At 45.8% G+C, this 143702-nt stretch overlaps 1 protein-coding gene and 1 non-coding gene across 2 annotated transcripts; one reads left to right on the forward strand and one right to left on the reverse strand.

The window, feature by feature from the left end:
• Positions 1–1833: 1833 nt before the first annotated feature.
• On the forward strand, positions 1834–68025 carry TMEM241 (transmembrane protein 241). The gene is made up of 12 exons (XM_044921178.1): positions 1834–1944; positions 3170–3216; positions 10107–10184; positions 24615–24696; positions 37933–38010; positions 45986–46011; positions 48091–48142; positions 50000–50048; positions 50797–50842; positions 51946–51981; positions 55912–55946; positions 67753–68025. Exons 1-12 carry the CDS (start codon positions 1873–1875, stop codon positions 67902–67904), a joined length of 753 nt encoding a protein of 250 aa, XP_044777113.1. The 5' UTR covers positions 1834–1872; the 3' UTR covers positions 67905–68025.
• Positions 68026–88488: 20463 nt separating this feature from the next.
• Positions 88489–88591, reverse strand: LOC123326669. Its single transcript, XR_006541242.1, has one exon. It is a non-coding gene; the product is annotated as a U6 spliceosomal RNA (small nuclear RNA).
• Between the last annotated feature and the right edge of the window lie 55111 nt (positions 88592–143702).

Below are 143702 nucleotides of genomic sequence, written 5' to 3' on the forward strand. Positions count from 1 at the left end.
CCTTTCACATGTTGCTGGATTCCTTTCCCTAGTGTTTTGTTGAGGATTTTTGTATCTATATTCATAAGAAATCTTGATGTTTGTTTTTAATTTAGTTATTATTTTTTTTAGAGAGGGAGAGAGAGAGAGGGTAGGGGGAGGGGCAGAGAGAACCTTAAACAGGCTCCACGCCCAGCACTGAGCCCAATGCGGGGGCTCAATCCCACAACCCTGAGATCATGACCTGAGTTGAAATTAAGAGTCAGTCGCTCAACCAATTGAGCCACCTAGGTGGCTGCTTTTAAAGTGGGATTTATGGTGTTTCCAAAAGTATGCTGCTGCTTCTGCCATCTTTTGAGAATTTTCCATGTGTGCTGTCAAAAAAATTCATTATTAAAAAGATTTGTTGGGGGAAAACCCCCAAAGGCATTGTTTTATCTGAGCTCCCCTCTTTTTTTTATTCAACAAACATTTATTGAGCACTTATGGATCCATTATCAAAAAAACAAATTAACTATGATCTTCGGTCTCAAAGATCTCAATTAACCATACGAGTAGTTAAATCTTTTTGTGTGTTTAGGTCTAACTCAATCTTGTATACGCCAGATTGTTTGACAATGTAAGACCTGATGATTTTATTTTCATTCAGTCTTAGTTTAGTTTGTTTTGTGAAACAATAATACAGCTTTGGAAAAATCGATGGCTCTGGCACGATCTATCAGCACTTTTGCTACAAATGTCAGCCTCTATTTGCATGGTTCTTTACTGCTCTTGTTGTTCCTGCTTGTTAAGCAAATTCTGTCAAAAAAATAAGTTAAGTAATAACTAGGAAATAACAGGGCCCAAACTTGTCCATGTACTAAAAGTGCTCAGAGAATATCAAGTAAGTACCAGCTATTGATTTCAAAGGAATTCTACTGGGCAAAACTTTTCTTTGTAAGGACTATTTAGCTCTGAAGTAGGTTTCCTAAAATAATGTCAAGGGAAAATTACTTTTTAGTTTATTTATCTTTTATGTAGAGACAATACATCTAGTGTTTGCTTGGATAATATAGTTTGATAAACAATTTTACACAGGGAATACAAATTTTAAAAAGTGAAGTTTTCCTGGTATGGAGGGCATTTCCAAAATCTGTGTTTCTGCACTTGGGCAACACTTGTACCTCTAGTTCCTGACAAAGTCCATCAACATGCTTTGGGTATGTTAACTCCTATTTGCCAGAAGCTTAACTAGGTCAAATTTCCACCCTATATACTAGGAATAGGGGCAGTGCTTGAAACTCTACTTTTGGGAGGATTTCTCATTTTATGTAAATTTCAACACAGTGGAATGACTTAAGGGAAAAAAAAAACTACACTCATTCTAGCTCCTCAGTGTTCCTTCTTTTAAAATAATAGTTTTCATTAACTTTTTGTTTGGTGTCTTTTGCAAAAGTAATACAGACTCAATGTAGAATATGGGGAAAATTCAGTAAAACAACATTTTGGTCCATCCTTTAGAGACAGCGATGGACAGTTTTCTTTAAACGGTAATGGAGTGTCGTGAACTGTTTTGTAAACTGCAATTTTTCCTCGTCTACCATTTTCGACTTTTTTTACAGCGACTACTGTCCGCCCTTTCTCCACAGGTGGCCGCAGCCCCTGCAGGGCGATCTAATTTCTCCCCCGACTTTCCCCCGCAGCCGGAAGCCGCTTGCCCACAGGGCAGCTGCGGAACCAGCGCAGGCCGGGTTCCTTTAAGAGGCAGGCGCGGGGGCGGGGAGGGGGGGGCGCCTCGCCGATTGGCCGAGCTTGGAGCCACGTGGCTGTCCTGGCAGCAGAGGCGGTGGCCCGGCTCCCGGAGGCTGTCGCGGAGCTCCCCCGGGGTCCCCGGGAAGGGGCGAGGGCTCACCGATGTGCGTGAGGAGGTGCCTGGTGGGCCTCACCTTTTGTACCTGCTACCTAGCTTCTTACCTCACGAACAAGGTGAGGGGGGCGGGCGCGGGGCGGCGATGATTGCACGTGGGAGATCTGGGTCCCCAAATCGTCCGTGGAACAGATGCAGCCTGCAGCTGTTTATCTGATTTTTCCTGATGGTGGTGGGGACGATGCTGACTGTGTAGGGAACCCTTATTTAGGAATAGGATTCGTGGAATTATTTTTGAAAATAAAATATAAAGTTAATTTTATTTAAAGTAATGTCATGAAACCCTGTTTGTGAAACGGCAGAAAAGCAATTGTACCATGTTTTTTATTTTGTTGGGAGGGGGAAACTGGCCTTGGATTTGGTACCATGCAGGGAAATGTTGGACCGCTGTGAGCTAGAGTGGGGCATCCCCTCCTGTCCTGGACATTGGGCTGGAAACCAAGACAAAGTGGTGATGCCAGGCCCCGGACCACTTTCTCCTACTCTGGGGTCTCCATTGCCCCCCCCAAAACACCAAACCCCTCTTGCTCTCTGGAAAAAAAACTATTAACAAATAGCATTTCCCTATACCTTCTCTCTTAATGTGAGTGGCTGTCTTCAGTATACTCAGAGGATGCGCCAGAACCCTCCTTCCCCCTGTCCAGTTGATTTTTAGTTCTGGTGATGGGCCTTTAAAGATCCATACATAGTACCTTCCTGGTAGGGGTGGGAGAGGTAGTCCTTCACAGTGGGACTCTGGTAGGGACTTTGTAACTCTTAAATTATGCCACTGTTTCAACCAGGACAGTTATGCTTCCTTTTGGTCTCCAGACCAGGTTGGCTTGCTTAAAGAGAGACAAAGAAGGGGGATTGGATTTTTAGGTAAATTGGACAGTAGATAAGGTGGATACCCTGAGAAAAGAGACTTAAGTCCAGTTTTCAACAGGTGCTGCAGTTCCAACATGGCACTTCTGGGGTCTGGAAAGAGGCTGAGTGGTTGGACCTCCACAGCATCAGACCCAGCTGCTGTGCATCCCAATTTGCTGATGATCCCAGTTCCATTCCCCGACTGACAGGTGGTCATGCTTCTGACAATACTGGGGAAAAATAGACCCGCTCTTTTTAGTATGACTTGGAAGGTCTTTCTTTTTTAAAATTTTTGCCCAATGTGTGATTTTTGGGGGAAGGATAAAAGCCTTTTTGAAACTTGAGTGTATTTATGTTTCTTCAGTAGGGATTTCTTTGATTATACAATCAATTCTCGATAATTTGAAAATGTCCACTAATCTGGTATTTGTTTTTCAGTATGTCCTGTCTGTCTTGAAATTTACCTACCCTACATTATTCCAAGGGTGAGTATCTTTTATGCTCTTTATACATATTTGTGGGACATGTCCAACCAGCATCATTAGCTGTTCTTTAAAATATTTTTGGGGTGCCTGGGTGGCTCAGTAGGTTAAGCTTCTGACTCCTGATTTCTGGTCAGGTCATGATCTCAGGATCGTGAGATTGAGCCCCACTTTGGGCTCTGCATTCAGCAGGGAGTCTGCTTGAGATTCTTTCTCTCCCTCTCCCCCTCCCTCTTCCCCTCCCCCTGCTCAAGTGCTTTCTCTCTCTCTCAAATAAATAAATCTTAAAAAAAAATAAAGTATTTTTAATGAGTACATAGATTTTTTTATGAAATAGACATACGGTAATTTATTTAGCCATTCTATTAATGGGCATTTAAATTGTGTCCCATTTTGGGGGCATAAAAACAACGATGTTATCAGACATTTGTTATATTCAAATCTGTCAAATTTCTAGCTATTTCTTTGGGATAGATTCCTATGTAAGAAATTTTGGTTAAAGAATATGAACTTCTTTAGTATTCCTCCTGAATATTAAATTCTTTTTCAGAAATGTGTTACCAATTTACATTGTGACCAAGTTTCTATAATATTGTACTCAAACCATGACTGTTTTTCTCCTCTCTCTGATGCATGAGCCCCAAATGGTATCACATTATTTTGTCTTACATTTTTCATGAAGCTGGACCGTTTTCTTATGTGTTACCCATTTGTATTGCTTTTATCAGTGAATTGTCTACTTGTGCCTTTTCCCTTTTATTTTTACTGGGGTTTTAGTATCTTTCTTATTAATTTAATGACTTCTTCATATTTTAAGAATGCCAACCACTTGTCCATCATGTTTATTAGAAATTTCTTTTTTTGCAGTTTGTCCTTTGCCTTTTCATTTTGTTCATACTTATTTTGATTATTTAAATATATTTTTAAGTGACATCATAGAGAATTTATTGCTAAGATGTAAGACGGAAGCAACAGAAAGAACTACAGATAAATCTAGCATGTGGTCTTATGATTGAAGAATGCCATTCTTAGACAAAAGAGATGAGGAAAAAGGGGTGTGGAGCTAGGTCATAGTGGAGATGTTGTAGAAGCAGCACAGGCTGCTACGGCACTCACATTTCCCTTCCTCACCTCATCCCCACTCAGGCTTTTTATTTAATTAATTAATTTAGTTAGTTAAGATTTATTTATTTTAGAGAGAGAAAGAAAGCGTGAGCGTGGGAGAGAGGAACAGAGGAAGAAGGAGAGAGAAACTCAAGCCGACTCTGTGCTGAGTATGGAGCCTCACGCAGGGCTCGATTTCATGATCCCAAGATCATGACCTGAGCTGAAACCAAGAGTTGGATGCTTAACTGACTGCACCACCTAGGTGCCCCTCCGCTCAAGCTTTTAAAAAAAAGTCGTTTTAGGGTGCCTGGGTGGCTCGGTCGGTTGGGTGTCTACCTTTGGCTCAGGTCATGAGCTCAGGGTCCTGGGATCCAGCCCTGCATCAGGCCCCCTGCTCAGTGGGGAGCCTGCTTCTCCCTCTCCCTCTGCCCCTCCCCCTGCTTATGCTTGCTCTCTCCCTCTGTCTCTCTCCCATATAAATACATAAAATCTTTAAAAAATTGTTTTATTTTTATAGTGGACAAATATTGATGATTGTGATTGGTACCATTGCTTTAATGTTTATTCTTCTCCATCACAAGCTCATGTAGATATTTACCTACACTTCATTAAAGCTTTATTCAATTTTTAATCATTGTCCATTTATTTAAATGTGTAATGTGAGGAAATCATCCCTCCCCTAGTTTCATTTATACTAGCCCTATGTTTTTTTAAAAAAGGTTTATTTATTTATTTGAGAGAGAGAGAAAGAGAGCATGAGGGGCAGGAGCAGAGGGTGAGGGAGAGAGAATCTCAAGCAGACTCCATGCTGAGCATGGAGCCCAATGCAGGGCTCGAACTCACAACGCCAAGATCAAGAGTTGCATGCTCCACTCACTGAGCCTCATATACTAGCCCTGTATTTTCTATTTTATTGTATAATCTTTCCTTTTGCCTTTGGGTTGTAAATATCATATATAAAGTTATTTTTCTAGGGTCTATTTTTGAGTATTTGTCAATTTTTATGAAAAAGGGCTACTGCTAAATTGTTTTAATTATTATAGCATTTAAATATGTCATAGAGCAGGACATCCCTCATTCTTTTTTTTTTTTTTTAATATTATACAAATGCAAACAAAAGAGCAGGGGTCATGATCTTTGCCAGACAAGGTCCAGGACAAAAAGAACTAAACATATGAAGAAAGATGTGTTATGATGCTAAATAAAGCACGCAGTTCAAAATGAAAAGATACGTTATAAATGTTATGAAAAGACATGTTGGAGTGTGCCATTCAAAATGAAAATAAAATAGTGATGAATATCTACCAGCCAGACAATGGGGCAGAAATATCAGGAATACATAGAAACATACAATTAATAGGAGACAAATTTGCCACTATTTTTCCATGACATTCAGTTGGACAAACAAAAAGCTAGTGTCCGTGTGTGTGTGTGTGTATGTATATATATAAGCTAAATAATACAATTAATAGGTAAATATCAAACCCTGCATCTTTAAAATAGAAACTATACCCTCTTCTCAAATGCCCAGGGAATATTCACTATGAATAAAACAAGCAATAATTTGCCCAAAGTAACAATTATACAATCTTACTGCCCTAAAGCTAGATTTTATTTTATTTTTTTAAATTTTATTTAATTATTTGAGAGAGAGAGTGAGCGAGAGAGAGAGAGTGGTGCGGAGGGGCAGAGGGAGAGGAGGAGGCAGACTCCTCGCTAAGCAGGGAACCCAAGGTAGGACTCAATCCCAGGACCCCTAGGTCGTGACCTGAGTCGAAAGTAGATGCTCAACTGACTGAGCCACCCAGGTGCCCCTAAAGCTAGAATTTAATATCAAAACCAAAAATCTCTATTTACAAATAATTCTTCATTCATAAGAAAAATATAATTAAAATCAATATTGAAAAACCCTATTTTGCCTATAAGATGTGCAAAATAAAATTTCAAAATTTGATAACACAACGTTGGTGAAGATGTAGAAAACAGGTGCTCTCCTACATGGATCTGGGGTGGCAAATTGGAACAGTATCTGTGAGTGACACTTTGGCAATATGTAACACTATCGCAACAGTTTCAATCTTTCACTTCTGCAATTCCACTTCCAGGGATTTATTTGAGAGGTTTACTTGCACTTTTGTAAATAAAATATGTACGAAGACATACGTGGGAAACATTGCAGCTCTGTGACAGCAAGCATTTTTAAACAACCTGATTTTCATCTCTACAGAACCCATTAAATAAATTATATTATAGCCTTAATGGAATATTATTCAAATGGCAAAAAATAATAAGGACACTCTCAGGTATTGAAATGAAAAGGTTTTCAAAATGCATTTAATGGGGGACAAAAGCAAGTCTGTAACAGGGTGGTACAACACCATCGTGTAGAAATGTGTGTGTATGTTTTCCTTATTTAAAAAAAGGTGAAGGGGTGCCTGGGTGGCTCAGTCGGTTAAGCGTCCACCTTTGGCTCAGGTCATGATCCCAGGGTCCTGGGATCGAGCCCCACATCGGGCTCCCTGCTCAGCGGGGAGCCCACTTCTCCATCTGCCTGCCTCTCCCCCTGCTTGTGCTCTCTCTCTCTGACAAATAAATAAATAAAATCTTTAAAAAATTAATAAATAAAAATTAAAAAAGGTGAAGAAACTACCAAGAGTGGTTACCCTTAGAAAGGTGGAAGCTGCGCAGAGAGTGGACAGGCAAGGGAAGAAGACTTTAAAGCTCTTCCTTTTTTATACTTTTGGATTTTTGTTCTTTATAGTATCACCAATATATTACTTCAGGTAAAATTCAGAATGACCTTGTCAAGTTTCTCCCTAATATTTCATAGCAAAACTTAAAAAAATATTGTTTATGATTACATATACAGTAGTTCCCCCTTATCCACGGTTTCGCTTTCTGCGGTTTCGGTCACCCGCAGTCAGTTCTCTCTGGAAATAGATGATTCTCCCCTGACTTGTCAGAGGTGAATGGTAGCCTACGGGTATGTCAGAATGCCTACCTCATTCACCTCACTTCACCTCACCATGTGGGCATTTATCATCTTGCAGCATTGTGAGAAGAAGGGTGAGTACAGAGATTTTGAGAGAGAAACCACATTCATATAACTTTTATTACAGCATATTGTTATAATTGTTCTGTTTTATTATTGGTTATTGTTGTTAATCTCCTACGGGGCCTAATTTATAAATTGAACTTTATCATAGGAACGTACGTGTAGGAAAAAACATAACATATATTTGGTTCGGCACTATCTGCAGTTTCAGGCATCCCCAAGGATCTTAAAATGATCCCCCACAAGTAAGGGGGGAACCACTGTATTTCCGTCAATAAAGCTGGGATGTTGTTTTCTGTTTTAGTGAATAGGAATCATTTTCTGGTCCTGACTGTCTTGCAGTTCTCTCCAGGTAGAGAGCCTTAGGGAACTTAGGTGGGAAAGGAGGATCTCTACGTCTGGATTGCCTTTTCCCCTGTGTATCTGTGGATGGGTCAGACTGAATGTCCCTCCAACAGATTGTAAGGTCTACAAATGGAAGAATTTTTTTTTTAATCTCTTTTGTCACTGGAGTATCTATCCCCAGTGCTTAGAACAATGCCTGGAATGTAGGAGGTACACAGTTGGTGGAGTAACTCATTCTACAAATCCTTACTGGGTGCATACTGTGTGCCAGGCACTGTTTTAGACATGAGAGGTACATCAGTGGAGAAAGCAAAGATCCCTGACCTCGGACAGCTTTCTTTTCTCTCCTGCCTGTCCCTTAAATTTCCTTGCAGTGAATGGTACCTTCCATCCAGTTGCCCGACTGAAGAACTCCCAGAAACGTGGGAGTTGATTCCTTTGTCTCCATCCCTGACATCTTTTTTTTTAATGTTTTTTATTTATTTATTTATTCATGAGAGTCAGACAGAGAGAGAGAGAGAGAGAGAGGCAGAGGCAGAGGGAGAAGCAGGCTCCCCGCCGAGCAGGGAGCCCGACGCGGGACTCGATCCCAGGACCCCGGGATCACGACCCGAGCTGAAGGCAGACGCTCAACCATCTGAGCCACCCAGGTGCCCCTTCATCCCTGACATCTAGTTAACCACCAGGACCTCCTAAACATCCTCAGAATCTGTCCACCTTCTTCATCCAAATTGCCCCTTCACGGGCCACTGTCATCTCTCAAATTACTATTGACATTTTGAGCTGGGTAACCCTTTGTATGGGGCTGTCCTGCACGTGGTAGGATATTTGGCAGCATCCCTGGCTACGACTCACCAGATGCCAGTTGCCACCCTCCCTTCCCCTACCTCCAGTTATGACAACCAAAAATGTCTCTAGGTACTGCCAAATGTCCCCTGGGTGGGGGGGGGGAACATACGGTTGAGTGCCACTGCTCTAGATTACGCTGTTGGAGGGCATGACCATATCTGTCTGCTCTGCTTGGCTGGGTTAGAGAAGGTTTCACAAAGGAGGCGTAAAAACTGGATCTTAAAGGATGAGCAGGTGTTCGTCAACACACAAGGAGATGGGAGAATATGATGGGTCAAGAGGACAGCACATGGAAACTCTTAAAAGTATGGAATGACCTGGCACATTCCCGAGGCTGTGGGAGGTTCAGTATGGCTGGAATGTCGCTGCCTGTGGCAGATGGACAGGAGCTGGTCTTGGAAAGGGGAGACTGCAAGTCTGGGAAGGCTTGTGTGTCACACGCAAGTGACTTTATCCTGGAGGCCAGCAGTTCTCCACTGTTACGTCACAACCCACGGGTGTGTTGTAATCACTTCCGAGGTGAGGTGTCTCAAGTCATAAAATAAGGTTTTGAAGTCTATGAATGGCTCACCTAAAATAAAGCAATTAGAGTGAAACAAGGGGAAGTCATGCCTGTAGTAGCCTCTCACTCATTTTGAACTTTGCTGTGCTTTGTGCCATGGGAGGGGCCGGGGTGCGTAATTCACAGCCTGGTTCCCCCTGTGCTCTGCATGCTGAGGAAGTGCGTCTCACATGAGCTACGTGGCCCCCGGTGTGTCGTGGCAGAAAAGAGATTGGGAGTTGCTGCCGTCCACCTGGGAAGAATCAACCATTTTTAAAATGAGCGAGTGGCAAAATTAAGTTTGCATTCTAGAACAAGCCCTGTGGCTGCAAGGTAGAGAATGGATGTTGTGGGACCATCCTGGGGATAGGGACACCAGTTAGGGGACTGATGCTCGGTTCAGGTGTGCCACGAGGGGAGTCTCATTAGGCAGAGGCAGAAGGTATGGGAAAGAGAAGGCGTGGCACTTGAGAACTGTTAGGGGATTACATGCAATAGGATTTTGTGAACAGATGAGGGAGGTGACTGAGGAGGAAGAGCTAGGATGACATCTGGGCTCTGGTTTGGTTGGTTAGGGATGGGGCAGTAGATCAGAATGGGGAAGGGAAGTTCAAGGTCATGTTTTAGGCAAGTTATCATTGGGAGCTTGTAGGGTATCAAGGTGGCAGTATCCAGGTGAGCACAGGGATTTGGGAATCATCAGTGCAGGGCACTGGGAGAAGTGGGGACTGTGGGTGAGATTGTTCGGGGAAAAGTCTAGAATAAGAAGAGAAGAATATCAGTGTGAGCACTGAACAGTACAGCTAGACTCAAGAATAGTACAGGTTGAGAAGGAGGGTCTGGGAACTGGGATACCAGTTAGGAGAGAATGGGAGAAAAGAGATGTAGGAAGGCTTAGGTGTGTATATTTACGTCAGCCAGTGGGTCTGCTGGGGCTGGATGGTGTTGGAGATCATAGCACTCTCTCACATTCACATTGGCTTGTATTCTTTTCAGGTGGCAGACATTAATTGGTGGACTTTTGCTTCATGTGTCATGGAAACTGGGCTGGGCCGAGATCAACAGCAGTTTAAGGTAGAACAGCCTCTTCTTGCTTGATTCATGATTCATACCCTGCATTCTTTTCACATTATTGAACTTCTGGTGTTACTTTGGGAAACATGGATGTTTATTTGAGTTGCTTCATCTCTTAGTTCCCTTCTAACCTTGAGATTTTAGTGCTTTTATAATCATATAGAACTCAAGAAGGAGTGTTTTCCTGGTTAGTTACTAAAATGATATTAAGATTAATCAAGATACATAATTTATAACACTATTAATTGGGCTTTGTTATAGATCATGGGAGCACGGTGAATGAGTTTCTAAATCAACTTAAATTTTTTTTGTAAATTTTTAATTTTGAAATTATTTACTACTTTATAGAACAGTTAGAAATAGTACAAAGAACTTCCATACCTTTTACTCATGTTCCTCAATTATTATTTTACCACGCCTCTCCCACCATTTGCTCTTGAGATATATATATATATTTTTTCCTGAACTATGTGAGAGTAAGTTGCAGATTTGAGAGTAAAATGCCTCTTTTCTTTACTTCTAAATTCTTTAGTTTGTATTTTCTTTTTTTTTTTAAGATTTACTTATTTACTTGAGAGAGCATTCGAGTGCAAAAGAGGGAGTGGCAGAGGGAGAGGGAGAATCTCAAGCAGACTCTGTGCTGAGCACAAAGCCCAATGTGGGGCTCGATCTCACGACCCTGAGATCACCACCTGAGCCAAAACCAGGAGTTGATCACCCAATCAACTGTGCCCCCAGGTGCCCCTTTCATGTGTATTTTCTAAGAGCAAGGACATTTTCTTTTTTTCTTTTTTTTTTTTAATATTTTATTTACTTATTTGACACAGATTAAGCACAGGCAGGTGGAATAGCAGGCAGTGGGAGAGGGAGAAGCAGACTCTTGCTGAGCAAGGAGCCCAAAGTGGGGCTCGATCCCAGGACCCCGGGATCATGACCTGAGCTGAAGGCAGTTGCTTAACCAACTGAGCCACCCAGGTGCCCCGCAAGGACATTTTCTTACATGACTACAGCTCAGTAATCAAAATCAGGAAATTAATATCGATGCAATACTATTATCTCATCTCCAGACTAAATTCGTATTTTTCCAGTTTTCTCTATAATATCCTTTATTACGTTCCTCCCTGTCCGATTCTGATCCAGGGTCCATTTCACATCACACATTAAATTAGTTGTTATGAATCTATTAAGACAACTTGTTGAATAGATTTAAAAGAAATCTCAAAGACCGTGACATTTTTCAGCCAAAATTATAACCTGAATTGGCTATCCACTCCTGCCTTACCTAGATAAACTCTCACGATTCTTCCAGAACATCATGCCTCACCTGGCATGATGCACAAAATGACAAGCAAATGAAGTCAGCTTTATATGGACAAGACAAACAGCCCTAGTGAATGATCAAGTCATTGACCTTCACCTGTATAACATCCTCACCTTCATAAAATAAAGATACTTTTGGGATTTTATATGTGATATTAAGCAGAGGGTTTACTTTATACTCATTGTTTCGGTGGATGGTTCAGTGAGAGCTGGGTCTTCATTTAAACAAATAGTGCCCTGAATCCACAAGGCCTGTGATAGTTCTAATATTTAGTTAAATAATGAAGCATCCTGATTCCACATGGTTCAGTTTATTCCTTCACAGAGGCAAGAGACTGGACTAGAATGAAGGAACTATCAGATTGGGGACTGGGGTCCACTCATGCTCATCAACATGGGTCCTCCGCTCTGTTTACAGTGTTCCTGATAATTATCTTATAATTTCTGATGTGAATTATTTACTTCATAATAGTCTTTTAAATAATACAAATGTACTGATCCAAAGGGGCACCTGCACCCCAATGTTTATAGCAGCAATGTCCACAATAGCAAAACTATGGAAAGAACCCAGATGTCCATCAACAGATGAATGGATAAAGAAGATGTAGGATATAGGGCGCCTGGGTGGCTCAGTTGGTTAAGCGACTGCCTTCGGCTCAGGTCATGATCCTGGAGTCCCGGGATCGAGTCCCGCATCGGGCTCCCTGCTCGGCAGGGAGCCTGCTTCTCCCTCTGACCCTCCCCCCTCTCATGCTCTCTCTCGCTATCTCATTCTCTCTCAAATAAATAAATAAAATCTTTAAAAAAAAAAAAAAAAAAAAAAAAAAAAAAAAAAAAAAAAAAAAAAAAGAAGATGTAGGATATATATTCAATGGAATACTACTCAGCCATCAAAAAAATGAAATCTTGCCATTTGCAACAACGTGGATGGAACTAGAGGGTATTATGTTAAGTGAAATAAGTCAATCAGAGAAAGACAATTATCATATGATTTCACTCATATGTGGAATTTAAGAAACAAAACAGAGGATCATAGGGGAAGGGAGGGAAAAAATAAAACAAAATCACAGAGGGAGACAAACCATAAGAGACTCTTAATCATAGGAAACAAGCTGAGGGTTGCTGGAGAGGATGGACGTGGGGGGATAGGGTAACTGGGTGATGGACATTAAGGAGGGCACGTGATGTAATGAGCGCTGGGTATTATATAAGACTGATGAATCACTGAACTCTACCTCTGAAACTAATACTCTCTCTAAAAAAAACAAAAAACCTAAATCCCCAAAACATTACTTTAGCCATGTTTCCTTAAAAGCTATGCTATTGGTCATACTTAGAAAAATTTCTGTGGAAAAATATACGTAATATAAAATTTACCATTTTTAAACAATTTTTAAGTGTACAATTCAGTGGCATTAAGTGCATTCCCAATGTTGTGCAGCCATCACCACCATCCATTTGCAGAACTTTTCCATCATCCCAAACAGAAATTCCATAACAAACAGTCACTTTCCATCCTGCCTTCCCTCCCTCCAGCCCCCGGTAACCACTGTTCTACTTTTCGTCTCTATGAATTTGCCTACTCTAGGTAACTCACTTAAGTGGAAGCATACAGTATTTGTCCTTTTGTGACTTGTTATTTCACTTAACATAACGTCCTCAGAATTGTCGCAAGTGTTAGGATCTCCTTCCTCTTTAAGGCTGAATAATATTCCATTTTATGTTTGTTTATGCATCCATCCATTGACAGAATTATTTTTCTGCCTTTTGGGGGAGGGGAAGGAGGAATGACTCATAGAACTGGGTAAAGTAAAAAATTCTCAGGTTCTTTCCCTGGAAGAAGTGATCCTCCAACGGTAGAAATTTGAGGCCCACTAGACACTGCTGTCCCTTGAACTTGCGTGATGCTAGGTTCTCCCCATTGCAGACCTGTGGTCATGTCCCCTTTCAGTCCCCCTGCCAATTCTCAGAGACCTTCTCACTTCTACCTCCTGGACCTTCTTAGGTGGATTCACAGCCTTACACACAATGTCAGCTCAGTTAAGCTCCTGTCAAAGATCGTAGCATCTTATTTTGTAGTGGATCTTGTGGTTAATAACTGCGGGTACAGCTCAGGATTTCCAGTTGCCACGGGCCCTTGGCAAAGGGGAGTTCCCAGATGGCTAGCAGCAAGGACCCGGCACTGATGTTCCTTCGTGTGTGCCTGGGCTAGGTTTGTGTTTGCCATGGTTGCTGTTTCCTACTGGGTTTGGCTTTCTGATCGTGTCAGTAGAGAACCAAAGCCCAGCTTTGCTGTGTGACTGTGCACTTGGGTGGAGATAGGAGAGGCTGGACTCTACTAAAAATGGAAACAGCAGCAGGCAGACAGCTTGGAGTCCCCGAGGTCATTGTGGAGTGGGGATTGTACCAGTGGGGCTGGTGGGTGGTCTCCAAATTGGTACTTAATAACATATGCCAGGAGAGCTCATTTAGCCTCCTGATAGCCTGGAGCACAGCAGAATCCCAGATTCCCTCTTAAAACAGGTCACAGATGGGGCGCCTGGGTGGCTCAGTCATTAAGCGTCTGCCTTCGGCTCAGGTCATGATCCCAGGGTCCTGGGATCGAGCCCCGCATTGGGCTCCCTGCTCCGCGGGAAGCCTGCTTCTCCCTGTCCCACTCCCCCTGCTTGTGTTCCTGCTCTCGCTCTCTTTCTGTGAAATAAATAAATAAAATCTTTAAAAAACAAAACAAAACAAAAAACCAGGTCACAGATCCTGGCACCACATTTCCTACTCTGCAGAGAGGCCATATTTGCTCTGTTGGTCAGTCCCGGCCATGCCATGTATTGACTCCATTGAGTGACCCGATGGGATCAATCTCCAGGAGTTTTACTCAGCAACCAGTTATCACCAAGGGTTGGGCGATGCCCTGAGGCCTTCTGTTTCGGGGAAGAGAGCCCTGGTTTTTAGGCACCGGTTTGTCCTTATATGGCAGCTACTGCCATGCCCAAACCATTGCCGAACGTCGATGTGATTTTTTAGCAGATGTTGAAGTCCTGTGCTGTAGGCTATTTGTTTCCAGAATGTCATCCAGAACACTGTGACCGGACATCTGGCAGAGAGACCATGGCATTCTTTACTAGATTCTTTTTTTTTTTTTTTTAAGATTTAATTTATTTATTTATTTGAGAGAGAGAGCGAGAAACAGCAGGAGAGGGGATAGGGTCAGAGGGAGAAGCAGGCTCCCTGCCGAGCAGGGAGCCCGATGTGGGACTTGATCCGGGACTCCAGGATCATGACCTGAGCCGAAGGCAGTCGCTTAACCAACTGAGCCACCCAGGCGCCCTCTTTACTAGATTCTTGAACCATTGCTTATAGAATCAGGTGTGATTTCATTGGAGACTTTACACACCATCCTTTGGTTCCTTTATTACCAGACTACATGTTTAAATAAAGACATCTGGAGAGTACTTTTTAATGTACTTACTACTTTTTGTTCACTATACCTAAGACAGCAAATTTTTAACTCCCAAGTTTTCAAGTATGAGAAGTTCTAAGTTAATAATTCTGTGTCACGATACCTTTGTGACTAGGGTTTCTTTTTTTTTTTAAAGATTTTATTTATTTATTTGAGAGAGAGAGAGAGCAAGCATGAATGGGGGGCAGAGGGAGAGGGAGAAGCAGGCTCCCTGCTGAGCAAGGAGCCCAACATGGGGCTCGATCCCAGGACCCTAGGATCATGACCTGAGCCGATGGCAGATGCTTAACCATCTGAACCATCCAGGTGCCCCATGACTAGAGGTTTCTAACAGATGAAGAAGAAAGCCCCACTCCGAAATTTTCCGTTGAGAATCTTTGCTGGAGAACCATAAACAATTTCTTTGATAAGACCTCCAAATTAACTCAGCCCTGTCCCTAAAGAACAGTGAGCAAATCAATTAGGATAGTTCTTTTTATGATTGATTATTTGTTTTTAAGTGAGATAGCTCACCTTCATCAAAGCTACTGGTGTTTGGAATTTCTCAAATATGTTTTAATGTGTTGGCATTTCATTTTGAGTGACTCTTATAGTTTGACGAACAGTTACCTTTGCCCACTGAGGAAAGTTAACACTCAAATTCTTGTGTTTTTGATATTTTTCCTGTTGGTTTTTTTTTTTTTTTTCCTCCAGAGGAATGCTTTATGTAGATACGTAGGAATGACTTTTTGGGAGTAATAAAACTAGCTTTCAAAGCATTTTCAGGAAACATGGAGAACCACTGAAGGGACATAATGTTGAATAAAATCCAGTTGGTGTTGGTGTAGTGATTATGGTAGTTCTCAGGAGAAGAGTCCATGAGGCCAGGGATGGTAGAAGGACAGGATTTTTTTTTCAGCTTTATTGAGGTATAATTATCAAATTAAATTGTAAGAGGTTTAAAGCATACATTATGGTAATACAGGACAGGTGGTATTTGGCCCGTGGGCTATAGTTTGCTGACCCTTGTTCTAGGTTATGCTTTGTGAAAAACAGTATCATCATGGGGTTCTTGAGTTCAAGTAATACTAGGGCTGAATTTTGTCAAGGGAGTTGACCCTCTGTGAGTCAGAGGAAGAATAAAGAATGAAGGAGGAGAGGTCTAAGAATAGTAGGAAAGAAGGAGAATAGTGAGTAAGATTCTTGGAGGACCATATCTCCCAATAATGGACCCCAACAAATGAAATCTAGGCCTCTGCTGTAAGTAGGGAGTTAATATATGTAGAAGTCAAAAGAAGAAGAAGAGGAAGAAGAAGGAGGAGGCGGGGGGAAGAAGAAGAAGGGGAGGAAGAAGAAAGAGAAGGAGGAGGAGGAGGAGGAGAAATGCAGAAGTCCTTGCAAACTATAAAGCAAATTTGACTGTACAGTTGCGAGGTGTTACTGTTTTAGGCAATTCCAATAGTCTTCATGAACGCCGGAATCTTCGTGGCTTGGTATTTTTATGTTTGGAAACTATTTTTAGTTCCACTAGGTGTCAGCATAATGCAGAGAATTTTCAAGAACTTGGCTCAAGGAGCCCTTCAGGCACCCATGAACAGATAAACTTCTGAATGTTTTGAGGGAGCAGATGTTCCTTCCATAATGCATGCTCTATTTGAAAAACAAGTGATTTAATTTAATTAGCCTTCATCTTGATAACAACAGTTTTATAATTCATGGCAACAGACTATTGTCAGCTGCTTGTAAAATGCTTTATTCATCAGGGTTCTTAGAGACAGGAGAGTGTGCACAAGCAAAAAAACAAACAAGCCCACGACTCAAACAAGATGCAATACTTGTGCTTACAAATCATGTAAGAAAAACTATGTTATCACCACAGTTTTCAAACCAGACCCCGTGGCAAATAGTCCTTTCCCCCGAGGAGTTGCTGTGAGATCCCTCCCTATGCACACAGATACACACACTCACTGGCTCAGCAGCTCCTCAGAGGTCCTCATACCACAGAGACCCGAGATTCTTCCAGGACCACCTCAGGATTTAATTCCAGCTTGCCTCCTTTGTTGGCACATAGGACAAGGAAAGAATAAACGAGCATGGGGGGCCCAGATGGTGCCACCTTATAAATTATAGGTGGAGAAAATGTGCCTGGTTTGTTCCTAATGTGCAGGTATTTGACTATTGTAGAATCTTAGAGTTGCAGTGGAAGGGTATATATATTATATAAAAATAAGTATGTATTTATAAATATATAAATATGTATTATATAAATATTATATATTTAATATGTATTATATGTAATATATTTATATATAAATAATATTTATTTATATATGAATATATAATATTTATTTATATAATATCTATTTAAGAAATATATATAATATATATCTATTTATATATCTATATATTGTATAATTATATGTAATAAATATATAAATAAAATATATAACCTATATGTATAGATTATTTATATATAAATATATAAATTTTATATATATTTTAAAAATATAAAAATATAAATAACCTAAGCTCGGGCTGCTATAACAAAAATACCAGAGATTGGGTGGCTTAAACAGCAAACACTGATTTCTCATAGTTCTGGAGGTTGGGAGGTCCGAGATCAGGGTGCCAGCGTGGTTAGGTTCTGGTGAGGACCTCTTCTTGTCTGTCTTGTATCCTTCACTGTGGAGAGGGAGAGGGAGGGAGGGAGGGAGGGAGAGAGAGAGAGAGAGAGAGAGAGAGAGAGAGAGAGAGAAAGCAAGGTCTGTCTCTTTTAAAGGGCACTAATCCCATCATGAGGGCTGCCACCCTCATGACCTTATTACCTCCCAGAGGCCCCACCTCCAAATACATCACGCTGGGGTTCGGATGTCAACGTCTGAATTTTGGGGGAATACAAGCATGTAGCCCATAGCAGAGGGTAGAGTCAGGGTAAGTTCTCTGGAAGGCGATTTCATAACCAGTTCTGCACTTTGATGCATGGATCTTTGAGCAGCAATTCCACTGCAAAAACATGAATATGAAAAGGGAGTGTATTCAAGGATAACTCTTACAGCATTAGAATAGTAAAAAGAGGATTCATTTCTATGTCCAGCAATAGGCTATTACTCAATTAGTGATAAATTGGTGATGATTTTTCAACACAGAAAGATATTAAGCAGATTGTAGAACAACGCGTTCAGTAGGATCCCATTTTCACTGTGTGTTCATATACGTGCATATGGGCACTATTTGGAGGGTAGACTTAGTAAGGTAGTAACAGTGGTTATCTTTGGGTAGTGGGATGGTCATTGTAATGTTTTTCTTGATTACCTGTATTTTGAAAATTTTCTAGCATGGATAGGTATGACTTTTTAATAAGAAAACGAGATAAATTATTATAGAAAACAAAATGACTGCCTCCATGCCAAGTTTCTGAGTTCATGTCTTTTGAAGAAAACATGTTTGTTTGTTTTTCACTGCAGTTAGTTTTCCATTGTCCCAGTTAGAGGTTACAACTTGATTATTAGAAATGTTTATTGTTTACTGTTAGAATTCCCATTAGGGCCATTTCAAAGAGGCAAATGGCAGGATGCAGGTATTTTTTACTTTCATCCCTGCCCTTAAAAATCTAGTAGCTCTAAGCATCAGCAATTCTGTTCAGAGCAAAGTCTCTGAAGGGCTTCAGAAAAGCATAGGAAGAAATGTGAATTAGGGTCATGCCTTGAGTTTTCTGGTGTGGTTTGTGGCTGTTGTTTTTCCCCTTGTATCCATCTAGAGAAAGAAGGGAAAATCTTTTTTTTAAGTTACAAAGTAATACATGATGATTGTTTCAGCAAATATTTGAGTGTCTAGCAGATATACCAGACCTTGTTCTTGGTGGGGCGGGGGGGGGCAGTGCACAGTGAACAAAACAGACAAAAATCCTTGCCCTCATAGAGCATACCTTCTCGTTGAGATAGATGGACAAGAAACAAAGGAAAGTGGAAGTATATGATGTGTCAGATGGCAGTAAGGGTAGAGAAAAATGAAGCCAGGTAGGGGAGTAGGCATGTCTGTGTGTGTGCCTGAGTGGGTTCTAGTGGGTGGGGGTCGGGGGGTTGTTCCTTGACTCATGGATAAGATGACTTTTGAGCAGAGGTCTGAATATGTGAGAGAGTGAGCCATGCAGGGGTCTGGAGGGAGAAGGTTTCGGGCGGGGAGGCAATAGTAAACCGTGAGGTGCTTGGCATACCTGATGACCAACGGCAAGGCCAGAATGCAGTTTTATTTTCCTTGCAAATGAAAACATCATTGTGGATAACTTTAACTACCTTTAACTATTGTATAGAGTATGCATATTTTGAAAGCTTTTGATAAGTATAGCCAAGTAGTGTGTATGTGTATATATATGTATAACTTTTCATATGTTTATTGGCTATTGTATTTCTTATGTGTGCTGTGTGAGAGAAAGAAATACACACACGCGCTGACACACACAAATACTTGGTTTTGCCCACTGACTATTTTTCTTTTGTGGAGCTGATTTTTTTTTCTTATTGAATTGTAAACATTCATTATACATTAAGAATATGAAATTCCAGCCTGTTTTATACGTTGCCTGTAGTTTTTCCTAGGTCATTAATCATCTCTTGATTTTTTTTTTTTTTTTAAGATTTTATTTATTTGACAGAGAGAGAGACAGCGAGAGAGGGAACACAAGCAGGGGGAGCGGGAGAGGAAGAAGCAGGCTACCCACTGAGCAGGGAGCCCAATGCTCGGGGCTTGATCCCAGGACCCTGAGATCACGACCTAAGCCGAAGGCAGACGCTTAACAACTGAGCCACCCAGGCACCCTAGCTCTTGATTTTCTTTATGGTGTTTTTTGGTCAGCGCATTTTATGTAGGTGGATCTATCAATCTTCCATAGTGGCTTCTGTCTTTGGATTTATGTGTAGAAAAACCCAGAACATTTATTGAGTGTTGTTGTGCCATGCACTGCTCTGGACTTGTGCATCCTTCCTCTGCCCCCATGCCTAGTGACCTAGGTGACCCCTAGATACCTCCAGCCCTAGATGAAAAGGGCACAGTCCAGGGAAATGTGTGAAGTTTGTCCATCTCTTAGAGCTCTTGGCTAAAGTTAGTCAGCTAACTGCTTGAACATTCCTTGGCAGTGAAGAGAGCTGATTATAATTCCCAAGGATTTGGGTAACCATGTGCATGTTACAAGGTTATACTCTTCAGTGCCCAGAACCAGGTATGATTTCCATCACTTATTGCTGTATCTCCCTGGAAAATAATCCTCCATTTTAGCAGAATTAACTTGGATTTTAAAATTACAGTTTCATTTTGTCCTGAAGAAATATTTTTTTAAAAAGTATTTTAAGGGGCCCCTGGGTGGCTCAGTCGGTTGAGCGACCGACTCCTTGTTCCAGCTCAGGTCATGATCTCAGGGTCCTGGGATTGAGCCCCACATCAGGCTCCACTGGGAGTCTGGGATTCTCTCTCCCTCTCCCTCTGCCCTTCCCCCCGGCTTGTGCTTGTGTGCACGCTCTCTCTCAAATAAATAAATCTTTAAAAAAACAAATATTTCAAGAGATGGCAAAAGCACAAAAAAGCACTACTCTTGTAGTCCCTGTTCCCACCTTGTCTCCACACAACCTGGAAAAGCATGGAAAACTCAGTTGTCATGCATTTTATCTGCCCCAGGTAACCATTGAAAGGTCTGACCTGTCCATGTTAAGATAGCACAGGAACTGATAGTCGAGGAAAACCCTGTAAGCCAGAGAGCCCAAGTCTGATTCCTGAAGCAGCAAGTATAAACAGTTCTTCAAATGCTGTTCATCTGTCATCGGACTAGACTCCTTGTGGCAGGTTCTCTCTGGGAGGGAGACACAGTGTGCTCTCCTGTGACTGCCAGTCTGTTTGCCGGGTTCTCCTGCTGATGTATAAATTAAGTGAGATCAGTGTTGCAAAGAATTTGGGAATGAAGAGATAGGGAAGAACAAACTTGTGACAGAGTCTTACTGAACCTTAAGAGACTTTTATTGCTTTGAGTAATGGACCAAGGAGCGGGGGAATGTTGGGTCCCTTCTGCTTCCCTATCCCACCCCCTGTACCCACTTTAACTTTGAGTTTTATCCCAAATGTCACTTATTAGAGGAAGGTTTCCCTATCTTCACTGACTAGATCAGATGCCCTTAGGGTGCATCTTAGTCCTTTAGTTTACTTAAAACCTTCATCCGTGTAATATTGACATTTATTTATATGAGCAAAACACGCATGGCTCCCACCTTTGTGAAACTTACAGTTTATTTGAGAGGTGGAGACACATTAATAATATATATATTATATATTATCTGACTCAGATCATTAATGGGTTAATTGAAAGATAAATCATTTTTGGATGAAACAGTCTTTTGACTTAAGATGTATAAATGTGTATTCATTTGCAAATCTCATGGGAAGGCTTTTTCTTGGCATACGGATTGTCTACTGGGTTCCCTTGAGTGTTTTCTTGCATAAACTACATCTAACGAATACCCTGTGATTTTCAGTGGAATGAGAACTTTGATACTTTGGAACAATATGAATGCAAAATTCTCTTGATTTTTAATTATTCCCACCCCCCCTATCCTTTCACACTGATTTTGCCTGTATCTGTTTTGGCAGCACTGTCCCCAGTGATTCATATTTATTCTTCTCAATAGCAGCTACACTTTTTTGTTGGTGTGTGGAGGAGGGAGGCAGCTGTCTCTGAGAAGAGCTCCTGAGGGCCAAGACAGGGTCGGGCAACCAGCTGCTCCTGCAGGTGTCGAAATTTCCGCCATCAGTGCATGGTGCTTTGGCTCTATCCACCTAGGAGGTGGGCCCTGAGTCACATGATTGTGGAGAACACAAGCCCCCACGCCTGGGTCACAGTGCCTTGCTTGGATCCAAATGCTCACACAGCTGCTCTATAACATTTCCCAGCAGTCTCTTTGGTCCAACTAAATCTGTATTTATTTTTTATAGTGAAAATCATTTCTTGGGCGCCTGGGTGGCTCAGTTGGTTAAGCGACTGCCTTCGGCTCAGGTCATGATCCTGGAGTCCCGGGATCGAGTCCCGCGTCGGGCTCCCTGCTCGGCAGGGAGTCTGCTTCTCCCTCTGACCCTCCCCCCTCTCATGTGCTCTCTCTCTCTCTCATTCTCTGTGTCTCAAATAAATAAATAAAATCTTTAAAAAAAAAATCATTTCTTTTTTCTTTTTTTAAAAAAGATTTATTTATTTGTGAGAGAGTGAGCGAGAGAGAGAGTACAAGTCGGTGGAGGGGAGCAGCAGAGGGAAAGGGAGAAGCAAGCTGAGCAGGGAGCCCAATGCTCGGAGCTCGATCCCAGGGCCCTGGGATCATGACCTGAGCCGAAGCCAGACGCTTAACCAACTGAGCCACCCAGGCGCCCCAGTTAGTCATTTCTTTGTGTTTAGGGTAGAGGGTAAGGATACAAGGTGTTCCCTAGCCATGTTTTCTTTTTCACATCCATGGTCACTCAGATGCCCCGATGTCTCTTGGAGCATACGACTGGGCAGGCGTTTTCTTTGTTTAAGAGGGAACAGAGCACGAATGCCTGGGGCCTCACTGAGCTCATGTCCCAGAGTACTGGGCCTGCGGTAGCTGGGCACCCTGCTATGTCACGCACTGCCCTCCTTCCCTCCTCCCCTGTGCTCCCTGCGGTGTGGGCTCTGGGCTGCCTTCTGGTGCTCAGCGGACTAGGGGCCTGGATCCTGTCTCCCTTGACCCTCGTGAGCTTAATGTCTAATGGGAAAGCCCTTTCCTAGAAGAATAGCAATTGCTTTAATGTTCTGCTTGACCCATTAGGATGGAGAATGGCATCTTCCTTTCTCTGTTCACTTTTTGGGTGCAAGGGCAGACATCTATGATTGCAGCAGGACCAGGAAGAACAGAGAATATTCCTCAGGTAATTAGCTTCTTGGTCTGCTACCAGAGCAAAATCATGCTGTGTTTGCAGCTTATTTATTTATAGGTCAATGTCTCCCATTACATTCTGAGGTCCTTGAGGGCAAAGTATGAAAGGGTGGCTTAATGCTAGCGCTTTAAAAGTCAGATGACCAGGGGCGCCTGGGTGGCTCAGTTGGTTAAGCGACTGCCTTCGGCTCAGGTCATGATCCTGGAGTCCCTGGATCGAGTCCCGCATCGGGCTCCCTGCTCGGCAGGGAGTCTGCTTCTCCCTCTGACCCTCCCCCCTCTCATGTGCTCTCTCTCATTCTCTCTCTCTCAAATAAATAAATAAAATCTTTAAAAAAAAATAAATAAAATAAAAGTCAGATGACCAGAATTCAAATTCTGCCTTTGCCATTACCAGCTCTTCTAACCACAGGCACGTTATTTAAACTCTTTATGCCTCAGTTTTCTCATTTGCACAATGGGGATAATAATAATAATATTTTCTTCATAAGGTCGTTGTACAGATTTTATTTATTTATTTATTTATTTTAAGCAAGCTCCATGCCCAGTGTGGAGCCCAGCATGGGGCTTGAACTCACGACCCTGAGATCAAGACCTGAGCTGAGATCTAGAGTCAGACACTTACCAGCTGAGCCACCCAGGCGCCCCATGTTGTGCAGATTTTTTAAAGACACAGCATAGAAAACATTTAGCATAGTGCCTCGTTTGTAGCAAGTGCTCAATAAATGTTAACTATGATGCTGCTGTTAATAATCATTTTGGTGCTGTCAGCACCTTGCAAATTGCTGTACATATTTGCTGAATGAATATTCAGGAAGTAGGGTTTGGAAGCCTCACTAGAGACTAGAGACATTTTAACACCAGGTTCACTAGGGAGCTTACAAAAGCAGGTCTGATCACAGATGGAGCGCCTGCCCGTGCTAATAAAGTTAACAAAGAACATTTCTTGAGCAGGCACCATCCCAGGAGAGCAGTTCATTGAGTTAGCTGGGATTATTATGTTAAATTCTGCTGGAATGCTCTCATTTATTTCTATCTATTATTAGAATAACTCTAGGGAACTGACGTTAGTGGACCAAATGTGTTGGTGACGGATGGGGGCAGCAAGTAATTGGTGCTCTATGTAAAAACTGGGATTTTGCTTTTCTTGAAGAGAGCAAGATTCTAAATCGTATTGAGAAAAAGCAGTTTTGGGTGTGGCCACAAATGAATCAAAGAAATGCACCCTTCAGAAGTCCTTAGAGATTCCAGGTTAACGGTGGGAAACATCAGCACATGGCCACCCAGCTTGAGTTCTGGCATTCTTTTTAAAATTCTGTCCTTTGACACTTTCTTCCTTTTGTTGTGGTTCCATGGAGCCATTTGATATATTGCCTAGGTAAATAGTCTTTACGTTTTTTATAATTCAGCATGAGTTCAAAGCCTCTGGCTTCTTAAAATCCAAAGAATAATGTTCACTGCCCCTTAAAAAAAAAAATCAGATCTGTTCTCTCTCCCAAACTGCAGGAAGCCGTCTTCCATCTCCAGCTTGTCTTGCCCTGTTGTGGGCTGGGGAACAGGCGGGGTGGCTGGATGGTTCTGTCAGCCTCCCTCACTCTTAGTGGACACAGACACATCACACTTCATGGGTCGCTCAGAGATGTTCGACAAGCACTGTCATCGTATTTGGTGCATCCAAAGGGTCATGCCTCCCAGCTAGGTCTTTCGGACAGGAAGTGACAGAAATATGATGGCCTCTTTCCCTCTTCCCAGATCTGATGTTTCAACGTGGCTTCCTGCTTCGGTGCTGTTTGTGGGTATAATCTATGCTGGTTCCAGAGCATTATCCAAACTGGTAAGTGTTAGAGACTTTTTAGAGAGACAGTTTCTCTTTCCTCCTCCCGTTTGCTTTTTAACTTATTGCACCTTGGCTCAGTAGGGGACACGACATCAGCTTTCATAATGGTACAGCTAGATTGGAGAACAACGTGGGGCCTTTTACCCCTCTCCCTGAATTGAGGATAACCAGATAACAGGGTCGGGCCAACTTGTTTTACAAGATGCAGAGGCATAGGTGGAGACGCAGGGAGAGAGAGAGGTGATCTTTATGGAGGCTGACCCAGACAGGGCCAGTCCACTCTGCCTGAATGCAGGCTGTCCTCGGGAGCAGCCTACTCCTTGCTTCTGAGGAACTGTAACCCTGCCCATTGGTGATGTGGACTGGGGGGTGCTGGGCTCAGTAGCAATGTACCTGCCTGGCACAGCGTTGGTACCCAGTCTGTGGGGACACTAATAAAACGAGTGTCCCCCTGTTCTCCCACTCCAGCTGCCTGTTTGAGCTCCTCAAAGGAGGGAACTGTAAAGAATAAACTTCTTCCAGTTACATTGTATGAAAATATAAAAATTTAGTTATTTTTTCCATCAAAAGAGAATCCATTGATACGGCCATTGACCAGACTCAGAACAAGGTTTAAAAGTCAGTAATGCCTCTTTCTGTCTTGTCCCCTGACTGCTTGTACTGTCTTTATCTATCATAAAATGATTGTGTTGTGACCTTTGGAAAAATGCAAAATTTGTGGAACTGTTCAGTCTTTTTATGCAAAGTCTGTTGTTATGTTGGTCCCTTAGGTCTCAGATATGAAAACATTAAAACAAACACAAAATCTGCCTACCCGCACAACAGTATTATTGTTAGGACAACCCTGAAGTTTGCAAAATAGCAGTTGAGAGTTACTAGCGGTGATTAAATCATCATTTTTCTTTCATGATTCATAAGCTTGAGTCATTGGGATGTTGTGTCCAATGGGGGAGAAACGTCCTGGGTGGGCCCAAGAAATGACCCACAGCACATATTGGTGCTCAGCCCAGAACCTGAGACCTGCACTGGCTTCCGGCTGCCCCTTCATTCTGTCGGCTTCCGTGTCTGCTGCCTCGCTTTACACCTGCTGGCCTGCAGAGGGCGCTCCCCCTCGTATAGCAGAATACAGGTGTTGATAAAAACAATGCATTCTTTTTTTTTTAAGTTATAATTTAAATTCCAGTTAGTTAACATACAGTGTAATATTAGTTTCAGGTGTAGAATGTAGTGATTCAACACTTCATACAACACCCGGTGCTCATCACAACAGGTGCCCTACTTAATGCCCATCACCAATAGAACCCATCCCCCCATCCCCCTTCCCTCTGGTAACCAGCAGTGTGTTCTCTACAGTTAAGAGTCTGTTTCTTGGTTTGCCTCTCTTCTTTTCATCCCCTGTGTTCGTTCATTTGAAAAACAATGTATTCTTGTTCAAAGGCTTTGAAAATTTCCTATAGGATCTGGATAGTTATAGACGCCAGAATTTTGAAGTTTGAATAACTATTGTTGTGCTAATAATAACATTTTTTGTTTGTACAGTGCTTTTTTGTATGTTTCCATAGTGATTTCCTCTGTATCTTTTTATGTGATTCTCAGTCACCTGACAGGCGGCGGTTGAAGCAGATGTTAATCACCTGACAGAGGAAGGCACTCAGGTGTGGAAAGTCTTGGTAACCTGCCTCTAGCCTCAGCTCGTGGCAGCTCCTCTGACTCCAGACCTTTTGCCTTTTCAGATTTGTCTCTTTAGGGCCAGCGTACGTGGATTTTAGAATAGCTCAGGGTAGAGTAGTCAGGCGTAACTTTAGACTCTTTTAGTTACAAGTTACAGAAAGCTCATAAACTATTCTAAGCAAAAAGGAAATGAACTGGTTCACAGAATTGAAAAGCTGTAGATCAGGCAAGGCTTGATCCAGAGGTTCCAATGACATTCTCAGAACCCAGTTTCTGTCTCTCTGTCTTTAGTTCTGCTCTTGTCTTTGCTCCATTTCACAGCCAGGCTCTCCCCTCCTGGGTGTTGTTGACTCTAGGCTCACATCCTTACAACATGAAGTGTAATGGAAAGAGACTCTTCCTCGTAGCTCCTGCAGGAACCTCAGGATTCACTCTGAATACACCAGTAGGGCCACTGCCCTTCCCAGGTCTGAAAGCTCACCAGGAAGATGGAATTATGCTGATTGGTTGGCCCTGGGTACGGGTGTTCCTGGACCATTCACTGTGGCTGCAGAGACTCAGAGCACTGTTTGGCCAGCCCTGCTCAGACAAGATCCCTGTCTGGATCCCATAGACTGAGAGAGAGGGTGGCAGATCCTTGATATTGGGATGCTTCACCAAAAGAAGGGCTAAGGATACTAGATAGCCTAAAATCCCTCAGAAGTCAATTGTAAAGGTCAGTCCAGTACATTCTCAGGCAGACGGGGAGTTCTGTAACCAAGAACACTGCTTCTCCGAGGGTGATCCACACGTGGTGGTGTCAGTCTGTGAGCTCTGTTAGTTGTCCATAAGGAGATTGTGCCAGAATGTACATCAACTTTGGCACTAAACACACTGTTTCGTTGAGCTGACATTTTTTTTTTCATAGCAAGACTTTTTGAAGAAGGAAGCAGTGCCCTGATTTACCTTCTGGCTCGAGTTCCTTATTTTGGGGGGGAACTGGTCCTATCAGTGGCCCTGGCCTAGGGCACAGCCTTCTTTAAAGGGTAAGAAGAAGCTGCTGCAATTCAAACTCGTTGAGCAAAGGAAAACAACCCAAACCCAAATATACCCAATTAGAGTGGGAGGAGTACAGAAAAGAGACACTCATTATTGTTTCTGAGTGAAATAACAACCCAGCATCTTTTCTTTGTTTTCTGAGTTTTTTGTTTTTACATAGTTGCTTACAAATTTATAGGGTGGGTTAAACACAAGGCACTCATACAGCTTGTGTTAGATAGAAAACAGGCATCAATATGCTGGTGCCAAGCTGTCAGTTTAATGAATCCACAAGGAATTGGGGGAAAGTGCTCTGTTAAAAGCCGTGGGTGTATTGTTATGCAGAACACTTTCCAGGGAGTTCTGCTCCATAAAGCCCTCCTTTATCTGACAAGATTTGAAGCTCTCTTCTGATGTGCAACTCCTAAGAGGAAGCAGGTTTAACTCTGTAAAGGCGCAGCAGGGAAAATTCTTTACTGATTTTTCTACCTCACAACCAAATGATGTACAGAGTTAAGGGAAGGGAGTTATTCTTGGGGCTATCCATTCAGCAGATATTTATCAGGGATCTACTATGTGCTAGGTGCTTAAAGACAAATAAGAGATGGTTCCTGACCTTGAGGTGTTAGTATGTGTGGGGCACTTTCCATCGCCCCTCTTCATGACATATAAAGTCAGACTTAATTACTCCCACTTACAGATGAGAAAACTGAGATCCAAATATTTGGCCAAGGTCAACAATGCATAAATGTTAAAGCGGAGGTGCAAACCCAAGCCTGTCCAACCACAACAGTTCACCTTCAAAAGTTACCCTCTTTCTCCCTAAATCACATCAACCAGGGGAAATCAGCCCATGAGGACTGGGCTGGGGGGAGTGGAGAGGAACCGTGTATTTGCTGTCCCTTCTACTTGGGCTAATTTGGGTCAGCTTCTCCAGCTATCCTATGCTGAATAAGGTCAGTGATGACGGTTCTGATGGCGTGAGTGTCAGTCTTTGGAGGGTCAGTACAACCTCGACCGGTCATTAATACTCTTGTTGTAATTTCCCAGCCGAAGCCTGGTCAGCTAGACAGGATTGCCTCAAAGCCTGTGCTGGTGAGTGTTTAGAACAGATGTGCAAAGTCAGACATTAGTGAGCTTGCCAGTGAGAGGCCATCCTGGTTTTGGTGATCTGGCCACTCAAACCATGTCATTTTCTTGCTTCGGGGAAGCCAGGGTCCGTCGTTGCAGGACTCTGCAAATCCAAGTTAAGGCATCTTGACAGGACTGCTCTTGGTTTCTCACCCAGCTCTTTGATCTTGGTCCTTCCCTATCTGCTTGTCAGGGTTTGTCTTCCACGGGCACGACATTCACTCCGCACGTTGCAATGGAGATTGGATGGGGTGTTGGTGAGGAAACGCACATGGATAATTAGACCCAGATGGAGCAAATTAGTTAGGCAAACTGGAGCCCATGAGTTCCCCCCCTCATTTGTTTGGCTCGAATATTACATAAAGGAACTTGGATCTGCAAAGGAAAAGAATGTCATTGTTGATGTAAAATGGAGACTCTTAAGTTCGCTGTTACTGCTCATTTGAGGCAGCTCTCCTCTTTCATGTTGTTTTCTTACCAGAGCTCACCAGAGTCCGTTTGCAAGGATTACTTTTTAAGGTGTAGGCTCAGTGGCAAAGAGTAAACCCTCCCTCAGGATTTTAGTTATCTTCTTGCTCCATCTAAAGATGACATTCTCAGGGTGCCTGGGTGGTTTAGTCAGTTAAGCATCTGACTCTTGATTTCGGCTCAGGTCATGATCTCAGGGTCATGAGACTGAGGCTCTGCACTCAGTGGAGAGTCTGCTTGCAATTCTGTCCCTCAGCACCACCACCCCCGCTCTCTCTCTTTCTCTAAAATAATAAGTAAATAAATAAATTTTTAAAGATGACGTTCTCCATAACCCTTATAAAATGACTTATTAAAACAGGGCTCTGAGGGGAAAACTTTATGACATTAGATTTGGCAATGATTTCTTGGATACAACACCAAAGACACAGGGAACCGAAGAGAAAAATAGATAAATTGGACTTCATCAAAATGAAAAACTTTGGTGCATCAAAGGCCACTATCAACAGAGTAAAAAGGCAACCCACTGAATGGGAGAAAGTATTTGCAAATCATTTATCTGATAAGGGATGTGGAAATAAAATTTTAGGCCCAAGATGGAGCTCCTCCTTTCTGGGGTGCTACATCAGGAAAGCAAACTTTAGTATTCCTGGAAATGCCCCGCTCGACCAGAAACACAGTACATCCAGACAACCAATCCCAAAACGCCAAGGCAACTCTGGGTTCTATACTTACTTCCTTGTTCCTTGATTTTCCTAAAGAAGAAGGCCAGGGGCGCCTGGGTGGCTCAGTCGTTGAGCGTCTGCCTTCGGCTCAGGTCATGATCCCGGGGTCCTGGGATCGGGCCCCACATCGGGCTCCCTGCTCGGCGGGAAGCCTGCTTCTCCCTCTCCCACTCCCTCTGCTTGTGTTCCCTCTCTCACTGTGTCTCTCTGTCAAATAAATAAAATCTTAAAAAAAAAAAAAAAAAAGAAGAAGGCCAGCTATGCCATCCCAGCCAGTCAAAGCTTTTCCCCATTGCCACTTCTCATGCTTCATAAAACTCAGCCTTGTCCAGCACCCGTTGGGAGGAGGGCTCCACTGCTTCTGGGGTGCCATACTCCCCCAATGCAAGAGTTGTTTTCCCTTGAATAAAGGGCATCAAACTTGTTACTAAATTGTTTTAGTTTTGTCATTCAGCGGGGATTAATATCCAGAATATAGAGATAAGTCCTCAACTCAACAACGAAAACCAACCCAATTCAAAAATGGCCAACAGACTCGAATAGACACTTCTCCAAGGATGTACAGATGGCTGATAAGCCCAGGAAAAGATGCTCAGCATCATTAATCATTAGGGAAATGCAAATCAAAACCATAAGGAGATACTACTTCACACCCATTAGGATGGCTGTCCTCAAAAAACCAGAAAATAACCAGTGTTGGGAAGGATGTGGAGAAATTGGAACCCTTGGGCACCATAGTTGGGAATCAAAACTGGTGCAGCTGCTCTGGAAAACAGTAGGATTGTTCCTCAAAAAATTAAAAATAGACTTACTGTATGATCCAGCAATTTCACTTCTGGGTTTATACCCCCCCCAAAAATTGAAAGTACGGATATTTGTACCCCTGTGTACATGGCAGCATTATTTACAATAGCCAAAAGTTGGAAGCAACCCAAGTGTCCACGGATCAGGGAATGGATAAACAAAATGTGGCAAATGCATGCCATGGAATATTATTTAACCTTAAGAAGGAAGGAAATTCTGACACATGTGACACCGTGGATGAACTTTGAGGACATCATGTTAAGTGAAATGAGCCAGTCACGAAAGGACAAATACTGTCTGATTCCACATCTATGAGGTGCTTAGAGTAGTCAAAATCATAGAGGCAGAAAGCAGAATGGTGCTTGCCAGGGACTGGAGGGAGAAGAGAATGAGGAGTTAGTATTTAATGGGGACAGTGTTTGAACTTTGCAAGATGAAAGAGTTCTGGAGCTAGAAGGTGGTGATGGTTGCACAACACTGTGGAATGTACTTAATACCACTGAACTGTACACCTAAAAGTGGTTAAAATGGTAAATTTTATGTGTATATTTTACCTCAATTTAGAAGTATTTATTAAAAAAACAAACAAACAAACCCTGGACTCTGATAGAGGTTTTCTTGAGGATTATATGAAGAGGAGGGGATGATAACAGGTTCTCATTTGCTTTGCTCAGAATTCTTTTGGGCACCGTAGGATATGCACATTTGGTTTAACTCCTCATTCATTTCTATGCACTTGGATAAAAAGTATGAGAAAAAGAACAATTCACTGAGAGTAGGCCAGTTTGCCCTCTGTTCTGGCCTGTACATTTATGCCCCAAAGTGAATGAGCTAGAACAAGCTGCCATCCCCTGAACCTTTTCTTATGCCCAGGCATCTCAACAAGGTGGAAGAACTCCTGGTATTTTAAAATGTCACAATACGGTCCATAAGACAGGCCAGCTACTTTGGTGATGAACAAATGAACAGCAGAGATGGCCTCCAAACTCATCCTGGAGATTACACTGTTAAGAGGGGAGTCTGGTCCTCTGCACTCAAGGGCTTTGCCATATAAAGACAGAATCGTAAGATTAATGTAAATGAACACTTAAATTTAACTCACACAAGTCAACTTATGAATGTATTCATGGATATGTACATATACTTATTCAAATACCTCACCATCTTCCACAAAGGATGGGTGGTGGCTTAAAAGAATAATTAAAATAAGATAGACATTTTTTTTAAGTAGGCTCCACACCCAGCATGGAGCCCAGCACGGGGCCTGAACTCACAACCCTGAGATCAAGACCTGACCTGAGATCAAGGCGCAGATGCTTGACTGACTGAGCCACCCAGGCGCCCCAAAACAGACATTTTTTATGAACAGAATTTTAAAAGAAATCTAGGTACAGAATAATAGAAGAACTAGATGAGGCCACGGAGAGACTTAGCACATAGAAATTTATGCTGTAATATCCTACGAAATAATGCAGTTGGGGCCTGAATTCAATTTTCAGCATTCTGTAGCCAAATAAAAAAGTTACAAGACTCAGGGAGACTCTGCTTCTCCCTCTGTCCCTCCCCCTGCTCATGCGCATTCTCTCTCTCAAATAAATAAATAAAATCTTTTTAAAAATAAGAAATAAAGAAGTTACGGGACTCTCATGCTTGTAAGATGAGAGCAGAGGTCATTGCTACACCTGTTAGGCAGAGTGTAACATATAGCAGTGTTGACTCAATATGTTGTACACCCCAAACTAATGTAACATTGTGTGTCAGTGATCTTCAGATTTAAAAAGTTGCAAGAGAAAGAAGAGTGAGGTCAGAGCTGAAGAAGAGCAAAGCTTCCTTGCGTTCAGGTTCTGAGTCCTCAAAAAAGGTAGGCTGGGCCACTTAGTAAGGCAGGGTCTTTAATAACACCCTTATAACGAACACCATGACAACCTGGTTTCTAGGGTTCTTAGAGCATTTTTGGATGCGTGATGAAATAGAAGAGTTCAGTAGGAGCAGTTGTCTGGGCCTAAAACCTCTACTCTGTGTATCTGGCTCCCTTCACAGGCTGCCCTCAGGGAACCCTCCAGAAATATTGTTTCCCACGTGCATGCTTTTGATAAAAATTGGGTAGCCAACAGGTCAGGCTTGGAGTGCAGTTATTCTCTCTTGTAGATTAAGCCCACACCTACATATTTAAAAATCACCCAAAGAGAAGATAGGATTGACATTCTTTTACAAAAATTAAGAAGCTGACCCAGGACTGCTTGGAAAAGGGAAGTGTCAATGTCTGCAGAAGGACCCAAGGCCGTACCTATGTGCAGGGCCAGGATTTTCCATAGAAAACTGTTCTAACTCAGGCCCAACACATGAACAAATAACAATCAAAGCCTCAAAATTTCCATTCTGGAAAGCATGGGAATAATGAAAAATTTTAAGTACTAGATACCAATTTCTCTTCACAACCAGAGAAAAATGTCCAGTAGTACATGGTAAGATGTTGAATTTTAAGCTAATGTAGTCTAAGAAAAATTAGTTGCAAACTGTGCCCCTAAGTAACTAAATGGATTGGCCTGCAGTGTAGTTGAATTTGATTAATTACATTTTGTGTTAAAAATGAGGATATGGGCTTTATAGTAGTTGATCTTGACCATTTTTCCTGATGAAAGATGATAGGACCTCAACCAAGTGGTTGAGGCCATTCCTAGAGTCCTGACAACGTGGAAGAACATACTTATGTTTCTGTTCTCTTTAGCAGCAAGCAAGTATATAGATTTTCTTTTTTTTTTAAAGATTTTATTTATTTATTTGAGAGAGAGAATGAGAGAGAAAGAGAGAGAGAGCCTGAGAAGGGGGACGGTCAGAGGGAGAAGCAGACTCCCTGCTGAGCAGGGAGCCCGATGCGGGACTCGATCCCGGGACTCCAGGATCATGACCTGAGCCGAAGGCAGTGGCTTAACCAACTGAGCCACCCAGGCACCCCAGTATATAGATTTTCTAAAAGTGGTTTTCAAATTATCAAGAGGAAGGTTAAAAGAGAGAACCAAAATATATTCCTTCATTTTCTCATCTGCATAATGGGGATGTTAATAGTATCTACTTCATAGAGTTATTATGACAATGAGGTATGCAAAAGCAGTTAGAATAGCAGCTAGCACATAATAAGCATTCAATATATCTTAGTTATTATTATGGCTATTAGAATTTCTCAGAACTTTTGTCTGATTTGACATAAGTTAAGTCCTGCTGAGCCTCACTCCGTAAGATAACAAAGGGCCGGTTTTCTTTCTTTGTTTTCTTTAAAAGGCAGGTTTTCTAAAACAATCAGTCACTCGAGGGTCTCCTGAATGGATAGCACAGTTCACAGACTGGGACTTGTACAGAGTTAGAGGCCAAGGAAAATCAGTAATTAAAGTTTGTGAAGTGCGTTAATAGTTGTTTTTCATAGACCTCTACGGAGGCTGAGATCGTCAATTGTAGAATTACTGTTTCTGAAGCCTACTAGCTTCTCAGTGGAAAAATGGCTTGAGAAATCCAGATTTAAATTTGTTAAAGTAGAAATGGAAACTATCCTTTAAAACATGTCACAGAGTTTACTCTGAGTTCATGTAGTTTAGATCATACCAGTGTTCTTATTGGAGGAAGCAGACTGGTGGGATTTGGAACACACCAGTCCTACTGGACTTTGTGGACAGTTATAGGGCCAGGAAGGTTACCCTGGGGGACTTGCTGTAATTTGGGGTATCATGGTATTGAGGTTAGGAGCATGGACTCTGCAGTTGGAGAAGCCTGGATGGGAGCCACAGCTCTTGGCCCTGAGCCAGCCATGAGCACTCAGCAAGTTGCCTCATCTTCTAAGCATTAGGCTCCTTTCTATAAATCAAGGTAATAACGCCCACTAATTGAGTTGTTGGAAGGAGATTTAAATAAGAGAACGCAATTAAAATAATTAGCACTGTGTCCAACACATTGTTGGTAGCTCTCATTAGTGTACTTGAAAACCAATTCTATGTGTATCGATAGATCCTTTTCCAGAATGTGATCAGAGCAGGGCCTAGGGAAATTGAAAAACCTAGTCACAGTTTATTAAAATTGAGAAAATTAGCCTCTTTGAGGTCTGGAGTTAGGGTCTAGAGTTCCTAAATCTGGTCTCCTTACTGACTTTATAGTCAAGGAAGCAAAAGCATTTTTAAAAAGGTCTTAATTTTAAATAAATAACATCCAAGTCACCCTTTTGTATTCATTTTCATGTACACATAATTAACCTGTCCAAGATTTTCTTTGCTATCTTAAGCCAAGAACTGGAAGGTCAGGCCCTAAGTTTGCCAAACATAGGCCTAATGGATAAAGCCAGTGAAAAAAAATCTCTTTAACGATCTTAAAACACATAAAAATTAATTCAAAATATAAAAATTTAAGAGGAATAAAAAGCACAAAAGATAAATGAAAAATTGGGAAATAATAAAAATAAAGTATGATTTTTTTAACTTCGCTTTTTAAAAAAAATTTTAATTCCAGTGTGGTCAACATACCATGTTGTATTAGTTTCAGGTAGACACTATAGTGATTCAGCAATCCCATACATCAGCTGGTGCTCATCACAGGTGCACGCCTTAATCTCCATCATCTATTTCCCTCATCCCCCACCCCCACCTCTGCTTTGGTAACCATTAGTTTGTTCTTCGTAGTTAAGAGTCTGTTTCTAGGTTTGTCTCTCTTTTCCCCCTTTGTTTGTTTTGTTTCTTAAATTCCACATGTGAGTGAAATCATATGGTATTTGTCTCTCTGACTGACTTATCTCCCTTAGCATTATACTCTCTAGCTCCATCCTTGTTGTTGCAAATGACAAGATTTCATTCTTTTTGATGGCTGAATAATATTCCATTGTGTATATATACACACCATCTCTTCTTTATCTAGTCATCTATCGATGGGCACTTAGGCTGCTTCCATAATTTAGCTATTGTAAATAATGCTGCTATAAACATTGGGGTGCATGTGTCTCTTTGAATTAGTGTTTTTGTTATTTTTGGGTAAATACCCAGTAGTGTGATGGCTGGATCATAGAGTAATTCTATTTTTAACTTTTTGAGGCACCTCCATACTGTTTTCCAGAGTGGCTGCACCAGTTTGCATTCCCAACAACAGTGCACGAGGTTTCCTTTTTCTCCACATCCTCGCCAACACCTGTTGTTTTTTGTCTTCTTGAGTTTAGCCATTCTGACAGGTGTGAGGTGGTATCTCATTGTAGTTTTGATTTGCATTTCCCTGATGATGAATGATGTCGAGCGTCTTTCATGTGTCTGTTGGCCATCTGTAGGTCTTCTTTAGAGAAATGTCTGTTCATGTCTTCTGCCCATTTTTAATTGGATCGTTTAATTGTTAAAGTATGGTTTATTATTTATTTATTTTTATAAAGTATAATTTTAAAAGGAAAAAAACAGTTTGAGTTGCACTTTTAATGAAAGATAAATTAAGAGTAGAAAACGGTTACAAAGGCAGGAAAATAGAATGCAAGAACTCTAGAAGAAATAAAACAGCGCAAGTTAGAACAAAATACTAAAATAGGGCAGAGCTACAAAGTTATAAGAGTTTTAAAAACAAGGTAAAAATATATGCTCCAAAAAGATAAAGAATAGATCCATCTGGAAGTAGGCGAGCGGCATCATCTTAAGTGGGTCCTCCAAACTGGAGCAATTTCCCTGCTCAGGGTCGTCTGTCAAGGCTGCTGAGGGCGGGCTACATGTTAAAACTGACCATCTTTCACGTAGAGCTCCCGAACCACTCATCTAGGTCCTTTACCTATGTCTGTCATTCCTCCCAGGTGCTCTGGGTCGTAGGTATTGTTATCTCCATACAGAGGAGCAAACTAAGGTTTGCCTCTGCTCGGTTTCACCTATGCTCGGTCTTTTTCTGTCTTTCAGGAAATATTGCCATCATCATCAACAACAGAGACCATAACAAAATCCCATACCCTTTAATCCTTCCTGCTCATTGGGTCAAGATTAGCCACCAAATTAGGAGAGACAGCCATTCTGAGCGAATAGCCTAGTGTTCGTAAATGTACCTTAATAACCCTCTGGAGTATTAGGGGTTTTTAAATATCTTTTTCCCCTCCCCTTTTTTTTTTGTTTTGTTTTGTTCCAAAGTTGATGCTGGTTATTCAAATATTTACCTCGGTTCAGTCTCCTAAATATTTCCTTACTGTGGACACTCTCCATTTTCATTGCCACTACCAAGTTCAGGCTGCAGTCTTGCCATTCCTTGTATTAGCTTCCCATGGCCCTTGGTACCAAATGACCACACATCAGGTGGCTTAAAGCAGCAGAAACTTATTCTCTTCAGTTGTGGAGACCAGAAGTCCGAAATCGTGTTATTGTGCCCAAATCAAGGTGTGGGAGCAGGGCTACAGTGCACTCCGGAGGCTCTGGGGGAGAATCCAAGTCCTTGGCTCCTGCAGCTTCTGGCGGCTGCTAGCATTTCTTGGCTTGCGGCCGCATCACTGCAGTCCCTGGCTCTGTGGTCACGTCACCTCCCCCTCTGCATGTGTCAAATCTCTGTCTTTCTCTTACAAATACATGTGTTTGCATTTAGGGCCTACCCAGATAACCCAGGGCAAACTCCCCACCTCAAGTTCTGCACTTAATCACAATTGCAAAGACCCCTTTTTGCCATGTCGGGTGACATTCACAGGTCCTGGGGATTAGAGTGTCACTGTCTTGCGGGGGCCCATTTTTCAGTCTGCCACACCCCAGACTTTCCCAACCGTCTCTGCCTTCTGTCCTCTACTGGGAGCCCAAGTTCCTTTAAACATGCAGATCAAATCATGTCACTGCCTTGAAACTCTTCAACAGCTCCTTGGCTCTTGGCACTGTCCTGACTCTGATATGGCCTGATGACCTCCCAGCGTTCCTCTCCCCAGCTTCTCCCTTCACGGTCGCTACTCAGCCCCACCCCCATCCCCACCCCCGTTCCCGGAGGAGCGGGTTCACTCTCACCTGGACTGCAGCACCCTCTGCTCCTCTGGTTTGGCTCACTCCAGTTTGTCATTCTGTTCTCATTTAGCCTCTGGACTTCGCTTCCTCTGCCCACGTGGGGTAGGTGCGCCTTTTTGCGTATCCCACGAGAGCTCTTACCTCGATAGGGACAGTCTCACTATCACATATCCACCCTGGGCACGGGATGTGTTTCCTGCATCTGGTGCGGTGCCTGACATGCAGTAGGTGCTTAATAAATATGTGTTGAGCCCCTACGTCCACCTTGCCAAGTATAATACTACAACAGAGAGCGCTAATCCATGCGGAAGAGTTTTTGCTGGAGAGGCTTGTAAATGTGGGTGCCAAAAATTCCCACGGATCGTTATTTTTAAGCAGAAATCAAGTATTATGTAATTATGGGATCAAAGAAAACATTTTCATGCTTATTACATTCTGTTTTCTTTCAGGCCATTCCTGTGTTTCTCACTTTGCATAATGTAGCTGAAGTTATCCTCTGTGGGCACCAGAAGTGTTTTCGGAAAGAGGTAAATGGTAATGCAAAATGCTAGTTTCGCTTCCCTTTAAATTTCAAAGATGCACCTTTTCTTATGGCCCAAATTAGTGTCTACCTTGTCTTGCCATCTGTTTCCTGACAGTGGTCACGACTGCCTGGCAGTCGTCCCTCATTTCAAGGATCATGTTTTCGACATCCCTTCGGTTCATCAGACGTACGTGGGAATGCTCGTGGATCTGAACGGCGCTCAGCTGCAGCTCAGGGCAGAGCGAGCACCTTGGGATACAAGGAGGAGTTTACTGTGGGCCGAGGAGGGGTGGTGGGGGGCAGCCTTCCCGCCCGCAGCTCATCCCAGGGCCGCTGGGAAACCTATGGCAGAGCCTCGCATAGGGTGCTGGGAGCATGAGCCCACCCTGGGCGAGTCCCCCTTGCTTCCCAAGCCCAGCTCCGCGTCACACCAGTTGGAGCAAGTGTCTTCACCTTCTGTGCCTCCCCCTGGGAGAGGGGGATAGTGATGACACCCAGCTCCTACGGTTGTTGGGAGGACAGAGCGAGGCACCCATGTGAAGTGCGTCCAGCAGTTTCTGGCGCAGAGTAGGTGCTCTGTACATGTTTGCTGTATTTATTAACGCTATTAGTGGTGGTTTTAATTTGGTTCCCCTCTTGGGAGTTCTTCCTTTCTAACGAAACCTGCCCTTTCGAAATGGTTTCGAAATCTGGAACTTTTCAACTAGAGAGGCTAGTTGGTCATTCAGGCAGCTCACTCCTTACAGGCATGCAGGAGAGAGAGGTGTCCTTCCCATGGCCGAGGCCCCTCCGCACACCCATGCACCCTGTCATCCCATGGACCAACTGCCTCTTCTGTCCCGGAGAGCTAACCTCTCTCCCTCTCTGCTGCCTTTCTTCCCTCAGCCCACAGACACTCTCCATGTTCTCAGGCCCCCAAGGATGGAGCAGGCCCTGGGAGACCCGCTCACCCTATCCCAGCTCTGGAAGGTTGTTTCTGAAACCATGCCAGCAGGCTCCCTCGCCTGTGCACCCCTCCACCGCCGCCCCACCGCATCCTTGCCCTCCCCCAGCACAGCACCTGAGGGAGGGTTGGCTTCAGAGCTGTTCTCGGTCTTGTGGCCCTCTCGCCTGCAGCCTGCTCCTGCCCCCACCATTACCCTGAACTTGCCCTGGCTGAAGCCACTGGGGCCTGCATTGATGCGACTCTGTTGGCCTTTTACACCATTCTTCACCAGGTTCGCCGCCGCCTTCCCTTGAGTCTCTCGGCCCCCGTGACCTGCTGATTCTCTTCCCCCGTCTCTGGCTCCTCCTCCTTCCTCCATCTGCCCTACAGGGTCTCCCAGGGCTCTGTGTCAGGTGCCCTTTGTTCCCACGCACACACTTTCTGGACAGTCTCATCCATGCCCATGGCAGCATCCTCCTCAGTGCCCCGGGAACTCCTGGGCCCCATGTCCAGCCCAGACCTCTCCCTTGAGCTCAGACCCCTGTGGTTGCTGCCTCTGGCTCTCCCTGAAGCTGTCTCCCGGGCATATGAAATGCAAAGGGATCAAACTGGGACTGCTCTGTTTTCACAACCTGCTTCTTACATGGTGATCCTGATCCTGGTCATCACCACCCAAGTCAGAAACATAGGGGTCCCCTTAGAGTCCTGCTCTGGTCTTCCTTCCCCCCCACACCCTATTTCTGAATCTGTCCCCTCCTCTCTGTTCTCACTCTGCGGCCACCTTGGTTCAGGTCCTCATTCTTTTTTCAGGGCTACCTGGTTAGGGGCCAAATGAGATCTTACTCCCCTGAACCCTTGGGCAGCCAAGTAGGGCCTGGGGTGAGCAGTCCTGGCTTAGATGGTTATCGTGTTCTGTGTGCGCCATCACCTGCCTTCGCCTGCCCGATGTGCCGTGTGCCTGGCTGGTTTCCCTGCCTCTCCCGACGCTCCCCTTCCTCCACACTGCACCCAAGTGACCTTCTGAAACAGATCTGATCATGTCCGCCCACGGACATGGGGGCTGCCCATGACCTGCATGGAGGCATGCAAAGGTGCCATACCCCTCTCGGGTTTTAGAAAATCCAGCCACAACCAAACTTCTCTTTTTTCCTAGACCATGTCATGATGTGTTCTTTTCTCTGATCTGTCAGAGAACCTCTTCAAGCATCCACTCATTCATTCTGAATACTTTTACGTACATGTGTACCCGCCCACCATGCCAGGCTCTGGGTCTACAGTAGGGAGGAAGGGGCATGGTCCCACTGCTCTGGGCTACTCCTACGGAGCATCAGCTGAGCAAATCATGACACCCACCTGCTGGACTGTACGGACAGAGAAGCCACTATGGGGAGGTGACATTTAACCACAGACAAAGGCTGAGCAGGAGTTCACCAGGTGGGGCCAGGAAGGGGAAGCAGCAGATGCAAAGAACCAGATGTAGAAAGGGACTTGGCAGGAGTCACTTTGGGCCAGTGTGGCTGGGTGCTTGATAAGAAAGAGAGGATGGCTTAGGATGAGGCTGGAGACTTAGGACGAGCCTTTGAGGCTGACCTGGGCGTTTGGCGTGTATGCTGAGTGCAGTGGGAGGCCAGGGTTGGGTGTGAAAGCCCAGACGGACTGATCAGATTTACAGTGTTGACAGTTCATGCAGCTGTCTGTGGAGGAGACAGGACTGCAGGAGGTGAGAGAGGGCATGGTGGCGACTCTCGAGGTCTCACGAGGGAGGCCCTTGGTATTTTAGGCTGGTCTGCGTGCAGTTGGAACCTGACACCTCTGACACCGCAAGGAGCATGAGACCGCTCCCTGACATCACTTAGCACACCACCTTGCGATTTCCGTATTTCATCAATTCTAACACGTGCTGCTTTTTCTCACGTTAAAAAAAAATACTCACTGTCTGCAGTCAGGATGCTTCTATAATCAATGGTGTGCCCTGGTCAAACACTTCCTTTCTTAGGAATATATAAAGAATGGGGGATTTTATACTCGGTGGCATCAGAGGTTCAGTGAAATGCGGTAGGAGTTTCCCTGGGTCTCTGTCTGCTTCCTCTGAGCCCCCTCTTGGCAGGGACCACGTGGTTGTCTTCATAGCCCCAAAATCCAGTCCCAGAACCACTGCCAAGGTGAATATTCACTAACTAGTTACTGAAGTTCAGCCACTCCCCAAGAGCTGCTCAGCTTCTGGGAGATTGACTCATGCTTCTTATCTACACAGTGGATGCTTTTGTTGTGAATTGAAAATGAAGATTTACATGGTCTGGGGAAGAGATCCAGGCATCTCTACAGGGTATTGCTTCCTGATGGACCAGTCGGATCACATAGGTGAGGATGAGTATAGGAAACAGGTTAGAGTGTCTTCGGGGCTATTTCCATTAGGCAGAGACCAGGGGCCAGACTTCCAGGCTGAGAGGACCTGTACTTGGTAGAAATTGGATAAACACCAAAATATTTTGAATCTTCATCTCCATTTCGTCCCTAACACTAAACAACATCATTTCTTTTTTTAAATTTTAATTCCAGTACAGTTAACATACAGTGTTATATTAGTTTCAGGTGTACTATATAGTGATTCAGCAATTCTATACATTACTCACTGCTCGTCATAAGTGTACTCTTAATTCCCATCACCTATTTTCCCCATCCCCTCACCACCTCCCCTCAGTTTGTTCTCTATAGTTAAGAGTCTGTTTTTTGCTTTATCTTTTTTCTATGTTTGTTTTTTTGTTTCTTAAATTATACATATGGTATTTGTCTTTCTCTGACTGACTTATTTCATTTAGCATTACACTCTCTAGCTCCATCCATGTTGTCACAAACGGCAAGATTTCATTCTTTTCTTTGGCTGAGTAGTAGTCCATTGTATGTATATATACCACTTCTTTATCTGTTCATCTATCGATGGGTATTTGGGCTGCTTTCATAATTTGGCTATTGTAAATAATGCTGCAATAAGCGTGGGGGTGCATGAATCTTTTTGAGTTGGTGTTTTCATATTCTTTGGGTAAATACTCAGTAGTAGAATTACTGGATCATAGAGTAATTCTATTTTTAATTTTTTTGAGGAACCTCCATACCATTTTCCACAGCGGCTGCACCAGTCTGCATTCCTACCAGAGAAGCACGAGCGCTCCTTTTTCTCCACATCCTCGCCAGCACTTGTTGTTTCTTGTGTTGTTGATTTTAGCCTTTCTGACAAGTGTGAGGTGATATCTCATTGTGGTTTTGATTTGCATTTCCCTGATGATGAGTGATGTTGAGCATCTTTTCATGTGTCTGTATGGCCATCTATATGTCTTCTTTGAAAAATGTCTGTCCATGACTTCTGCCCATTCTTAATCAGATTATTTGTTTTTTTTGGTGTTGAGTTGTATAATATTGTTGAGTTTATATATTTTGGATACTAACCTTTTATCAGATACATCATTTGTAAATATCTTCTCCCAGTCAGTAGGTTGTCTTTTAGTTTCATTGATTATTTCCTTTGTAAACAATATCCTTTCTTGTCAGGACAAATTAGGAAACAGTGGCATGAATTACATACTTAGTCATTTTAAAAAACCTTCTTTCCCTTATGAGTGTAATAAACAATAGTAAGTTGTAGAATATGCAGAGGAAGAAAGTCCCAGAAATCAACTGTGATCCTACTTCGCACAGGATATTACTCTATTCTGTCAGACTTTTTTTCAATGCACATATATAGACATTCTTACACAGATAATATAATATATCCTATTTTCCATTGATCAGTTTGTCAGGAATCTCTATTCATGTCCTCATTCCACTCCACATGGAATATGATGTGTTGGCCAATCCCTGTTTCTAGACTTATAGGTGGTATCTAGTAGGTTGGCATTAAAATCTTCTCTGTGATAAAGATTAAAGATTGGCTGTGATCTGTTCCTGCATGATTCACTTTCCTGATCATTTCGCCTGGAGCCTCGACAGAGTGACCAGATATTACCAGGAGCACAGCTATATGACACCTCTTAGACTTTACCTGTGACTCACAGTGAGACCTCTTTTGTCCAGCATGTGTCGGTTTCACCAGACTCCACTCTGGAGAGGAAGGTTGACCTCCTCGTGACCTTGTTTCCAGGTTATAAGGATAAACTCTATATGGAGCTGTGGTTCATCGTCACCTCCCACGGTACTTTGTGTGTGCATGCGCAAACACACGCACACGTAATTTGACCCTAAGGTAACGTGTGGCTTGTGGAATTAGTCTCGCTACCTTGCAGATAGACTTGTCACAGTTGAACATTAGAATGCTGCTCTTCACTCTTTTGTTCGTTTGTTCAGCATTTCTTAAGTCTACACTGTGTATCAAACATCTGGCTAGGCCTGCAGCTATGGAGCTAAACTGGACACGCTGATCACCCTCACAGAGCTCAGCTGAATGGAGGAGCCAACACATAAACTCCGGGATGCCCACAGAATGTTATATGGGCTGGAACAGGGGTGTGGGTGGACCGGGGGTGACCACTGGTAAGTCTGCTTGGAAGGGCCAAGGGCAAGATTTGAACCCAGTCCTGCGGATAATAGGAATTTTCAAAGTGCAGGGAGAAAGGGCGCTCCGGGCAGGCAGAGGAAGCAGCAGATGAAGGTAGTCGTCTGAAAGGGCTGGCGGGGTGTCCTGCAGGGCTGGTGGGTGTCCTGCAGGGCTGGTGGGGTGTCCTGCAGGGCTGGCGGGCTGGTTGCAGCAGAATAGCACCATAAAAGGTCCGGCTCCGGAGCTAGATCGCCTGAGCCCAGACCCTGGGAGCCGGGGCAACTGAGCTAATTTCTCCGTGCCTTGGTTTCCACATCTGTAGCGTATAACCTGAGACTTAATTAACCCATAATGAAATAAGTCAATACATGTAGAGGGGTTAGAACAACACCAGCACAGAGTAAGTGGTCCTCCGAGTAAGTTAGCTGACCCCCTGTAATGTTAACTATTTATTGTTATTTTTGGAGATATGACTTTTGAGAAGTTATACTGACCCACTCAGAACACTGAGATATCACTAGGACTTATGCCTGGGTGACTTTCGGACTGAGGAGCCTCAAAAGGTGAACGTCTGACATTAACTCCTGAGTTGTTTTTGGAGCCCTGGGAAGCAGAGCTCACTAATGCATTTATTGCTTGTTCTAATCCCCATATCTCAGGTTCTGACTCCTCTAGCCAGAGGCATTTAAAATAAAAAGCAGCCTCTCCTCTGTGGAGTGGGCGAACTGTTTCGAGTACTGTGTGGATTTGCTGCCCTGTGACGGGAGCCCCCAGACAGTTGCTGGATGTACCTGTTACTACTCATGGAACAGCTGGGACATACTCTTTATCTCTGTCCTGTCTGTTCCTATTTTTCCGCCAAACTGTTGAGATGTTGATTACCCTGAGCCCAGAATCTTTCAGTGACACATTTTCCCATGATGGGGGCACTTCTCCAGGTGCCCTGAGCCAGGTCACCTTTTTGGGTCATCCTTTCTGTACTGAAGGGATGTGTCCCCACCAGGTGGCCGTGGAGTCAAGGTTGGTGTGGCCTGCTGAGGCAGGTTCCACGGAGATGAGAGGAAAGGCTCTAGAAAACCACTACTTTGCCCGCAAACAGGATCTATGTATTAAAACAATGCAAACTGGATTATTTAGTAATGCATGAAAATTGAAGATAGCCTTCATAACAAACCATGTTACCTTGTCAGTCTTCACATTTTTAAAAAAATTGAGATATGATTGACATATAACATATTCATTTCAGGTGTCCAACATAATGGCTTGATATTTATATATCTTGCAAATGATCACCATAAGTCTAGCTAGCATCCATCACCATATGTAGTTATACAGATTTTTTTCTTGTGATGAGTACTTTCAAGATCTACTCTCTTAGCAACTTTTAAATCTACAGTATGGTATTAGTAACTCTAGTCACCATGCTATGCTGAACATGACATCCCCAAGACTTACTTTTATAACTGGAAGTGTGTACCTTTTGAGTGCTTCATTTTTAAACAATATATTCATACTTCACTTTCAAGAACTAGAGTCAAAAAGCTGTAGTTTGTCCCCAACTTTGAAATGTCCAGAATTAATCTGTTATTTCCTCTATCAAATATAGAAACCTTTGTGCTTCTTCCTCCTAGAACTTTATACCTGAGTGCAAAGGACTAACTCCCTTAAAATGACCAATAAAAACAATGGGCCGCCTGGGCGGCTCAGTTGATTGAGCATCCAACTCTTGGTTTTGGCAGGTCAGGGTCTCAGAGTTGTGAGGTGGAGTCCCCTCTGGGCTAGGCACAGAGTCGGCTTGAGATTCTCTCTCTCCCTCTCCCTCTGCCACCCGCCCCCCCCAGCTCCTGCTCTCACTCTCTAAATAAATTAATAAATAAAATCTTTAAAATAAAAAAAATGACTAATAAAAAAGGAGAGGATAAAGGTAGGACCTGCATTAGAATTTCTTCATTTCAGGGAGTTTAGATTTCAGCCAAGTTTAGATTTCCCCAGTCTGCCCTTTCTCTCTCTCTAGGGGTGGAGTCAACTGTCCCTTCTCCTTTTTCCTGTTTCTTCATTTATACATCATCCCAGAGAATTTACAGCCCTGCTCAGAGTCAGAGCTGGATCAGTGAAAGGCAAACATAAGGAAGCAGACTGGAATAGAAGTTGAATGAGAGCTTGATTTCTCTTCTTCCACAGGTCTCATCAATTCTTCTCTCTCTCCCTTTCTTGGCGTGTAAGATATTTGAAGGCTTGGCCCTGGCATCATTTTGGGGTTTTGTGGGTAAACCAAATTCCAGGGGTGAGGGTAGTAAAACCGCACACCCAGAGTGCTTTGCCCAAGTGACTCAGCTCTGGACCTCTGAGTCATCCTTCGTGTGGTCCAAGCAGAAAAGGCCTCCAGAAGTACGGAGGTGCAGCCAGCTCTTAAGCCCCCAATAAGCTTATTCAACCTTTATTTGCCTCTTGATCTAAATATTTTCTTTTAAGGGGAAAAAGAGGACTTATAAAGACTAACCATAAGTCTTTTTTATTTTCATACAGAAAACTCCTCCTGCAAAGACCTGTAGGTAAGTTTAGGGGCGCCTGGGTGGCTCGGTCATTAAACGTCTGCCTTCGACTCAGGTCATGATCCCGGGGTCCTGGGATCGAGCCCCGCATCAGGCTCCCTGCTCAGGGAGCCTGCTTCTCCCTCTCCTACTCACCCTGCTTGTGTTCCCTCTCTTGTGTTCTCTCTGTCAAATAAATAAAATAAAATCTTAAAAAAAAAAGATCTGTAGGTAAGTTTAAAAAAAAAAAAACCAGCAACCCACAGCCCTCTAAAATAGAAGATTTAACCTGATTTTAAATGATGATAAGCTGTTGGAGATTCCTATTTGAGAGTTGACAGAATTTATTATAAACAGTTATATACCCCTATTTTGTGTCTTTTTCTAAATTTTACTATCTCTTTCGCTTTCGTTTTTTTTTTCCCCTGAAATATTCTGTTCCTAAGGGGAAAATAACCCGTGCTAGATTTCAGTCACTGAAGCCCAAAACTTCACTAAGAGTTGTGCAATACTGATGGGAGAAAGAAAATGGAAAACACGGAAAAGGACTTAAAATGTTTAAAATCGTGTTTGCAGTTGATTGGGTTTTTTTGATTCCCATGGTGGAACAAACACTGGCTGCAAGATGAGGGATCTGAGTCATGGTCTTGGGCCACAGCAAGGTGATGAAGGGCAGGCTTCCTAGCCCTTCCTGCCTCGTTCCCTCGGCTGAAACACAAGCCGGGCTGGACTCTTGGGCCGATCCCTGGGCCCCCCTGTGTGCTAACCTGTAACCCCGTTCTCTGGCTGCTTCTGGTCTCCTCAGCCATAGCTCTGAAGCTCAGTCCTGATGATAGAAAACCAACAGAAATGCTTTGACACATGGGTTTAGGACTTTTTGTTTCAAATATTTCTGGGCTTTCATCCAATCTCTTTTTTTGCCTTGATTACAGGCTGCTACTTGGAAAAAAAAAACAAAACACAACACTGTTAGGACTCATCCTCTTGTTTAAAAGATTAGCAGGTATTAAAGAGAGGCATTAAAACTCACTAATACCTGATATAATCAGGTATTGCTCAAGGCCGAGTTTGGTGGGAAACCAAGCGCTGTCTCCCACCTGGCTGTCCCCCAACTCTTCTCAGCCCCGAGGGGGGCTCTCTGTTTGAGAGGACCAGTAACATTCATTGCCTGTGGATGGGGAAGCGTCCTATATCCTAGAAAGCCTTCTACTGTAGGTAGACCAAACCTATTAGGGTTCTCCTCTCCTCCCACCTAAAACCTGCCTGAGCCTGTGCAGTCCCAGAAACCCTTCCACCCGCCTACCTCCACTCACCCCACCCTTTGCCTCTGAGTCCCTTGACAATCTGGTGCCTTGGAGTCTTCTTGAGGCTGTTTGTGTATGTGCCTTCAAAGTTGGCGAGGCTGTAGAAGGAGGGCGGGCTGGAGCGGAGGACCTTCCTGTGCCCCAGGATGACCCGTGTCGTGCTGACCATCCCAGGGCTGTGGGGTCCCAGCTCTGAGGATTCCCCCATACTGGTTCCACTGGCCACGCTAGGTGGGTTATGCATATTTGGCAGGAATGCCACGTGAGTGATGTGCCCTTCTTAGTACATCATATCAGGAGGCATAGGACATACACCTGTCCCCTCATTGGAGATGTTAAGCTTGATCATTTGGTGAAGGTGAAGCGCAGAAGATTTTAACATGCTTTCCATGGCATTTTCTTTTTCTTAAGTGGTAGAACTGCAGTCTGATTACCCAGTTTTCCACTAGTGTATTTTTGGGGATCTGTAGTTTAAAAAATTTCTTATAACCTGTTTCACGGGCATCCTGTTTTTCTCGAGTGAGCCAGCCATGGTTTTGCAAATGTCCTGCAAGTGCCCATATCTGGGAACAAGGCCAGCCGAGCCCCAGGGAGGGAACTGTCTGGTCCCTGGTGGAGCACCCAGTTGAAAACTGCATAGGTAGTGGGGTTCTTGAGGAGGAACGGGGGCACGGGGCAGGGTCTTGTAGGGTCTTGGCCCCGTGCTCGCTCCACTTGATGTGTTTCAACCCCCACACTCTCTGGGCAACCCTTTGATGTTGAAAAGTGAAGCTGCCTGTTTTATCTCTTTGCACAGTACCCTCTTCCTCCTGGCTGCTGCAGGATGCCTTCCCTTCAACGACCCCCAGGTAAGTTCAAGGCCACTCATTTTGCCTTCCAAATGTCTTTTACTCTCCAAAGCCTGCGTGTATGAACAGAACTTCCTAGTCCTTCCTTCAGGAATCAGAAGAACCCCAGCCTGTGCAAAGGCATTTAAAAGTTTCCAGGCGGGGCGCCTGGGTCGCTCAGTTGTTAAGCGTCTGCCTTCAGTTCAGGTCATGATCCCAGGGTCCTGGGATTGAGCCCCACATCGGGCTCCCTGCTCCACGGGAGGCCTGCTTCTCCCTCTCCCATTCCCCCTGCTTGTGTTCCCTCTCTCGCTGTGTCTCTCTCTGTCAAATAAATAAAATCTAAAAAAAAAAAAAAAAAAAACTTCCAGGCTGGGTGCCTCGTGGCCGGGTCAGCACCTCTTCTGCAGGCTTCGCCTTCTCCCCAGGGCTGCAGCAGCCTGGGCGAGCTCTGGCCTCTGGGCACCGTGGTGGCTGCCGTTGGCCCTCTGTATGCGCTTGGAGGACTCACGAGCCCCAGCCCGAGTTGCTCTAGCCTCGTGCATTGAGGCGACGTAGATTTTCCCTCTCATCCCGAGGGCCTCATCTGCAGAGTGATTTTCACTTGGTTATCCTGAGTTTTTCCTTATTAGGCCCTGAGGACCCACCCCCTTACCCCCCCAGTAGCCGTCTCATTGTGGGTCTGTTTTCTCTCTCTTCTCCCCTAGCAGTTATTAAATCCCCATCAAGTGTCAGGCACCGAGCCAGGCTCTGGGGACACAAAGAAGAATTGTCCTCATCCAGGCAGAAGTCAGAGTCTAGGCAGAGCAAAGGAGAGGAGGACAGATGAGAAACAGATAATTATAACATGGGGAGGCTGGGGCTCTGTCGTGGGGAGATAGGGGACGCCATGTGGCACCTATGAAGACTCGGGGACCGGGGAAATAGGAAGAGCTAACAATTATAGGGAGCTAGCTATGTGCCAGGCTCTGGGCCAGTGCTTCATGTGCCTTATTTTATTTAAAATCTCACAGTTTCACAAGGAGAGGGACTCTTATTGTCTCCACTGCATAGCTAAAGAATAACGAGGCCCCAAAGGTCACCAGCTAATGAATAAGTGGGGGGTTCAGAATTTACACCAGATCTTCCTGATGCTAGAGCCAGATTCTGCTCTCTGGACCTAAATCTTGGAGGGAGAGGACCAGATGGCCAGGAGAAGAAAGCAGGTGTGGGCACAGTCGTGGAGGTGTCCTGCCTTTCTGGGATTCAGCTATAGGGAGCACTTACTCACTTTTGCCCCTGTGCAAATTCCTGCCCTCTTGGAATTTACAGGCTAGTGAATGGTGGAGAAAGAGACAGGTGATACATGAAATAGAGTGTGGCAGATGAGATAAACTTTCACGGAGAAAAATAAGGAAGGGAAGAAGAGAGGGAGTGCCCCTCGGCCGAGTTGGTGGGGGGAAGCATCCAGGCTTGGGGAAGTGCAAGTTCTTTCTCTGGTGGGGGTGTTGTAGATGGGACTGATGGGCTTGACAGGGGCTTGTCCTAGAGATCGTTGGGTGCCATGAGTTTGGATTTTATCCTGAAAGTCACTGGGGGACTGTTGAATGATTTTAAGCAGTAGGTGACACCATCCAATTAGTCTTTTAGAGACACAGTGTGAGGGTAGTGTGGAGAACAGGAAAAGGGGTGCTGGAGGCAGAGAGCCCTATTAGGAAGATGTCATAGGCATCGGGGTGAGAAATGAGGATGGACTGGCCAAAGGTCCCAGAGTCCTGTTGTGGCACCCTTGGTTGGCACCATGCATCGGCATTTAGGGTTTCTGATTGCCACGCTGGATCCCATTTGTCTCTACTTATAGCCGTTTTATTATTATTTTTTTCAAATCCTGTGTTACAGTTTGATCCTGGTGGATATTTCTGGGCTGTAATTCACTTACTCTGCGTAGGTAAGTTTTAAAAGAAGGCTTACTTAAATAATTGAAGCTTATTATTTAGACCTCATTATATATCCACTTTTCGGTGACCCTGAACAATAGGAAGATTGCAGCCAAGGTGTCAAGGTTAAACTTAAATGGGCATTTTCTGATCTGATTTTCCTGTTTTGGAGTTTTCCTCAAATGTTCCCATTTCTGATACAGTCTCCTCTTTTTCTTGACAAACATTAGTTAACTCACCACGGCTCTGGCCCTGCTTGCTTAAGTCTACTTGAGAAACGCTGGTGGATCTTCTCTAAAAATGGTGAGAAGAGATCCAGAAGTTTGTGTTTAACAAAACAGTGTCCTTCAGCAGCATACCCAAAGAAATGGATGCAGCGGAAATAAAAGGGCCATCTGACTTCATTTCCAATCGTTCGTTCAGTGTTTTCCCGTCTGTAGTCTTAGGGGGAGAGCAGGGCCCTGACTCGGTTACGCACGGTTCAGAAATGCAGCGTGTTCCTTTGTCCCGCACGCTGCAAAGGAAGCCGAAAGCTTCCTGTGCGTTGTATCCTTCTGCTGATCACGAGCCCTCCCGGCCCAGCACTCTCTGTACTGACCGGCATCGCAGGGGATTCCTGCCCTTGCATCCTGGACTCCCTCCAGAGCGTCGTTGTCGCCCCCTGTCGGCCGGGGGTGCCCCTCGTGGGAGGAGCGGCGCTTGCCTGTGCTGATTCACGCGGAACGTCCTGTGCAGTAACACGTGCGGCTTCGTTTTCAGGGGCTTATAAGATACTACAGAAGGCCCGGAAACCCAACGTGCTAAGGTAAACTTTTCAAGTGGGGTGGGTCGTTGTTTGGTTCAAGCCAAGGGGTGAGACCCACGGTGTCGTGAGCGCGCCTGGGGCCGCCAGAGCCGTCTCTCCTGCTGTTGGGCCCTTGCAGGCAGGATCCACCAGCACCCGATCCTACCCGCCGTCAGCAGTGGGCGAAGAGCCGGGGAGCCTCTGCCCTCTTCCTTCGGGGACAGCTTTTTAGAGAACATTTTTACAAAAATGTGACCCGAGGCTTTGGGGCCCCAGTGTATTTCTTGCGGCTCAGAGGCCAACTCTTTTTTCTTGTTTCCTCAGCTCCTTCCTAACTTGACTTTGTTTAGACCCAGGAGTTCCCAGTCACGAGCTCTGTGCTGGGGTAAAATGAGGCCCCTGTTGTGCAGTCAAGGGATCAGCCTTAGCAAATGTCAGTGAAAGAGACAGGAGTCCCGGCATGGGTTGGCCTGCAGCTGGGAGGTCAGAGGCCCTGGACTGGTCCCCTGGCCTCTGGGTTTTGGGGGCCGCCAGAAGGACCCCTGGGAGAAGATTATACACTCAGAGACTGTGACTTTAGGTCCCTTAGAACACCTTTTGTTCTTTTAATGAAGTGTGTCCGCAGCTAGAAGCCAGTGGAGTTGCCAGATAAAATACAGGGTGCCCAGTTAAAGTTGAATTTCAGGTAAGTAGTGAATCCTTTTTTTAGTGTAACTATGGCCCATGCAATATTTGGAGTATACTTGAACATGATTCTTTATCTGAGATTCAGATTTATTTGGGTGTCCTGTATTTTTACCTGTCAAATATGGTGTCCCTAGGATCCAGTCCAATGGCCTGAGAGAGTTGACTCTCCTTTCCTGGTGGCAAATGTACACGCAGAGATAATCCGTCACAGGTGAAAATGTGTGTGATGCTATTAACTAGGAAGTGTTTTCTTAAAAATGAGCCAGGAACAAGTTTTGAATATAAAGTACCCTTCATACCATTTGTTGACAATTTTTAAATGTAGAAACTTAACTGTAGATATAATTTATTAGAATATAATGACTCTTTTGTTGGTGTAAAACACTTCTAATTATTTCACGTTTTATCTTTTTTTTTTTTTTTTTCTCATTCCTTAGCGACATTGACCAGCAGTACTTAAACTATATGTTCAGGTAAAATATAACTTATATTTTCAAAGAACAACTCATATATTTCTAGAGCTAATGGATTTTTATTTCCCAATAATATTTTGATTAGAGAGTTCTGAGCCGCTGTGCCTACCAGAAAGGCAAGCTAAATAATTTGTGAGACTACTAGAAGTTGAGAAAACCAAATAGTGGTTCTGTCCGTAGACCAGGCAAAAGGGACCTCTTTCTGGCTCCACACTTCAGAAGGCCATGCCTCTCCCCAGGGGTTGTGGAGTCTGTAAGGCTAAAGGGACATTTCTTCCCAGGGCCCACACCCTCCCTTCTAGCCTGGGACCCCTAGAATTCCCTGCTCAGGTGTTCCTGAGCTCGACTTCCCAACTCATTCCTAGACCCAAGGAGTGTCCAAAGACAGACTGGTAGTGGGGGAGGAGAGTGGACTTGCAGGCTGATGTGTCCACATACAAGTGTATGAGGCTTCAGTGTGCAGGATGGAGCCTGGGGTGGAGAGAGAAGGGGGCTCACTGGGAGCCAGGAGCCAGAGGTTGGATCTGTCCATACTGCCACATTCTGACATGAAGCTCCAGGGACTCCAAGAATTCTAAATTCTAATCTAGACTTCCAGGTTTTTTGAAGGTATATTTACTGAGGTAGGATGAAGTTTGAGGCTTGATTTATAACATTTAAATATGGTATATGGACTGCCATTCATACCCTTGCCCCCAGCCAAGCAAAGAATAGGGCTCTGTCTGCTAAATAGAATAGCTGGGAGTGTTCTTGGAGTTCCGTGGTCTCTGATTGTGCACCGCGGGACCTAGCTGAGAGGGAAGAAGGGTGAGATCTGCCGCTGGGAGCCCAAGTTTGCCCTAATGCAGCAACGCTTGCAAAGATGACCGAGGCTGGGGATGTGCCACTCAGCACTTGGCCATGCTGATTTCTGCAGGAAGTTCATCTTAAAACATTCAACATGAGCTGTATTCTCCATCTGCAGATAAAGCTCATAAATATCTTAGTTTATTAAAATGCCTTTTCGAAAGGAAAGCAGGCATGGCTGTAGGCCTCTTTTGTACTCCGCTGAAAACAATCATTAGTTCCACCCTGCCCGGACACACCAGCTGCCTTTTCAAGAGAGGTTTCTGAAAATGCAGAAGGCTCTGGATGTTTAACATGTTCCTGTGACATCAGAACACTTGGGGCAGTTCTTTTTCTCCATAGAACTTAGAGTCCACTCGAGCAGCAAAGGAATAAGGGGATGGAAAAGTGAGCCTCTGTGACCCCCGACTCATCCTCCTGCCAGCCCGGCTCCCCCTGCCCCAGGCTGAGCCCGGTGCTCAAGTCTTCCTGGCTGGGCCTCTACAGACTGGCTAAGGCCATGATTCTGTTCCCGAGTCTTCTTTCAGTCCCCGTGATGAAGATGTGTGAGTCAGAGTGAGGGCCACTGCTCGATTTCCCAAGGCCCGGGACACTGAGGGGTCCCTTGGATCAGTGCAGCAGCTGCCAGGGCCAAGAACTGGTTTGATCCCGCTTTATTTTGAGGGAAGCCGGTAGTTGAGTGGGTCTCTACTTTGGCACATACTCCTATTTTCTTGAGGGTGTATTTGCTCCCTGACCCTGACTTCCGGTGTTTCTCATATAAACAGAGGTCTAAGGCCTGACGCAGACCGGAAAGGATGAAGGAAGGAATAAAGGAGGGGGTTGGATCTGGAGCTGAAAATAAATGGAATGTCTAACAATGATACGGCCTTTACCAGCATTTTAAAAAATTTAGGTAGTTTATAAGGAATGAATATTATGGGATACATGCCCAACACCATTTCTTTTTAACACAAGCAGACATTATTAAATATTAAATAGAAAATTATCATCGGTTCCCTGCTGCTACTTCACCCCCCATTTTGCAGGTGAAACAGTGTATGTGTGTGTCAAAGGGAAATAGACATGCGATCTGTCTGGGGTATGATTTCGTTGGACTTCAGCCTGTGGAGAACATATTTTTCTCCTATTTCCCCATTATATTTCCTATATAGGAAATAGAGGAAGGTTTTCTGTTTTGTTCATTGCCATATCCCCAAATTAGAACAGTATCCGGCACTGACCAGACATTCAATAAATAGCTGTTGAATGCATTTTAAAAGTCTGCTGTCGATCTGTTATCATATGCCTTTTATAGGAGTATAAGTTCTTCTATAGAGTTTACGTATCACATATAGTCTTAGAAATATAGGGGACTTCAAGGTATACTTCTCTTCTGCCCCGCACAAATAGGTATACTTCTCTATACTGCCCACCACAGATACTCCTAGAGGCGATTAATTACAATTTCAAACACACTCGGCGCCTGCTGTATGTCTGGCCCTGCTAGACACTTGGGATCCAGAGGAATAAAATATGGTTCTTGCCCCGTAGGAGGTCACAGCGTAGGCATGAGGAGTGGTATGCCGCTGTATTTGCAAAACTCAAACAGGGATTAGAGGATCAACTCTTCCATTTAATTATTTCTTCTTATTTTTATCCCCTAATATTTTATTTCGGGGACACCCTTTGGGATGATGCCAATGATGGGATTTGGGGTACCATGGCAAGCTCTGGGAGATATTTTGGGATGGAAAGAGGCCTCTTCTATCCTGCCATAGGAGTTATAACCAAAAGGGGATCCAGTGAGATAATATAATGGAGTATTGTACAGGGTCTGTGTTTGCCAAAGAAAGAAGAGATGGCAAGCAAAGGACAGAACGTCTCCGTGTTTGTTTGTAGTGTGCGTATTTTTTGTAGCTGCCTGTAAGGCCTGTCTTACAAACCTACGACTTCTGAATGACCCAACACGTGGCTCTTCTTCATTGCCTCTCTCCTGGCCCTCCTCACCTCCTGCCTCTTTGAATGACACCGCTCCTCTGAGCCATCGGAGAACCAGTACCCGAGGACTGCTCTGCTTTGCAGAGCAAAGGAAGAGATTGAGAAAAACAGAAGTGGTGCAAGGAGTAACCCCAGAGCAGGGAGGGGTCGGGGCTGTCAAGCTAACAGTGGCTTCCCTGTTCAAACTGTCCCCCACACCGCCTATAATGTCACCGACTAGAGACTTTGGTGGTTCTCCATCCCGGTGCCCATCAGAGCACCTGGGGGCTGTAACAAAGGAAAACAACTGAAGCCTCGATCTTGCCCTTAGAGATTCTAGCCAGGGTGTTGGCCATTCTGGTGTCCAGCCAGCATTAAGAACCAGAGTAGGCTGTCTAGCATTAAAAATAAAAAAATCCCTTCCTGTCCTTGGATAAAAAGGTGTATTCCTAGCCTCTAACCAGATAGCTGCCTGCATGGCGTGGAGTCGTGATGGAAGAGGTGTAGAAGGTGGGCCAGGGCAGTGTGAAGGCGTGGTGGGCGGGTACTGGGAGATGGCAGAAGCTTCCGGAGAGCAAGATGGGAGAATACCAAGGACCAATATGGCCAGCATCAGAGGAGCACTCCTCCTCCTCTTCATCCTTTTCGGCTTCTACTGCAAATCAGTCCAGGTAGTTTCCAGGCACGTGGTGGATGGGATGGATCATTTTGTGGGCTGTCTTCTTGGAAATTTAGCTTACCTTCTACAGAGTTAATTTTATGGCAGACAGATTTAGCTCACACTCAACAGCTAGCTTTTCAGTTGCAGCTGATCTGTAATTCCGAGTTGGCTTTGTTTAGCTTATACATACCCTTGGCCGATTAGGTGTGGTGATAATGGCCACACAGCCGGCCTGGGAGTGGGGCATGGGTCCTTGGCCCATCACGGGGTTCGGTCAACCCTCTTGCCAAAACCTGAGGCATCTCAGGAGATCTCACCCTCTCACTGATGAGTGAGACCATTTGGTGCAGCTAATCTGCTCTTAGGCAAATTTCACTGTTTCTGAGCAGAATGGACAGAAATGTATGTTGCTGTTTTCTCAGTGCTGGGAAGACTTCCTCACTGCTCTGCTGTTTCATTTTCAGTGTGTTGCTCTTGGCACTTGCGTCTCATCCCACAGGTAAGTCATTTTGCTTTTTTTATGTTTCCCATTCAGCCCAGTGCTCTGACCCAGTTGCATCTCTGAGGGACATTTTGTAAGAGAGTGTGATTTGCCTTCCAGGATGGAGGCGCCGGGGTTAGGCATTGCCCACGTACTTGAAACTGGTCTCAATGACCCATTGTGGATTTATCGCCCATGAATGTATTCTTACCCCTTCTTACATTTTGTCGTCTGTGTTTTCATCTGGTGCAGCCTCAGCTGTCCAGACAGGCTTGTTATCTGCTGGATAAACTAGTGCTCGCCTTCTCCTCTTCTAAAGTTCCTTCTTCAAACATCCAGAATTGCTTCAATCCTAGTGTGAAAGGATGTGGTGAAAAAGTTCAGATTCACCCTACTGCTGACTGACATCCTTGCACACATTTTTATCCTATGTGATCATGCAATATTCATAACTGCAGATTAAGGAAGTAGAGTTTTAAAGCTTACCTTTGCGCTGTTGCCTGCCTTGGTTACTCTAGAGTTGTTTTTCGGATTCGGGAATTGCCCACAATACTCTGTTCCATTGTGTTTTTTTGCTCTGAAAGGTTTTGAAGTTGATGCCAAATATAACAAAATAGTATCTGCATGCGGTATGGCTGGAAATACACATTTTATTGGTCAGGCTCCTTCAACTCATGTTTGTTGGCCATTTGCTAGGCATAAGGCATTTCCCAAGCCCTCGAGTCTCAGTTAAAATGAGAAGGGTGAACTGAGTTATTTCTAAAGCCGTTTCTAGCTCCTGTTGTGCCCAAAACAATGACCGCTTTCTGTTGGTGCCTTTAGCTGCTTCGGATTATTTGAACTAGTCTCCTGAGGAAACTGTCGATAGTGACGGAGTGTTTCTGGATTGTGTATGACCCATCCGACCCCGTGTCTCATGAGGATAATTTGAATTACTTTTTTCTCAGAGCATTATTCTACACTTGCCCACACTGATGCACATCTGCTATTTTCTGCCCAGTCCCACAGCCCGGGGTTATCTTCCGACTGTAAGGTTTGCTGCTGAGTGCCCTCTGCACTCTCGTGTTGAAAACCTATCCTTTGTAAAATAAAAATCATACGAAGCCCATGGTGTGAACCCTACCTGTTTCTGCTCACCCATGCCGCTGCTTGTCTGCCTTTGAGTGTGCCTCTTGTCATTTTTTCATGCAGTCAGGTGGTTGCCACCCAAGAGATATTCACGAGCCCCCGAAGCACCCTCCCCCTTGCAACTGTGTTTTGTTCAAAGCCTTTGGAAAGGCTTTGATTTGCATGCTCCTTTGCTCCCTGACTGATCAGTGGTGGATTTGGGTGACTAATTCTCACCTAAATAAACCACTCTGCCTTTCAACTAAGAGGTGATGCTTGTTCGTTTGTTACTCATGATTCTCAGAGCTGGAAGGAATCTTAGTGATTATCCAAGTTGCCACCACCTTTTACAAATGAGGAAATTGAAGCCTATAGCAGTTAAGGGATGTGGCCAAGATGGTGTAGGGGAGGTGCGTAGCAGAGACACCAAGAGTTTAGGTCCTGACCCTTCTCCCAGGTTTTTCTTTTTAAATGCTTCTTTTTTAGGGATCCTACAGTTTATTATAAAGTCTTCTGAGTGAGTGAATACTTTTATACGATTTTATTAAATTTCTCTTTGGAGCTTCTCTTGGTTTTTGTTTTTACTTTGTTTTGTTTTTGAGAGAGAGAACATGCGTGCATGCACGCATGCAAGGGGGAAGGGGAGGGGCAGAGGGGGAGAGAGAGAGAGAGAGAATCTTGAGCAGGCTCCATGCTCAGCTCAGAGCGTGATGCGGGGCTTGAGCTCACAATCCTGAGATCATGACCTCAGCCGAGATCAAGAATCAGATGCTTAACTGACTGAGCCATCCAGGCTCCCCTGGAGCTTCTCTTGGTTTGAGGGGCATTTTTCTACCAGTTTCTGAGCACAGGGTTGCTGGTAATAGTTTATATAGTTTGGCCAGCATTCCCACATTTCACCCTGACTTATTGCTAAACTTTAAGGCCAGTGCAAGAATATCTTGGGCACTTACTTACTCTCTGGGCACACAAAGTGGTCAACAGTCTATGGTTGTAGAATGGCCTGGGCAGAAGAGTAATTTAAGATAGGCCCCAGATTCTTTTTGAGGTGATGAAATGTTCTGGAAATTGGTAATGGTGATGGTTGTACAACTCTTAATATGCTAAAAACCACTGAATTTTTAAAAATGTGTAGGGGATAGGGGGCACCTGGGTGGCTCAGTCGGTTAGGCATCTGACTCCTGATTTTGGCTCAGGTCATGATCTCAGGGTGGTGAGATCAAGCCTCACATTGGGCTCTGTGCTGAGCATGGAGCCTGCTTAAGATTCTCTTTCCCTCTCTCTCTACCCTTACCCCCACTCTTTCTCTCTCTAAAAAAAATGTGTAGGGGTTAAAAAAACAAATCATTCTTATTTGAGAACTTGTTTGGAACTCAGTTATACCAGAAAGAGATATTTACAAAGATTAATTTTCCTTCAGGGGCGCCTGGGTGGCTCAGTTGGTTAAGCGACTGCCTTCGGCTCAGGTCATGATCCTGGAGTCCTGGGATCGAGTGCCGCATCGGGCTCCCTGCTCAGTGGGGGGTCTCCTTCTCCCTCTGACCCTCTTCCCTCTCGTGCTCTCTGTCTCTCATTCTCTCTCTCTCAAATAAATAAATAAAATCTTTTTAAAAAAAAGATTAATTTTCCTTCAGATTATATTTAAAAAAAAAAGAATGGACATCAGATGCTTAGTCCCATTCCTTCTGCAGGCTGTGATTGCTTGGTGTGGTGAACGATTGATATGTCTGTGGTGGGCAGCTCAGGGAGTTGTAAAGCCTGCGGGGTTCATCAGAGAGGGACTGGGTACACTTCCATGGAAGGACTCCTGGATGCAGGTTTGGTGTGTTGCAGTTTTCAGGTAGCTGAGATATGATTGTCTTTGAAGAAGCCAGGTAAACAAAGACGGGCTCCTGAGAAGGATTTTGCTGGCCTGTGAGACGGGCTGTGACTCTGGTGGCAATAGCTGAGGTAGCCTTGGCCTCCCTTGTCGTAGGTGGCTGAGGCTCCCAGCTCCCCAAAGCTGTAGGGTTCAGGAGCCCTTCAGGCCTCAGTAGCCATCATAGTAGACTCCAGCAAAGGCCCTGGTGAAGGTGGGTGTGGGGCTCTGTACAAACTGGTGGCTCCTTCCAGAAGAAGCCGAAGATTTTCATCTATACCAGCGCCAAGTCCAGCTTCTAACCCACGAGCATCCCAGGGAAACACTGTAAAATCACACCTACTTCTGTGTGTATGAAGGTGCTCTGCATGTGGTCACTGTGATCCTGTTTGTCGCTTTCTTAGAACTTTTACAAATTGTGTGCTAAGGGGCCTTAAAGACGTATATGGGTGTTTTTCTTTTCACCTCTGGTCAGTGAAGTGCCATTGACTTGAAACCTTACTTGTCAATAGGCTGGTCCTTAAGGGCCTGTTTGGGTCAGGAATGTTGAGTAGCAAAACAATCCTGACTAGAATAGGGAAGCTGCTTGTGAAATCCACATGAAAAGAGACTCTAGATTTTGATCAGCTTTAACTTTCAGAAACTCTCAGGGCTGCCACATTACAGTCGTGATCTAGCTAAACTGTGCTCTACTTCAAAGTTGTGCAGTGCACAACCTGAGCAACTGTAAGCACTGGCTTTTTGCTTCACAGAGCACTCAGGAACAGTAAAGATGAGATTCCTGAGATGATGGAAGCTCAGAATCGAGAAGAGTACCGGGGGATCAGTTTTTCTCAGCTTTATAAACCTAAGTCAATTACCCTCAACTCTTTGATGGGTCCTGATGATGTTTTCTCATAGCAGAATACAATTGATTACAAAGTTTAAGCAAATAAAACGCTGGAGGAAAATCTCTCTCCTCCAGAAGTATTTGAGGACCGCTGTGATGGGACAACTCCTTCCAATTTGTTAGCTTTCTCATTGGACCCATGGGTAGTCTAGCCTGTTTTTAAGTTAGAACAATCCTTTCTTCCTTCCCGCTTGCTTATTACACTTTCCATCTAGAATGTCTACGGCAGGGCTCGAGTATCAGGGAGAGCATGTCCCTGATTCCCCACACCTGCACCAGTTAAGACACAGTAAGTCCTCAGGACTCATGGGTGCAGCATTTTTATGAAGGATCTGTTAACAATTGGTGGCATTTTATTTTTTTAAATTTCTTAAAGTTTTATTTATTTAAGTAATCTCTACACCCAATGTGGGATTCAAACTCACAACCCCGAGATCAGGAGTCACATGCTCTACCTGCTGAGCCAGCCAGGTGCCCCACAATTGCTGACATTTTAAAGCAGGGCTTTATTCCTTTCAGTTTCTTTTCACCTCTTCTTTTTTTCACTTGTCTCTTAATTATTTAGTAGTACTTTAATTTTTTATTTATTTATTTATTTTACATTATTTATTTATTTTTTTATTATGTTATGTTAATCACCATACCTTACATCATTAGTTTTTGATGTAGTGTTCCATGATTCATTGTTTGTGCATAACACCCAGTGCTCCATGCAGTACGTGCCCTCCTTAATACCCATCACCAGGCTAACCCATCCTCCCACCCCCCACCCCTCTAGAACCTTCAGTTTGTTTTTCAGAGTCCATCGTTTCTCATGGTTCGTCTACCCCTCCAATTTCCCCTCCCTTCATTTTTCCCTTCCTGCTATCTTCTTCTTCTTCTTCTTCCTTTTTTTTAACATATAATGTATTATTTGTTTCAGAGGTACAGGTCTGTGATTCATCAGTCTTACGTAATTCATAGCACATACCCTCCCCAATGTCTATCACCCGGCCACCCCATCCCTCCCACCCCCCACCACTCCAGCAACCCTCAGTTTGTTTCCTGAGATTAAGAATTCCTCATATCAGTGAGGTCATATGATACATGTCTTTCTCTGATTGACTTATTTTGCTCAGCATAATACCCTCCAGTTCCATCCATGTCGTTGCAAATGGCAAGATCTCATTCCTTTTGATGGCTGCATAATAGTCCATTGTATATATATACCACATCTTCTTTATCCATTCATCTGTCAATGGACATCTTGGCTCTTTCCACAGTTTGGCTATTGTGGACATTGCTGCTATAAACATCGGGGTGCACGTACCCTTTGGATGCCTACATTTGTGTCTTTGGGGTAAATACCCATTAGTGCAATTTGCTGGGTTGTAGGGTAGCTCTATTTTCAACTTTTTGAGGAACCTCCATACTGTTTTCCAGAGTGGCTGCACCAGCTTGCATTCCCACCAACCACGTAGGAGGGTTCCCCTTTCTCCGCATCCCCGCCAATATCTGTCGTTTCCTGACTTGTTAATTTTAGCCATTCTGACTGGTGTGAGGTGGTATCTCACTGAGGTTTTGATTTGGATTTCCCTAATGCCGAGTGATGTTGAGCACTTTTTCATGTGTCTGTTGGCCCTTTGGATGTCTTCTTTGGAAAAATGTCTATTTATGTCTTCTGCCCATTTCTTGATTGGATAATTTGTTCTTTGGGTTTTCAGTTTAATAAGTTCTTTATAGATTTTGGGTACTAGCCCTTTATCTGATATGTCATTTGCAAATATCTTCTCCCATTCTGTCGGTTGTCTTTTGGTTTTGTTGACTGTTTCCTTTGCTTTGCAAAAGCTTTTTATCTTCATGAAGTCCCAATAGTTCATTTTTGCCCTTGCTTCCCTTGCCTTTGCGATGTTTCTAGGAAGAAGTTGCTGCGGCTGAGGTCGAAGAGGTTGCTGCCTGTGTTCTCCTTTAGGATTTTGATGGACTCCTGTCTCACATTGAGGTCTTTCAACCATTTGGAGTCTATTTTTATGTATGGTGTAAGGAAATGGTCCAGTTTCATTCTTCTGCATGTGGCTGTCCAATTTTCCCAACACCATTTGTTGAAGAGACTGTCTTTGTTCCATTGGACATTCTTTCCTGCTTTGTCAAAGATGAGTTGACCATAGAGTTGAGGGTCCATGTCTGGGCTCTCTATTCTGTTCCATTGATCTATGTGTCTGTTTTTGTGCCAGTACCATACTGTCTTGATGATGACAGCTTTGTAATAGAGCTGGAAGTCCGGAATTGTGATGCCGCCAGCTTTGCTTTTCTTTTTCAACATTCCTCTGGCTATTCAGGGTCTTTCCTGGTTCCGTACAAATTTTAGGATTATTTGTTCCATTTCTTTGAAAAAAGTGGATGGTATTTTGATGGGGATTGTATTGAATGTGTAGATTGCTCTAGGTAGCATTGACATCCTCACAATATTTGTTCTTCCAATCCATGAGCATGGAACGTTTTTCCATTTCTTTGTGTCTTCCTCAGTTTCTTTCATGAGTATTTTATAGTTTTCGGAGTACAGATTCTTTGCCTCTTTGGTTAGATTTATTCCTAGGTATCTTATGGTTTGGGTGCAATTGTAAATGGGATTGACTCCTTCATTTCTCTTTCTTCTGTCTTGTTGTTGTATAGGAATGCCACTGATTTCTGTGCATTGGTTTTATATCCTGCCACTTTACTGAATTCCTGTATGAGTCCTAGCAGTTTTGGGGTGGAGTCTTTTGGGTTTTCCACATAAAGTATCATATCATCTGCAAACAGTGGGAGTTTGACTTCTTCTTTGCCAATTCGGATGCCTTTTATTTATTTTGTTGTCTGATTGCTGTGGCTAGGATTTCTAGTACTATGTTGAATAGCAGTGGTGATAGTGGACACCCCTGCCGCGTTCCTGACCTTAGAGGGAAAGATCTCAGTTTTTCCCCATTGAGAATGATATTTGCTGTGGGTTTTTCATAGATGGCTTTTATGATATTGAGGTATGTGCCCTCTATCCCTATACTCTGAAGAGTTTTAATCAAGAAAGGATGCTGTACTTTGTCAAATGCTTTTTCTGCATCTATTGAGAGGATCATATGGTTCTAGTTCTTTCCTTTATAAATGTATTGTATCACATTGATTGATTTGTGGATGTTGAACCAACCTTGCAGCCCAGGAATAAATCCCACTTGGTTATGGTGAATAACCTTTTAATGTACTGTTGGATACTATTGGCTAGTATTTTGGTGAGAATTTTTGCATCCATGTTCATCAGGGATCTTGGTCTGTAATTCTCCTTTTTGATGGGGTCTTTGATTTTGGGATCAAGGTAATGCTGGCCTCATAAAATGAGTTTGGAAGTTTTCCTTCCATTTCTATTTTTTGGAACAGTTTCAGAAGAATAGGTATTAATTCTTCTTTAAATGTTTGGTAGAATTCCCCTGGGAAGCCATCTGCCCCTGGGCTCTTGTTTATTGGGAAATTTTTGATTACTGCTTCAATTTCCTTCCTGGTTATGGGTCTGTTCAGTTTTGGTAGTTTATACATCTCTAAGAATGCATCTATTTCTTCCAGATTATCTAATTTGCTGGCATATATTTGCTCATAATATGTTCTTATAATTGTTTGTATTTCTTTGGTGTTGGTTGTGATCTCTTCTCTTTCATTCATGATTTTATTTATTTGGGTCATTTCTCTTTCCTTTTTGATAAGTCTGGCCAGGGGTTTATCAATCTTGTTAATTCTTTCAAAGAACCAGCTCCTAGTTTCGTTGATCTGTTCTACTGTTCTTTTGGTTTCTATTTCATTGATTTCTGCTCTGATCATTATTATTTCTCTTCTGCTGGGTTTCGGCTTTATTTGCTGTTCTTTCTCCAGCTCCTTTAGGTGTAGGGTTAGGTTGTGTACTTGAGACCTTTCTTGTTTCTTGAGAAAGGCTTGTATTGCTATATACTTTCTTCTTAGGACTGCCTTTGCTGCATCCCAAAGATTCTGAACAGTTGTGTTTTCATTTTCATTTGTTGCCATGAATTTTTTTAATTCTTCTTTAATTTCCTGGTTGACCGATTCATTCTTTAGTAGGATGCTCTTTAGCCTCCATGATTTGAGTTCTTTCCGACTTTCCTCTTGTGATTGAATTCTAGTTTCTTTTTTTTTTTTTTTAAAGATTTTATTTATTTATTTGAGACAGTGAGAATGACAGAGACAGAGAGCACATGAGAGGGGGGAGGGTCAGAGGGAGAAGCAGGCTCCCTGCCGAGCAGGGAGCCCGATGCGGGACTCGATCCCGGGACTCCAGGATCATGACCTGAGCCGAAGGCAGTCGCTTAACCAACTGAGCCACGCAGGCGCCCGAGTTCTAGTTTCAAAGCACTGTGGTCCGAAAATATGCAGGGAATGATCTCAATCTTTTGGTACCGGTTGAGACCTGATTTGTGACCTAGGATGTGATCTCTTCTGGAGAATGTTCCATGGGCACTAGAGAAGAATGTGTATTCTGTTGCTTTGGGATGGAATGTTCTGAATATATCTGTGAAGTCCATTTGTTCCAGTGTGTCATTTAAAATCTTTATTTCCTTGTTGATCTTTTGCTTAGATGATCTGTCCATTTCAGTGAGGGGGGTGTTAAAGTCCCCCACTATTATTGTATTGTTGTCAATGTGTTTCTTTGCTTTTGTTATTAATTGGCGTATATAATTGGCTGCGCCCATGTTAGGGGCATAGATATTTACAATTGTTAGATCTTCTTTTTGGATAGACCCTTTAAGTAGGATATAGTGTCCTTCCTCATCTCTTATTACAGTCTTTGGTTTAAAATCCAATTTGTCTGATATAAGGATTGCCACCCCAGCTTTCTTTTGGTGTCCATTAGCATGGTAAATGGTTTTCCACCCCCTCACTTTCAATCTGGGGCTGTCTTTGGGTCTAAAATGAGTCTCTTGCAGACAGCATATCGATGGGTCTTGTTTTTTAATCCAATCTGATAGCCTGTGTCTTTTGATTGGGGCATTTAGCCCATTTACCTATTGAAAGATACGAATTTAGTGCCATTGTATTGCCTGTAAGGTGACTGTTAACTGTATATTGTCTGTGTTCCTTTCTGGTCGATGTTACTTTTAGGCTCTCTCTTTGCTTAGAGGACCCCTTTCAATAGCCCTGTACTTTTAAAACATTAAAAAATTGAGGTATAGGGGCGCCTGGGTGGCTCAGTTGGTTAAGTGTCCAACTCTTTTTTTTTTTTTTTAAAGATTTTATTTATTTGTGAGAGAGAGAGAGAGAGGGAGAAAGCACAGCAGGGCGAACGGTAGGCAGATGGAGAAGCAGGCCCCTGCTGAGCAGGGAGCCCAATGCGGGACTTGATCTTAGGACCCTGGGATCATGACCTGAGCCTAAGGCAGACGCTTAACTGAGCCACCCAGGTGCCCCAAGTGTCCAACTCTTGATTTCAGCTCAGGTCATGATCTCAGGGTCGTGAGATCGAGCTTCATGTCAGGCTTCACGCTGAGCATGGAGTCAGCTTAAGATTCTCTTTCTACCTCTTGCTCTGCCCCTTCTCCCTGCCCCACCGCTTGCATGTGCACACTCTCTCTCAGAAAAAAATATTGAGGTATAATTTATGTATATGAAATGCACCTGTCTTATGTGTACGGCTTGATCAATTTTGACAAAGGTATACACCTGTGTAGCTTACACTCCCTTGAAGATATAGACCATTTCTGTCACTATAGAAAGTTTCCTCATGCCCCTTTCTCATTATTCGCTTCTCATCCACCACCAAAGCCACCACGGATCTGATGTCTGTTACCATAGATAAATTCTGTTTATCCTGGAGCCTCGTATAAATGGAAATACACAGGAAGTGTTCCTTTGTGTCTGGCTCTTCATTCCGCGTAGTGTTCCAAGATTCATCCAGGTTGTTGTCTGTTTCACTAATTGATTCCCTTCTATTACTGGTAGGGTGCTAGTGTATGAACATACCACCTTTTGTTTATCCGTTCACCTGCTGATGTTCACTTGCACCGTTTCCAGTTTTTAGCTGTTACGAATAAAGCTTCCATGAACATTCTTTTTTTAATTTCTTTTTAAAGATTTTTACGTAATCTATACATCCAACATGGGGCTCGAAACTATAACCCCGAGATCAAGAGTCACACACTTTACCAACTGAGCCAGCCAGGTGCCTCCCCCCCACGAACATTCTTATACAAGAATTTTTTGTGAACTTAGGTTTTCATATCTCATGGATAAATACCCTAGGAATAGAATTTCTGTGTCTTAGAATAGATGTACATTTAACTTTTAAGAAAGTGCCAGTTTTCTAAAGTGTTTATACCATTTTACATTCCTACTCAGCAATGTCTGAGAGTTCCAGTTCCTCCACATTGTCACTAACATTTGGTGTTCAGTCTTATTTTAGCTAGTCTGCATGGTCTCTTGATAGTGCTCTTGACCGAGCTGCCCTTCTCACTATTCCTGAGTGACTAGAAAGATAAGTGTTTCTGTAGAGGCAGATATGGCCCTTTGGATCCCAGGCTTGGGAGTGCTTTGGGAGATGGTGGTAGGGATCAGGTAGATAGTTCTCTTTATCCTGAGTGCAAACCCTGCCACTTTTCCCCCTTCGAGCACTGCGTTTGCTCCTTGGTGGTTGGAATCTACCTCCCCCTCTTGTCGTTCAACCTCATGATTCACACAGAGGCTTCAAGAACCTTGGAACCGTGCTTCCCCTGGGACCATTTTAAGCACTAGTAGAGAAGAGAAATTCTTCCTCTGTTTGCAAGTTTGCATTTCATCTTTGTATCAGGCTCCCTCTGTTGTGTGTTCAAGAGGGAGAATTTCAAGGACCCATCGAGCAGAGAGACCCACAGGAACTGGACCCAGAAATGACCTTGTTACCTGGTGTGTGCTCATGTGTGAGACAAAGCAAGTAGCGCTGATTACTTCTTGGAACTGACCTTCCATTTTCCTGCCGGTTCCCAGGGCCAAAATCTGGTGAGAGGAAGTTTTCTTAATGTTCAGATATCAGTTAGTCTCGAATGTGGTAAGATTGGGGCACACTCTTCTCCGTGGCAATTTCATGCTCTGATCTTCAGAGAAATTGGATTCACTCCCTCACTCAGAAAGTCAGCAGAAAGCTCATGCTGTGACGAGCACTGGGTGATATCTGGAAGTGTCCAATCACTGTCCACCCGAAACGAATATGACACTGTATCTTAACTAACTGGAATTTAAGTAAAAACCGAAGAGAAAAGCGAAGGCCTAACTAGGACTGTGTTGCAGAAGGCTGCGTGTTGCTGCCACAAAACACGTTCGCGACTGTTCGGCTACGTAATTTGTGCTGAAATTGCGCATTCCCCAATAGCTGGTGCAGGAGCGCTGTCTTTTGAGCACCTTTACCACTTTTTCAGGTTCCCGGACTGAGTTTTCACGGGTTTGGGCCAGCCAGCCACACGCTGCCTCATCATCGGGGCCGTCGGCAGCGCCGTCATTAACCTCTGCCGGGTAGAGGTTGGCGCACACCCTCCTTATTGAAGAACTGGGGGAAGAGAGGAGCCAGGCTGCCGGCATCAGAGGGGAAGCATTTGGGGCACATTTGAAATGAAGGACCAGCAGAGCCAGCTGGAAAGGGGAACGTTCTCTGCAAGGGAAGCAAGAGGAGTTAGGTGCTTTCAGGTACTGCTGGTTTAGTAGCGCTTAGCCTATGCCAGGCGTGATCCCAACGCCCTGGATATGAGATGAGTGAGGCAGAGTCCCTCCACGCAGGGACTTGGTGGTTACACAAGGAGAGACAGGCATGGCGTCAACTAAGTACTGTGTGGGAAATGTGTAGGCTTAGAAATGGCTCAAAGATAAAGAGTGAGCCATTCTCTCTGTCAGGAATTTATAGGCTCTGTTTTCAGGGTTTCAGTGAAGGTGATCACGTAACCAGTAAATTCCCTAGGACCGTGATGTTTTTCCTTTGTCTTCCTGCCTCCCAGCCCGCCTCGGACCACCCCACGGCTCATCAGAGTCCCCCACCGCAGCCCGCGCTGGGCTGGGAAGGCTACCAGTGCCCCGCGAACCCCGTTCTGATGAGAGCCTGGGTGCAGAGAGGAGCAGTGCCCGAGGAATCTCGAGGTCCTGCACTTAGCTCATCTCCTCTCTGTCCTTCCTCCTCACCACACGGACCGCACGGCCAGTGCCCTCGCACTGAGAGGGACACTGGAAGGGGGCCAAGAACCACAGTGGCCAGAGTGAGCGAAACCCTGCATGGACTGTCACTTTGCCCGCCTGCACGGGCCGGGGGTGGGGTGCTCTGGCCGCCCTCTGGGGCTGGGGTTCCCCCTGGTTACCTCGCTGTCACTTCTGTGTGGAAAGGGCCCCCCGCAGAAATCGTGCTCTTCCCGCGCTGAGCCTGATGTTGTCGTTTGCAAAACCCCTCCACCAGCGCCGGCCCGCGTAGATGGTGGAAGTGGTCAGGGGAGTCATGGTAGGAAGAAAGCGAGAGCTCTGAACCTCTGGTTGGGCTGCACGAAAACCAGATCCCAAGAGACCCTCTCCCTTTGTAGTTAAGAGCACGCACATATGCACAAACAAAACAAAACAACAGTCGTGATAAAAAAAAAAAAAAAACCTCTAAGGAGATGGAATTCAGGCCTTTCCTTCCCAAGAGGTGGTTGAATTAATTGAAATTGGTTCGGTCTCTGAGGAAGGGTAGCAGCCCGTTGTGTCTTGTTCTGACACTCTTGATTATAAGTGCAGCGATGAAGGAATTACCGACTGTATGTTGCGTGCGCAGCTAGCACACTGTGAGTCCCTAACTTAGGAAGATCAGCCATTCTTGCTCCGGTCCATCCGGATCTGGGAGACAGACTGGGGCCCGGGGGTCTGGAAGGTCTGGCTCCTCCCGAGTCTCAGAAACTCCAGATTTGGGAGGATTAGGCTATCTGCTGTGGAAATGCTTAATTCCTTTTCTCTGGACATTTCTGGAAGGCTTTCTGCTTTTTTAATCTCCTGACTTCTTGTTTGTGACCAGGTTCAAATTCCAGAGAGGGAAGCGGCCAATATGTGTGATTATTTCCTCTTGTACCAAGTGGAACTAAAAGAATGAACTTACTTCACTAGAAATAAATGTACCCTTTGGACCTTAAACCCAAATGAGTAAGCTCGGTCGGTCTGGCCCCTGTGCTGTTCGTGCAGTAATTAAACACCAAATGAAAAAAAGATGGCACGCATTCACAATCTTTTTTTGGATATAAGGCAGAAAAGAATAGAATAATGTTAAAAAAAAAAAAGATACTTTTTGTCCTACACTCCGCCTTGGGCAGGGATGGCTGCCGGGTGATGAGGAAAGATTGTAGGGTTTGGAGTGACTCGGGGGTGTACATTCCGGCTTCCCAGTTCAAGAGGTGTGCAATCCTAGACACATCCCTTAACTTCTCTGAGCACCAGGGATACTGGAACACCAGAGAGTTATTACAAGGACTGAAAGATGTCGTACATAGAGCTTTTAGCATAGGGCCCTGTGCAGGGCAGACTCTCGCTAACTGGGCATTATGGATCATCACACTATTATTTTAAGACGATGCTGCTAACACAGAAACCCTGGGGATGGCAGAGGGAATTCAGTGCCGGGCAGCTCAGTGCTCAGATGGCTGTGCTGAAGACCCTCGCCTGTGTTTCCCGGGGCCGCTGGGGACGGGGCGTGTGGGGACCAATTGTCTCACCGTTGCTGTGCCTCTCAGGTGATCTCGTCAGCGTCCCGGACTTTCCGTTCCTGTATTTCTACAGATTCCATGGCAGCTGCTGTGCCAGGTAAGCTTAACCCATAAACCCCTGGCCCTATTAATTTGTCTTCATCAAGTCCAGGGTCACTGCTGGTTGGTTATCCAGATGAGGGCAGAAGAGAGTAGTGGCCGGGCCAGGAAGCTGCTCCCTTGGCCATCTGCGGGTTGTCATCCACATCCTTAGGTGCTCAGGGCTGGCCTGGGGCCTGGGGGACCTGTGTCCTACAGAAGTTTCTTGGCCAGGGCAGAAGAGCCAAGAACCTTGCACTGTTTTTCTCTCCACAGCCATTCCTAAACAGAACTTCATTGTATAAAATGATGCATTGGATCCAGTTCAAGGGAAGATTTGGGTCCAGAATTGCACCCGTACAGCTTCCTCCTCGGCCCCTGCTTTATCCCTAAAGGGCGCCCTCCCAAAAACCTTGACTGAATCCTAAGACCCTGAGAAACAGGTTTTGGAAACCAGTGACTAGGCGACATCTAGACAACAAAGTGACCTTTACTACGCGGCCTTGGGAGGTACTAAGACCAATGAGATGGGTACATATAGATGAAGTTCAGACCCACCCTCTACCCCTTCCTAGCCATGATTCCCACGTTGCCTGACTTTCTCATGCTGAGAAATGGAAAGGCTTCTGTAGATAGTCTTGAGGTGTGTGTTCTGATAGGGTGGGAAGCCCAGTCTTGGGTTGAATGCTGGCCTTGCTGCTTGCTAATGTGTTTGTTCTTTGGGCAAAGCTGTCCTAGTTCTCCCAAGCTTTAGTCGAGTTTTCTCATCTGTAAAGTGAAAAGATAGTACCACTCCTGGGTGATCGCGTATGCTAAATAAGGTGTGTAAGCTCTAAGCATTTCGCCTGGCCTAGTAAATGATGGCCATTACTATTATCTGCTCAGCTTGATTATAATTAACTAAAATGTCCACAGACCATGAGCAGTTGCTAAGCCAGACCACTTCTTCCCGCACATAAAAGGTTGTACTTTGGGGGGCAGTGATTCTTTACAGAGTCAAAAAGCTGGTGTGTGGCTACATACTGTTTCTGATAGGGGTGTGTTAGGACAAAAAAAAAAAATCAATATTGTACAGTTTGCTTTTGCATTTGAGCCTCAGAATGGCACTTAACATCCTCAGCTAACTTTCGGGAGGATACTGTCAGAATTCATCTTCCCAGTTGCTGTCAGTTTGGTCAGGCCTTGTGGGCTGCCCGTTAGCTAGGCTCGGGTGGCATGACTGTTACTGCTCCTCTGGTGTCCATGGACTTGTTTCCCTTTGGGTCAGGCTTTTTGGCAGCACCAGCACAGTGCGGAGGGGAGTACAGTCGTCGTTCAGTTCTTTGAAACAGAGAACACAGTTCGTAGCCCGTTGATGCTGGCTTGGTGGGGCAGTAGTCCAGCTCCATTTCTGCCCCTTTTAATCTGCAAATTTCTTACAACCCAGCATGAAAAATCAGGGTGTTTTTTTTTTTTTAATTTTTTAATTTTTTAATTTTTAATTTAATTTAGTTTTTTTTTAAAGATTTTATTTATTTATTTGAGACAGAGAGAATGAGAGAGAGAGAGCACAAGAAAGGGGGGAGGGTCAGAGGGAGAAGCAGGCTCCCCGCCGAGCAGGGAGCCCGATGTGGGACTCGATCCAGGGACTCCAGGATCATGACCTGAGCCGAAGGCAGTCGCTTAACCAACTGAGCCACCCAGGCGCCCGAAAAATCAGGGTTTTATACTTTAAAGATTTGGAAATCGTTGCTTGAATTGCTAGGAATCTCTTACATTCTTTTTTTTTTTTTTTTTTAAAGATTTTATTTATTTATTTGTCAGAGAGAACACAAGCAGAGGGAGAGGCAGGCAGAGGGAGAAGCAGGCTCCCCGCCGAGCAAGGAGCCCGATATGGGACTCGATCCCAGGACCCTGGGATCATGACCTGAGCCGAAGGCAGCCGCTTAACCGACTGAGCCACCCAGGCGTCCCGGAATCTCTTACATTCTACCCACTGCCAACCCCCGGCTGCAGTATGAAGCTTAAACTCTTTTAAGAATGTATCCGTTTTCCCCACGTCATCTCATGATTCCTCCACGGCCGTAGCTCAGACTAAGTGTTGTCACCTTCAGAGGCCCTGGAGGAACTCAGAAGTGAGTCATAGAGGCCTGAGAGGATGGTGGTAGCCATGACCCAGACACACATTAACGGGGAACCCAGGCTCTTTTACTTCTGGGATCCTCCCATTGCTTTTAAGGTCTACCTCCATAGCGAGGGGTAGAAGAGCTGAATGTGGAAGGAGAAAGAGAGGGACCCATGAGTAATTTGGAAATGATTCAGACATACCAGTCAAGGGATGGGAAGGAGTCATGGATGCTTTCCCAAGCGTGTTGGGCACAGACTGGGAGTGGCTCTGTTCTAGCAGAGTCTGAGCTGAGGGGAAAGGGGACATGGAATTATGCCCTTCCTCTGGCTGGAGGTGTGGGGGGGGGGGGGGGGATCAGAGGGGAGGGCCTATGGGAGGCAGCACAGGCCCCTGCGAAGTTGTTACCTCCCTGGAGGCAGGGGTGGAGGCCACCAGCAGGAGCCCTGGAGCGCCGGCCGCCTTACTTTCCACTCCCAACCTCGCAGTGGCCGTGGGCACCTGCAGCATCACACTCTGTCTTTGTTGGGTCAAGAAGGTATCTTCACTGTGGAGAACCTTTTAAAGAACCAGGACACCTGGATTCTGATTGTGCCTGCTCCTCAGTTTGCTTGTTAATAAAGTGAGATTTGGGGCTAGGGAGGCTTTCTGTTCTGAAAGTCTCTGATTTCCATAAGATAGGATGAGAACCACTATGCATATTCCTGCTTTAACAACACAGAACCTGAGGCAAGAAAAAAAGGGACAAAGGGGGATGAGACAAGGTCATGAGGGTCAGTGGGCACAACCCAGGTCACTCAATTTCTAGCCTGCTGCTTACCCCCCTGGACCTCCTTGCCTTTCGGGTGTGAATGACTGACTGTCTTCATCCATAGCCGCCCAGCCTCCCATGACTACAGATGCAAATCTGAACAAACTTTGCAGGTCATCAGGGTCCAAAAGGCTGACATATACGCAAGGGAACCCTCATCCCTGTCCTTGGTCCTGCCCCAAGAATGTGGCTATGAACTAACCTAATCTAATGAAGCGAAGGCACACATTTCTGTGAAATTTGGCCTTACAGCTGTTTAACTCAATCCAACCTGCTTCTAAGTAAACTTGTCAAACATTTATGTCATACCTACCGTGACCAAGGCACCATGTTTGGCTCCGTGGGGGAAAACACAGAGAAGCCCAAGATTGGGCCCTGCCCTCTCAGAGCACATGATCTGAGTTGGGGCCCCACAGCAGTGCCTGTAATAAAGGTGAGATGACAGGGTGGCACTTGAGACCCTGGAGGTACAAATGATGCCTCCTGAAAAGCAGGAGATATGACTGCAGTTGTACCCCAAACCACAGAGGCAGGTCCTGCTTTTCAATTTCTCTTAAGTCACACTCAAGCCCCCGCTTGACAAGAAGTCAACTTCTATCATGGATTCTCTCTGCTACACTCTCTTCCCCAATTGCCCAGCCTCCAAATGCAAGGAGGAGTGACCATTCTGTTGGAGTGCCCTTCGCTTTGTCCTTGACCACACAGTGATGCTTTCAGAAATGGTTCCAGCATAGAGCGCTACTTCCCCGTCCACCGCTATGCCAGTGCCTTGCTGCTCCAGATCTCTAGAACTCCCCATGGGGCGTGGTCTCTCAGGTCACACACTTGGGCTTAGGCGTCATTCCCAAAGCATAACATACGTGTAGCTGAGCCTGGTTTGGGGGACATCTGCTACTGAAGCCAGCCCTCCCCTTCAGATTCTTACCTTGAACCCAGGAGTCAGTCCAGACCCTCTGTCCCCATATGGTGAGTTTTGCTTTGGAAGTCTTTTTCTGGCAGTTTGTTCTGCTTGAAAAAAGTTGAAGTTCTACCTTGGCAAGCACCAAGCTCCAGAAATAATATGGGAGGGAGCAGGAGGTATTGTCCTCCACACTTTTTTCTTTCATGATTTAGCCAGAGACTTCCCAAGTTCCTATACTCCCTCCCCCATGGCCCGCTACCCAGTGGAACTCTCTTATCATAGCTCCTTAGAAAATTAGAGCTTCCTGGGTTTTTAAATCCAGAGATCACTAGAAAACCCAGATGAGATACAGGTTCTGTAATAATTAGAAACTGACTGGTAAAATCTAAGAGAAAATAGCTATTGCTTAAAAGGAAGACAAGCCTCACTAACAAAAGAATATTTTCTCCTTCCAGTGGATTGTTAGGATTCTTTCTCATGCTCAGCACAGTGAAGCTGAAAAGCGTTATGGCCCCAGGGCAGTGTGCAGCCTGGATTTTCTTTGCTAAGGTAAGAACGAGGGAAGGAGCAGGGAAAAATCAATCTCAGGAGCCTTCATGTCCAGTGTTTTTGGAGCATGTGTAACGTCAGGTCTGATCTTCATGAAATCATTTCCAGTCATCAGCCCTGAGCCTGATCCTTCAGTGATGACAATTTCTGAGGTCCTCTGCCTATTTTATCAGCATGACATAAGCTTTATCACACTCCTGGAAGGGATAATCCCCTTAACTTGCCTGGAGCCTTAACTTCCCCATCTGAACAGGAGAGGTTTGGCCTCCAGAAATCTCTAAGTCTTCTCCAGTTCCATGACACTGGATTCCTGGATATGTGGGGCAGGTCTTCTCTTCCTTCCTCGGGGCTGTGAGGGTACCCAGAGCCCAAGTGACTTGCCCGACAGGTCTCAGTCTGTCAGGGGTGGTGGAGAAAGGAGAATAGACAAATGGCCAGGTAGGAGGATTTTGATGAAGCCTTCAGACAACAGACTATTATAAGGATGCCCGTTGCATATCTGATGATCATGGTTGAGGCATAAGATAGAGAGGTGGGAAAATAAGGAGCAGAAAAAGCAGCTGTGGGATGCTCAATCGTGACTGAAATGCTTTGGGACTAACTTTTTTCTAGCGGAGCCTTTCATTTCTCTCGTGCCTGTGAAACAGTTGAGTTGCAAGGCCCTACGTGCTGCTTCTGAGAAATGAGATTTCTTCTTCTTCTTTTTTTTTTAAGATTTTATTTATTTATTTGTCAGAAAGAGAGAGAGAGCACCAAGCAGGGGGAGTGGCAGGCAGAGGGAGAGAGAGAAGCAGGTTCCTTGCTGGGACTCGACTCCAGGACCCTGGGATCATGACCTGAGCTGAAGGCAGATGCTTAACTGACTGAGCCACCCAGGTGTCCCAAGAAATGAGTTTCTTAATTTAACCTAATGAAATAATCATTTAAGATCGTACCTTGAGTCATCTCTATGTTTGTTGGTTGATTTTTTTTTCCCAGAAAACAAAACCAAACATTTTTCTTCGAAATCAACATTTCACAGTAATATTTTCACCTCCATAGGTCTGCTTTTTAACAGCATTATTAATTCTAATTACAGTAGAATGTAAAGAGTGGCTGAGATACTGACTTCCAGCATGACAGAATGAGGAGGTTGACAAATCCTCCTCCCAGAAAGTAACTGGAAAGCTGAAAAAAGATTGTCAAAAATATCCATTTCAGCTCTCTAAAAATTGACCAAAGGCATACAACAAACTGAGAAAGCAAGCACTTGTTCATGAAAACTGCAGAACTCTGGGTAGGAGCAACGTGAGCCTGTGGCGGTCTTCCCTAAGGTCGCTCTCGTTCCCTCCTCTTCGGCTCTGTCAGTGTGATATCTCAACCAGAGCAGGGCAGGCTGTGAAAACCAGCAGCCTTCCTGCTGCTTCCAGAATACTCTATTTGGAGTATTTTTAGTTAAAATGGCCATGTCAGTAGTAAATCGGTAAGAAGAGCCAATAACTCCACTATCTTGAGTTTCCAGTCCTCTTTTGGGATGGACAAGCAATGGACCTGTGGTCTAGCTGAGCACTTAATAGGTAGTTCGGGGAGGTGAGACAGCAAGCAGGGGCTTGATAGCTCTCCATCTGTCCCAGATTGACCGTAGTCTGTGTGCACGAGCGGCAGAGATGGAGTGTGCCCAAAACACCCACATGTCCCTGGCCAGCAGAGCCTGCATGCACACACAGGAGATGGGAGAGAGCCAGCAAAAGCTGGGGCAGGCATGAAAAACTTCAGCCTGAAGTTTGAGTGTGCTCCCCAGCCCACACACAGAAGCAGAGAGAAGAAGCCTTTCTGGCTGAAGGTGTTTGAACAAAACCTCTGACTAGTCTTTGCTAAAACACTAAGCTATGCAGAGATGGGGATGACTTCTAGAGAGCCAGAAAAAGCTTAAAAATAAAAAGTAGAAAAAAAAACCTGAGTAAAGGACATCAGCAACTGTACCTTATATGGGAGACTAATTTCATAGACTTAGTCCAGGCAAATTACTAAACAAGCAAAACAGCGATACCAACAACAGTGCTCTGGGAAAAGTCAGAATCCAAAGTTGCTATGCTATATTATCTAAAATGTCCAATATTCAACAACAAAAAAGGTAGGGGCATCCAAAGAAACCAGAAAGCATGATCCATACACAGGAAAAAAGCAGTTAATAGGAGCTACGTCTGAGTGTCCTCCGATGTAGGACTTAGTGGAAGAAGACTGCAAAGCAGCTATTTAAATACACTTAGAGATCTAAAGGAAACCAGATTTAAAGAATTAAAAACTCAGTGAATACAGAATCTCAATAAAGAGATAGAGATGATTAAAAAAAAAGAGACCCAAGTGGAAATTCCGTAATTGGAAAATACAATGACCGAAATGAAATGAAATGAAAAATTCCCTAGAGGTACTCAACAACAGATTTAAATGGCAGAAGGAAAAATAAGTGAACTGGAAGGTGGAACAAAAGCGAGTATTCAATCTAAAGAGCAAAGATTTTTTTTTTTTTTTAAAGATTTTATTTATTTATTTGAGAGAGCGAGAATGAGAGAGAGTACATGAGAGGGGGGAGGGTCAGAGAGAGAAGCAGGCTCCTCGCCGAGCAGGGAGCCCGATGTGGGAGTCGATCCCGGGACTCCAGGATCATGACCTGAGCCGAAGGCAGTCGCTTAACCAACTGAGCCACCCAGGCGCCCAAGAGCAAAGATTTTTTAATAACTGAAGAATTATGAACAGAGGCTTAGAGACCTGTGAGACAACATCAAGCATATCAACATATGTGTTATGAGAGTTCCAGAGGAAGAGGAAAGTGGTGTAGAAAAGAAATACAATCAATGGATGACTTATCAAAAACAATGGAAACCAGAAGGCAATAGGATAACATATCCAACATGCTGAAAGAAAAATCTGTCAACCAGGAAGTCTACATACAGCAAAACTGTCCTTCAAATGTGAAGGAGAAATAAAGACATTCCCAAATGAAGACTAAGAGATTTATTGCAAGCCTCTATATCAATCATTATATTACATGTGAATAGACTAAACATCCCACTCAAAAAGCAAAGATTGTCAACTGGATAAAAAAGCAAGACGCACCTATATGCTGTCTACAAAGGACACACCTTAGATACAAAGACATAAATAGGATGAACGTAAAAGGATGGAAAAATGTCACCATGCAAACAGTAGCTTATTAGCAAGCTAGCTAGAGTGACTATATTAAAATCAGACAGGGGCGCCTGGATGGCTCAGACAGTTAAGCGTCTGCCTTCAGCTCAGGTCATGATCCCAGGGTCCTGGGATCAAGCCCCACTTTGGGCTCCCTGCTGAGCAGGGAGCCTGCTTCTCCCTCTCCCTCTGCCTGCCACTCCCCCTGCTTGTACTCTCTCTCTCTCTCCCTCTCTGTCAAATAAATAAAATCTTAAAAAAATAAAATCAGACAAAATAGACTTTATGACAGGAAATATTACTAGGGAAAAACAAAGACATTTGTTAATGATAAAAGGATTGATACACTAGAAAGATATGACAGTTATAAATGTATATGCACCTAACAACAGTACCCCAAAATGTATGAAGCAAAAAGTGACAGAATAGAAAGGAGAAATAAATTATTCAACAATAATAGAGATGCCAATCCTACACTCTCAAAGTTGATAGAACAACTAGATGGAAAAACAAGGATATAAAAGGTATAGATGACTTGAACAATACTATCAACCAACTTGTCATAACGGACATATGATACTCCACCCACTGACTGCAGAAAACACATTCTCCTCAAATACACATGAAACATTCTTCAGGATAGATGTTGTGCTGGGTCACAAAACAAGTCTCAGTAAATTTAAAAAGATTGAAATCATGTAAACTATGTTCTTTGGTCACAGAATTATATTAGAAATTTACAACAGAAAAAAAGTCTAGGAAAAAAACCCATTTATTTGGAAATTAAATAACATACCTCTAAATAGTGCACGGGGCAAAGAAGACATCACAAGGGAAAATAAAAGTATTTTGAACCAAATGAAAACAAAACCACACAATATGTCAGAATTTATGGGATGCAGTTAAAGTAGTGCTCAGAGGGAAATTTATAGCTATAAACACCCATATCAGAAAAAAGAAAGGTCTCAAATCATAATCTGAGCTTCTACCTTAAGAAACTAGAGAAAGAGCAAATTAAATCCATAGTAAGCAGAAGGAAGGATATGATAAACTTTAAAGTGGAAATTAATGAAATTCAAAACAAAAATAATAAGGAAAATCATTGTTGGTTCCCTGAAAACACCAACGAAATTGACAAACCTCTAGCCAGAATGACTAAGAAAATAAGAAAGAAGACACAGCTTATCAAAATTAGAAATGAAATGAAGGACATCACTACTGATTCTATAGAAACTAAGAGGATTATATATTATGAATAACTTTCTTCATTTATATTATGCCAGCAAATTAGACAATTTAGAGGAAATGGACAAAGTCCCAGAAAGGTACCAATTGGGAAAATTGAAGAATAAATAGAAAATCTGAATAAACTTCTCTAACAAGTAAATAAATGTAAGTAGTAATTAAAAATCTTTCCACAAAGAAAAACTCAGGCTCAGTGGGCTTTACTGATGAATTCTGTCAAATACTTTTATTTTTATTTTATTTTTTAATTTTTATCTGCTTTTTTTTTTTAATATTTATTTGTTTGCCAGAGAGCGAGGGAGAGCAAGAGAGAGCACAAGTGGAGGAATGACAGGCAGAGGGAGAAGCAGACTCTCTGTTGATCAGGGAGCCCCATGTGGGACTCAGTCCCGGGACCCTGGCATCGTGACCTGAGCCGAAGGCAGTCGCTTAACCGACTGAGCCACCCAGGCGTCCCTCTATCAAATATTTTTAAATGAAATATTTTTTCTTTACAAATTCTTTTAGAAAGCAGAGGAAAGGGAATAACACCCAATTTATTCTATGAGGTGAGTTACCTGGATACTAAAACCAGACAAAAGAAAATCATAAGAAACCTACAGATCAATATTTTTCATGAACACAGATCTTTAGCAAAACCAAATATGGCAGCATATAAAAAGAATTTTATAGCATGATCAAGTGATATGTATCAGGAATACAAAGTTGGTTTAACAAATGAAAATTAATATAATACATTATATTTATAGAATAAAGAGCAAAAAATGCAGCCACGTCAATAGGTGCAGAAAAATCATTTGATTAAATCCAACGTCCATTCATGATAAAAATTCTCAACTCACTAGTAATAGAAGGGAATCTTCTTAACCTGATAAAAGGCATATGTGAAAAACCTATAGTTAACATTATGCCAAATGGTGAAAGACTTTCCCTCTAAGATTGGGAACAACGTAAGAATGTTTGTGCTCACCACTTCTATTGGGCAGTGTAGTATGGCCAAAAAAAAAAAGGCATCCAGATCAAAAAGAAAGAAATTAAATTGTCTGAGTGCCTGGGTGGCTCAGTTGGTTAAGCAACTGCCTTTGGCTCAGATCATGATCCCGGAGTCCTGGGATCGAGTCCGGCATCGGGCTCCCGGCTCAGCGGGGAGCCTGCTTCTCCCTCTGACCCTCTCCCCTCTCATGCTGTTTCTCTGTCTCTCTCTTACTCTCAAATAAATAAATAAATAAAATCTTTAAAAAAAAAAAAGAAATTAAATTGTCTGTATTCACAGATGACATTCTCCTATATGTAGAAAATCCTAAGAAATCTATAAAAACATTAATTGAACTAATAAACAATTTATCAAGGTCTCACGATACAAAACCAATGTACAAAAATCAATTGTAGTTTTATGTATTAGTAACAGTCATGTTCATAAAAATGAAATTAGGAAAACAAGTCCGTTCATAATAGCATTACAAAAAATATGTAGGAACTTAACAAAGAGGTTCAGACTGAAAACTGTAAAATCTCTCTAAGAGAAATTTAAGAAGATCTCAATAAATGGAGAGACTCAATGTTGTTAAGATGGAAGTTCTTTCCTAAGTCGATCCATAGGTTCAACATAATCCCTGTCAGAATCCCAGCAAACGCTTTTGTACGGATTCACAAACTGATCCTAAAGCGTATTTGGAAATTCAATAGCCAAAACAGTTTTGAAAAAGAAGAAGTTGGGGTTGAAAACTCACTATAAAGCTAGAATCATCCAGACATTATGGTGTTGGCATAAGGAGAGGCATTTATGGTCTGTTGACTCTCGAGATAGGTGCCAAGGCAGTTGAACAGGGAAAGGATTTTCTTTACAACACACGGTGATGGAACAATCAAATATCTATAAGCCAAAAAAAAGGCTTAGCCCCTCATCTCACATCACCAACTCAATATGGATCGTGAACCTAAATGTAGGCACTAAAACTAGAAGACTCTTAGAAGAAAACATGAGAAGAAATCTGACTGACCTTGGTTTAAGCAAAGAGTTCTTAGATATGACACCAAAAGCATAAGCCATAAAGTAATTGATAAATTAGACTTCGTTTAAATTAAAATATTTTGCAATTCAAATTAATGGTCAAAAGACACTGTTAAGAAAGTGAAAAGCCACAGCCTAGGAGAAAAGATTTGCAGATTATATATCTGATTAAGGACTTGCTTCTAAAATGTCTTAAGAATTCTTACACTTTAATGAGACTACATACAACCCAATTAAAAAATGGTCAGGGACACCTGGGTGGCGCATTTGGTTAGGCATCCGACTCTTGGTTTCAGCTCAGGTTGTGATCTCAGGGTCATGAGATCGAGCCCCTCATCAGGCGCCCTGCTCATCTTGGAGTCTGCTTAAGACTCTGTCCCCCTGCACATACCCTACCTTCCTGGCATCTGGCCCAATAAACATTAGTGGCTAAAAAAAAAAAAAACAACTCTGTCCCCCTCTCCCTCTGCCCCTCTTCCCTGCACTCTCTCTCTCTCTCTCAAATAAATAAATCTTTTTTAAAAAATAAAAAACAAAAAATGGTCAGAAGATGTGAATACATATATATGTATATAATGGAATAGTACTCAGCCATAAAAAAGAATGATGCCACTTGCAACAATGTGGATGGAGCTAGAGAGTATAATAAAAAGAGGAAGACAGAGACAATATGATTTCACACATATATGAAATGTAAGAAACAAAACAAATGAGGAAAGGGGAAAATAGAGAGGCAAACCAAGAAACAGACTCTTACCTATAGAGAACAAACTGATGGTTACTAGGGGCGAGGTGAGAGGGGGATGTGTGAACTAGGTGATGGGGATTAAGGAGGGCACTTGTTGTGATGAGCACCAGATGATTTATGCAAGTGTTGAATCATTATATTGTACACCTGAAACTAATATTACACTGTACGGTAGGTAACTAATTGGAATCTAAATAAAAGCTTAAATTTTAAAAAAGGAAAAAAGATGTGAATAGACATTTCACCAAAGGAGATATATGAATGGTTCATAAAGTCCATTAAAATGAACTCAATGTCATTAGTCATTAGGAAAATGCAGATTAAAACCATGATGAGATACCACTACACACTCACTGGGATGGCTATAATAAAAAAAATACAGATGATACCAAGTGCTGACGAGGATGTGGGGAAACTGGGACCCTCACAAATTACTGGTAGGAATGTAAAATGGTTTAGCCACTTTAGAAAACTGTCTTGATAGTTTCTTACAATGTTAAACATAAACTGACTATACAACCCAGCAATTCTGTTCCTAGAAATCTACCCAAGAGAAATGAAAACAAAAAGACTTTAACATGAACACTCAGAGTAGCATTCTTCATAGTAGCCCCAAACTGCACACAATCTAAATGTCTATCAGCTGGTGAATGTGTAAATGAGATGTGCTGTGCACATACAATGAGATACTATTTGGTAATAAAGAGGGATGGGCTATTAATACATTGCTATGCCACGGATGAATCTCAAAAACATTACGCTTGGTGAAATAAGCCGGTTGCAAAATAATACATATAGTATGCTGCCATTTCTGTGAAATTTCCAAAAAAGGCAAATGTAGAGAGACAGAAAGCATAGTGATGGTTTCTTGGAGCAGAGACTGACTAAAATAGGCTCAAGGAAGTTTTTTTTAGGTAATGGAAATGTTCTAAAACCGGGTTGTAGTGATGGTTGCACCATCATTTAAATTAATTTCTTAAATGTGTTCATTAAAAATCACTGAATTTTACATTTACAGTGGGTGGATTTTATGGCATGTGAACCATCCCTCAAAGCTACAAAGTTGCTCAAAGAATAGTGTTTAAATCTTGTCTTTCAGGACTAGGGAGGATATTTCTCCTCTGTGTGTGGCTTTGCCTGTTTGACCACTACTTTCATGAGCCTCCTTTTTATTTATTTTGTTTTTTCTTTTCCTCTTAAACTCGGAGGGAGGTTTATAATTTCCTTCTCTGTAGTTGATTCAAAAGTGGAAGGATTTTTTTTTTTAAAGATTTTATTTATTTATTTGAGAGAGAGAGAATGAGAGACAGAGAGCACGAGAGGGAAGAGGGTCAGAGGGAGAAGCAGACTCCCCGCTGAGCAGGGAGCCCGATGCGGGACTCGATCCCAGGACTCCAGGATCATGACCTGAGCCGAAGGCAGTCGCTTAACCAACTGAGCCACCCAGGCGCCCAAAAGTGGAAGGATTTTTAATTGGCTGCTGTGGTTTAAGGCTAATCCTCCTTAAATGTGGAAGATTAGATTAGATGAGCCACTAAGGTCTTTTCCAGCCTCAATACATGAAGCAGTCGTTCTCTTTTTCTCCCTCCCCCCTTCTCCTTTTTCTTTTCTGTTTGAAAATAAGCTCTGTTATCCTCAGTGGCAGAACATTTACCCATTCTTTGGGCCACCTACGCATCAAAATGTGCTGACATTTGAAATACAGCATAATTGTACTTAGCAATACAACATTTCCCCATGACGTCATTGTGACTCTACTGAGTGCCAGCATATTCGGAAAGTGACTCAGAAGGATGTTCCATTGGCCCCAAAGGAGAATTTGGATTCTGTGGAAAAACTCAAAGATACTCAGAAAGGGACGTCATTCAGAAGGGGCTAAGGGTACCTTCTTCCTTGCTCCAGATGGATCCATTCTCTGGTATTTTCCTGGGAATTGTCACATGAACTTCATCACTTCCAAGGCATCCAGGCTTCTCTCCAGTCCTTATCTTAGTATCTTCTTTAGGTCTGAGAAAGCTCAGCGTGGGAAAAAAGTGCCTCTGAGTCACTTTATATTGTTACCACTGTTGTTATTGTTTTTTTTTTTAATCTGTGAATTTAAGAAACATTCTAAAAAGCTAAAAATAACAGAATATTTAGCAACTTTTTATATTCCTCCCTTCAGTTTGATAAATTCGGGTGTGTGAAATCTAACTTCATAAAATCTTGGAATCCCTTCCCACTTGTGAAGCATTGGTACAAGAAAAAGTGAATGAATTTAAGAGGAAAGCATTGAAATGTGTACACATATAAGGAAGATGTGGTATGCTAATGGGTTTTTCTAGCAGATTTAAGTTCTTGTATGAGAATTTTTTCTTGATCAAATAGTGCCTTGTCTCATCCTTGTTAACTTCAAACTGACTGGTGTTGTCAGCATCCATCAGGAAGAAGCAGTTGAGGCCAGTGTGAGTTTATGTTGAGGATGAGCCAGGAGAGGAGAGGCATTCCCAGACAGCAGCTCTGGCCCTCTAGGGTCCTTAGAATCAGTGTTTGCTCCCCATTTCAAAGCTGCCTCCATAAGAATGCTTTTTTTCCTTTAAGCTAATGCCATAGTTGCTGCCGCCATCTTGTCCTGAGTCAGTGGTAGACCAGCAAGCCAAGTCTTACTTAGTCTGTTCTCCTTATGACCCTGGGAAAGATTTTTCTATAGCCTACCTAGAATGTGTCTCTTGATTTGGTTTAGTGTTTTGATTGATAGAGTCTCAGCTTTCATGTGCATGGGCTGGGATGAGGGCGGCCCTCACTCTCAGGGCCATGCAGAGTGGGGTCAGCACCAGAGAATAACATGCGCCTCCTTACCTGTTGCATCCTAGGTGCCTTGCTTGCCTCCCCCAGTCCCTTCCCTGACACTGTCATGATTTACTGCCTGCCTGAAACAGCTATTAATTCCATGGGATTTTAAGTTACACTAGATTCTTAGAGTTTGGGTGGTATTGTTTTTTAAGATTTTATTTTTAAGCAGTCTCTACACCTAACATGGGGCTCGAACCCACAACCCTGAGATTAAGAGTCACATGCTCCACCAACGGAGCCAGCCAGGTGCTCTTAAATGGAAAACTTTTTTTTTTTTTTTAAAGTAATCTCCACACCCAACGTCAGACTCGAACTCAGAGAACCCTGAGATCAGGGTTCAAGATCAAGATCTTGAATTGCATTCTCTACTGACTGAGCCAGCCACGTGCCCCTCTGGGTGGTATGAAGAGTGCCTTATATCAAAGTGCATGGTCTCTCTTTGAATGGCCTTCTCAGAAATGTCAGTCAACATCGATTAGGGAAACTTTTGGAGTCTGGGGTGATAGAAGTGCATTAGTGTATGTGTAGTGCTAGCCAAAGGCATCTTGTAATCCAGAGGAGGAGGTAAGAGTGACAAGGGTGAGACTATTAGAGGACATTGCTGAGCAGGGTGGTATGACTTCAGGAGCTGGGAAAAGGGAACCTGTGAGTGGGCTGATGAAGTGGAGAGACCGAACTGGCCCCTGCAAGCCCGTCTTGCCTGGGAGAAGGGAAGATGGACGGACGGGCTTCCAGGTTGAGTGGCAGGCGCTCTGAGGTGGGATGTGCAGTTGGGGAACCGTGAGGAAATAAATTTGACCAGAGGAGGAGAAGAGTGTGAAGGTGTGAGGGGGAAATTCTGGGCCCAGAAGAGACAGATGAGGAAGCCCTAAAAGCCATGCCCCCAGAGACCACTGTGAACTTCTGAATGAGACCGGCTAATGGCAAATCGCATTGGAAATGAATTCCAAGCATTTAGAAGGGAGGCGAATCAAGGTAGTGAGTGATGGCAGTAAGGGTGAAAGGTCAACTTGACTGATCATGTGAAGCAAAATAAATTGTAATCATTTAATCTATCATATAAGTATTGTGTGATGTGTAATTAGTTAGATAATAAAGGAATTAGATAGCAAATTAGATAACAAAGACTCAGATCTGTTAAAGCAGTAAGGTATGTGTGACAATTGTCTGGGTCTAGGGAAGATCACAAATGGCTCCCAGGTTTGTGGCTCGGGACATGAGAAATCCATGGCATCACAGACAGAAATGGGGGGGGCGGGTTATGAAAGAACGATGTTGGGGAGGAAAGCTGGTGAAATATGTTTTAGATGTGTATGGTGAGAAAATATCTAAATGGAGCTGTTTTGTGTTGGAAACATGGGGTGAAACGCAGGGGAGAACTCAGGGCTTCACGTGTCTGTTTGGGCTTCACTTAGAGCAGTGGAGTTGGCATCAAGAGCATAAAGAAGTAGATGAGCTCACTGAGGGAGTGAGAGGGTTTGGGCGGAGCAGAGCGAAGGGCTAGGGCTTCACTTGGGAGACACTTAGATGCCAGAGATCAATAATGTGCAGGAGAGAGAAGTGATAGCTGAGGGGAGCCCCAAAAGCTCTGTGTGGGGAAGTCTAAGGAAGAGTTGAAAGGAGTAAAACAAAATGCCACCAAGAGGTCAGAAAGATCCAGATTGAGAAACGACTAGAGCAAGGACTTCGCTAGCCTTGGGGGAAACAGCTTTAGTAGAAGGGCAGGGTGGGAGGGGGTGGAAGATGGATCATAAATATCCAAGAATACACAAGACACAGGAAGGAGATTGTGACTGGTGGTGGGCAGGGGGATAGCCAGATCTAGTGAAAATAACTTCTTTTCTGGGGAAAGAAGGAATTGGGCATGCTTGAAACTAGAAAAGAAGACACCATATACAGAGATTCGGAGATGCTGAAAAATGAGGGAAGTTGGGAGAACAGGCTTCAGTGGGAGATGGAAGGGGTATGGAGGCTAGCTGTAGAGAAAACAGCCTTTTTCCTGAGCCTCAGTAGAAGGGCGGTGATAGATGGGAATGATGTTTTCCCAGGAGACGTGTGTAGGGGACTGGGATTTCAGGGGAACAAGGAAAGAGCACTCACTGTTTGGCTTTGAGCAGATAGCTCAGAAATATTATAACTCAAGTGAGTTCTGACAGTGTTGATGTATCTAATATTTAAAACTAAATGCTGATGACATGTACACTCAACTGTAGGATTATATATAATGATGATGTGCTAGGAGCCAGATCATTGCTTATCAGTGCCTACTTAATTAAGCATTTACCGGATTTTAAAAGTCCTTAATAGAACCCATTCAAAATAAAGTAGGAAACCACTCAGCAATCGGATCTTCCATCCCTATCACCAAAGTCTGCCTTCTCTCATGGAAGATTATGTGTAAATGCTACTGGTGGTTAATTGGAATGTTTGTCCCTGTTTTTATTTAGAGTTTGGATAGTCAAAATCCATGCTTATACAATGGGGTTTCCTTTCCCATTGCTGCTTAGGAAGATGCTTCTCTCACAGTCCGGGTAGAGGATGGGGAAACCTTCCTAGACATGGTCCTATGTGAGTGGTGGGCGCAGAAGTGGGGCAGGCAGACAAAAGATCAAGGAAGAATAGATTGCAAAATTAGAAAATTCTAAAACTGGACTCAGTGTTTCAAGATAAAAGCAGAATATATGAGATAATGTATGTGAAGGTAGCTGGAGGGTGACAATGTGCTAGGCAAACACAGAGCATTATTACGTACAGTTATATCAACCTGGACCAAGACTTCATTTTGACCTAGCTTTGAGTCCCAGGTCTGCCACTTTCTAGATGTGTGCTTCATTTTCTCATCTGTAAACAAATATAATAATAATATGTGCTATACTGAGAGGATCGAATAATATTGACACAGCCCTAGCAGAGTGAAGGCCGGCCATGGGCAGGTCCTCCCTGGCCCTGTCAACTACTAGTTTAATTCTTTCACCAAATTAACCAGGGATTTCTGGAGTCTGAAGTTGTCGTTCATATTCTGTAGTTCTAGGTAAGTGAATTTAGCTGTGGGCAGCCTACTCTAGACACTACTGGACATTCAGCATGCATGAGAACAAGGCCTCTCACACATACTAAATCAGATATTGTCTAACAAGAGAAGCAGTTGATGCACCATTCACAATGTTTTTAAACCTATATAAAGAGTCATTGATTCAGAACAATTGCTAGGCCTGTGAAAATGTGTTTGTTGGTTTCCATGGAGCCCACCCTGCTGGCTGTTGGGTGATGGTGCCTTAATTACACGCTGGGATTGCCAGGGAGCCTTCACAGTTCTTTCTATGACAACACCTCCTTATGTAGTAACTCGACCACCATCCTCAACTGTGTTTCCCATGTAGGAGTCGCTCTTAAAAGAGGGGAGAAGATTCTGCTGGTAAGTTTCAGCCTCCCATTGATTTATCCTTATGAAGATCTCTTAAGTGGATAAGAAGTTTTCTGAGTTTTGACTGCCTATCTTTCGGGCTGTTTTGCCAGATCTTGGGAGCGTGGCCTAATGTCTTTCTTTTTTCAATGACATGTTGACATTTCTCTTGATTAAGATAAAGGAGTCTTGGCTATGTCAGTTTACTAGGTAAAATTAAGCCTGTTTTACAGTGAACTTGTAAACTTGTAAAAAGCATTGTCAACAGATGCTGTTAGGGTTCAATGTTCGCAATTTTATTTATTTATTTGTTTGTCTATTTTTTAAAGATTTTGTTTATTTATTTGACAGAGACACAGAGAAAGAAAGAACACAAGCAGGGGGAGTGGGAGAGGGAGAAGAAGGCTTCCCGCGGAACAGGGAGCCCAATGCGGGGCTCGATGAGGGGCTCGATGTGGGGCACGATCCCAGGACCCTGGGATCATGACATGAGCTGAAGGCAGAGGCTTAACAACTGAGTCACTCAGGTGCCCCTGATGTTCAGAATTTTAAAATGTCTCCAAGACCACTGATAAACCTCTTGCTGTTTCTGGTAGAATTTTTTTTTTTTTTTTAAAGAAGGAAGGAACAGCTTAGTGTCTTTTAAAATGAAATCATACAAATTTTATGTCTTCTAAATAACATAATTTTTTACTCTTCACTTAAATTTTTTAGATGTATTTGTACAGAAGTTTCAAGGCTTGCTTCGAATCATATCTTGAACTTCTGAGGAGGTGACAAGTAAATACATCTTTCAGGTTCAGGAATCAGACTTCTTAGGTTCAGTGTCTGGCGTGCACATGTGTACACATACACACACACACACACACACACACACACACACAGAACAGACTATGGGAAAATCCCGGGAGTAGAGTTACGATGTCCATCATGTTTTGCTCTCACTAGGTCGCCTGTGCTGAACAGTGTTAATTCTCTTCCTCCTTCTCCTTCCTACCCTGTTGCTACTATTACTCCTTCCCCACTCCAGTTTTATTGAGATATGATTGACATATAACATTGTATTAGCTTAAGGTGCACCACAAAATGATTTGATATTTGTATATATTGTGAAACGATCATTGTAATGTAAGTTCAGTTAACATCCATCACCTCGAATAGTTACAGCAAAGTAGGGAGCCCTTCATGAATTTGCATGTCATCCTTGGGGGGCATGCTAATTGTCTCAGTATCATTCTAATTTTAGTATATATGCTGCCAAAGTGGGCACAATTACTTCCTTGTCTTTATTATCCTCATCATTCTTGTCATCCTCACTGTCTGTTGGGCGTGGAGAGCCCATCACTGTCTTCCCACACTTCCTGCATGGGGAAAGGGAATCAGGAAAGAGGAGCCTCCCCCATGCCCCCTCAGTTCACCATTTGAATTTCTTCCCTCTTCTCAGCCTAAGACTCCACTCCCTCTTCCCAAAGCCTTGGAAAGTTCACTGGGAGGGATCACTTTCTGTGTAGCTGTTAGTATTCCTTGTGTCCTCCTTCGGTGGTTATTCAGCACCGTAACGCATCAGGAATGGTCTGATGAAAATAAATGATTAAACCCAATGGAGCTCTGCTGTAAAGTGACTTTTATGTTGAAAGAGTGTGCTCAAAAATCTAATTATGGCTATGACCTAATTGAATCCTTTTTCTTTTTCACAGTTTAAGCAGCTATGGCAATGAGAATAACTTTTCATGGAAAATTAAAACCTAGAGGCAGTGCCTGATTTCCTTTACAGTGTCTAGCTGGGCAACAAAAACAGCTTGTGGATGTCTTTCCAGGACATCACTGTCGAAGCAACAGGAACTTGAAGTGGCACGTTCGGGAGCTGCCTTGTTATTGTTGAGCTGTATGGAAACAGTCAGCAAAGAAGTTAGTTATCTGGGAATTCTTCGTTTATGAATAAGGTTTTCCCAGAGGGCACATGGGAGGGGAAATACAGTTGTGGATTAAAGAAAAAAAAATTAAATTCCATTTCCCATTGTCAAAACAATTCATAGGGAAGGGAGTGACGCTAGAGGACATTTTGCTATTTTGGATAAGTTTGTTGTTTTCTTGTTTCCAATTATGCACTCCTAATTCTTTTCTGGGCTATTTTTAGTGCCATTGACCATCACAATGTTCTCTGCTGCAAAAGTATGATAACAATTCTGGCTTTCACAACTTCTGCCTGAATGAATTTGCAGCAGTTCATTTACTAAGGAAATACCCCGAATTTCTATAAATTTCCTGGCTCCAAGGCTTATATGTCATTTAAAATCACTAAAAGTGATTTTTGCAACACAAAGGCCGGTTAACTGGGGACTGTTACGAGGCGCCTGTCCAGGATACACTGATGTGTCCTTAGTGCACTCTGGGATAGTACTGCATAAATGAGTGCTGAGCGAATGCTGATCTTGTACACAGCTTTGCAGGTTTGTGCACTCACATCAGATACAGAGAAAGGTGGAATTCTGCAGGTATCTCCTGAAGTACCTCCCACCGCCCCCAATAATGCTCTTGTGATGCATATACATCCTTGTTGTTTCCTTCTAGAGACCCTCTCTCTGCATCGCTAAAACTAGGTTTCCTAAGGTGTGGCCGAGCCCAGAGTCATCCACAAAGGGCTTTTCAGACCCTGTCCGTGCCCAAACCAGAGGGCAGGCTGGGGGCAGAAGTGATTTGCCCATGGCAAATGAGCGGCCATAGTCAGAGCTAATGAAATGAAACCGTTCTTGGGAAGTCCAAAGGAGCAGACGTTCGTTACGGGAAAGCTGAGTTTTGACGCGTGATAGAAAGGAATGACCCGTGGATGTGAAAGACTTTTAGTGATGTTGTTTTTGTTTATATGTGTTTGTCCCACTGTAAGGCCAGGCAGTTAAGTACAAGCAGGTTGTGCTTGTTTGTATGACTCCAGAATAGCCAGCCAGCCAGTGAAATATGCAGCAAGGAAAGTTTTTTTTCAGTCAACAACGAATTGCCTGGTACCATATAAACACAACTAGTGTTAGACTGTGTGTGTTAATTGTATTGTTTCTGTGCACTCCTGGGGGGTGTTGGTGGAGGGAGGTTGTGAGGGGAACAGGATCTCCCTGGCGACACCTCCACATCTGTCCTCTTATCGTGTGACTTCTGGGGGCTGGGGGGCATGCTCCCAGTGCAGCCCCCGAGCCACATCTGTCTCCAAGGAAAGTTCTATCTTGTTCCTTTCCTGCCTCACCTCACGCCGTTCATTATTCCCTAGTTGGGGCTTTGTGTGTTTTCTGCACAATTTTGCAGATGCACCCCATGTTTGGCCCAGAATGTGGTAGGTGATTAGTCAAGGGTTGATAAATAAAATACCCACCACTTTGCCTCACGTCCATGTCAGGAGAAGAAAAATAAGGGCAAGGATCAGGCTAATTAGAAAAATCATAATAATCCTGTCACTCCGCCCCAGCCAGCCACCTGGGTGTTTAGCGCAGGTGAGCACAAGGGAGGCATGGCATATCCTACTCAAGGTTATATCCCCAACACCTGCTGGAGTGCCCTGCTCTCCATAAATATGCCTAAATAATGCGTAAAGGGTCGAGGTGTTCCCAGATGCAAAATTTGAACTGCAAAGAATTTGGTGACTGTGTAAGTGCCTCTTACCTTTTTTAGTGAAAATGGAATTAGGGGCCACTGTTTTCAAGTCTCTGGTTTGTCTTTTGTACAGTGACTACCCCACCCCCCAAAAAACAAACAAGATTTTACTTTTTTTTCACACTGCATTCAATTTATCTTCTTGGAATTAGAACACTTTGGTTTCAAGGATCCAGTCACCTGTTATTATCTCTGCACTGCCCTCTCTCCCCCCAAAAGGATTTTCACCTGGGAAAACAAAATTTTTTTTTTTCAGGTGAGAGTAAGAGGCGTTCTCATGACTTTGGGCCCTGCATCCTTACAAATCCTTACCTTATTAATTGTACTGTGAGCATCGTCGACACTACTATCCCAAATTGCCAAATGTTTGTGACGTTTGGCTATGCTGTTCAGAGCTCTTCCCTCTGTGTGCCCTTAAAATGTTAGGATTTGGGAGTTCAGCACTTTGGCAAGAAGGGGTTTGGCGGTTATTCGGTGTCACCTTCATTGGAGTATACTTTATCAGTTTTGTCTTTTTTTTTTTTAAAGATTTTATTTATTTATTTGAGAGAGAGAGAGAATGAGAGAGAGAACATGAGAGGGGGGAGGGTCAGAGGGAGAAGCAGGTTCCCCGCTGAGCACGGAGCCTGATGCGGGGCTCGATCCTGGGACTCGAGGATCATGACCTGAGCCGAAGGCAGTCGCTTAAGCAACTGAGCCACCCAGGCGCCCCAGTTTTGTCTTTTTTTTTAAGATTTTATTTATTTGAGAGAGAGAGAGAGCACGAGCACGGGGGAGGGGGAGGGGCAGAGGGAGAGGGAGAAGCCGACTCCCCACTGAGCAGGGAACCAGACCCAGGGCTCAATCCCAGGACCCTGGCGCCACCCAGGTGCCCCTCAGTTTTGTCTTTCATGGATGGCTAGAACTCTCAAGAAATTAGAAAAGGAGTTCACTCCTTTCTGAGGGAGTGTGTGTCGTCTCGTATCCCCCACAGCTGAGGCCATAGTCCGTGATCAGGAGATACTTCTTCATGAAAGTATTCCCCACCCCCAACCTGGTATCGGAGTTGAGCTACAGCTTCGTGAACCACTCAGATCTCATTAAGTCCTGATGTATCTTCTGTGAAGTCAGTAATGGTTATTCCTCTTTTCCTCAATTTATACTCAGGCTGTTGACTGTTTACGGATTACGTAAGGCATACCTGGGTTTCCGTACTCACGCTTCTTATGAGGTTTTTCTTTTCCCTGAAAATTTTTTTTCAAGTTGTTCTGTTGGAACGTGTTACATTCAGCAAATTTATTCAGCAGAGATTTATAGAGTGATGAGACAGTAGAGAAGAGTGACAGATAGCCCCGCTCTCGGGAGACAGAAAGGCCTGGATCAGAATTGCACTCTAGCGATATAACCTTGGAAAGATTACTTAGCCTCCGTATGTATCAGTTTTCTCATCTGTAAAATGGGAATCATTGTATGACGTCATGGAAATGTTGCAGGGATTGTGTCAAATAATGTGTGTTGAGCATTTTACATCAGCTAGTATAGTATTGCTTGAAAAGAATGAGCCTTTCTTTCACAGATGGAGAAACGTTTGAAGTGCTGTTTGCATTTTGGGTTCAGCTGCAATTTCAGAGCTGCCGATCTGGGTTGATAGAGAGCCTTCGCTTCTGCTTTGCCCCATTTTGCCATTCTAGTATCAAGAGAAATCTAAAATGACCAGATCCAAGTGACACCATAGGTTTCAAAGTGCTTTTTTCAATTTTTCAAAGAACTCAGAGAACCTGAGTTATCATTTTGGAAGTTCTACACAGGTGTTTACTTAAAAAAATGAAGAAGAAAGAAAGAAGTATTGGCCCTAAGGACTGTTGGCTGGGTGTTCAGGAGAGAAATGGCGGCTTTCCGCCTGGACCAGGTTAGCTGCAAGAGAATGGGGCATTGGGACAGAAGTGGCCTCAAATCTGATGTGGAACCGCACACCCACCAGAACGGCCAAAATTGTAGAGACTGACAATACCGAGTGTCAGCGAGGACGCAGAATAGCATTTCCGGCTTAGAAAACACTGCAGCTAAACGAGGTACCGTGTAGGACGGAGCGGTCCCACTCCGGCTTGGACGCGAGAGAAACAAAGGCGCATACGCACGTGTACGCTTCCTCTCTCTTAGCCACTTGTAATCCATGTATTTTGTCTGTAACCACTGTCTTTTTAAGCTTCTTGAAAATTCTCACTGGAACAAGTCAGGGAATGAATAAAATCCCCCACCCCCTTTACAAAATTTAAGTGAGAGACTAAAAATTTAATCCCTGAGAAATACTTTATAGGTGATGTCTTCGTTTCTCATGGAGGGGAGAGCTCAAATGCAGAGAGGGGAACCGGCCTGCCTGAGGTCCCTTGGTGAGTCTGTGACGCCCAGGACTCCCAGGACACCGCTGGCCCGGCTGCCCCACAGACACGGGCACAAAAGCAGACGCTCACGGGATGGGCGCGGGCTCGTGCCAAGTCCCAGTGCAGGCTTACCTCTGGCGTGCTGGTCACACGACGCGCTCGGTCGTCCTTAAGGGATAGGATTCTCCATGGGATGTTTTTCGGGACCGTGCTAGGAAAAAGGGGTTGCCAGCTATTGTTTTGTTTTTCTCTCGGCTTTCACAGTGGTCACGCCTCACCTCACACTTCGTGCTCCAGTGGCTTTGGGCTCCACCCAGTGGCTTCGAGGTGGCTGACTTGTTGCTACTCTTCCTTCTATGTGGAAAGCCCTTCCCTAGTGTCCTCACTGGCTAATTCTTATCATCTCGATGTGGGGCTTGTTCCCACAATATCCAGAGCATACCCGTAATCTCGGCACTTAACACGTCCCACTGAAACGATCTGCTTAGTGGCCTCCAGAAGCAGCGAGGCCGCGCAGGGCGCGTGAGCGCGGGAGCTGGCCGGTCGGGCCTAGGGAGGGGCTCGGGGCGCGTCATTCGGCCTCTGCCTCATTCCAGCAGTAACTCAAAGCCCTTTTTCCTTTTTCACTTCTAATTCGGTAAAAGCTTCTTCTGAAACAGTTAGTCATTGTTTTTTTAACTTTCACTTTTTTAAACCCTCCAAAAGAGCAAGGAATAATGTCTTAGCTCGTGCTGCCATTACCAAATACCACAGACTGGGCGGCTGGAGCCACAGACATTTATTCCTCGCGGTTCTGGAGGCTGCACATCCGGGATGAAGGTGCCGGCAGGGCTGGTGTCTGGAGGGAGCTCTCCCCTTGGGTTGCAGATGGCTGCCTTCTAGCTGTGTCTTCACATGGCAAAGAGAGAGAGAGTAAGCTCTCTGGTCTCTTCTTACAAGGTCACCAAGCCCATCGTGAGGAACCCTTCCCCCCACCATGAGCCCATCTAACCCCAGTTGCCTTCCAAAGGTCCCATCTCCATACACCATCACATTGGACATTAGGGCTTCAACATATGAGTTGGGGGGTGGGGGTGGGGCACAGTTCAGGCCATAGCAGAAGAGCTCACTGACATTTTGCAGAGTGCACCAAGCTGTAGAGCAAGAGCTGAAAGCCTTCGTGGTTTGTGTAAATCCCTCAAGTGGAGTTGAGCTGTCGGGGTGAATCTTGCACAAGCTTTGTACATTCCTCAGGAGTTCTCGCACTCAGATCTTGCAAAACTGTCGGTGACCAGACCTGGAGAAGGCACAGCCCGTGACGTCATGGCCTCACTTCTCCCAACTGATATTCCTCCAGGAATTGTTGGGATTAAGGAAGGAGGCAGGTGGGGCACCTGGGTGGCTCAGTCGGTTGGGCGACTGCCTTTGGCTCAGGTCATGATCCTGGATCGAGCCCCGCATGCGGCTCAGCAGGGAGTCTGCTTCTCCCTCTGACCCTCCCCCATCTCATGCTCTCTCTCTCTCTCTCATTCTCTCAAATAAATAAAATATTTAAAAAAAAAAAAGGAAGGAGGCAGGTTTAAAGCAGCAAAAAGGTTTTCATCAAATGGGCACTACATTTCCTTAAACACTGCAAGGAGGTCTGGATGTGTATCTTTTGGCAACTCTATTCTTTTTCCTCCATTATTACTCAGGATAACAATGGCATGAATTGAACTTATATCAAAAGGAGATGAAAAAAATCCTCAGGCCTTGGAGTAAATATAATTATGGTGCTTTTATTTAAAGCTCCTTTGAGCTGCAATTTATTTCATTTCTAAAAATAAACTGCAGAGATTAGATCTCTCCTTTGAGTGAATCAAAACAACTAGAAAATTAAACACCTTAGCCACATGCCCTTCCTTCCCAGAGGCACAGAGTACTGTTTAGCTTGGGAGACTGATAAAACTTTTCAATCAGCAGGACAAAATTTTAAAAATCATTTTGGCAGAAACCAATCATTCTCAACAGAAAGCTGAGAAAAAGTACCAGAATGAAGAATCTATTGACTCCCCACCAGGCTGTCTCCGAATTGAGTTTGAAAGTTAGGGTCATCTCAAATTCTCTAACAATTGGATGTTCTAAGTATGACAACATTATTTTGCTCTATATACAGCTTGGCAAAGAAGCAGTCCTTGGCATATTTATAGACTCTTTACTTAAAAAAACATAGTATATGATAGAAAATCAGACAAGTCAGGTATTTTAGGATGAGCTGAAGTGGAATGCCCACAGAGAGAGATAAAAGGAAGAAGGCCTCCAGAGGTACCAGGAAATACCACATCAGTGTCCATATAATATGGCCACTTGAGAAATGTGAATACTGAAGAGAAAAGTCTGACACCCAGCCTGGGAAAGAGCTGACACCTTCTGCACAACTGTGCCAGGAAGCTACAAATCCAAGAGAAAAAATGTCCAAAGGGCCACAGATTTTTGAAGTTACAGCAAAGGACCAGTGTTAGATGGAATGACCAGACACACAGGTATTTTCAGTACATAGCATGTGTTGGAAAGTTCACAGTTTTGATACTTAAACTCTACTACCCACTCCTCTTCCCTTCTTGGGTGTAGACAAAGAGAATACATGCACAAGGAATAGTAGGCAAGTGGGAAACAAAGTTGAGCTGAAAATGTCAAGAGAGTTGAAATGTTGTTTAGAGACTTAAGGCTTTCTGCTCCCTATAGGAGGCATGGCTTCCTCCCCATCCTCCATTCCCCTCCCCAACAGATGGAGACAGAGACTCCAGGGAATTTTACTGCCTGGATTCAAGAGAAGAGAGAAACCATTTAGAGTCTGGATTTTGTGTGTAAAGCACTAGAATCCCCCTAACTTGTGTAATGAGCTTCAGTAAACGTACAAGATGAGTAAGTCTTCCCATCTGAGTGAACTTGGATGAGAGTGAAAGGCCAGGAGGCAGAAGAGTTTCCTCCCCCATGGGCAGAGAGAATCATGAGGAAGGACCTAAATGTTACTTTCACCACGAGCTGCCTTATTAATCCCCATCAGTTGCATCATACTTGAAACTGTCTGAGAGAAAGAGAAAGAGATTGTGCCTTCGAGAAAGTCCTGTTGCCCCAGGCTGGTGTGTGTGTGTGTGTGTGTGTGTGTGTGTGTGTGTGTGTAATCCTAGACTATGGATCCGTATATGATATATATGATCCTAGACTATGATAAAAGAACAAAGGTAATTAAAATTGTAATGATGAGTTAATAAGATTGTCACTAATCAGGAAGATGTTCAGAACAAATCAAATAAAGCCTCCCCACCTCGACTTACCATGACATCCAAGGAGGCGCTAGGAAAACAGTGGTTAGCCAAGCCTGGTTTGAAAACCAGTAGCTTACCATTTCTCTGGGTCTCAGTTTTCTTATCTATATAATAAATGGAAACCTTTTACTTCAGAGAGAGTGTTGTACATTGTGACAGGCCAACATTCAACTGAAACAACTAGGGAGAAAAGCAAATAAATTGCAAAAATAAAATTTTTAAAGAAATCAGAGAGGCACCTGGGTGGCTTAGTCAGTTAAGTGTCTGACTCTTGATCTCAGCTCAGGTCTTGATCTCAGGGTCATGAGTTCAAGCCCTTCATTGGGCTCCATACCAGGTGTGGAGCCTACTTAAAAAAAAGAAAAACAAATCAGAGACCAGAAAAGCAATGAGAACAACATAAATAAATTTCCAGAGAAGGAAGGACCCTTCCTAGGTATACTGAGTAATACAAGGTCTTTTCTTCAAGGCGGTTGAGGGGGAGGGGAAGAACTTGCTGATTTTGGGTGGGGACTAAGGATCTGGCTTGGTCCAAGAAGAGCAGACTGGACACAGTTTGCAGGATTAGTGAGACATAAAGGGGAAAAAAGAATGGAGAGAACAGAAGAAAGTGTGAGAGACACAGGGGAAATTGTAAAAAAATCCAATGTATGTGTAACTGCAGTTCTAAAAGAGAGATTGGGCAGACACAGTATTTGAAGGGATAATGGCTGAAAAGTTTCCATAACTGCCGAAAGATACCAATTGCAACTTAAAGAAGCTCACCAAACCCCAAACAAAAAATACAAAGAAAACCATACTTAGGCATATCCTAGTCAAACTGTTGAAAACCAGAGATGAAGGGAAAATCTTATAATAACCAGAGAAAAAAGACATTACCTTAAAATAAGCAAGTAACTGACATTTCCCCTGTTACTAGGAATGCCAACAGACAATGGAATAACATCTTTGAAGTGCTGAAATTTAGGGGAGAGACGAGGTAATCTCAACAGTCTTATTCCTCTATTCCTGTTAAAGAACTGATCACCAACCTGTTCAAAATTACTATGAGTATATTTGGGTATTTACTGTGTGGAGTTTTTTAGACCCTTACTAAATGTATGTGCTTATTTGATCTCCAGATCTTTCCTAAAATCGCATGTATGTATGTATTTTTAAGTAATCTCTATGCCCAGCGTGGGGCTGTACTCACAACCCTGAGATCAAGAGCCACATGCTTGGGGTGGCTGGGTGACTCAGTTAAGCGTCTGCCTTCTGCTCAGGTCGTGATCTCAGGGTCCTGGGATTGAGCCCCAAGTCAGGGTCTCTGCTCAGCAGGGAGTCTGCTTCTCCGCCCCCCCAAATAAATAAATAAATAAATAAATAAATAAATAAAATCTTTAAAAAAAAAGTTGCGTGCTTTACCAACTGAGCCAGCCAGGTGCCCCATAAAATCACATTTAAAACTCATTGTAAATCAAGGAAAGTAGTACATAATTTGGATAGATAGACCATGTTCTAAAGTAAAATATAAATATTTGAAGGTAGAATAAATAAAAGATTCTATAAAAAGGAAACCACAGTATAATGGTCTGATACATGTTTAGTGTCAGTTAAGGTGCTGGAAGGAATAGCGATTTAGAATTCCCTGCTACTTGAAATGTGGCCTTGACACCAAAAGCACAAGCCACAAAAGAAAAAACTGATAAACGGGACTTAATCAGAATTACAAACTTTGTTGCAAAGTACGCCATCAAGAAAATGAAAAGACAACCCACAGCAAATTATATATCTGATAAGGGACTTGTATCTAGAATATAGAAAGAACTCTTATCAGTCAATAGTAGAGAGAGATAACTCAATTTAAAAGGGGGCAAAGGATCTGAATAGACAGTTCTTTAGAGAAGACACACAAATGGCCAATAGCCCCATGAAAATATACCCAACATCAGTAGCCACCAGGGAAATGCAAACCAAAATCACAATGAGATACCACTTCACACCCACTAGGATGGCTGTAAAAAAAAGACAAGGTCAAGCATGTGAAGAAATTGGAATCCCCACACTCTGCTGGTGGGAATGTAAAATGGTGCAATAAATGATAGTTACAGAGATGATGGTGATAATGGTGATGGGGATGATGATGTCTTACCAGGTTCTGGCCTATTCATCGATGTTACAAAGTGGTTCTATGAATTTTGGCAGTTTTGTGGACACTTTTACTCAACCTAATGATACGTCAATAACCAGGGATTCAATGATACCTTCCTATGAAAATTACTAGGGAATTCTTTTTTTTTTTTTTTTAAGATTTTATTATTTGAGAGAGAGAAAGAGAGAGGACAAGCGGTGGGGGGTGGGAGGGGCGAGGGGCAGAGGGAGAAGCAGGCTCCCCACTGAAGAGTTAGCCCAGACGGATGGACGTGGGGCTTGATCCCAGAACCCCCAGATCATCACCTGAGCCAAAGGCAGACGCTTAACCGACTGAGCCACCAGGCGCCCAGTGTGACTGATATTGGACAGGACTTTAGTTTTTGTCTTTTGGGTGTTTTGAGAGGAGACTGATGTGCGGCCAGGGTTGAGAGCAGCTGAGTCAGGTCGACGTGCCCAGGGTTCAGCAGGACTACCGCTGAGGGCTAGCTACCCCTGAGGTGGAACGGGAGGATCGCCACAGGAGTCAGACCTGGGTAGTTAGTCCCAGCTCGTCCCTCGTGGTGACTCTGTGCTTTGAGCAACGTCACCTCTAGGAGCTTCAGTTTCTTCACCTGTAAAATGGGGCTAAGCACCCTCCTGTGCAGGGATGTTGGGAGGAGCACATGAGCTCATACATGTAACACTACAGAGCGGATGTCTGGCACATTTTTGGTCCTCTTTAAATTGTGGTCACTTTCTTCCCTTACCTTCTCTGAACGAGATAGTCATGTCATGTCTTTCCTAACTCAGCTCTTCTTCTATAAAATGTAGGAGTTTGTTAAAAGTCACCCAGGGGTTTTCTAGGTTTAAAATTTATCCTTCCTTCCCATACCCTTCATCTCCTTTTGTCCCTCATCTATGTTCTTGATCCCATTGTGCTTATGGGAAACATTGTTCTTCTGATACCTGACAGAGTGAAGACTCATTGTACACTTGACCATGAATAGCCATGTCCAGTTTAGCTTGAGTTGTCTATCATTAATAATTACACTGATCATTATAATAAATCAGAGGATTGATAATAAGCGTTAAATTAAATGTTTTTAAATTGCCAAATAGAGTTCTCAGCCTTAGCTGTGGTTGGTGTCTGGTGGATTTGGAATAGTTCCTTGGGTCTTGGGTGAAAAAGAGATAATCTGCTCTTGGTTTATAAATTTTTATGGTTTTACTCTTTACCCTAAAAAGGCCTATTAGTAACATTCATAGGTGAGTCTACAACACAGATGGACTCCAGGACAATCTGACATATACCTCCTGCTCCATGGCCTGGAAAGGAGTTACAGCCTCCCCTTCCTTGGAAATGTGGCCACGCCAAGCCGTCTGTACCAGCTGGACAGAGTAGTTCTTGAGACGGTGCTGGAGTTGGAAGGTGTAGAGCAGAACTCCTCACATTTGAATATGAAAGCGCATCACCTGGCTGTCTGTTCAAATGTAGATGTTCAGTAGGTCTGGGGTGGGGCCTGATACTCTGCATTTCCTACAGGCTCCCAGGTGGTGTTAATGGCAAGGGCATGCAAGACATCTCTTCTTCTGTCTGCCCAGCACTTTCCCTCCTTCCTCCAGGGAAATGTGCCTTCCTTCATTCCAACCATGAAGTTCAAGGTTGAACTTCCACATTTTTACATTACTCTACCCCCCCACCCCCCCACCCCCACCCCGGGCATGGTCACTTGGTTCAGGAGACAATCAGAATCTTTCCTGACATGTTTGGACTTGAAGCCAGAGTGAGCCAGTCGCGAATCCTCCCTGCGGAGCTCTTTCTAGCCTCCTGGAGGTAATTGGGGAAAGAAGCAGACATGAGCAGAGTGTTTCTGTTGTTCTCCAGTCTGGCTTCCAACTGCCCCTAATGTATGAAAAGGGATTTAAAAATAAACAAGACTGTGACTTGCCAACTCCAATGAAGTGTATCGGCCACTTACTGTGTGTGGGTCTCTGTTGAACATACAGAGAGGAACATAACACGCCCTGGTGGGGGAGACCACACATTTCCATAGTTTGGCGCATGCAGTGCCAAGGGGTATGGAAGCCACTGGAAGAGGTGCCTGATCCACCCAGATGTGTGGATGGCGTGGGGGGGGTCAGGTTCATAAAAGTTTTTTAGGGGCACCTGGGTGGCTCAGTGGTTAAGCATCTAACTCTTGGTTTTGGCTAAGGTCATGATCTCAGGGTCCTGGGATCGAGCCCCTTGTCAGCTCTATGCTCAGCGGGTAGTCTGCTTGAGGATTCTCTCTCCCTCTCACTCTCTCCCCCTCCCCCCCATGCTCTTGTGCTCTCTCCCTCTCTCTAAAATAAATAAATCTTTTATTTTTTTTAAAGCTGTAAAAGTTTTCTAGAAATGGATTTTCAAAAAGTGAGCAGGAATTGTGTGGGGAGGCCAATTGTGTGAAGTTGTTCCAGGCAGAGGGTCTTTGTTGAGCAAACATGACGGTATGAAACCGTGTTAGAAACACTACAGTGAGTTTAAGTGGGAGGTGCGGGCGGTCCCTGAGGCAGTGACAGTTCAAGGCCTTTTCTCTGTGCTGCATTCGGTCCCTTTCTTCTTAAGTCGCATGTGTTTAAACAATAACAAAGCAATCACAAACAACAAGCCCGACTCTCTGATCCCCCCCTAAATGCATGATTGTCTGGCAGGTTCCCACCAACCACCACTCCCCTTTCTCTTTGGACAAACAGAAAATTTGTCTTAGGATCGGAATGCATGTTTAAAAAACAAGCCTGATCTGCTTTAAATACCAAAATCTGCTTCAATAACAGAGGTTGTGACATCCGCTGACAAAGCCAGGAAGTTCAAAGGCCCATTGGCCGGCACGATGTATTGAGCTCTGCTGTTGTTGGCATCCCTCAGCCCGCGGCTGGTCCTGGTGTTTGTTGTTCAGATCTGTGTGTGCGACCGAGACATTCCTCAGACCACAGGACTCTTTCTTCTGGGGGGGGGAAATTTGTATTTTTAAACATGCTTTCTGAAAGCAAGAACAACAGTTGCTAGTAAGGGCTGCTACTGAAGTCTCTTGAATGGCAAGTTCTAGGAGTAACTCAAAGTCTATTTCTTGAGCACATTTTAGCCATTTTAAAGGCTTGAAAAAAAAAGTTTACACGTTTATTAACATTCATCACCAGAACTTTTTCATCATCCAAAGCTGAAACTCTGTCCCCATTCACACTAACTCCCCACGCCCAATTCCCCCCAAGCCCTGGTAACTTCCATTCTACTTTCTGTCTCTACGAATGTGATGACTCTAGGTACCTAATATAAGTGGAATCCTACAACACTTGTCTTTCTGTATCTGGCTTATTTCACCTAGTATCATGTCTTTCAGGTCATCCATGCTGTAGCATGGGTCTGAATTGCCTTCCTCTTAAAGGCTGAATAATTATGTATGTACCACATTTTGCTGATCCATTCATCCATTGATGCATACTTGGGTTGCTTCCAAATCTGGGCTATTGTGAATAATACTGCTACGAACTCAGGTGTGCAAATATCTGTTTGAGTTCCTGCTTTCAGTGGATTCTTGTTTTCCAAAAAAGCCACATGGAGGGGCACCTGGCTGGCTCAGTCGGTAGAGCATGCGACTCTTGGTCTCAGGGTTGTGAGTTTGAGCCCCATGTTGGGTGTAGAGATTACTTAAAAAATAAAATCTTAAAAAAAAAAAAAAGCTGTATGGAGCTGGTGTGGGCCCTTTCTTGAGTTTCTGGCTGTGAGAGGAGGCTGACCTGTTGTGAGGGTCCCAGGCCCCTGGAGCCTCCATCTCTCGCTCACAGTTCCCCCACCTGTGATCTCGGGGAGCCCCTTCCCCCCTCTCAGGTCCTGCCCCTAGGTGACCACGCGTAGGACACTCTGCACCCAGCCATGCACCCTCAGCTGCTCCTGGCTTCTGTGTGTTCCTCAGTGGAACTGTAAGTGGACTGGACCCTTGGCATGAGCAGGTATATCATTCCCACTTTTGAGTGTTCTTGAGCAGCCCGTGGCGTATAGAAATTTTCCACTTCGTGGGGCGCCTGGGTGGCTCAGTTGGTTGAGCGACTGCCTTCAGCTCAGGTCATGATCCTGGAGTCCTGGGATCGAGTCCTGCATCGGGCTCCCTGCTCGGCGGGGAGTCTGCTTCTCCCTCTGACCCTCCTCCCTCTCATGCTCTCTGTCTCTCATTCTCTGTCTCAAATAAATAAATAAAATCTTTAAAAAAAAAAGAAAAGAAAAGAAATTTTCCACTTCGCTGAGGGATGAATTTGAACCTCACACATGGTGAGGTTGATGTGTGGGTGCAAGTCACTTAGTGGGCAAGTCAGGCTGGCCGACTGCCCAGGGTCTGCCTCTTAGTGAGGTGTCGTTGGCCGCTACTCTTCCCATCTTCGGCAGTGACTTTTGTGAAGTGGTAGAACTTTGATGAGTGTGTGTGTGTGTGAGAGAGAGAGAGAGAAAATGCCTCCAGTGCTGACTGCTAGGGCTGGCAATGGAAGCAAAAGGAAGTAGGGAAGCCTCAGAAACTCATGGTTCTTACTGAAGAGATCACGGGGTGGTCTCTTGAGCGCCACAGTGGCTCCGTAGTGTAGACAACCTCACCATACATTCATTACAGAAATAAGACAGGGCGCCTGGGTGGCTCAGTCGGTTAAGCGACTGCCTTCGGCTCAGGTCATGATCCTGGAGTCCTGGGATCGAGTCCCGCATCGGGCTCCCTGCTCAGCAGGGAGTCTGCTTTGTCCTCTGATCCTATCCCCTCTCATGTGTTCTCTCTCTCTCATTCTCTCTCTCTCAAATAAATAAATAAAATCTTTAAAAAAAAAAGAAAAAGAAATAAGACATACCTCTTTGTGACATTTTAGTGAGTGTCTCAGCCAGCCGAAAAGGTGCTCATTGAGAGATAAAACTTTAGAGAAGTCTGAAAAAGTGCCCTGGGAGAAAGGCAGGAGACTGTACAAACATTTCCAGGAAGCAGCACATGGCCGAGGCTCCAGTGTGGCTACTCAACCAATGTGAGTTTAAGTAAGGGCTGGTTTGGAAGTTTTAAGATGTGTTTTTCTTGGCAAAAGTTGCGGTTAATAGGAATAAACAGGCCGGTTGTCTGTCTCACGGCAGATGGGACTCTTCCTGAGCTAGAGAGGTGCTCGGAGGAAGGGAGGCATGCGTCCCAGGCTGTGAGGACTGCAGGCCGTGTGGGAGGTGGCAGCCTCCCATGCTAGATGGAAAGCCGTGTGAGAGACGCAATCAGAGAATAAGGGACGAAGCCCATCAGAGAAGGCCGTGAAGAGCTGGTGAAAAGGGGCGGAGGGCCTGAAGACAATGGTGAAGAATGAGGAGAGGCCACTTGGGCCCTTCATAAATGTAGGGAGATGTTCTGTTAATGCCAAGCTGCCAACATCACGGCCATCCATCAGTACAACAGAGCCTGTTTTCAGCGGTTCTAAGAAATCCCCATTGGCTCCATCCCAGGAAATACCCAAGAAGTGGCAAAAATAAAGAGGGATTAACAAGCTGAGTTTTGGTTAAGACTAAGGAAGGAAAAAAAAAAGAAAGAGAAAATGACAGTAAAAGTAAGAATAAAAGGGAAGGTAATAAAAGTGGGCACAAATGAGAAAAAAACAGTGTTTTTTTTTCCAAATAGCGAAATGTTAATGAGTTGGAAAACCTAGACGAAACACATTTTTGGAACAAGGGAAAATGACAAACTTGAATCGGGGAGAAAGAGAAGATTTGATTAGGACGGTGGCCGTTAAAGGCCAGTCCCAACTAGAAGGCCAAGGACCAAAGACGTTCAAGTCAGAGTTAACGTCCTCAGTAAAGATCACCTTCATCCTTTATAGGAAGGTAAGCAGGGAAGCCAAAGCACTAACTTATGTGGTCAGTATAACCTTGTTTCCAAAACCAGACAGTTGCGTGGCAAGCTAATAAAATTTTAGGCCCCCTCCAGTTATGACCATAGATGCAAAGTCCTAAGTATAATGTTAAGTGAAACAAGGGGAGGGTAGGAGATCCGCTGCCATTCATCCTGCTCCCCTCCCCCCAGCACTGACAAACCTGTCTCCCCTTGGTCTTCGGGTTCTGCTTTACAGCTGTCTCGCTGACCTGGTTGCCACCTCATTTTTGTTTCTGAAGACAACACAGTTCTGTTTTGTTGTCAGGGTTTTTGCTGGAAATCCATAAAAGAAGCAGAGAGGGACCTCAAGTGGGTAAATTACACAGGTTCTGAAACCTCGCAGAGTTTCTGTACTGAACGTTCCTGGTTTATATTTCCAAACTTCTTTTTGAGATGGTAAGTGAATGAGGATGAGATTCATGTAACCATTCTCCTTCCTTCTGGCCACCTGCTTGCTGCCTGGTTCCCAGTTTGGAGACCTGAAGAGGCCTCCAGGACAGCATGATGGCTTTTCACATTTCCCAGGGTGTCCAGACTGAGCGACCCATCCCACGACAGCCTGCTTCTGCTTCCCATTGCAAGAAAGCAAGTCCGTAGGCTCACCTTCCCAATGGAAGCTGTCTTGGATTTTAGAATACAGAATTCTGGGAAAAAACATCTTTTCCTGAGCAGGCATTCCAACTGGTAACAAAGTTGGGTCTTTGGTTCACCCATACTCTCTGTGCTTCCTGTTTAGTGAGACTGTAGGAGTGTGAGTCCCATTACTGCCATTCCTAAGAGACTTTTCTGTCATTTCTAGCTTTGAGAGATGTGGGGGTAACCTCTTCCCTCTCTTTTGGCCTCTAGGTATTTGCAAATATTTTTTTTAAGTTTATTTTTTTAGTAATCTCTGCACCCAACATGGGGCTCCAACTCTACCCTGAGATCAAGAGTCACACGCTCTGCCAACTGATCCAGCCAGGTGCCCCTGCAAATAATTAATGATTTAATTGTTCCCTCCCCCAGGAAACACCTGGTTTCTTAAAACTTGTATCATGGGCCAGAAAGACGGGGCATTAGGACAGGGCGAGAGATGATGCTGTGGGCAAAGGCAGGGTGACATCCTCTTATCTGGAGGATGTGGGAACAGATAAATGAGCACAACTGGCCTTGGGGATTATTTCTGCACATTGAGACAAGATGGAAATGCATATTCTTACTAGCTCCCTGCCCTGGAGAGAGTTGGGTGAAATGTTGGCTATGTGCCTCCTCTTTTGGAGAGTTGGGAAGTTAAATGTTTCTTTGAAGATTCTCACCTCCCAAATAGACTAGGACTTAGCATTTTTTCCACCAAACACTTACCTCAGAGGGAGCACTAAATACAGCGGCCTAGCAAGTGTGTGAGGGAAAGGACGTAAAATAGAAACGGGTGGTGTCTGGGATCTGAACTAACATGAACTCAACTTGTAAACAAGGACTCTGGAGAAGATTACCCAAGTCGTGCTGGTCTGATGGCCTTTTGTTGAAATTATTTCTGTAGGTCATCACGGCTGGCTCGTCAGTATTGCTGTTTGATACGACCCTGACCGGTGCAACGGTGGGATGGTAAGTCTTCTGCACAGAGAGAGGAAAAACAAATTCATTGTTTAGGTTTCATCAGGATACTAATTTTTTTCTCTCAAATGTTGAAGAAAGGGTGTTTGGGGTCTATATTTTATTGACCTGTAAATATACATTCCGAGGAGTACATATATCATGAATATGCAATTTTATGAATTTTCACAAACTGATTATCCCGAACCTACTATAGCCAACACCCAGATCAAGAAACAGAACATCACCCGCATACCTGTCAGCCACTCGTCCACAGAAGCGTAAGCACTACTGGTGAACCACTAGTTTTATATAGTTATTTTTCCAAGGTTTTATAGCTACTATGTTTGGACGAGGATTCAAAAGCAGACCTGTGTGTGTCCAAAGTCCCATAACCTTCATGTACCTCCTTAGGACTGACTAGGCAAACACCAAGGATTTACCAGCAGTGGAGGTATAAGAGAAATTGGCCTATATGTTCCTCTTCTCACCAATATGACCATCTATAAAGAACTTCTAGAGGGACGCCTGGGTGGCTCAGTCGGTTAAGTGTCTGCCTCCGGCTCAGGTCATGATCCCAGGATCCTGGGATCGAGTCCCGCATCGGGCTCCCTGCTCCGCGGGGAGCCTGCTTCTCGCTCTGCCTCTGTCTCTCTCTCTGTCTCTCATGAATAAATAAAAAAAATAAATAAAATCTTTAAAAAAAAAAAAGAACTTCTAGATAATTCGACAGCAACACAGAAGGAGCGTTACCCAGGACAAGACAGCTCTATTTCTTGTTCAAGGGCTGACATGGTGAACTAAGAATGTCCAGTGAAATGATCATAGGAAAAAGATCTCATTGTCTTAGGTTTTTTAATACTATATAATTCTATCAGTTAGCTAAAAATATTTATTGAGTGACTACTGCATGCAAAATAAGACATCATTCAGCCCTCAAGGAGGGGAAGAGGCAGGGAAATCATAAAGATAATTTATGGGATAAGATAGCCATGGTCTGAATGCACAGCGAATGCGAGGGCCGAAGGAAGAAGAGAGGACGGGCCATCAGGAGGGCTATCGAACTGGCTTGACCCGGACCTTACGCAGAACAGAGAGGCTTAGTGAGGCTGTGGGTGGAAGAGGATTTGGGCCCTCTGGCCCCGGGAAGACAGGGAAGGCTGGAGAGGCAGGAGGTGCCCATGGTGAGAGTCAGTGATTTGGAACCAGAGCTGGGGCTGTGGGGCAGGGAGCTAATCCTATGCTCCCTCCTTCTTCCCCTGCACCTGTCCTTCCAGGAAGGCCTGACACCCACAGCGGGCAGGTGACGTCCAGACACCCAACTGCCAAGATATCCTGCTACATTCTTAACACTCTTCCCCAAATGTCTGTATTCTCACCTTCATGGTGGTAGTCTAGATTCTTGACGGTGGTTTTCTTTCTCACAGATGAACCTCCAACAACTCTGTTTTGTACAGAATTTCAGAATGAACTTTAAGAACCCAGGTGTGGAAGTGAGTGTGAGAACTAGCGGAGTCAGATGGCTCTCCGGCAGGGGGGAAATGCTCAGCCCGAGTATCTCAGCAGCAGTCTGTAAGAGGCCAAGCCTCCAGGCTCTTTCACATCCTGTGAGCTTTATGGTATGCCCTGCACAAAATGGAAAGAAAGGCTGTGTGTACTCAAATCAAGGAAACAGCATGTGTGATTATTGCAAAAGGAACCTTGACTTTGGAATTTCCTGATTTTTGAGAACTCTTGAGTTTAAGGATGGTGTGTTTTCAGCCTCAAAGAATTTTCCAACCACAGAGTGAGCCACCAGAAGAGGAGTGTCAGACCGTATTTCAGATTTCCTGTCTTTTGCACAGAGCTAGTCTGCACTGGCCGTGTGGTGGTGTGCTCAGGCCGAGACTGGGTGACCAGCTCCCGGAGCCGGGGCCTGGGCAGGGCTGCCCGCTGGCTTGTGGGAGCTTAGACTGATCAGAAGTCACAAAGGGCAGGCACCGCAGAACCGTTTTGTTGGGACCTCCCATGTTTGCCTGTATAATCGTTTCTTGTTTTTTGGGTCGCAAATTTTAAATTAGTTAACTGTGAGAAATCAGGTGATTTCCCCGTAAGGGTCCAGATTTCCAGATTCTTTTGAAAATGGGGACCAACAGCTACGTTGGGCCTGTACTTCCCCATGGCACCTGTTGCCGGAATAGGTAGAGGCGGCCCCCTTATGTGGGCATGGACTATCGAAGTCAGCACGGCCTCCCCCACGCCAGGCTGGCTGAGACTGGAGGACCCTGTATCAGCTACATCCCAACCTCCATTTGCTCGTATTTCATTTCACAAAAAAGTGTTTGGTGGGCTGCGAGGCTACCGACACAGTCTGTGGGCCCAGCGAGGTCACCATCCAGGAAATGAGTGCACGATGCGTCATTATCTACCTTCTGGGGGGCAGGGGCAGCAGCAACTTTAGCTGACCAAAACAGCTCATCATCTAAAGTAGGGTTTTTCAGGGTGCCTGGGTGGCTCAATTGGTTAATCGTCTGCCTTTGGCTCAGGTCATGATTCCAGGGGCCTGGGATGGGGCCCCGCGTCGGGCTCTCTGCTCAGCGGGGAGTCTGCTTCTCCCTCTGCTCCTCACCCTGCTTATGCTCAATCTCTCTCTCTCTCTCTCAAATAAATAAAAATCTTTAAAATAAAATAAAATAAAGCAGGGTTTTTCACCTCAGCACTGTTGACATTTGGGACCAGATAATTCGTTGTAGGGGGTTGTCCTATGCTTTGTAGGGTTTTAGCTGCAAACTTGAGCCCCACCCCACTGGATGCCAATAGCACCTCCTTAGATGTCTCCAGATATTCCCAGTGTCCCCTTGGGAGCAAAATTGCCCCAGCTGGGAATCATGGATCTAAAGGTTTGTGGTGGTTAATGGACAAAATGCCATTCAGAATTTCAGCAAGATCTTAGAAACCTGCTTATCTCCTAAATTGGAAGTTTGGTCAGCTTGCTCACGTGTCAGGTCCTCGGCAGCCCCTCCCACCCTCTCTGCCTACAGCCCCATCAGCTCGCACCACGCTGAGTGACAGGTGGGTGTGCACACCCCATCTACCCGCCACTGTGAGCTCCTCCAGGAGGGGAACCATAGTCCTGCCCCTGTGCGTCTTTCCACCTAGCCCTAAGGGCTAACTAAATGCGTGGCCAGCCTTCTAACTCCTGTATGCAAGAAAAATTATAAACCTAAGTACCGATGTTGGTCAACTTTTAAAGTCTTTTTTTTTTTTAAGATTTTATTTATTTTGACAGAGACAGAGAGAGAGAGAGAGAGGGAACACAAGCAAGGGGAATGGGAGAGGGAGAAGCAGGCTTCCCACTGAGCAGGGAGCCCGATGTGGGGCTCGATCCCAGGACACTGGGATGAAGACCTGAGCTGAAGGCAGACACTTAACGACTGAGCCACCCAGGCGCCCCTTAAAGTCTTTTCTTAAAAGCAACTGCTCTTGGGACGCCTGGGTGGCTCAGTCGTTAAGCGTCTGCCTTCGGCTCAGGTCATGATCTCAGGGTCCTGGGATCGAGTCCCACATCGGGCTCCTTGCTCAGTGAGGAGCCTGCTTCTCCCTCTCCGTCTGCTGCTCCCCCTGCTTGTGCTCTCTCTCTCTCTCTGACAAATAAATAAAAATCTTAAAAAAAAAAAAATAGCAATGAGACTGTAACAGCTATCATTCGATGGGTTTAAAAAAAAAAAAAAGCAACTGCTCTTGTCCAGCAAATTATCTTGTTTTTAATTACAAAAACAATCTACTGCAAGCCCCAAATTTAAATATCCAGATTAATATTTAATTATTCCCTTTTAATTAACAGAGTTTTATGGTATATATAGATATGAATTCCCTCTAAACCAAAATTTCAACAAAGGGGATCCAACACATACAGAAGAAAAAATTCTGACCTGTGAGCAGTGTCCCTGTTGAGTAGAATTAGTTGTGGGTGCCCCTTCTTCGAATCCTTTTTAGACCAGGAGAGACTCTCTTCTCTTTGCAATAGTTTAGGTACAAGAAGAGAAAACAAATAACCAAAACACAACCTCTTTGTTCTGAGGATTCTGTGATCACTTATCGCCTTTGCCAATCATTCACGGAGCCTGCCATTGATCATGGGTTACCATCCTGCTCGATCTTAGCACAAACCTCACTAACACCAGCAGTGTTTAGAAAGTGGTCTCATACCATCTTTGAGTAACGACGTCTTATGCCTTTAAGTTTAGGACACTGCGTGGAGACTGCCCAAACCCCTTTATCGGAAGAATGAATTTAGGGGTGAAGGAAGTACTCCCCCCAGGTGCACCCCAGAGTGCAGCTAGGATCACAGTGACTGAAATTTATCAGTTTTCCACTTGAGTTAAAAACTCTAAAATGCTAAGAAGGAAGGGCTTTCTAAATAACTATCATTACCTCTCAACACAGAGTAATTTATCAGAATATGAACTGTCCTTCAGCAAGTCTCCAAGGGAATGGTACATTAGGCAGATATCTTTTGGTGAGGAAAAGAGAAAAAGCCAAAATCGTTTGGATGTTGGATGTAGCTGATACAGGGTCCTCCAGTCTCAGCCAGCCTGGCGTGGGGGAGGCCGTGCTGACTTCGATAGTCCATGCCCACATGGATTTGAATATAGATGGGAGGAGGGGGAGCAAGGATAAGAATTCCTCGTCATTCATTGAGAAAATATGTATTGGGTGCTACGTGAAGTACTGGGCCTCCAGCCGGAACAGGGTACAGGGTCTGCCCCCCGTCTCATGGTGTCAGTAGGTGCTTGAATAAGCACGGCAGTGAATGTGAAATTGAGTTGGGGCCTCTTCCGATGGGAGGACAGAGAAGGATTGGAGGGGTGCTGAGAATAACCTCCCCCTCCCCGGAAGAGAAGCTAGTGCTGAATCTTTCTGGCTGGGTGTGCTCTCCACCCTGGTGTGTATGCCTGAGTTGCTTGAAGCGTGTTCACTTCAGGAATGATGGGGATTACAAGATTTGCAAACAGTTCAGTGAGGCTCTGACTTAAATAGTTGTAATGCTCTTAAGATTCTTGCACCCTATGTCAGCTTCTCCTGCTGTTTAGAAAACAACATCAAAGCTCACCTCCCTGGCTCTCTTACCAGTAAACTGAACCGAGGTTTGTTTCCTTTCTGAGCCTTCACTAAGCTGCTTTGGTGTTTCATGCAATAGCTAAGCCCAACGGATGAGATGCAAGGTTATTACACTTGGGCATTGTTCTAAGGCTGTCGGGGGAGAAGGGGCAACGAGCCAGCCCATGGCCTGTTCTTCTCCCTGGTGACTAAGGAGGATTACTGGAAGCTGTAGAAATGACTGAGCCCCCGGTGATGTTGCAGAAATAAGCCCCTCCCCAGCCCAAGGGCCTTGCAGCCTTTGCGCCAGGTCACCGTGACTCCGCACTTGCCCCGGGGGGTTTAAGAAGATGGGTGTGTGTGTGTGTGTGTGTGTGTGTGTGTGTGTGTTCCTTAAGGGATGTTGAAAGGAACAGTAGATCTGCATAAAAGGAGAAGATGCGCTGAGCCTCTGTACCGGAAGAATGGCTTCCCCTTCACAGTGACTTCTTCATCCAAAGAGAAGAGGTGATAGGGCCCTCCCACGTCCCGGAACTAGACCAGGGCCCAGCACAAATGGGTCATGTTTCCAAATACGGTCTTTTGGAACTTGGACCCCGGTTTCTCACAGAAACAATCCTGTAAACGATGATAATAGATCTAGGAAGGTCCTCAGACATTTGCTTCGCTTATAACGTAGATACTAACTTCAGTTACGTTATTATGAGTTAAATGTGCGTTCGAGATAATTTATCGGCTTCTTGTCACTATTTCTAATATTTCTGTACAAAGAAAAAAGTACATTCCAACTTGGAGCTTCAGATATCAGGCACACATCCCCCTCACGCCCCTCGCCTTTCCATCCCAGCTATTCCCCTGCTTGGCGAGTGCCTCTGCTCTCCCCCGGAGCCTTCCGTCACAGGGACAGGAGAGGATGGTAGTTTGGGGCTTTTCACCGCTCTCTAGGGTTGATGGGGGTAAGGGCGTAGATCTGGTTTCTGGCGCTCTAGAAAGCAGAACTGGGACTCACAGGTGAGGTTGTAAGAAGCAGCTGCTGGGTCAGTCTGAGGAAGGACTTCCCCCTGGAGGGAGAAGCCATTTGCCCAGGGTCTTCCATGAGTAAGACGCCCATCGAGGCTGGCTTGAACCCCGTGGCCGGCTGCTCAACAGCGGGCCGTGCCCCTCATGTGAAGTCTTCGAGCAGAGTCGGGAGGCCAGCTCTCAGGGTGGGCGGCGGTCAGCTAGTCAACAGGATAGTATTTTATCGCTTGTCCCTTATAGGCCAAGTGCGGGGGCTGGTGGCTTCATGTATATCCCTTTCAGCCTCACAGAGACTGCCGGATGTGACCACCTCCCGTGGCCCGACAGAGGCGAGAGCTGAAAAGCATGCACGGGACCACGTAGCTCATCAGTGCCTGCGCCACAGTGTGAACCCAGTGTATTGTTTCAGTAGTCTCACACGCAGTTCATTCCTGTGCCGAACAGGGCAGACAGTACAAGTTAGCTTTATGTCGGAGTCACCACATAGGTGACATTTCTCACCAGGAATGTAGTGTGCACAGCCCCCGTGAGTTTCATAGAGTCGGTACCCCGGGCGTACGTCAGAAACGTAAGGACGCCATTGGCTAAATGTGAGTGTGCGGCATGTGGGTACGTGGGGGAGGTGGGGGAAGACGGGTCGCACACGTAGAACTGACAGGCTGTTGGCACCTCTGACCGAGGGCATACCATCACCTCCATGACCTCCCGTCATAATCCTGCAGGAATGGCCCGGCCCAGTGCCCAGAAGGCTTTGTGGGGAGAAGCTGGGGATTCAGACAGATAGCAGATTGTCTACGGAGAAGTTTAAAACAGAAAATGTACAGACCTTGGGATGTACTCAATTTGAGGCATGTTAAAATATTCTACTCCTCCTTCTCCCCATCTGCAGTTTTCCCACTACCTTTTCATTTTCGAATCGCTGACCATATTTCTTTCTGCTCTGATGGGAAATTCATGATTCACCTTTAGTATTTTCATCTCTAAATGTTCTGTTAGTCTCAGTGAAGTAACAAGGTTCGGAGACTGTCACCTCAATAATGATAAGGTTATGGAAACCTGCGTGGTGTCCTGTCATCAACCCTGACTAGCAGAAAGCCCCCGGTGGCTACATGGGGCGCCCTCTCCCCTCTGTGTCTGCGGCAGAGCATTTGCTGGAGCACAGTCACCTCCACTGGGTCAGGATGAGCGAGACACACCACCTGTTGCCCAGGGGGAAAGGATCAAACCCTACCTTGAAGCCCACTTCCCCTCCTGGCTCACCGCTGACGTTTACTTGGGACGACCAGGCAGATACAGGGCCAGACCCAGCAGCAGGCAGGCTCAGGGGATGGGGGGGTGGTGGAGAGAGAGTCCCCGCCACAGAATGAGGGGTCCCTTGCCCTGCTGCAGGTGGGCGCCGGGCAGCTCGGTGGGTCCACAGCCTCCAGGCTCAAGGGACGGGAAAGCTGACCTCTTGCTGTTTTTTGCAGCCTCCTGCTCGGTGGACTTGGAGAGGCCTTGCTGGTTTTCTCAGAGCAGAAGGGCTCCTAAGGGCAGGAAGAGTCGACTCACAGGTGCCAGCTGGGGTACACAGCCCCTGGACGTCGGACCTCCCTGTCAAGTGTGTTAGAGGGAAGAAAGCAGGGATGATGAGGCCACCGCTTCTCACTGCATCAAGGAGAACTCTCTCCGCGGGTCTCTGGGCTGCTGCAGAGAACGGACTGTGTTGTGTCTTCCTGCTCCGAGAGGCTCCCTCAGGTCCTGCGGACCGCGCCGTGCCCAGTGGTGCAGACCCAGCTACGCGAGTCCTCCCTCTACAGGGATGGCTCTGCTCACCTGGATTGATACGCAGGCCTCCTTACTAAACACCTGTCACCAAACGCTGCTTTGACTACTTGATGGTGGTGGGCTCAAGGCATTTCGTGGCACTTCGTTTTGTTTTGTGTTTTTACATCTTTAGAGACTCTTCTGGGGACGTCCTTCCCTTGCTCTCATGGGCTTGCCTGGAGCCTACCCTCACCAGCTTACGAGCACAGACAGAATGCCCCAGGAGGGCTTCCAGTGGGGGACAGGGGCAGGGGTGAGGGTTGAGCCAGAGTTCTGAGCCAAGTAAGACACCAGCAAGGACATTGTTACTCCGGATTGAGTGCTGAAGCCTTTTGGTGACCGTGTGTTGTGTTGCGTTGAATTCTGTACACACTTTCTTTGCCCACTATTAGGTTCACTTGCTCCTCAGTGATCACCAAAGGGAATAGCGATTATAATTCTTGATGCTCCCTGGACAGTGAAACAAACATAGAACATATGTATACACACAAGCACACACATTTATATTCATATTCCTTAAAGCTTTTAATCCATTTAATTCCCTGATGGCTCAGAGGAGGTTTCAAATCATTGAACACTGAAGTATATATTTCAGGCTGGATTAAAAATTGGATTAAAACTCTAAACCTTGCCTCTGGGGGAGTCAAATGAATGAATATGCATGAAATGGTAACTTGATTCTGAACCCACAATGAAGGTTTAAGAGAATAGTGTCTAACTCCCAGTATTTCTGCTCATGACAGGTTCTGAATACCCTAACTATTCTGCCGGATGTCGGTTTTGGTCATTCGGAGATGTAGAAGGTAGTGAAGTCATGGTGAGTCTTCCCCAGGCAGGAAGCCAGGCTTGCGGTGTTGGACATGCGCGTCATCGATGGAGAACCATCTTTAGCCTCTGGGAAATGAGCCTCTCCATTCTCGGCTCTGTGAAGAATAAGGTTAGCTCAGTCAGGGGCCATTCTTCCTGCATGTTCTCTCCAGCTTGTTGAAAAAACAAACAGAAAATGACACAGATGGGAATGGATTCATATATTTGGAACTGTGGGTAACTTAAACCCATTTCCTTGTCTTTTCCTGGTCTCTGCGTGTCATTTAAGGTAAAGAGTTCAGAGTGACCTGGACACAGATGCTGTTTCAGTTTGCTTTTTGTTCTTCATCTGGGGTGTTAAACTGTATAGAGGCTGAGGATCAAGTAGAAAACTGAGTTTAGAATTGCCCTTATTCTTTTGCCCCCACAAAACTCTCTCTGTACAACTGAGTTCTTCTTTTATGGAAAGTGGCATCTGAAATGTCATCATAAGCCTGTCTTTCCAAGTGCCATTAGGGCAAGTGGAGATTCCTAAGTCTGGAAAGAATCATGCACAGTTAATGGGCCCATCTCTGGTTTCCAGGGGACCTGTTCTTTTTTTTTTTTTTAAGATTTTATTTATTTATTTGAGAGAGAAAGTGAGAGAACAGGAGCAGGGGGAAGCGGCAGAGGGAGAAGCAGACTCCCGCTGAGCAGGGAGCCCAACTCGGGACTTGATCCCAGGACCCTGGGATCATGACCTGAGCTGAAGGCAGACACTTAACCCATTGAGCCACCCAGGTGCCCCAAGGAGACCTCTTCTTCAAAGAATCTCTACTGAGGATTTTTAAATTTTTGTTCATTTGATTTTTTTAATTGGCATTCCAGAGTCCCATTGTTTTTATTTTTTTATTTTAATTTTTTAATTTGAGTAGAGTTGACACACATGTTATATTGACTTCAGGTGTACAACTTAGTGATTTGACAAGTTTATACATTATGCTGTGCTCACCACAAGTGTAGCTCCCATCTGTCCCCATACATCGTTGTTATAATATTGACTGTATTCCTTTTGCTGTGCTTTTTATTCCTGTGCCTTACTCATTCCATAACGCATTCCCTCTCCCCCTTCACCTGTTTTGCCCAACCTTGTACCCCCAACCTCTCTGGCAATCATCAATTTGTTCTCTGTACTTATAGTTTTGATTCTGCCTTTTGTTTATTCATTTTTTTAGATTCTGTTTATAAGTGGAGTCATAGAGCATTTGTCTCTCTCTGACTGACATTTCACTTAGCATAATACTACCTACCTCTAGGTCTGTCTACGTTATCTCACATGGCATGATCTCATCTCTTTTTTATGGCTGTTTAATATTCCAGCGTGTGTGTGTGTGTGTGTGTGTGTGTACACATTTTCTTTACCCATAAGGCTATTGTAAATAATGCTGCAATAAACATAGGGGTGCATATGTCTTTTCAAGTTAGTGTTTTCATTTTCCCTGGGTAAATACCCAGTGGTGGAATTACTGGATCATAGGGTAGCTCTATTTTTAACTTTTTGAGGAACCTCCACTGTTCTCCACAGTGGCTGCAGCAGTTTGCATTCCCACCAACAGTGCACGAGGGTTCCTTTTTCCCCACATCCTCACCAACACTTGTTGTTTCTTGTCTTGAGTTTAGCCATTCTGACAGGTGTGAGGTGGTATCTCTTAGTGGTTTTGACTTGCATTTCCCTGAGGATGAGTGATGTTGAGCACCTTTTCAAGTGTCTGTTGGCCATCTGTAGGTCTTCTTTGGAGGAATGTCTGTTCAGGTCCTCTGCCCATTGTTTAATCAGATCGTTTGCTTTTTTTGGTGTTGAGTTGTATAAATTCTTTATAAACTTTGGATACTAACCCCTATTGAATATATCATTTGCAAATATCTTCTCCCATTCAGTAGGTTGTCTTTTTGTTTTGTTGATGGTTGCTGTGCAGGGCTTTTTATTTTGATGTAGTTCCACTAGTTTATTTTTGTGTTTTATTCCCTTGTCTCAGGAGACATAACTAGAACAATGTTGCTACAGCTGATGTCAGAATGATTACCGCCTGTGCTGTCTTCTAGGATTTGTATGGTTTCAGGTCTCACATTTAGGTTTTTAATCTGTGTTGAGTTTATTTTTGTGTATGGTGTAAGAAAGTGGTCCAGTTTCATTGTTTTAAAAACTCAGGTCTTTTCTTACTTTGACACTAGCAGGAGGCAGAGGATAAGGTGTTTCTTCAATAGACTGTTCTGTTTCCTTCAGCTTCTATCTTTTCTAGGGCTTTTTTTTCTCCCCAAGCCTTAACTTCTATGTTTTATGCCCAAGTTCACATGCTCAGCTCTGAATGCAGGTGAGCCCAGAGCTCTGTAGATCTGGGGGCTGGCCCAGATTACTGCAGCCTCCTTAGCTCTCATTATCTGTGGCTCTCTGGGCCCCTCTGTGGGTGGGAATCCCCAGGTAACACCAGCACTCCCTTCTGTCGAAAATGATCCATTTTGCCATGTCCTGTCTGGGTGCTGATGATCCCTGACCTTGCTGGCCCGAAGTCAAAGCCAAAGTGCTTGGTTTTTTCATTTGTACGAATAAAGAGTATGCTTTCTATCCAGAGAGGCAAGGTTCTGTGTGATTGTGTATTGTTACTAATTTGCTATGGATAGAAAAATAAATAAATAAACCGTTTGTTTTCATGGTAATTTGCCTTTCTCTTCAAACTCGGCTGGAGATTATTGTAAAAACAGTTGTTATCCTTGGGAGTGAGGGTTGGGGGGAGAGTTCTTGCATCTTAAACACAGGCCCAGACTTCTACCAACATCCAGGCTACTTAGCTCTGAACAGGGAGGGTGACCCTGCTCCTTCTACTGGGCCGGTGCTGTCCAGCAGGGTGACTCGACATAGCCACGTGTGACCATTGAGCACTGAAATGGTAAGCATCCAAATTCAGACGTGCCGTAAATAAGTGTAAGTATACGCTGATTTGAAAGATTTAGTATAAAAAAAGGATGTAAAATATTTTGTAATAATTTTTGTACTGGTTATGGATTGAAATGATATGTTGATATGTTAGATTAAATAAAACATTATCAAAAAGAATGTCTCATTTCTTTTTACCTTTTTTAATGGGCCTGCTAGAAAACTGCCATCTATAGATTTGGCTCGCTTGATGTGTCTGTTGGTCAGTGCTAATCTGGAGCAGTTCACCTACGCTGAGCCAGGGAAGTGGGGAAGGAGACGGGTGTTAGCCGCAGCTGCTGGAGATACCGACCCCATAACCGTATCTAAGACACTGAGTTATTGAATGCTTATCAAAGGCCGCCATGTTCTGGGCACTTTCTACGTGTCACATCATTTCGTTTTACCAGTGGTGGGGCAGGCAGCATTCTCCCCCGTTTTACCAGGGAGATTCAGAGAGGTTCAGTAAGTTTTCCAGGGTCACCCGGCGAGAGCTCGAAGCCAGGTCTCTCTGATGAAGCCTGTCCACCTTCAGCCGAGAGAGTTCCGTGGTGAAGGAGAAAGGAAGCCGCTCCCATCTCACAGGGAGTTGTCCATCCTGCACTTAAGTGCTTCCATATGGATGCCTGACGTCGGTGCGGTCCCTCGTGGCTTTCTCCCTGGAGGCCACGGCTTTGCCAAAGGGTGGGGTCTGCGGTCCATGTCCCAGCTGCCTTCCCTGTGTTCTCGTTGCTCCCACCAGCCTCCTCCCTTGGGTTGTGTCTGAGATCCTCCCTGCATGGGGTTGGAGTGACCAGCAGCCCTTTGGGAATCATGCTGCTCCCACCTGAACTATAGTTCTTACCGTTTCCAGAACGAGCAGCCACCTCTGAATGCTCAGGCTCGGTTTCTCAAGGACGGGCATGTTCTGGTGGCTGTGGAGTCTGAAGGTTGAAGGAGCCTGGGTGACAGTGCACTTGGTCTGCAGGCCCACCAAAGGGGGTACAGTTACAGGTCTGGCTGAAAACGTAAGCACATACGAATGCAGTGGCTGGTTAGGCACGCTTAGAACATGGTATCTTTCTTGAGTGGCTGGCTTGGGCCAAGTACTGAAATAGAATATGGAAACATTTGGAAGCTCAAGGGGTTGGGACTCTTTGGGAGTCTGTGGTCCTTTGATTCTTGTTCTGGGGAAGGCCAGTAAGGAGTGAGGCTCTTGAGCTTCTCCTGGCCCTGCCCTGGCTTCAGGTTCTGTAACCTCTGCCCCACCCAGAGGGAGGCTGTGCTGGCTTGTTCCCAAGATGCCCACAACCCCACTCTGAGGGTATTCACTCCCCTGTGTGGTTTCTGGCCCTTTCTCTTGAACCTTGGCTAGCTCTATGACTTGCTTCCGCCAGTAGGACATGGTGGAAGTGATGCTACATGACTTCCAAGGCCAAGTCAAGAGCAGCTTTGCAGCATCTGCCTTAGTCTTCTAGAACAAGCTCTGGGAGCCCTGGGCTGACATGCGGAAGTCTGGCCACACTGAGGATTCTGTGCTGCAGAGACCAGGTGCAGGTGCTCCAGTAGACAGGCCCTGCTGAGCACCCCCTTCTAGACACCATACCAGGCCACCAGACTGTGAGGGAAGCTGTCCTGGACACCCTGGACCAGCCCATCTTCCAGCTGACTGCCATCAGGTGACCTCAGTGGATGCCACGTGGAGCAGAAGAGTCACCCAGCCCCACCGCACCTGCGTGAATTCCTGACCACAAAATTATGAGAAATTCTTTTAAGCCACTAGGTTTCAGGGAAAGTCTGTCACACAGCAATAGATAATAGAGCAGAGGTCCTGGAACGCTGGTCCTCTTACGTGGCTCCGATCTGAGCTCTCTGAGCTCCTCCCCAGAAGAGACTGTTGCTCCAGGAGAAGGAGTCGCTGCTCCAGCTGACCTCTCGCCCCGGGCAGCAGGGCCCCAGCTGACGGTCCCAGGCTTGCCCAGAGCCCATTACAGGGCAGATCTGTACTCTGGGCTAAAGTACCTCCTTCACTCATTCGTTCATTCAGAACGTGGAGAGTCCACTACGTGTCAGGCTGTTTGGCCTTCCTGAAGCTTGCTTTCCGGTAGTGATGGAGACAGACGGCAAACGAGTAAATAATGGAATTTCAGAGATTTAAGGGCCTTTAAGAAAATAAAGCCGAGAAGGGAAACTCAGACTCTTCCGAGCGCCTCCTGAAAAGTACAGAATTTCTCGTCCACGATGTGCGGGATCTCGGGCACACTGGAGCGCGCGGCCGGCGGGCCGGCGGGCTGCGCGGCCCCGCGCTGAGGCTGACCCTGCGCCGAGCGGAGCTGCTCAAAGTGCTCCGCTCGTGAGGCATCTCCGTGTGTCCTCACGAGGAGCCTCTGGTGGAGGGCTTGCCGGTGGCTTCGTTTTGCAGAGGAGAAGGCAGCCACAGAGAAGGTAACTCCCCTGAGGCCCTGGGGCTAGTTAGAGCCGGTGTGAGGGCTTGAAGGAGGCCGCCTGAGCTCCTGGCCCCGCTTGCGGGCCCTCCCCATGCCAGGGGACGGGGGGCCCCGGACCTGCGAGAGCAGACGGAGCAGAGTCGGAGGCGGGCAAGTCCGACCATGTGCAGGGAGTGGCGGCTGAGGGCCAAGGCCAAAGCCTGAGGGAGGCCGGGGAGGGAGGTTGGGTGCTGGGATGGGAGAGCTTAGGCTTCGGAGTGCCCGGGACGCTCCTTACAGGGTGCAGGTGCTCCAGATATGTTCTCTCACCAACTGTTTACAGCCCTGAAGGTCCGACCTCTAATGAGGCCTCAGAGGCTCTGACAGGACAGGAAACCTCCCCAAGCTCCCTGCTCCTCAGCCCAGACTCCAGAATGTTTTCACTACCCGTCTCCCTGGCCCCTCCCCACGCTCTGGCTTGTCCATGGGCATTGCCCACCCCCTGAGCCCCCTCCCCAGATGGCTGGGTTCTGAGCAAACCAGAGGAGCGAGCCCCACGCTGGCGGCCCTCCTGCAGGCTGGGTGCTGCTCACTGCCCGGCCCCCCCGCGCCGGCCACCTGCCGGGCAGCCCCTGGGTCCTCTGAACAGGGGCAGCGAACGGCCTGGGAGGCTGAGCCCATTCCAGAGCCTGCACAAGGCTCCCTCTGTTCTGGAAGCTTTCAGAAGGCAGCAGACACCCCGAGCTCCCGGTGAAATGAGGGGTTCTTTGCTCCTGCAGGGAGCTGATTTTCGGTGGCCTGCCCTTTGTAAAACAAACAGTGGTGTCTAAAGCTTTGTGTGGCTCCATCCAGGATCTGCTGGGGAGGGGTCTGAAGGAGCCACGCCCCCGCCACCCCCTCAGCTGCCCGCCCTTGGCAGCTGAGAGTGGAATCCCATTTCAACAGGTGCCTGAGCCAAAAGGAACATTTGGGTCATTTATTTCCGGCCTGCGGTGTGAAAGGGCCCGCGGGGCTGGCGAGGCCGAGCCTTCGCACCCATTTGTCTTCACACCATCATTCCGAATGAGCCTCAGGGAGAGCAGGGGAGCCTTGGGAGGCCGGGGATTAATCCAGGCCCTGGTTCCCAGCACCAGGGGGTGTGCTGGGGCCCCGGGAAGTTACGGGGAGCTGGGGGAAGAGGGCGCTAAGTCAGAGGTAGAATCCCAGGGCCTGTCCAGGCTCTCTCTGTGCCCTGGCAAGTGATGTCCATCGTTCCTTCATTTTCTCCTCGCTCCTTCATTCTTCACACACACGCGCTGAATGCCCAGGGGCTGGTCTTGGTCGCAGGTGCTTCCGTGCACTCCAGTGCTGAAGGTGGGCCTGGTTCCTCACGTCGGTGAGGCCGTGGGCATATCCTGCCGCCCACAGGGACGCGCGAGGTTGTCCCCGAGGCCCAATCTCCCTCATTCTGGCAGGAGCAGCTGTGAGGGACTTTCTATGTGATAGGAGACGGAAAGCAAATACAGTTGACCCTGGTACAATGCAGGGGAGAAGGGTGCTGACCCCCCACACAGTCGAAAATCCATATAGAACCTCTAACTCCCCAAAAACTTAATTACTAATAGCCTACTCTTGACCAGAAGCCTTACTGATAGCATCAACAGTTGATGACATGTGTTTTGTATGTTATATGTATTATATACTATATTCTTATAACAATTTAAGCTAGAGAAAAGAAAATGCTATTAAGATTGTAAGGAAGAGAAAATGCATGGATAGTACTTCAGGTATATTTTTTGGAAAAAAATCCATGTATAAGGGAACCTGATCAGTTCAAACCCATGTCATTCAAGGGTCACTGTATCCATTCCCTGTCCTCACAGAGGCCCTGAGCCTTTAAGAAGAGTGGCAGACAGAGCTGTGCTTAAAAATGCAGCTTTACCGTGATGTAATTCACATGCCCTACAATGTATCCGTTTAAAATGTACGATTGGGTGGGTTTTATATGTTCACATGATTCTGCAACCATCACCACTATCTAATTTGAGAACATTTTCATCACCCCAGAAAGAAACCCTGCACTCATGGTCATTCCTCCCTCCCCTGCTCCTGCTGACTGGGCAATTCGCTTTCTACATCTACAGGTTTGCTGTTCTGGAGATTTCATGTGAATGGGGATCATGCAATACGGGGCCTTTTGTGTTAGACTTAGGTTTTTAAGTAGTTCATATACTTCTCTCCAAGGCTGCTTTCCATAGCTGCCACATCTCTGCCCGGGGTGGGAGAACACGGGCCGTGGAAAAACTGAGGGGTGGGGTTAGGAATAAGGGACCCCCAGCACCTGGAGGCAGGTGAGGGAGCTCAGGAGAGAGGCAGCAGGAGGGGGCGTGGGCAACACTCTTCCAGAGCCCTGGGGGCTCCAGTCTCAGTTTATTTTTCAGCGATGCCCTATTTGATCCTCAGGACTTCGGTCAAGTCTTATCGCAAGACATGCTGGTGTTGGATGCACTTTGGGGAACAAAGGGTCTGGGTCTCCTGCGTGTGGTGAAGTTGGACAGGGGAGAGGAGGACTGGTCACCACTCTCAGGTCAGGTGGCAGTACTTGAAGCTTTCGGCTCCCAGCCGCTGTTCCCCCTGAGGGTCTTGAAGGTACAACTGAGTCAAACGTGTGCTTTCTGTTTGTGTTTTTATCTACTGCTTATCATGTCTCCTCTAAGTCAAGCACTCTGTCCTGGGCAAAAGGGAAAAACAAACATGGCCGTTGGGGGAGCTTGCACTCCGACACAACCGATTCATTGGCACATGACATGAGGACATGGATCAGGAGGCAGAGAATGGAGAGCATCATGGGGAGCTGCCCTCTCAAGTTTCCCGGCCACAGCCTTGGTGGAGGCCCAGTAGAGGCCTGTTTGTAACCTCAGCATGGGTGAGGGGAACAGACCTGATGGACGGAGGGGCTGTCGGCCTGGGCTGGGGATGGTTCCCTCCTCTGCGGCCCCCACGTCCCCATCTCTGTCTGTCACCTCTGCTCAGGGTCCCCACGGTCCGCCTCCCTCAGTGGAGTGTTGGAGCTCTGAGGCACAGCTCTGGGATGCTGGTGTGGAACGGGCTAATTCCTTACCCAGTGTACATCTCTTCTTCTTCCTTAGCATATTTGTTTGCTAGGCCTGCAGTAACAAACGAAGTACCGCAGACCGAGTGGCTTAAACAACCACATATTGCCTCACAGTGCTGGACGCTGAAAGTCAGGGATGGGGTTTTGGCGGGGTTGGTTCTGAGGGCTGAGAGGGAGCGGTCCGTTCCAGGCCTCTTGTCCCTGTGTCTCTTCGCATGGTCTCCCCTCTATGCATGTCTTTGTGTCCAAATTCCCTCTTTTATAAGAACACCAGATATTCTGGTTTAGGACCCAACCTAACGACCTCATTGTAACTTGATTACCTCTGTAGAGACCTCATTTCCAAATAAGATCACATTCTGAGGTACTGGGGGTGAGGACTCCAACATACCTTTATGTGGGGGCCACAATTCAACCCGTGACACTTGGTAATAGCAGTCATAGCAATCAGCTTTAGTTGAGAGGCTGTGTATATAGCTAATAGATGCACCCCCCACACACACACACCTCCTGTGTAGCCCATGCAGCTTATTTGACTAGGTTCAGGCCAAGGAGATGTAAGCAGAATTTGGTGGGTGACACTTGGGGACAGATCCTTTAGAGAGCTCAGATAGGTAGACCTCCTGCCTTCTTCCAGCTTCTTTCTTAGGTTGAGGTCATGATAGCTGGAGTTCTAGCATACATCTTGGGCCCTTCCAACCTTCAAGTTGGAAACTGTGTTCTAAGGACAGTGGGGCAGAAGCTGGAAGGAGCCTGGGCTTCTGACAAGACAGTGGAGCCACCTCCAACCGTTTTAAGTGGGAGAAAATAATTGAGTTCTCCTTTCTTACTTCCAGTCTCTGTTACTAGCTGCCAAAGGCAACCCTAATGTAAAGAGCCTCCAAGGAGCTGTACGGTGCAGTGGGAAAGGCAGGTAGGAAAACGGGGGCGCAAGACATACTTGAGTGAATGCCTCTCCTCTGATCTCTCTATACACACAGTTGCCTCACAACATAAAAATGACCTCCCAGCTATCTGCCCTGCCCCTGACGTCGTAAGCTCCTTGAAGACCGGCCCATGTCTGTTCATCACTGGTTCTTCCTCAGTGCCTTACACAGAGTCTGCCCACAGAAGGTGTTCTGGGTGTGTTGGCCTGAATGCACTTTAAATCCTCTACACTTGGGGCGCCTGGGTGGCTCAGTCGTTAAGCATCTGCCTTCGGCTCAGGTCATGATCCCAGGGTCCTGGGATCGAGCCCCATGTCCCGCTCCCTGCTCCGAGGGAAGCCAGCTTCTCCCTCTCCCACTCCCCCTGCTTGTGTTCCCTCTTACGCTGTGTCTCTCTCTGTCAAATAAATAAATAAATGATCTTAAAAAAATAAAAATAAATAAATCCTCTACACTTGCCAATTCTGTGGTCTTGGACTCCGAGTCTTAATTTGTGTAATGATAAAAATGGAGGGTATAATACCAGGGCTGTTTTAAAAACAAAGCACAATTAAATGTATAGCATTCCGCACAATGCCTAGCACACGTTGGATACCCAAGGAAGGGTGGCCATTATTAATATTACGATTTTCTATAAAACAAATCTTGTTCTAGTCCCCGTGTGAGGCTCCACTTACCTTCTGACAACCAGAGTTTACTTTTCCCTAAGACCAAGTCTCTGATTTACACACATTGTGTTCATGAGGTTCCCATCTTATTCTCTTGGCCCTCTTTTGATCTTGAGAACCTCATTAGTACATGAGTCCCTGGGTTGCCTCGGTTCCAATTCTGGCACCTTCCAGTCTGTCCCCTCCAGTGCAGGTAAGCCTTCCATGCTCAGCCAGCTTACCAGCCAAGTCAGAATATAGGAAGCATTGGGGGCTATACATTCTGCCCAAGGGTCTTGGTGAGTGAAGAGGGTCTTCCCGTGAAAAGAGTAAGGAATCCGTTGCAAAGATGGCGCCAGTGTTCACCCTTCCCTGTGCCCCTGCCGTTTGCAACTCGATGAAGCCATTTCACCACTGCTTGCATTTGAGCCAGCCTTGGGACTTGTTTGGCTTATAAAGGCAGTGGAAGTGACAGTACCAGTTTTGAGCTAAGGCCTTAAGAAGCCTTGTACTCTTCCACTTGCTGTCTCGGGCTCTTCTCAGAGCCCTCCTCCCCACCAGGCCTTTTCCTAGGCCGCCGAGTTCAGCTCAGCAAGATTCCTGCCCAGCCAGTTTAGCAAACATCCCTCCCTTCTCCCCCATACCTAACCGAGTTCCTGGTATTTTTCCATCCACTGACTCTCTCACCCTGCCCACTGGCTATACGTCCGCAGCTCTCTGTTGGATTTGGAGTTGAGTGCAGTCTCTCTCTGCCCCTGTTACAATGGTCCTGACCTCTCTTGCAATAGTCTTGGGTAGATTTCCTTGCCTGTTTAACTCTGTCCAGGGTGTGTTTCTTTGACAGCTTCCACCATGAGAACAAGCCCGGACTTGCCTGCTGGAAGCTAAGAGACCACGTGGAGCAGGGCTAAGTCCTCCCCGCCAAGGCCATCCCAGACCAGCCTGCCCTTAGCCGGCTGCGGACGCCTAGATGAGCCCGGCGGAGACCAGCTGAGCTCGGCTTCGGTAAGCAGAACTGTCCAACCGACCCCGGGGGGCACGAGAAATCAGGAATGTTTGTTAGCTTACCCTGCTGCCACTGGGGGTGGCCTGATTTGCGGCAATATTGTAGTCAATATAAGTGACGACGGGTACAGCGGAGAAGGAAAAGGTAAGAGAGGCAGAGCAGAAGGACGTTTGAAAAGAACCGCTGCCCTGAGCTCCTTGGGGCCTGCAGAGCTCATATCGTGTGGTTCCCCCGGCATTAGCGAGGGACAGCTCTATCTCTTCGGCTACTGCACCCCGGAAGGAGGAGGCAGGGATGGGGCTGCAGCTGAATGTGTGCATCCTGCAGTCACAGGGCAACAACCGGAGGCCCAGGAGGACGGAGCCTCGGGGCAGGGAGGGGCTGGCGGGCGCTGGGGTGGCCTCCGCGGTCTATGCCGGCTGGGGAACGATGGAGAACAACTGAGTCCTAGGTTCCGCATCACTTCGAGTGAATGCAGGGGGACCGAGCTATGAGTAGCAGGCTGAAGAACTCTGAAATATCAGCACTGAACACACTGCATACTGGAGTCCCCTTCTGGAATATTCTCCTGCCCGGTCTGGGCCCCACCCTGCCCTGGGCCTGTTCTGCTCCCACACAGCGTCTCTTGCCTCCTCAGCCATTTCTTTATTTTTGTATCTTTAAAAATTGTGGTAAAATACGTCTAACATAAAATGTACTACTCTGACCATTTTCAGTGTCTGTTTCCGTGGCATTAAGTACATTCACAGTGTTGTACCACCATCACCGCCATTTCTGGAACTTTTCATCACCCCAGATGGAAATTCAGTACCCAATAGACAGTAACTCCCGATCCCTTCTTTCCCTCAGCCCCTGGGAACCTCGAGTCTACTTCCTGTGTGCCTGAATTCGCCGAAGCTAGGCACCTCATGGAAGTGGAGTCATAAATTTGTTCTTTTGCAGCTCTCAGCTCTTTATTCTCAAAACCACAAGTTCTGTTTTTAGACATCTGAAAAGCAGCCCACCAGGGATCAACACTTTCCTTAATACCCATCCCCCCTCCCGTGGCCCCTGCAAGAGCTGGGCTGCATGATCATGACCTTGGGGTGTGGGTGTCCCTGTCCTCATCAAATCTCCCCACAAAACAAAACAAGTCACTCCTCCTGACCAAGCTCCTGACAGGGGCCATGAGGACACCCCGCCCTGCATTTTCCTTTCTGCTTTGTGAGTCCAGCCGGTCTCCCTCTGCACTCTGAGCCACCAGCTTGTCCCCGCTCCAGTGCGACAGGGAAGCCGTGGTCCGCTGAGGGCACTATGGGCCTCGGGTTTATCTCACCAACCCCCAGAGGGCAAGGTCCATATTCCTGGAGTGGCCCCAAGGTGCCCCACCCAGTTTGAGGCCAAAAGCTTAACAAATAAATATCGCTTTAACAGCAGAGGCCCCTGGCTTGAGGTAAACTGGAATCAGACCAGTCCTATGGGGCTGGAGCAATCTGGTGGAGCCTGAAGTCTGCAGGCAGCCTGTGTGCACAAGTGGATGAGGTAAAGAGGATGATGAGGGAAACGCGGAATATTGCACCCACTGTTGCCCCACCCCCACCGTACACATGCTCTCTCACACACACACACACACACACACACACACGCCTGCCTCAGGGACTCATGTTTTTCACGCCTGAGATGGGAAGGCTGCTCCAGACATAAGTCCAAGGAAGTATTTCCAGAAGACCCTGGAGGCCATGAGCAGTGGGGTCAAAGGTGAAACTGAGAGGGAGAGGGGGTCTTTTTCTCTCCCTTTTTTGAGAACTTAGCACTGCCCTGGCCCTTTGGCAAGTTAAGGACAGCATGGAACATTACTGGGGGCCAGTAGGCGGGACAGTGGTGGCGCTTGAGGTGGGGAAGCTGCCTTGGGAGACTGTGGGCACCCAAGGGGGCAGAGGAAGTGGGGAGGGAGAAGGGGAAGGATGGTCAGCTTGTTACCATGTGTGATTCCCCCCGCGGGCTCTCAGGTTGCCTTTGATCAATTTTGCCTACAGAGGGGGCACCAGACAGAAAATTCCACCCTGTCCTAGGCATGGAATTTATTTTTATCCTGTGGCAAAGCAGATTCTCCATTATCAAGAATCCCCTACCTCCCTCCCCAGGTCCCTTGGTCAGGCAGGTCTACTGCTGCCTGTATCGAGGTCTGCAGAGCCTGGGGACATCGTCCTGGGCAGGAGGTGAGGAACACCCCCCCCCCGCCCCCGAGCCCCTGTCCTCCTGTCTTTAACATGGACAAGAACCCCTTCATAGGTTTGTTGAAATAATTAAATGGGAAAAAGGTACATATATATATATGTAAATGATATGTGTGCGTATATATTCACCATATATTTATGTACATACATCTGGGTACATATACCAGATATATGTATGTACGTACACATGGTGCTTAGCACGGTACGGAGCACATGATAAGCAGTAAATATTACTATCAATAACTTTATCCTCATCCATGATGGCTTTCCACAGTGGTTGTTGGCTTTAGGTGGCAGGAGACTTGGAATAAATGGAATGTGGCAATAAAGTAAAGTGACTTTTACACCTATTAGCACTTACATATCCAGGTGAGCGTGGAACATGCAGGCACCCCAGAAGTCCCCATTAGGGGTCACAGAACAGGGCACATTACATTCTCCAGACGCCCATAAACACCAGTCTCAAATGGCACTCTGTACTCAAGCAACCGGTCCTTTCTCAGGCTGGTTCACTTTCCCGGATCTCCGTGACCGTTCCCAACACTTTCACTCTCTCCAAACCCCATTCCCCTTGTTTGCCCTCCCCTCTCCCGGGTAGCTGGGCCCCAGCTCCTCCTGAAGGGAAAATAGAAGCTGCCAGATGAGAACTTCACCTCCCCATCACATCCCCACAAACCAGCTCGCATTGGCACCCCTCTCCCCTTCCTTTTACGGCTGAGGGGTGCCTCCTCTCCAGCTTAGCATCAATCCCTCCTTCTCTGCTCATTTGGATTCTAGCTCCTCCTGCCACCTCGGGAACCTGACCACATCTCCCTCTTGGTTATTTGACCCCTCTTTTTCAACTGGCTTTAAACACACTCAAGTCTTTCTTAACAACAACAAAACAGAAACCAAAAAAAAAACAAAACCAAAAACGCCAAACTTGACTTCTTTCTTCATCCCGTTGTCAGAAGCTGGATCTCCATGTACCAACATGGCCACTGATAAGACAGAGCCACTGGTCTTGCTGCAGCAGGCAGGCCGTCGGGAAGCGAGCGCAGCGTGGTTTTCAGAGCGGGGAACACAAGCTCAGGATGCGTCAAGAATTGGAAGTTTGCTTCGAGGTGAGTCTTCCAATGTGGGGATCTAGGACTGGGTCACAAGCACCACACCACAGCCCAGGGTTGGTGGGGACAGCAGGGGAAGGACTCAAAGCACCTTCAGGCTCAAGAGTTGAAGGGTCTTTGGGGACGTTTCTGTAGTAAACAATCGCACTATTTGCTTGGAGGACAGTCCCCGAAGAGTAAAGAAATGCTAATGAAGACAGTAGAATAGCCACTTCGGCTAACTGGGCGTCAGGGGTGGTTTCACTTTTCTGTGTCCAGGCTTAGTGTGGGCTAGACGGTTTTGGTTCTCAGCTTTGAGCTCCAGCCCTAGCTCCTTCCTCCCACAACTCAGCTCATCAAGAATTTTCTCTGCTTGCTGATGCCATCTTCTCACCTCCTTCTCGCTCCTCCGCCCTCCAGCCTGACCTCAAGCCCCTTCTACAACAGTGCTCATCCTCAGCGACCATCCCGTCTTTCAATCCGGTTGATACTTTGCAAGCCTCGTCACACACGGCCTCTCAGGGCCTGGGTCTCCTGCTCCTTGGTGCCCGTGAGCCTACGCGCCCCGGGAGTCCTGCTGTCCCTCTCACACCATTCTTTCTCTTCTTTGCAGACTCATTCTAGTCTATCCAGGTATTAAACATGATCGTCCCGCCTGGGGCTTCCCTCCTCCCTGTAGGCTTGCTCCTGTGGCAATGCCATGTCTTCATGTAGCCCCAGCTACCATCTATGCACACATTTAGAAATGTCCGTCTCCAGCCCGACCTGCCTTTGGAGCTCGATGTCTACATGACATCTCCTCTGCCTGTCTCCAAGCCTTTGCAGGCCAAAATCTCTGTAGAAGTGAAGTTAGCACCGTGACAGACCAACCCCCGAATTTCAGGGGCTTAGCATAGTAAAAGCTTACGCCTCTCCAGTACACCAGTCCAGAGCGGAGTTCCTGCTCCGCTGGTTGCTTCTCTCCCACGGTGAATCAAAGGTCCCGGTTCCTCCCACCGGCTGGCTCTGCCACCTGCTGTATCCTCAGAGTCCTCTGCATTTATCCAGCGGGTAGTGAGGGAGGAACGAAATACTTGCCCTCGGCCCTCCTAGATTTAATAGCTGGGTCTATGAAACAAACGGACAACAGGCAGATTAATAGGAGAAAACTATACAAATGCATTCGTTTTTACTATTACATGCCTGTGGGCATCACGGGAAAAAACGAAGTGAATACCCGCCCCCCAACAAAGTGGTGAGAATTGAGAGTTATATGCTGTCTTATAGAGGAAGGCGGGGGAGGTAAAGACAATCCGGGAAAGAGGAAATGATTTTTAGGAAGGACGAGGGGGGACAGCGTGTGACAAAGCTTGTCTGGCTGTGGCGCTGGCTTCCAGTCTCCCCTCCTGCAGTGAGATTCAGTCTTCCCCGTTGATGAAACTCCCCAGGAGGGGAATCGATGACAAACCAAGCTCCTTTCGGAAGATCCAACTTTAGGCAGGTAGGGAGAGTGCATTTATTGTTTTTCTAGTGCCTTCAGCTCAAAGTAACCAGTATGCCAAAGGGGCACATATTGGGGTGACATGTCCTGAACTCCTTCGGGAGGGAAAAGGGGAGTGTAAAAGCCACACCTGAGTTTTAAAAGCTTTGGCCTGGGAAATGATATCGCTTCGACTCATGTTCCACTGACAGACAAAATCAGTCATGTGATATTATGGGTTGGATTGTTGCCTACCATCCCCCCAAAAAGATATGTTCAAATCCTAAGGACAAGTACCTATGCATGTAACCTTATTTGGAAATAGAGTCTTTGTAGATATAATCCAGTTACGATGAGATCACATTGACTTAGGGTGGGTCCTAATCACGTGACTGGTGCCCTTAACAAGATGTTAGAAAGTTGAGTGTGCAGATATTCATGGAGAGCAGGTGACCATGTGAAGACGCTGAGACACAGGAGAGAATGCTCTGTGAAGACAGGGGCAGAGATTGGAGTGATCCCTCTGCAAACCAAGGGACACCAAGAATTGCCAGCCACCATCAGAAGCTGAGAGAGAACTATGGAACGGATTTTCTCTCAGAGCCTCTAGAAAGAACTGACCCAGGCACCACCTCCATTTTGGACTTCCAGGCTCCAGAACTATGAGAGAATAAATGTATGTCAAGTCATTCAGTTTGTGGTACTTTGTTACTGCAGCCAAAGAAAACCAATACACTTGGCCACACCCGGATAGGAGAGGAAACGTAGTGCCACATTTCGGTGAAAACTCCATCCCACTGAAGGGCTTCTGTCACAAGATGGAAGACTGAACTCACCCTCTTCCCTCCCACTCCTGGACCTCTTTGGGTGCTTCTTACCTTAGTGTGGGCACCACCCTCCTTGTAGTTGTCCAGGCTAGAAACTTGGGTTCAACCATGACCTCTCCTTCTTCCTCTCCTCCCATATCCATTACCAAGTCCTAAATATCTCTGGGGTCTATCACCACCCACTCCCCAAGCTGACACCCCATGTCCTGATCACTAAAGAAGACTCCTGACTGGTCGGCCTTTGCCCGTGCTTATTTCTTGCTGAGCTTCCCCTGAGACTCCTGCCTGAATTTAGTTTCCAAATCTCAAATCTGCTTACGTCATGATCCTATTTAAATGCGTTAAAGTTGTTATATTGTCCAGAGGATAAAGATAAATTCCTCGTGGTCAACAAGGCCCTTCATAGTCCAATTGTGATGGTTCATTTGATGTGTCCACTTGACTGGGCCATAAAGTGCCCAGACATTTGGCCAAACATTATTCTAGGTGTGTCTGTGAGGGTGTTTCTGGATGAGATCAATATTTGAATTGGTAGACTAAGGCAGGTTGCCCTTTCTAATGTTGCTGGGTCTCATCCAATCAACTGAAGACCTGAATAGAACAAAAAGGCTGAGTAAGCAGGAAATCCTCCTGCCTGATAGTCTGAGCTGGGACACTGATCTTTCTGCCTTCAGACTCAAATGGAAAGATCCACTCTTCTTGGGTCTTGAGCCTGGTAGCTTTCAGACTAGAGCTTACACCTTTGGCTCTCCTGGTGTCCAGCTTTCTGACTGCATATCTGGGGACTTCTCAGCCTCTACAGGCATATAAGCCAGCCTATCTATCTAGCTACCTATCTATCTATCTATCTACCTATCTATCTATCTACCTACCTCCTTCTCCATCCTTCCTCTTGGTTCTGTTCCTCTGGAGAACCCTGACTAATACATTGAATCTATCTATCTCTCTGGTCTGGTCCAGAACCACACCCCACACTGCCTCCTGATGTTGGGGCTTTGCATGTGCTCTCCCTCCTAGAAAATCTCTTCCTTCTTGTCTTGTCCATTTTACTGCTATTCGTTTTTCCTATCTTGGGTCAAGAATCACTTCTTCCCTAATTTCCTTGACCAGGTCAGAGCTCTCAACTAGATGCTCATTAACACACCATGAGCCCCTCCACTGTAGGACTTGTCAAAGTTATGCAGCCATTTGACCGTCTGTCTTTCCTATAGCCTGTAAGCTTCAGCAAGATAGTCACCATGTCTGTAGTAACTACCCCTCACTACTTTGCCTCAGCACCTAGCACAGTGCCTGGCCAGAAGAATGTGTGGATTGAGTTTTGCCACCATTTTGGGGGAGTATCTACTTGGAACACATGCCAGGCATGATCCAGAGCCGTGATAGACAGTTATCCCTGTCCTGGGTTGGGAAAGGGGGAAGAGACAGGTGAAGAATAGATGGCTTCCATGCAGGGGTTTCTCTATGGGGACCTGTCACCTCCACCACAAGGGCAGCCAGTCAGAATGGAGGCAGAAGGGAAGCTGGGGGCAAGTCAAGACAGATTCCACACAATTGCTCCAAGGACACTGGCATCCCTCAGAGCATCACTGGAACAAATCTTCTGGAATTAACCATTTTCTCTCTTTAAGGCTTGTTATGGACTGGATTGTTGTGTCCCTGCAAAGTTCATATATTGAAACCCAAACCCCAGTGCAATGGTATTTAGAGATGGAGTCTTTGAGGGTAATTGGGTCATGAAGGTGGAGCCCCCATGAGGGGACTAGTGCCCTTATAAGAAGAAACAAAAGAGAGGCGCCTGGGTGGCTCAGTCAGTTAAGCCTCCAACTCTTGATTTCAGCTCAGGTCATGATCTCAGAGTCGTGAGATGGGGCCGTATGTCGGGCTCCGTGCTGAACGCTGAGGGTGGAGCCTGCTTGAGATTCTCCCTCTCCCTTTGCCCCTCCCCACCTTCCCCTCACCTGCACACTCTCTCTTTCAAAAAAACAAAAACAAACAAACAACCCCACAAGAGAACTTGCGCCTCTTTGGTCTCTGCCACGTGAAGATACAATAAGAAGATGAGGGCCTCACCAGCCGCCACCTCGGCAGGTGCCCTGATCTTGGACTTCCCCGCCCCCAGACCTGAGAAAGAAACGTTTGTGGTTCAAGCCGCCCAGGCTGTGGCATTTTTGTTATAGCAGACAAAGCAGACTAAGACAAAGCTGGATTTTATTTCTTGAAAATGCCAGAAGTCGTTTGGTGCCCAAAGTGACTGGAATAGGTGATGGCTCAGTAAATGATAGTATTTCAGGTCAAAAGGGAGGGGAAGGGGTGTCTTACGGAGACTGATTTCTTTTTTTTTTTTTAACATTTTATTTATTTATTTGACAGTGACACAGCGAGAGAGGGAACACAAGCAGGGGGAGTGGGAGAGGGAGAAGCAGGCTTCCCGCAGAGCAGGGATCCCGATGTGGGGCTCGATCCCAGGAGACCCAGACCACGACCCGAGCCGAAGGCAGACGCTTACGATTGAGCCACCCAGGCGTCCAAAGAGACTGACTTCTTATCCCACTTACAAACTGGCCCCCAAGGCCAGACCTGGACGAGGCATCCCCCATGTGCTTTCTCCCAGGACCTGCTGCTACGGGGCGAGGCATGAGAGCAGCTGTGTCAGGTGCCACCTATATATTTTATATTCATTATCTGCTGTGCCCCTCACCACTTCCTGAGAGAAAAAGCCGGAGTCAACCCCATTTTACAGCTAAGGTCCAAAGCTCGGGAAGTTTCCCGCCCTGGCCCCGCTCACTCGCTGGTGACCGACTGCTTGAGAGGGCAGTGGTTTGTTTAAATAAGGTTTAGAATCAGTATTAAAACAATAGCCTCATTATATTTCACTAGGGGAGATAAAGCACGTGAAAGTGCTATGCTGTTAATTACTGTAATACATACACCCTTGCACACAGAGACAATGCAAGGGAAACATGCTTTCCAGATCCGTGCTACTAAAAATACTAAAAATGTGACTTGCGGCCCAGCAACACTGTCCCTAGAATCTCGAGTGCCCTCCTCGACCTAACGACTCAGCATTTGCTTTTTATTTATATTTATTTTTTTAAGATTTTATTTATTTATTTGAGAGAGAGAGTGAGAGAGAGAGAGAGAGCACAAGAGGGGGGAAGCAGACCCCCCGCTGAGCAGGGAGCCCGATGCGGGACTCGATCCCGGGACTCCAGGATCATGACCTGAGCTGAAGGCAGTCGCTTAACCAACCGAGCCACCCAGGCGCCCTGAGCATTTGCTTTTTAACAAGCTCACATGCGTACTGAAGCTTGAGAAGTCCTGCCAGCATCAGCCTGGCCTTCCATCTGTTACTTGGGGCGACCCCTCACACTAACAGCTGTGACTCTCAAACTTCTGAATGTAGAAGAACCACTGGGGAACTTGCTGCAAATACGGATTCCGGCATCTCGCTCCCAGAGATTCTAGAATTCCCAGGCTTTTTCATTTCTAAAAGGCATGCCAGGTGATTCTGATGCATCAGGTCCTACTAGGACACCGTACTTTGACAAGCACTCATCAGATCTTTAGTTTCCCAGCAGAAAATGTGTCCTTAATAGTAACTGGGCTCTGGAAACTTCTTTTGGCAACAACAGAAGCCCAGATCTTGTCTTAATTGGAACCGAGAGAACTGTTTCATCGGAAAGTCTAGATAATAAATACCTAATTCTCCTCCTCCTCTGCCTCTCCATTCGTGTCTGATTCCTATTCAGTTCTCAGCAGCTGGGACTCATGCTTTGATTTAGAACTGGGGTAGAGACTTTTTGAGAGTCATTTTAATCATTCTGCAAAAATAAAAAGCTTGCGCTGGCTCTTTCAGGATGGTTGAGTTGGCACACCTTTTTAGATCACCTGGGGAGACCAAATTGCTCTGGCACGTGAGCTCTGGGAATCCTGCAGAGCAAATAAGCTCTCTCAAAAGTGAGACCTCAGAGACTCCAATGACCAGACAGCTCCAGAAAAGCCTCATCGCCAAAAGGTGATTGGGAATTAAAGGGACTTCCCAAACTTGGGATGGCCAGAGGTTTCGGCGAAATTGACACTGTGGGACATTCGGTGTGCTTAGAGAGGTTTTCTGTGTTCAGTGGCTGTGAGGTGGGGGTGTGTACGAAGATGCCGAGGAAGCCTGGAGAGGGAGAGGGGGGCTGTGTGACAGGTCTGGAAGCAGGAGGCCCCTTGCTGGGCCAGAGGACAGATGGCAGCCAAGGATCAGAGGGAGCTTTGAGGCTCGGGTGGGGCAGGAGATCCCAGATGTGAAGCAGAGGTGCAGCTAGACAGGAAGGAGGAAAAGCAGGCTATGGGTTGACTGCAGGGTGTGGGGGAGTCTGGGGAGCTTGTGACAAAGCCAACTGGGGGACGAGCCAGTGAGGAAAGTGACTGCATTGCAAAGACTGGGAAGCAAAGGAGTGTCCTGGTAGGGAAGAGGAAAGCAACTCCCTCCTTCCTCCCTTCCATCTTTCCTTCCTTCCTCCCTCCTCCTTTCCTTCCCTCCCCTCGCCTTCCCTTCTTTTAGTATATGTGCTGCCTGGAAAGCAAACCCTTTCTGAAAGCAGACTAGGGGCTGGAAGTGGGCTGGGGTAGAAAGAACACAGAACAATCTAGGACCTCAGGAGACCCACCTGGGAGCTGACAGCAGGGCTGGGTGAAAGGCAGGAAGCATCCCATCCAAAGAGCCCGTTTGCATATGGAGCTGACACGTGTAGAAGCTGAGTGGACGTGTGAATGGCCTTGGCTTGGTGGCATGTCATGTCCACTCTGAGTGTTCTGGGCTGGACTGTGTGCCCCCTGAAGTCCTGTGTGGAAGCCCTAACCCCCAGAGGTCAGAAGGTCACCCTGTTTGGAGACGGGGCCTTTAAAGAGGCAGGGAAGGGTCAATGAGGCCCATCTGGGAGAGAGCTCGTCCAGTCTGCTGTCCTTATAAGAAGAGGGAATCCACGGGCGCCTGGGTGACTCAGTTGGTCAAGCGACTGCCTTCGGCTCGGGTCATGATCCTGGAGTCCCGGGATCGAGTCCCGCATCGGGCTCCCTGCTCGGCAGGGAGTCTGCTTCTCTCTCTGACCCTCCCCCCTCTCATGCTCTATCTCATTCTCTCTCTCAAATAAATAAATAAAATCTTTAAAAAAAAAAAAAAAAAAGAAGAGGGAATCCACACCCCCAAAGAGAAGCCAGGGATGCGCAGCTGCAAAGAACAGGAAGACGAGGCAGCAGGAGAGACCCCAGAGGAAGCCAGCCCTGCCGACACCTCCCTCTTGGGCTTCCAGCCTCCAGAACGGTGAGCAACCAACCGGCTGTCTGTTGTTGCGGGGCTAGGGGGCTGGGGCTGCATGGAATGCACCTGTGACATTCCGTGTGTCCTGGGGCTGTCTGCTGGGCAGCGGGAGGGCGGAGAGGGAGGAGTGGGGTACGGCAGTGAAGGCTGAGAAGGCAGACCCTCTTCCCGTGGGGGGTGTTGTGATGAGCACTGGCTGTGGAGCCGTTCGCTAGGGGGGGCCCGGGTTCTTCAGGTGAGCGTTGGCACCTGGGCTCTGTGCAGACGCAGCTGCGGGGCTGAGGGGCAGGAGGTCCCCATGCTCTAGGCCGTTTGTCACAACGCCCTTCCCCAGACTGGGGGGTGGGGGGTTCCCAGACTAGCTGCTCGAAGCTTCCTGGTCCTGCACGTGAGAAGCCTCTGGAAGGGAGTGGACGAGGGGGAGAGAAGCCGCCAGGCAGCCCCCACCTGGCAGGGGGACCCCTACAAGGACAGCGGTGCAGGTGAGTTCGGCCAGAGCCATGGAACTCCCACTTTGTGGTGGGGGCTGCGGCGGGGGGGAGCAGACAGGCGGGCCCCCTGGTCTCCCCGGGATCCTGCAGTCAGCACTTGGGGGTCCTTTGGGCTAAAGGCAGCGGCAAGGGCTCGCAGGTGTGGGAGCTGCCTCCTCGCCACGGCCATCACCATGGCCCGCCGGCTCTCGGGTCCCTGAGGGATGGCCGGCACCTCTGCGCACCCAGCCGCGGGGACAGGATAGAGGGGCGCCTCCCGGGGTGCAAGTCACGGGCAGGGGGTACGTGAGTGAAATACCACAGCCTCCGCCTGGAAAAGTGGAATTCTCAGGGCCAGCTTGGGCTGACAGCAGGTGACCGGGGCCGGGCAGACAGGATCGCAGAGACGATGCCCCCCCCGCCCTGTCCCCCACTGCGCTGGCACCTGCCTCACGTGACCGTGTGCCAGTGGATGGTTTCTGGGTCCTGAGAAAATGACGGAAAATGCTGTGTGTGTGTAAGCACATCTGTGTGTCTGAGTGCGTAGAGGCAGGAGGGGCCTCTGGTCCCGGTGGGGGACCCGTCTGGCCTGGCTGACAGGAGGAGTGGGCTCAGCTGCTGGCCTCAGGTGGGCGAGCAGGTGCCCAGGCCGCCCCCGCAGGGCCGTGCTCCGTGTGTCTCCTCCGGAGTGAGATGGTGGAGGCACCCACTCGGCCAGGAGAGCAGTGTGGGGGGCTCTGCCTCATCGACAACCATGTAGCTCCCCGCTGCTCCTCACCCCAGCCGTCCTAGGGCTCGGGGCAATAGGCTGCTCACCAACAGTTATTTCTGTTCTCTTTATACCTTTACACAACGGCCTGGCCCCTTGGGCCTCCTGGAGTTGGACTCTTGAAAACCTAAGATGTCCTGTCTGGGCTGGAATCCCTTGTGGCCCGAGCAGCATCAGTGTCCCATCAGGCCCGAGGGGTACCTTTGGGAACACCGACGCAGTGCCCCCCACCTCACCCCACTGCACCCCAACAGGACTAGGGCTGGGCTGGCGGGTGGGGTCTGGAACGCACGGTTTTTACAAAAATAATTTGAAGTGAGTGCTTCTGGCAGAAGATGCCATCAGCCTCCCCATTGGACCCACTGGATTTTTTTCTCTTTTTGGTCAACTTTTAGGATTGATCAAAGCCCCTCAGAGGGGAACGACCAAGAACTTTAGGGTTCCAAAGGAATGTCCATTTGGTGGGGAGGGGGCCTGGATACCACCAGCACCTTGAGGAAGGCTGTTTTTATGGTCGGATTCATTGTAGCCAAACTGCCTTTTTTTTTTTTTTTTTTTTTTTTAACAGCCTGTGATCTTCTTGACTGTTCTCACTCATTCTTGACGGTTTTGTGGGACAATTTCCACTGTTTGTTTCCAGAATGATTTGGAAATCTAGAATGCTTGTTTTTCCAATTGCTCATGCTGATGCAACACCGTGTTCTGGTTCGCCAGCTGGGTGTGCCAGGTGGGGTGGGCCCTTGCAAAGGGGGGTGGTGATTAAAGTGAGTTCAGTGAAGAAGTGACTTACGGAGGTGTGGACAGGTTAGGGGACCAAGGAGGCCGAGAGACCTCAGGACTAGCAGGGTCCCTTGGGTGGGTTGGGGTTGGGCTGTGGGACCACAGAGCTGGACCTCCTTCTCCTGCTCTTATTCACCCTTTGGCAGAGCTGAAGCGGCAGCTGGAGGGCAAGGGAGCTTGGGTGGCGTGGTCCGTGGGGTCCGAGCTGAGCAAGACCAGAGCAGAGACCTGATTGATCATTCACCCGATGGGGTGACTGTTTTGCGATGATGGCTCATTAGACTTGACTAACATTTATTTGGTGGGTTCTGTGCACCACGCATGGTGCTGAGTGCTTGCGGATATGGTGGTGGATACAGTTCCTGTCCTCCTGAGCTCTGTGGTCGAGAGTAGCAGTTAATGACCGTGAAAGTGTCTCTCTGGCCATCTGACGAGGCCTGTGTTCTGCAAGGGACATTTGGGGGCTGAGGCGTGACGTCTCAAGCAGCTCATAATCCCTAAGCCGTTCTCTGGACTCCACTGTGCTGTGGCCTTTCCTGCCAACGGACTGCCTGCCGGATGTGTACTTGGCCGCGTCGCAGAGAAGAACGAGTGTGCATTTGCTGGTCACGTACTGATGGAGGACTAGCAGCCAGGGAACGTGCAGTCATGGAGCAAAGGGAGTCTGTGATCTCTAGAACACAGTGGAAAAGCCATACGTCGATGATGAGAACCTGCTGGGACGAATGTTGGCGGCCACTAACACTGCAGTGTTTCACGTGTGATCTTCCACTTCGTTCCAAAAGCCCCTTAGCTCACTTGTGGCAGAAGCATGTTTTCCAAAAAGCCCATGTTCTCCCAGGGCCCAGAAGTGTGTCCCACATCTGCTGTGAAGGCTGCTCGGATCCCAGAGGTCAGAGCTGTGGACTTCGCAGCTCCCAATCCCTTCCTCCTCCTGCACAGAAGGGGCCGGTGGCTGCATGTGGGTGGGGAGAGGGCCCCAGCCAACCCGAGGGGCCATCCGGGCAGCAGGTCAAGGGGGACAGCTGAGGTCAGCCTGGCTCCGGCCTTCCACAGTCTTAGCTTCTCTGGGGTGACCCACAGCTTGAGGCAGGAGGGCTGGTTGGGCTTTGGAATCAGACCTGGATTTGAATCCTACCTTTCCTACTTTATAACTGTGAGCTCTTAGGAGTGTTTTTCAGAGCCTGTGTCTTTGGCTGTCAGGTGGGAGCGGGATCCGTAACTTTCCGGTTTCGGAGATACGTAAGAACCTGTGTGCGGAGGGCCTGTAGTCTGGGATCTGCTCGGTGAGGATGCCGTCCTCCCCGCTCTGCCGGCGATGTCCAAGGGCTTCTCTGCCTATCACAGTTCGTGTTTCTGGCTTCTCACAGAGCCGTCCGGGTGCCTTGGTAAGGCGTCCTGATTTCAACCTGCCAATCTCTTCGGTATTTACTCCCAGGGCCGAACGATGGCTCTAACTTGGCCTGCCTCGCCATCGCGTGCCAGGCTGACTCCTGAACAGCAGTTACCAGCCTGCCGCCTTGGACGCCTCCACTCCAGGCCCATCTGGAGAATCTGGCCTGCCCTGCGCTTCCCTTCCGAGGTTCTGCATTCACAGTTCCCTCTGGAGATTAGTTACCATGGCACCTGGGAAAGATGCCTTCTACCCCAGCCCCCCAGTGGTCCCTCCTCAACATCTGGAAGCCCTTCAGGGACAGGCCCTTGGGGTTCCTGTTGTCACCCACAGAACCTAACATAAGACCTATTTAAAAATGGTAGGTGGACCCCAACGAAAAAGCAAAATGGAAGGGCTGCTCATTCGTGAGGTCTCCAACGTCATGAGCGTGCAGCCCTCAGCAGCCCTGGTCCCCCACCGACTACAACTCTCCACCCCGGGCCCGACACCTGGCACACAGGCCTCATCTGAACAGCGACCCCAGTCAACCCTGGATGAGGCTGTCTGCTGTGCACCAGCTCTGATTTGCAATACATGAGCTGTAGCTCAGTCCAGTTTAAATCTTTCTGGACAGGTGCATCCAGCTAGTGTTAGAGGTGGGGCTGTATAATCTGACGTCAAAACTACCTCAGTGAGAGACTGGTGCGATTTTTTTTTTTTGTATTAAAAACCATTTAGTGGGGCGCCTGGGTGGCTCAGTTGGTTAAGCGACTGCCTTCGGCTCAGGTCATGATCCTGGAGTCCCTGGATCGAGTCCCGCATCGGGCTCCCTGCTCGGCAGGGAGTCTGCTTCTCCCTCTGACCCTCCTCCCTCTCATGCTCTCTGTATCTCATTCTCTCTGTCTCAAATAAATAAAATCTTAAAAAAAAAAAAAAACCATTTAGTGTTTCTGCATTTCTATTTTAGACTTTTTTTTTTGGACTTTATTTCTTGTGCTTATTCAGAGGAACAGTGCCTCTAAGATTTTAATGTACCCAAGTCTTCACAAAATCTTAAGATGCAGAATCTGCATTGGTAACAAGCCCCCAGGTGCCACGCTCAGTGGCGCGACGGCGGCAGGTGATGGCAGAGGCCAGCGCCATACTCGCCAGGCGTGTTTTCATGCCGTGCCCAGCCAGGTTTGCAGACTTTCTGGAGTATCTGTTTAGAAGTCTGAATGGTCCCGTATGAGGTGGGGGCCCTGAGCTAGCCCCCTCTCATGCTGCAGTGAGTGCCTTTGGCAGTAAGACCGCTCCTCTCACGGGTTCTTCTTTTATAGCTTTTCCCTCAGTCGTGCCGCACAGCTGCCCTCCTGGAAGACGCCTTTTAAGTTGGTGTTAACGGCATGTGACTCGGGATTTATAGTCGTCACATTGCCTCCTTTCCCAGGCCGCCAGCGCTCCTACCTGGCTATGCTGTGACCTGGCCAGCGCCGTCCTTAACCAGAGGGTCCTCAGAGCCCCCCTCCCCGGAAGAGGAACTCAGGCCACCCCCCTCACAAGCCCTCTTTCTCTGAAGAACTTTCCCCAGCAATGGACCGATACTTGATTAACAGGTAACAGGACTACCTGGCTCAAATGTTCTCCAGCAGATGGCAAGGGGGGGCAAGGCGGCCTCAGGCTCTGATGAGTTATGGAGGCAGCCGGAGGGAGAGGCCCAAGGGAGAGACCGGCCGTTCAGGCCTGAACTGGAAATGTCAGAAACAATTCGGCAGCATGGGCTGTCAAGTTTTATTTTTTGCTGTTGGGGGAGTGAGGGGACAGGACAGAGTAACAAGGAGGGAAGACTCTCCAGTGTCGCCTGCTCCCACATCAGCAGGGCAGGGCCTGTGGGAACGGAGTGGGTCATGTGCACTAGGGGACCACCCCAAAATGGGCCAGCTGGGTGAAGACCACAGAAATTGTAGCAGGGGAGTTTTTAAGTTAAAAACAAGGGGGGAAAAACACAAAGAAAACGAATAGCTTTGCATTTGGTGTGTTTCCTGTGTCCACTGAGGTTTGCCTGGGGGAAACGGAGGGCAAATAGTGACCTCTGCTGTCACTGGGCTGGCCCAGGCTCAGGCCCCTGGGGCAGCTACTCCAGGGGCGGGGGGGGAACAGACACCTCCCAGGCGGGGCCCCTGCTCGGGGACAGAGCGGCTGCGAGAGGCTGTCGGCTCGGCTGGTGTCCATCTCTGATGAAGAGGCAAGGCTGACTAGAGAGAAGCCCAGGCTGGAGCACCGAGCCAGGCCGAGCAGCTAGTGTGGCCGTGGGGCCCGCGGCTGGGCGGGGCTCCCCCAGACCTGTGTACGCGGGGAGAGCTGGAGAGGCTTCAGGGCAGCTCTGCGGACTCGGGGCTGGCAAAGGGCTGAAACTGCCCCTTGTGGTGGAGGGTGAAAGGGCAGGGCCTCAAGGTCTTCTAGAACAGTCCGCCAAGTGGTCGCTGCCTCTCCATATAGGCACAGCCTCTCTGACTCCTTGTCAAAGGCCCAGGCTGGAGCAGTGTCTGGGACGCACGTCGCTGGGGCGCCTCTGGTGGTGGGTGACCTTCGTCCCCTACCCTCGGTCTCCTCCTCCCCTACCTTTAGAAAGCTCATGTCAAGGACAAGCAAAAGAAGCCTCTTGACAAAAATCTTTCATTCTTAGACCCCTCCCCACTCCACAGGCCCAAATAGTTTAAAATGAAGTCTTTAAAAAAAAAAAATGGACCAACTTCCTAAATTCATCTTGTAAATGCTGAAAACCAAACAGCCCCAAATTCAAGAACACTAGCCTGATTTTAAGACCCAGGAAAGACCCTGGTGTCATGTGTCACCCATCAGCCGTCCCCCTGAACTTGGCAGGACATCCGAGGCAGACGGACGGTGGGGAGCTCTGTGGGCAGTTTCTAGATGCCAGTGGCCTTGCTCCTCAGAAAGGCTTTCCTCTGCCAGGGACTCACCAGGGAGCCGAGCAGGCTGCGAACCTGGGGCAGCTCATCAGAGAGCGGCAAATGACAGACACCAGGAGGGGAAAAGGGCATGTTCAGTTCAGGCGCTGGAGACGCTCTGAACACCTCGTGCTTCATTCCCCATTTGCCTCATCCGCAGGAGGCAGGGACCCCTTAACGGTTAGTTGATTTAGAGACTGCATTCATCGTAGCCCCTGACAAAATCATGGTCTTACAACTGAATCCAGCCAAGGAAATTGGTTAGCACAGTACTTAGTACTAAATTCAGTTAAATCTAGGACTCGGGAGAAAGGGGAGTGTTCTGCTCTCTCCCCAGCTGTTTCATAAATTCCTCCATCCTGTGCGACTGTCAGATTCTTTCTAGCTCTGCTAAGTAAAGCTGTGCTCGGCCTCCCTGGCACCCCTTCCCTGGGGGGATGTGAGCAGCTCCACATCCGTGTGCAAGTGGGGACGGTGGCAGATGGCTCAGTAATGCAGGGAAGGGGCAACCAGAGCCACACG

This window comes from Neomonachus schauinslandi, chromosome 14 (genome assembly GCF_002201575.2).
Source record: "Neomonachus schauinslandi chromosome 14, ASM220157v2, whole genome shotgun sequence".
In the NCBI taxonomy this organism is placed as follows: Eukaryota; Metazoa; Chordata; class Mammalia; order Carnivora; family Phocidae; genus Neomonachus; species Neomonachus schauinslandi.

What these genes read in the sequence shown, in the direction of transcription:
- TMEM241 (XM_044921178.1), top strand. Translation starts at nt 1,873, where the DNA reads ATGTGCGTGAGGAGGTGCCTGGTGGGCCTCACCTTTTGTACCTGCTAC. An exon ending in CTTCTTACCTCACGAACAAG is followed by an intron (nt 1,945 to 3,169) that starts GTGAGGGGGGCG and finishes TTTGTTTTTCAG; the next exon opens with TATGTCCTGTCTGTCTTGAA. An exon ending in TACCCTACATTATTCCAAGG is followed by an intron (nt 3,217 to 10,106) that starts GTGAGTATCTTT and finishes TATTCTTTTCAG; the next exon opens with GTGGCAGACATTAATTGGTG.